This window comes from Denticeps clupeoides, chromosome 7 (genome assembly GCF_900700375.1).
Source record: "Denticeps clupeoides chromosome 7, fDenClu1.1, whole genome shotgun sequence".
NCBI classification, from domain to species: Eukaryota; Metazoa; Chordata; class Actinopteri; order Clupeiformes; family Denticipitidae; genus Denticeps; species Denticeps clupeoides.
The window spans coordinates 786213-920220 of NC_041713.1; the positions used below are offsets into that span (position 1 = coordinate 786213).

General features: G+C 52.2%; 14 protein-coding genes and 2 pseudogenes across 21 annotated transcripts in view; 12 read left to right on the forward strand and 4 right to left on the reverse strand.

Moving 5' to 3' along the window:
- Positions 1–4673: 4673 nt before the first annotated feature.
- LOC114793737 (tumor necrosis factor receptor superfamily member 16-like) lies at positions 4674–17362 on the reverse strand. The gene is made up of 6 exons (XM_028985869.1): positions 17201–17362; positions 15780–15945; positions 13125–13487; positions 9553–9772; positions 9098–9273; positions 4674–4909 (listed from the first exon to the last, which is right to left on the reverse strand). Exons 1-6 carry the CDS (start codon positions 17243–17245, stop codon positions 4674–4676), a joined length of 1206 nt encoding a protein of 401 aa, XP_028841702.1. The 5' UTR covers positions 17246–17362.
- A 6131-nt stretch (positions 17363–23493) lies between these two features.
- LOC114793697 (migration and invasion enhancer 1-like) lies at positions 23494–25665 on the forward strand. Its single transcript, XM_028985796.1, has 4 exons — positions 23494–23579; positions 23695–23792; positions 24775–24851; positions 24935–25665. Exons 1-4 carry the CDS (start codon positions 23551–23553, stop codon positions 25016–25018), a joined length of 288 nt encoding a protein of 95 aa, XP_028841629.1. The 5' UTR covers positions 23494–23550; the 3' UTR covers positions 25019–25665.
- A 2648-nt stretch (positions 25666–28313) lies between these two features.
- On the forward strand, positions 28314–29713 carry LOC114793698 (migration and invasion enhancer 1-like; annotated as a pseudogene).
- Positions 29714–31202: 1489 nt separating this feature from the next.
- Positions 31203–37124, forward strand: LOC114793657 (band 3 anion exchange protein-like). Its single transcript, XM_028985753.1, has 21 exons — positions 31203–31329; positions 32077–32166; positions 32260–32315; positions 33028–33110; positions 33189–33235; positions 33313–33478; positions 33565–33700; positions 33796–33859; positions 33936–33978; positions 34052–34236; positions 34338–34545; positions 34621–34821; positions 34905–35053; positions 35140–35334; positions 35427–35672; positions 35748–35837; positions 35919–36085; positions 36159–36400; positions 36505–36674; positions 36800–36973; positions 37047–37124. The coding sequence occupies exons 2-21, from the start codon at positions 32140–32142 to the stop codon at positions 37122–37124; spliced, it is 2727 nt and encodes a 908-aa protein (XP_028841586.1). The 5' UTR covers positions 31203–31329; positions 32077–32139.
- A 1014-nt stretch (positions 37125–38138) lies between these two features.
- On the forward strand, positions 38139–46669 carry LOC114793664 (nucleolar transcription factor 1-like). The gene is made up of 21 exons (XM_028985759.1): positions 38139–38563; positions 40353–40408; positions 40669–40841; positions 40929–41012; positions 41090–41245; positions 41319–41383; positions 41463–41589; positions 41672–41782; positions 41866–41999; positions 42081–42222; positions 42299–42340; positions 42417–42524; positions 42606–42761; positions 42853–42999; positions 43072–43182; positions 44191–44279; positions 44360–44549; positions 44636–44683; positions 44764–44829; positions 44991–45107; positions 45185–46669. The coding sequence occupies exons 2-21, from the start codon at positions 40369–40371 to the stop codon at positions 45299–45301; spliced, it is 2223 nt and encodes a 740-aa protein (XP_028841592.1). The 5' UTR covers positions 38139–38563; positions 40353–40368; the 3' UTR covers positions 45302–46669.
- A 29-nt stretch (positions 46670–46698) lies between these two features.
- On the forward strand, positions 46699–51760 carry LOC114793674 (ataxin-7-like protein 3). The gene is made up of 12 exons (XM_028985771.1): positions 46699–46782; positions 48827–48910; positions 48977–49109; positions 49188–49359; positions 49434–49531; positions 49611–49633; positions 49705–49750; positions 49834–49871; positions 50020–50088; positions 50221–50264; positions 50492–50628; positions 50779–51760. The coding sequence occupies exons 1-12, from the start codon at positions 46714–46716 to the stop codon at positions 51024–51026; spliced, it is 1161 nt and encodes a 386-aa protein (XP_028841604.1). The 5' UTR covers positions 46699–46713; the 3' UTR covers positions 51027–51760.
- LOC114793651 (cilia- and flagella-associated protein 70-like) lies at positions 50747–63270 on the reverse strand. Of its 3 annotated transcripts, XM_028985741.1 has the most exons (26): positions 62697–62809; positions 59011–60917; positions 58142–58325; positions 57961–58056; positions 57811–57878; positions 57392–57571; positions 57133–57318; positions 56958–57052; positions 56793–56892; positions 56568–56702; positions 56348–56491; positions 55905–55961; positions 55750–55841; positions 55585–55645; positions 55245–55439; positions 55034–55165; positions 54806–54934; positions 54167–54300; positions 53985–54100; positions 53581–53822; positions 53345–53497; positions 52440–52601; positions 52281–52370; positions 52094–52195; positions 51979–52026; positions 50747–51904 (listed from the first exon to the last, which is right to left on the reverse strand). In XM_028985741.1, exons 2-26 carry the CDS (start codon positions 59053–59055, stop codon positions 51797–51799), a joined length of 3054 nt encoding a protein of 1017 aa, XP_028841574.1. In that variant the 5' UTR covers positions 59056–60917; positions 62697–62809; the 3' UTR covers positions 50747–51796. The 3 variants fall into 3 exon arrangements, with proteins under 3 accessions (XP_028841574.1, XP_028841572.1, XP_028841573.1); XM_028985739.1 differs by lacking the exon at positions 59011–60917 and having other exon boundaries at positions 62697–63270; XM_028985740.1 differs by lacking the exons at positions 59011–60917; positions 62697–62809 and adding an exon at positions 61341–61673.
- Positions 59136–61187, forward strand: LOC114793678 (nascent polypeptide-associated complex subunit alpha, muscle-specific form-like). Its single transcript, XM_028985775.1, has 6 exons — positions 59136–59267; positions 59336–59391; positions 59451–60219; positions 60296–60368; positions 60444–60718; positions 61117–61187. The coding sequence occupies exons 1-5, from the start codon at positions 59155–59157 to the stop codon at positions 60582–60584; spliced, it is 1152 nt and encodes a 383-aa protein (XP_028841608.1). The 5' UTR covers positions 59136–59154; the 3' UTR covers positions 60585–60718; positions 61117–61187.
- A 3845-nt stretch (positions 63271–67115) lies between the features above and the next one.
- LOC114793691 (polyubiquitin-like) lies at positions 67116–67848 on the reverse strand. Its single transcript, XM_028985787.1, has 2 exons — positions 67780–67848; positions 67116–67714 (listed from the first exon to the last, which is right to left on the reverse strand). The coding sequence occupies exon 2, from the start codon at positions 67705–67707 to the stop codon at positions 67234–67236; it is 474 nt and encodes a 157-aa protein (XP_028841620.1). The 5' UTR covers positions 67708–67714; positions 67780–67848; the 3' UTR covers positions 67116–67233.
- A 3930-nt stretch (positions 67849–71778) lies between these two features.
- LOC114793669 (mucolipin-1-like) lies at positions 71779–76001 on the forward strand. Of its 2 annotated transcripts, none has more exons than XM_028985765.1 (13): positions 71779–72040; positions 72126–72346; positions 72434–72601; positions 72674–72824; positions 72918–72975; positions 73064–73160; positions 73474–73573; positions 73652–73758; positions 73832–73981; positions 74532–74633; positions 74717–74839; positions 74917–75123; positions 75202–76001. In XM_028985765.1, the coding sequence occupies exons 1-13, from the start codon at positions 72004–72006 to the stop codon at positions 75334–75336; spliced, it is 1656 nt and encodes a 551-aa protein (XP_028841598.1). In that variant the 5' UTR covers positions 71779–72003; the 3' UTR covers positions 75337–76001. The 2 variants fall into 2 exon arrangements, with proteins under 2 accessions (XP_028841598.1, XP_028841597.1); XM_028985764.1 differs by having other exon boundaries at positions 71782–72040; positions 75199–76001.
- Positions 76002–76886: 885 nt separating this feature from the next.
- Positions 76887–87694, forward strand: LOC114793650 (protein piccolo-like). 4 transcript variants are annotated; one of them, XM_028985737.1, is made up of 6 exons: positions 76965–77033; positions 80275–80307; positions 80433–81004; positions 81116–81218; positions 83510–83715; positions 83794–87694. In XM_028985737.1, exons 3-6 carry the CDS (start codon positions 80506–80508, stop codon positions 86787–86789), a joined length of 3804 nt encoding a protein of 1267 aa, XP_028841570.1. In that variant the 5' UTR covers positions 76965–77033; positions 80275–80307; positions 80433–80505; the 3' UTR covers positions 86790–87694. The 4 variants fall into 4 exon arrangements, with proteins under 4 accessions (XP_028841568.1, XP_028841570.1, XP_028841567.1 ...); XM_028985735.1 differs by lacking the exon at positions 80275–80307 and having other exon boundaries at positions 76887–77033; XM_028985734.1 differs by lacking the exon at positions 76965–77033 and having other exon boundaries at positions 78505–80307.
- Positions 87695–96577: 8883 nt separating this feature from the next.
- On the forward strand, positions 96578–107644 carry LOC114793656 (serine/threonine-protein kinase N1-like; annotated as a pseudogene).
- Positions 107645–108983: 1339 nt separating this feature from the next.
- Positions 108984–120240, forward strand: LOC114793661 (transforming growth factor beta receptor type 3-like). Its single transcript, XM_028985757.1, has 17 exons — positions 108984–109226; positions 109871–110028; positions 110762–110931; positions 111002–111139; positions 112197–112371; positions 112448–112622; positions 114202–114346; positions 114434–114626; positions 114701–114840; positions 114910–115065; positions 115434–115526; positions 115602–115802; positions 116263–116637; positions 116704–116782; positions 118837–118896; positions 118983–119084; positions 119996–120240. Exons 2-17 carry the CDS (start codon positions 109917–109919, stop codon positions 120103–120105), a joined length of 2424 nt encoding a protein of 807 aa, XP_028841590.1. The 5' UTR covers positions 108984–109226; positions 109871–109916; the 3' UTR covers positions 120106–120240.
- Positions 120241–120455: 215 nt separating this feature from the next.
- Positions 120456–122671, reverse strand: LOC114793738 (zinc finger protein Gfi-1b-like). Its single transcript, XM_028985871.1, has 7 exons — positions 122578–122671; positions 122388–122444; positions 121460–121705; positions 121210–121367; positions 120992–121132; positions 120748–120913; positions 120456–120673 (listed from the first exon to the last, which is right to left on the reverse strand). The coding sequence occupies exons 3-7, from the start codon at positions 121677–121679 to the stop codon at positions 120456–120458; spliced, it is 903 nt and encodes a 300-aa protein (XP_028841704.1). The 5' UTR covers positions 121680–121705; positions 122388–122444; positions 122578–122671.
- Positions 122672–127017: 4346 nt separating this feature from the next.
- LOC114793658 (volume-regulated anion channel subunit LRRC8D-like) lies at positions 127018–131815 on the forward strand. The gene is given in 6 exon segments (XM_028985754.1): positions 127018–127134; positions 127242–127615; positions 127618–127997; positions 128983–129233; positions 129824–130201; positions 130278–131815. Coding segments are annotated over 5 exon segments (2481 nt in total). The 5' UTR covers positions 127018–127134; positions 127242–127251; the 3' UTR covers positions 131386–131815.
- Positions 131816–132076: 261 nt separating this feature from the next.
- The window catches only part of LOC114793671 (ATP-dependent RNA helicase DDX39A-like), a 2621-nt gene continuing 689 nt past the window's right edge, over positions 132077–134008 (forward strand). The window contains exons 1-8 of one of the 2 annotated variants that reach the window (XM_028985768.1): positions 132077–132134; positions 132478–132725; positions 132800–132927; positions 133003–133279; positions 133365–133483; positions 133582–133713; positions 133812–133921; position 134008. The exon at position 134008 is cut by the window's right edge and continues 144 nt beyond it. In XM_028985768.1, coding sequence (XP_028841601.1) covers positions 132521–132725; positions 132800–132927; positions 133003–133279; positions 133365–133483; positions 133582–133713; positions 133812–133921; position 134008 — 972 coding nt within the window. In that variant the 5' untranslated portion in view covers positions 132077–132134; positions 132478–132520. Of the gene's footprint in view, positions 132135–132477; positions 132726–132799; positions 133280–133364; positions 133484–133581; positions 133714–133811; positions 133922–134007 lie in introns of both variants that reach the window. The other variant, XM_028985767.1, reaches the window with a different exon arrangement.

Genomic DNA, 134008 nt, shown 5'->3' on the forward strand with positions numbered 1-134008 from the left:
TATTTGTCATGTATGACACACACCTCGGTGGCACCCCCGTCTCATTCCCCGATAGGCCACCATATAAAAGCTGATTTAATCTCAGTCCCGTAGCTCTCATCCAACTGACCAATCAGCACGCAGCGAGCCCATATCCTCCTCCTGACTGTCTGACCGACAGGTGACCTTAACAGCGAGAGGTCAGAGCGGGACGCCAGCCGTCGGGATCATCTGATCAGTCTATTAAACGGGACGTTGGAGGTCCACGCCGGATCCACGCCGCGAGTCCATCCAACGCTGGCCAGTCTGAGAAGTATTTGTTGACTCATGCGGCAGCGAGCCGCCACCCGCAGCCCTGCTGCCCACGCCAGCACGTAGCGCTAACAGCTTCTGCAGCAGGTCTTCCCCCGTCTGTTCACTACTGTGAAAAAGCCGTTCTGCTATAAGAGAGTGTGTGTGTGTGTGTGTGTGTTGTGTGATTCATTATTGGCTAATTGGTTGAATTATGCAGCTCAGAACGTGTTATCCTGTCTTATCGCCACACATCAACATTCCTGTCCACACGCTGCTGTGACATCAAGCGTAAAATACACACAGTGTGACGCTCATCACACACACACACACACACACACACACACACACACACACACCATGCGGTCAGACTGTTAGTGTGTGTGACTACTTTGTATTCAGATCATGGTGTCAACAATTAACACTGCAGAACAGAACAACCAAAGACACACACACACTCACAAACACACACACACACTCAAACACACATACATACATACATGGAGGAACATGCCTGTTTCATAACAAATTGAAAACTAACACTGGACAGTCCCATTTCTGTGTGTGTGTGTGTGTGTGTGTATTGTATTGTATAAGTGTGTGTGTGTGTGTATTGTATTGTATAAGTGTGTGTGTGTGTGTGTGTGTGTGTTATTGTATTGTATAAGTGTGTGTGTATGTATTGTAAGTGTGTGTGTGTATTGTATTGTATAAGTGTGTGTGTGTGTATTGTATTGTATAAGTGTGTGTGTGTGTGTGTGTGTGTGTGTGTATAATGTATTGTATAAGTGTGTGTGTGTGTGTGTGTGTGTATTGTTTGTGTATAAGTGTGTGTGTGTGTGTATTGTATTGTATAAGTGTGTGTGTGTGTGTGTGTGTGTGTGTATTGTATAAGTGTGTGTGTGTGTGTGTGTGTGTGTGTGTATTGTATTGTATAAGTGTGTGTGTGTGTGTGTGTGTGTGTGTGTGTGTGTGTGTATATTGTATTGTATAAGTGTGTGTGTGTGTGTGTGTGTGTATATTGTATTGTATAAGTGTGTGTGTGTGTGTGTGTGTGTGTATTGTATTGTATAAGTGTGTGTGTGTGTGTGTGTGTGTATAATGTATTGTATAAGTGTGTGTGTGTGTGTGTGTGTGTGTATTGTATTGTATAAGTGTGTGTGTGTGTATATTGTATTGTATAAGTGTGTGTGTGTGTGTGTGTGTGTGTGTGATGTGTGGTGTCGTGTGTGGCTTGTGGTGGTATTGTATTGTATACGTGTCTGGTGCAGCGCTGAGACCAGATGAACAGATGGTCAGACGATGTCACTTGTGGTCGGGGTTTTAAAAGCTGTTATATGAGAAGAATGCAATAAGTGGAGAACAGTTCTGTCAGTATTACTCAGCTCATTTGAGTGTGTGTGGGGCTGCGTGAGGGTTGTGTGTGTGTGGCTGTGTGTGTGAATTCATGCCAGACTGCATGGAAACTGTTGCATGTTGGTGCTTGTATGTGCTGCGTAGGTGTGAAGTTTTCTAATCTGCATGCTGCACGTTCATCTATAGAGGATGCATGTCTGTGTGTGTGTGTGTGTGTGTGTGTGTGTGTGTGTGTGTAACAGGTGTCACTGGAATTAACTGGAAGCACAGCTGGTGTGTATCTTCTCTCTCGCTTCTCATGTCTCAGCAGGTGGTGAGGTGGTGCGCTGGTGGTCTGTGTGAGGCGGGGTGTTAAAAACCGATTCCTCCTGCTGTCACATGACCAGAATTTCCCACTTCGGAGAGCTGGGACCCCCCACCAGTACTGCTCTCCCCACACGCCTACAGGCTCCTCCCCCTTTACACCTGGTCTATTAGAATTCTTCTTCTGAGTGTCACACAATAAGTGACACGGTGAAACGTGTCCTCTATATTTAACCATCACCCTTGGTGTGTGAGTGTGAGTGTGTGTGTGGGTGTGTGTGTATGTGGGGTGGTTTGCTTGCCCTCTAATCTGTATTATGATTAATCTGAGTTCAAATCTGAAGTTGACCACACCCCCGGCAAGCCCCACCCCCCAAAACACACACACAGGTCATGCCTGATCACAAACTCTATTAGTAATACAGAACCTTAAGAAATGTGATCATTTCATGTAACCCTTTGTTGTGGAATATTCTGCGTGAGAACAATGTTCCTGGAATAAAAGCCGCTGAAATTCTGAGAACTGGGGTGGAAGCAGCCCGACTGTTCCTGAGAAATAAGACGCCGCCGGTGTCGTTTGGCGAGAAGTGAAAGATGGTCCATTTACATTCGTTCTTCTGTCGGTGCCGAGGGTCCAAACCCCAACCCCGCGGATTCCGCTGAGGCCTTAAAGGAACTAGACGCGTGGGCAGCTACCGAGTGTGTGCGAGTGTGATATAACTGAGCGTCACGGTGATCCAGTTTGAGATCCAGAGTCGCATTCGTATCTGTATCTGGTTTTGGGGCAACTGATTCATAAGCCGCGTTAATCAGGCGGTGGGGGTTTGGTTCATGTCCAGTCTGCCTTTTCCCAGGATTTTTAAAAGGAAAGTCAGGCAGAAGACAGACAATATTTATGGAGAGTGATATTATAAGTGCTATAATGTTCCCACAACAAAGGGATCAGCTTCACACAGGGTTTCCTGAATTTCGTCTTACGGCATTATGGCATAATTGTACAGACAAAAAAAAAAAAAAAAAAAACCCAAATGAGATCCCCAGCGCAGCTCGGCGCACATACCAGCGCAGATGAAAAGCGTTCTGCTCGGGCTCTCGCTCGGAATGCTTCGCAAAATGCGCAACATGTGGGCGGGAAAGGCCGAGCGTGCCTGTTCCAGACAGAGTCCCGTTTCACTTTCTACGGGATTACAGGTGATGGCGTACAGCCTGAACCTTCAGTTAAAAACAGTAATAAAAAGGCACTTTCTCTACATATTTCATCTAACAAGATAAAAGTGGAGAAGAAGAAGAAGAAGAAGAATGTGAATTGGTACACCGCATGTTGGTGGCGATATATTTTATTATGGTGGGTTTATTTTGTGTACATTGTCATGTTGGTCCTGGGTTAGGGTGGGAAAATGAAGATTTCGTCTCGTTTCCGGCATCATTGGATGGATGATGATGATGATGATGGAGCACGACCTCCTCACACACACACACACACACAGTTCACCACATATCCGCTATACACAGGTTAACATGTGGCTGCATCTGCTGGTGCAGATGGTGGCGAGATGTTGCTGCAGCACGCAGGCCAGCGTCTCTACGCTGAGAACATTATGGCGAGGACGTTGCGTGTGGTGCTGGAGAGCCCAACCCCAGGAGAGGCTCTCCCGGTAAGTGAAGATGGAAGTCAGCAGTAATTACTACCTGTCTGACAGGAACATCTCACTAATGCCTCTCATGTTCCTCCGAGCAGCAGACACATTAGCGCTGTGTGGAAGGAACCCATCACTGGTGCAGCAGCCTTCCTGGTTCTCCCGAGCGTCACCTTCTGATGACATTCCTGCCCGTTTACGGTAAGGCCAGGGGCGATGATTCAGCACTTTCCCGCCATGTTACCGATGCCTCTTTGTACTGGACGCAGCCACAGAACTTCTGATCGAGCCGCGTAACCTAAACCACACTGAAGAGCCTAATGGACCACAGGCACCGGTGTCCTTCACAATTTCAAACATGATTCATCTCGCCACAAACTGCTGCTTTTTGAAGTGTGTGGTAAATGAAGAACATGGCGTGATCTGAGGAGAAGAACCCTGGACCTGCTGTCTTCATCTCACAGGTGAAGAATCCAGAACTTGGCTATACACTTATCAAGCAACCAGAACCCAATATAACAAATTTTAAACTCCTACAACCAGTTGCAAATACTACAAACCATCATTAGTCTACCAGAACGCTAATGTAATATTCCATTCTCCATGTGTGACGTTAGAACTATGATTAAAGCAGGTCGTGGGCTCCTACCGATCTGCACCAAACACTGATTCTGAACTTATTACATCGAAACAGAAGAAATCATCTGGAACTTTCTGAGCTGAAATGAGCGCTAACACGCAATGCAGCCATACAGAAGAGCGGCCTTCTGAGAGTGAGAATGGGAACGTGGAGAAGATGCTGAACCACAGCCGATCAGCTCTCCCGTCTGCACCGCCAGATGACCCAGAGTGTAAAGGATGGTCCTTGATGGAGTCTGTGGGTCTGTAGAGGCTCTTAACGCTGGAGCTACTCAGCTTATCCCAGATCTCAGAGCTCTTGGTGGGGTGGGTAAGGGTGAAGGAGACGTTCCTCAAGATGGTTTGGCAGCGTCTGCCTGGGTTCCTCTTGCTATACTGGAAGCCCGCTGGGGTAATAGTGTTAGTAGTTTTATGTGATTATGTATACAGAGTAACAGGGCGTGTCGGGTCCCTGTGGTGACGTTCTGGTCACTGGCAGGTTGGACCGGCCCATGTCCACGTCCCTCCCTGAAGGTCCACACTGGGATTGTAGTTCCTGCTGGGACCACGTCCAGCACATCCCAGGTCCCTGGTTCCCATAGCAACCCCACAACCTGCCCGCCCACATCTGTTGCTCAGCTGCCTCCTCATCCTCGTCCTCTTCCTCCTCCTCAGGCCTGCGGAGGGGGGGGATTCGGGCTGGACCCCCCCATCCACCCTCACCACTGCAGAGAGAGAAAGAAGGAAGAACGTTTTCACGATTATGGGCCACACCAGACCTTGTTCTGCTGAATCTGGAGCAGATGGAACGCGGCAGATGTTCTCCAGCCCAGCACTCGGGAACTATTCACCTAGTCAATGGCCTGATGATTACTTGATCAGTAAAGTGGGGTGGCTGGCCGCCGCGGTGCGGAGGACAGGAATAATGAAGCCTGGATTTCACACCAGCTGAGCCTCAAACGCCAGCGCATCCCCGCGGTCTCCACGCCCCTCCCACCCGAGCTGACTGCAGCCATTATGAGATTGAGAAAGAGAGACAAACACCCCGCTCAACCCACCAACCCTCAATCTGTTGTCAATTGTAGGGCGCCATGGAAACGCTGCTGGAATGCAGAAGGGCTTTTTTAAAAGAGCTTTTGAGTTTCCGTTTTGTGTCCTGATCAGTGCGTCACTGTGGCATCGAGCTTCTTGCGGGGACATTCGGAGACTACAGGTCTCACTCGCTCTCCTTTTTATTTTTCTATCAGTGGTGACCTCAACATGATGCTTGTTCAGCACTGCTGAATTTTATCAACCATAGATCAATACGAACACAGACACACACATTATTATTCAATACGATATTCAATAGCATAACGGTAATAAAAATGTACATTTACGCCCTTTATCAGACATTTATCTTCCTCGGGGACACAATATGTTCTTCTGGTTCAGAGTACCACGTTTAGTACCACGTTTAGTACCACCCCACCTAGTACTGTGGTTTAAACCCCACTGCCTGCACACGGAATGATGTAGGTCACTTACAGATGCACATTGTGATGGAACCGGATTTATGGGGCTTTTAACGTTATAGAATGAATTCGGTCAAAATTCGTCCATCTTGTCTAAAAACAAGTTTTTTCTAATAAACAGTTCGACTTCATACAAACGCGTCTGAATGGCGGCTTGTGTTCCGCCGCCCCGCCGGCCTGTTCTTTGTGTTCCTAGCTGCGTCTCATGCGGACTTGACCTCCGACCCGCGGACGCTGACAGGCAGGCCTTTCAGCTCATGGCCAGCGGAGGGGAGTGAGTCCACCAGCATGGCCGGATGTGTGGGACGCAGAGTGGCCGCGTTTGACGCGAGGTTGAAGTTCACATAACGAGAGATTTGCTCATCGCGCCCAGAACAGCGGCCGGGCCACAAGTCCGCGAGCGCCGAGATGCTTCGCGGATTAAAAAGTGTCCTGATAAATGTGTCTTTTGTGCACCAGGAGATATCATGTGATGATGTGTTCTGATGTGCTTCTACAGGATCTTGCGGAAGGCGGCCTTATCCCTCATGGAAATCTCGGTGGCCATTTCCAGCCAGCGGGTTCCTTCTCCACACTTCCAAGCACGTGGGGATCCCAGTGGAATACTTCTCCATGTGTATCCCATTTAGGATCCACAGCACCGTTTTCCATGTTCAAATCCAGATCATTTCAAGGACGTATCATTAGACCCCACATCAAGTTATCCATTCAATAAGCGCACCTACTAATGGACATTCTCCCCATTTGCTGATCTATAGGGCTCCGCCCCCAGCATTGGACTAATCGCTTGAGACATGGAGCCATGAGACGACTGTCTTTGTTGAGTTAAAAGGGGGGGTAACTGTGTGGAACGTCTCACTCCAGGTCCCCCGCCCCCATCGTGGATGCCAGGGGACGTTTAGTGAGATTGCAATCAATGCTTATTAGACTGGGGATCAGGGTGCAGGAGACGATGTCTCTGAAAAGAAGCTGCTTCTCCTTCGTCTGCATCTGTCCACGTTCCATCAGTCCGGTACTAAGCACGAGATGAACGCTTATTATTTCCACACAGAGGACTCACAGGATGAAGTCAAAAAGAATCGGCTCCGCCCAGAATGTTGGTCATTGGTCACCAGTAGCTGGCCGCCCCTGGACGTTCTGTCATTTCCAGCGAATCACGGCTCCGGTTTGGTTCCCTCCTTTTTACTGTACAGACGTTAACGAGCCCCTCGTTAGTGCAGCAGGGAAGTCGCTGCTAATTAGCACCCATTAATGGCTACTCCTGCAGCCCCCGGGGAGCCCGGCTGATTGGGTCGGGTCTGGCATCCGTCACACGGCACCCGCTAATGAGCCAATTGCAGCAGGCCTGTGGCCTTTAAGGGGCGGAGACATGCAGGTGCAGCCAATCGCGCGTTCTGCGGCGAAACCCTGGGATTGTGGTTCACTGCTGCGCCACAAAAAAGAATCCTGCTGAATGACAGATATGTAGATTATAAAACGTGGACGACATTTGAACACGTGGTTTAGTGGAAGTGAAGTGATTGTCACAGTGAAACACTGCAGCACAGCACACGGTGACACGGTGAAACGTGTCCTCTGTATTTAACCGTCACCCTTGGTGGCAGTGGGCACCATGACAAGCGCCCGGGGAGCAGCGTGTGGGGACGGGACCTTCATCAAGGGGACCTCGGTGGCAACTTGGCAGAGCGGGATTCGAACCAGCAACCTTCTGATTACGGGGCCACTTCCTTAACCGCCAGGCCCCCGCTGGCCCGTATCAACAGCATATACGTATGAATTTCATGGTGGGCGGGGCTGGGTCCTCCAAGGATCTGCTTGTTTTTTTTTACTCTCACATGCAATGTGTTAGTACCAAACAGCGGAGCAGGAGCCAGAAGTGGATCTTGAACCTCTGGTACTTGGCTCAGAACCGAAGGTTCCCCTGCTTTGTTGTGTTGTGTTTTTGGGACGTTTTCAGATGTGGTACCAGAATGTTCTCTCAGCAGGAACAGTCTGCACAGCGGGTCTGTCCCAGAACACATGGAGACGGAGAACCGTTCTGCAGGTCTCATCAGTCTCACCAGGTTTCTCTGCTGTTCTACTCTCTGCACCAGGCTCCCTTCCTGTCCGCCCTTCTGTTTCAGAGGGAGTCCGTGTGGGAGAACGTTCTACCGTGTTCAGCGTGAGAGCAGAGTGTGTGTCCCCTCTTCTCGTTCCTGGGCCTCCTCTCTAAAGGTCACTGCACTCCTCATCCACTTCATCATCACAATTCACCCCTCGTTTCCCATCATGCACCTCTCCCTCCTGCTGAGAGCTTCGCCGTCTCTCTCTCTCTGTTCAGCTGTTTACTGAGGAGCACATTTTCATCCTTTTTATTACTCCACAGCGAAAAAACTCCCCCATCTAATGGTGTCCAATCGGAATCCTGCATTCCGACCCGATCTGTTCCTTACATTTTGGATCTGTTCTTTACATTTTGGATCTGTTCTTATAAATCTTATTTACCGTATGACAGGAAAAGAAAGTCAAGTTACAGAAGGGAATTAAAAAAACACACCTTGTATGATCCTGTTCAAACTATTATTATTACTGTTGTTGTTATCAGTAAAATCTAGACTATATTTAGTCTATATTTATTTTATAATGGTAGTGTGAGACGTATTATGGTGTATTGTATGGATTTACAGATTATGATGATGATGATGATATGATGGTATAGACTGAGATTATGGTGGTGTGAGACGTATTATGGTGTATTGTATGGATTTACAGATTATGATGATGATGATGATATGATGGTATAGACTGAGATTATGGTGGTGTGAGACGTATTATGGTGTATTGTATGGATTTAAAGATTATGATGATGATATGATGGTATAGACTGAGATTATGGTGGTGTGAGACGTATTATGGTGTATTGTATGGATTTACAGATTATGATGATGATGATATGATGGTATAGACTGAGATTATGGTGGTGTGAGATGTATTATGGTGTATTGTATGGATTTACAGATTATGATGATGATATGATGGTATAGACTGAGATTACGGTGGTGTGAGACGTATTATGGTGTATTGTATGGATTTACAGATTATGATGATGATGATATGATGGTATAGACTGAGATTATGGTGGTGTGAGACGTATTATGGTGTATTGTATGGATTTACAGATTATGATGATGATGATGATATGATGGTATAGACTGAGATTATGGTGGTGTGAGACGTATTATGGTGTATTGTATGGATTTACAGATTATGATGATGATGATATGATGGTATAGACTGAGATTATGGTGGTGTGAGACGTATTATGGTGTATTGTATGGATTTACAGATTATGATGATGATATGATGGTATAGACTGGAGATGTCGTGAGGTGGACTCTGGTTAGTCGGACGCTCTCTTACCGATCTGCTCAGGTACGCGGGACTGCGCCTGTGCCGCAAGCTGCTCCGGGAGACTCTGACTGTCCACGGAGATCCCGCTGTCGCTGTGGAGCTTCTCTCCCTCTGGCGAAGGCGTCTGATTGGCTGTTGCTGCGCGGTTGTTGGCCGCCTGTTTGTTTTGTTTGCAGCTGTTCCACCTGATGCAGAAAACAGTGTTTCAGTTGCACGTTAATAAATGTCCAGCGCTGAGCTTTGTCTCGTCTTTGACAGAGTTTAGGTGATAACGAGGTGACCAGTGTGAAGTGTGTATGGTCTTTCAGATGTGTGTGTGTGTGTGTGTGTGTGTGTGTGTGTAAGTGGGTCAATAGCTTTCCCTCTAGCAAGACATCTGAATATTTCACCACGTCTCCACACATTTTCCTGAACCTCCATCTGCTCCTCGTCCCCCTCGTCCCCCTCGTCCCGGTCCGCCTCACCTCTTGAACACGATATAGGCCAGCAGTCCCACCACCACGGCCGCCAGTATGGAGCAGTAGATGGGGATGAGGTTCTCGTTGAAGCCGAGCCCGATGAAGCGGGGGGAGCTCGGGTAGGCCGTGGTCAGCTCCTCCCCAGGGGTGGGGCTCCAGGAGCCATCCAACAGAGTGAAGGTCGGCGCTGATGGGCTGTGGGGTTCCGTGGGAGGCCGGTTAGGATCTTTTCCAGCAGCGGGGGAGAGGGCGAGAACAAGAAGTTACTAGAGCAACAAAAAAATCGCTTTAACTTGACTGTAGATGTAAGTGACTGTGATATTGGGGCAATTCTGCATAATTTATCTGTGAAGCCTGATTGCTGGAAATTGCTGGATTTCATTCGTAAACTTTTATGAAGCATGATGAGCGTGAAATCAGATCTTCAACAGAAATTTCTCCTCTCATTTGAAGAGCAGCTGGCAGCAGGATAAATCCGGATTGTTAGTTCAGACGCCGCTGGGCTCCGCCCATGATAATTGTTTGATTGCTTCCACACCCTCATTACCCCAATTATGGATGTGAAGTCAGTCTAGACGTTCTGTGCACCGCAGCTTTAGCACACAGCACTGGAATGCTGTCCCTTCCATCAGCAAATATGAAATATTTAACCCCTAACAGACATCTTCTCATCCGCCGTTAGTCCAGCATCCTCCACGGACCTTCTGAGAATTTCTGGAATTTCTGGAAGTGGCCAGGCTTTTGTGTGATGATGTCAGGCACACAGTCTGTGATGACCACGTGCATGGCCAGAAGAAACAGAAGAATTAAAAACCCACACCTCAACCAGCAAGTCCTGTTCAGATCAGAACCATATTCCACCAGAGAAACCATGAAAACCTCCAACCACAAAAGAGACCTTTTAAATGAGAAGAATCTGGTGGAGGGCCACGTTTATGGTCATACACGTTATGATGTTCACTCCTGTCTCTTTATCTCCTGAACCCCACCCAGCTCGAGCTCCATCACCGGGCAGCGTCCTCTCCACCGATCTGTTTTCCCGCTTCCCTCCCCACCGCGTTCATGTCCAGTTGGGTTTAATTCTCCTCAGATCAGCGTTTGGAGACGTGAACCTGCTGAGCTCTGGTGAAAGAGCCACGTTGTCAGCTGTGTCCAGGTCCGACGGGTAACGGCGAGAACAGTGGGCGGGGCCAGCGGTCGCATTACATCATCGTCCAGTAGAGTTGACCTCTTGATGAGGAGAAGCTGCCAGATCTCTCTGCTTCGGCGAGGGGACGGCCTTGAAGATGATGTAACGGAGGGTCTCCGGATTTACGGTCTTTATCAGCCACCCTCTCACACCGCACACACCGTACACCCCGTACACCCCGTACACCCCGTACACACCGCACACACCGCACACGTGAGTGTGATACTCATCAGCTTGGCTCGTCACTACTGTGTGAGCAGAAATGAGGTTTGTAACGCGTCCAGCTCACATTTACACACACACACACACACACGGCGGCGGCGGGGTTGAAAGCGGGCTCCTACAGACCACGCCCTTTTGGCAGGTTGGATGTTCGTCCTTCAAGTTGCAGACGATCCAGTCCCACAGACACGGTCCTGCAGGAGTGTATGTGTGTGTGTGTGTGTGTGTGTTGTAGTGCAGTGAGAATTGGTTTTGCTGTGTGAGACAGCGGTGGCAGTAGTGGAGTGTGTGTGTGTGTGTGTGTGTGTGTGTGTGTGTGTGTGGAGGTCATGCTATGTAACCCGAGTGTGAGTGTAACTTCAGCTCTCTTATCGACCCTCAGCAGAGACCAGCACAGCACATCTGCTGCATACCTCTAATCGTGTGTGTGTGTGTGTGTGTGTGTGTGTGTGTGTGTGATCATCTCTCCCTGTTCCATTTGCTCAGATCAGTTTCTGTCCTCCCTTTCTTCTCATTTTCTGTCTCATTTCTTTGGCTGCTTTTTTAGGCCCATGATGCTCCTGTCCTCCACATCACACCCTGCAGTCTGTTTCTGGTCGACTAGAAATCAAACCAGAGTGAAAGTGAAGTGATGGTCATTGTGATACACAGCAGCACAGCAAACGGTGATGCAGTGAAACGTGTCCTCTGTATTTAACCATCACCCTTGGTGAGCAGTGGGCAACATGACAGGTGCCACGGAGAGCAGTGCGTGGGGACGGGACCTTCATCAAGGGGACCTCAGTGGCACCTCTGCAGCTCGGGTTTTCAAACCTGTCTGTCTGTCTGTGCCCATTTATGTTCGAGTAAAAGCTGTTTGTGTGTGTGTGTGTGTGTGTGTGTGTGTGTGTGTGCGTTGCATTGACAGGAAGTTGCGCTAAAGGTCAATTTGGCTGCCTGGCCCTCAGGAAACGTGAGTGGGGGCGGGACAGAAGAAGTGGGCGGCGGTAGCGGTGAGGTTCTGGTCATGTGATGTCGTCGGCCCCGCAGTGACACTGTTCGTCTTTGTGCCGCACCGCCAGCCACGCACATTCTGCATTAGTCACAGACGCCGCCACCCACCTCCACCCTGTCAAACACGCTCCGCCCCTTCATCAAACTAACCCCACCCACCTCCACCCTGTCAAACACGCCCCTCCTCCTTCATCAAACTAACCCCACCCACCTCCACCCTGTCAAACACGCCCCTCCTCCTGCAGCCAACCAACCCCACCCGCCTCCACCCTGTCAAACACGCCCCTCCTCCTTCATTAAACCGACCCCACCCACCTCCACCCAGTCAAACACACCCCTCCTCCTTCATCAAACTAACCCCACCCACCTCCACCCTGTCAAACACGCCCCTCCTCCTTCATCAAACTAACCCACCACTCCACCCTCAACCACCCTCTCCTGCATCAATAACCCCACCCACCTCCACCCTGTCAAACACGCCCCTCCTCCTTCATCAAACTAACCCCACCCACCTCCACCCTGTCAAACACACCCCTCCTCCTGCAGCCAACCAACCCCACCCGCCTCCACCCTGTCAAACACGCCCCTCCTCCTTCATTAAACCGACCCCACCCACCTCCACCCAGTCAAACATGACACTGACTGGGTCCAATACAAGACAAACTAGGATTGGACAATAAATGAAGAACATCAGAGCAGCAGAATGTTCTACCATCCAATATTCAGACTCTACTGAGTTGAATTTATTACCACTGCTCCACACAATAGTGCATTATGGGTAATCTTCTAACCTTGTGGCATTGCTGTGACAGGGACTTATGGGGGATTATGTTGTCTCGTGCCACTGCCTTTGCTGCCCTTTCACCTCTTCATCTAGCCAGGCTCTGCAGCGTGACCTCTGACCTCACAGTTAGTACAGACACATGTGGATGTGACCCCTTTTGACCTCTGAACTCGCTGAGTTGAGGTAAACTCTGGGATTAGAGTTGTAGCGAGAAGCTCTTTGACATTGATGTTAGGTGGTTCTGTGTTCTATGAGTTCTATTCTCCAGGCATCCAGATGATGCAGAAGGTGTTGCTGGGTTCCCTGGTGTGTGTGTGTGTGTGTGTGTGTGTGTGTGTGTGTGTGTGTGTGTGTGTGTGTGTGTGTGTGTGAGAGACGGCCAGCACTCACCGTGGCAGATCGCGTCGCTGGTGGGGGTGCAGCTCCGCAGCAGGATCTCGGTCTCCTCCTCACAGATGTTGCAGGGCAGGCAGGGGTCCAGCGAGCTCTCCTGGTCGGAGAAGGTCTGGTCCAGGCAGGGCTCGCACACGCTGTCCTGGTCGTACTGGCAGGCCGACAGCACGCCCTGGCCGGGGGGACACACGGTGCACGGCTCGCACGCCTGCGTCACCCAGTTCAGGAAGTAGCCGTAGTCGCAGACGCACAGGGCGTCGTTGGTGTCGGTGCAGGGCGTGTGCATGCGCATGAGACCGGTGCACTGAGTGCAGGGCTGGCACGTCTCCGTGTGGCTGGACGCCTCCGAGAACGTCTCACCTGCAGGACACAAGAGGAGCTGGCGTTAGCGTGGGGGCGTGTCCCATGTGTGCGTGCGGCCGGAGAGGGGTGACCCCTGACCTCTGACCAGACGAGGTCACCTCTTGTTGCGCTGTGATGGGAAATGTTAGCGGCTGAGTCAGGGTTTGTTTCCGTGGTGATAAATATATTTCCGGGGTGTTTATGGGATTATTTGTGCGTGTGTTTGTCAGTATCATGTATATATCTGTGTGTGTGTGTGTGTGTGTGTGTACACCAGATGGCAGCCATTCTTTCTAGTGTGAAAGTCCCTCCAGCTATATCCCAACACACACACACACACACACACACACACACACAGATGCACTGATTGCACCACTTATAAAAGGTGACGTGGTTCTGTACGGGCAGAATGTGGTAGAACCGGACAGAACAAACGGTGCCGACCTCATAACCAACAACACAACAACGAGAACCAGCAGAGGAACCGAGACACGGGACACACATAAACACGGGGACGAGACGACTGGGGCGAATCAAGCTGACAAGGACCTTTTTCTGCGGGGTTTTAGAGGTCAAGGGTCACTGGAGGTGCAGGGGGGGGGGTCCAATGATTTCTATTAGGGCGGGGCCATGTGGCCTAAAAATAGTTTCCAAAATGACTTTCTTTACTACATCATTAAGACATCATTTGAAAGGCTGTAATTTCTATTCTGGCCTCTTCCAGGACGCAGAACTGAGTTCCACCCATGGATGCATCAAACACTATCTTCTGGTTCTAAGACCTGTTAGGACTTTTTTCATGTGCGTATACGACATATTCATTTTTAAAACATACCCCCACCATGTAAAAATTACAGCATTGATGCTTTAATTTAGTAAATTATCATTAGCAACGGTTCATCTCGTGCAAAATTCCCACATAAAATTCCCACCTGCTGGAGCTTCCAGCCTTCCTCACCATCACCGCATGAATAATGCATGTGTGGTTTTTCTGCTTCTTCAGGATCAGCATCTTCTTTTTAATTCCGTCTACATCCCGGAGCTCCAGCGCTAACTTCATCTTCACTGAGGAGTACGGCGGTCATGACGAGCGAGACGCTGCATCTGCTGACCTCAGATCAGCACAGGAGGATATTTCTGGAGAAGCTGCAGCGACCCCGAACAGTGAGAGGGAACTGGATAGGATAAATATTTCAGGACCTGCTGACATCCATGAGTGTCTAGACCAAGTGGGACAGGTGTGTGTGTGTGTGTGTGTGTGTGTGTGGATCGTCCAGGAAAGTAATCGATTTGTCCAGGGACTAGACGGGGGTCACTGGAGGAAAAGGGGTCCCCACACGACCTGCCATGTATTCACAGACAAACAGGAAGTCCGAGGAAGTGAGTTATTTTCAGGGTGTAAAATATTCATGCGTCCGTCTTCAGCTCCGCTTCACACTCTATACGTACATCAGGCACTTCGTACCGAAAATAAAGATCTAAACTCGGCTCTACCCCACCCTGCGGAGTCCTGCTTCTACACGAAGAATGTTCTAGAGAAGAAAACAGTTCTTCAGAAGAGAACTTGTGCCAGGCTCGAGATCGAAATCGGCCGGAGAACCATAACTCCTAATTATTAGTGAAGAACACGTCAATGATCTGCTGTGGTTCCCGTGTGAGGTCTCCAGACCCTCCCGACTGGTTAACTGGTCACCTTCCCCCATAAATATCCTGCTACTCGCTCTAATTTCCCACTTCCTCCCACTTTTCCACCCTGCCTCCCCTGATTTGCATATGCCCTGTGTGGGAACACAGATGCCGCACACGGTTACGCAACCACACTGTGGGGACATTTTGCTGTTTGGGGACAGCACGTGTTCTCCGGCTGAAACTGAGGGTTTTAATTATAAGGGCCTGTGTCCCTGAAACACGCAAATTTTCGCTTCGAACCCTGCTAACTTCACCAAAACGTACCTGTAATAAACGTAAACCGTGTACATCTGTGTGTGTGTGTGTGTGTTCTGCAACAAAACAAACAGCAGTCAGCTGATGCGCCTGGAATCCACCGTTGCGAAGAGCTGCGGGGCAAATGGGCGTGTCCACCGCATGCTCAGTACCTTCAGACATTACAACTCCAGCACTTTCACCATGAATGCGTCTGAAAGGAACACGCTGGGCGTGAAGATCCTCCTGATATCTGATGGATGCATCTGATGGTGTGACATGTTTCAGTGTGAACATCAGCTTTATCCCTGATGTGAGGTTCTAGTTAGAACTCACTCGTGGGACATTTCTCTGCACCTTTGTGTGTGTGTTCTCCTGAATACTCACTGTCCATGCACTGTCCACAGATGGTCTGCTTGGCGCCGCAGGGCACGACGACGCCCTCGCCGGGTGGGCACTCTTCGCAGCAGTCGCCACTGGCGGTGAACTGTCCAGACTCACACGGTTCTTCTGGCCCCGCCCAGTCCAGCTTCGATCCCCCCGCCAACACCACCTGGGAGTGGAGGAGAGGAGCACCTACAGTCAGACCCCGCCCTGCTCCGCCCTCACCTGCCACCACCTCTCCTAGTAATTCATCACGGTGGAAAACGGCCTTCAGGGGCTTCAGGTTGAGGAAGTTCAGCGCATGTTCATGGGTGCCGTGAGTGTGCTGAGAACCGTGTAGAACCTGCGGTACCGAACCTAGTCCCCATAAGAGGGTGCGGTTCAGGACAAGAGGGTCCGTAACATGAGACCCTCACCACACAACAGCTGCTAATGCTGAGCTGTCAGTGGGACCATTACTGAGTCCGAGTCAGAACAACTTACAGAAGACAAAAACGTGAACACACACACACACACACACACACACACACTCATCTGAGCCCTGAAACAGGAAGCCCCTCTTCACCATAACATCCCTAAAACCCACCCGTTCCCCCCAGAAGAACCACGTGGCTTTATGAGCACTTGAGGAGCAGTTAACACCCATGCATGGACACACACACACACACACACACGTGTAAACACTCTGACCTAATGTCTCTGCGTTGGAGGAACGTGTTTATGGTTTCTGGAGGACTTATTAGCAGCTCCACACACACATGATCTCTTTGTTGGAAAATGGCTGCAGGATGGAGGGTGGTCTTCAGGAGAGCCTCTCGCTCGTCCTTGTTCAGCTGCGCACCAGAACCAGGAGAAGAGTCCGGGCTCGGCGATCAACGTGCTCTCTGTCCCGCTTCTCGTCCCGGACTCTGTGACACCCTCTCGCCGCTCTCGTTCAGGAACAGATGCGTTCTGTTCTTCAGCTCCATTCCTCCCCCTCTGCCCTCCACTTCCATCCTTTCACTCGCACTTCCTCCTCGTCTCCCGCGCTCTCTCGCTCCTCCATCACTTCTTCTTTTTGTGTGTGTGGAGGGGAGTATTGGCCACACACTCCATCCCTTGTCTCCTGTCTAGTGTCTTGTGCCATTCACTGCACTTTCAATTAAAATTGGCTCCACGGTGCATCCACACACACACATACTTCTCCAGAACTTCACAACTGGACTTTAACATCTCAACTTCCCACACACACACACAGTAAAGACACGTTCAGGATCCCATCCATCCCATGCAGGAGGAACTGGCCTGAAACCCCGACCTTCCTGTAATTACTAATTTTTAACGTTATGACATTTATGAGAAAGTTGGTGGAATAATCGGTTCCTTGGAACTTTTCCCGGCGCCACCTGCTCTCCTCGCCGGCACGAAGATGAAGAGGAACTCACCATCACCAGCACCAGCACCAGCGCCACGGAGTCCATGGTGCGCATCCTCCAGCCCGGTCAGGAGCTCCGGCGCGGCAGCCTGACCCGAGCTGGACCCGCAATGCACTGCGGTGGAGAGAGTCGTGCACGCCGCCTGCCCGCCTGCCCTCTGCGCGGAGTGTGTGTGTGTGTGTGTGAGTGTGTGTGTGTGTGCGGAACAGACGAGTTGGGCTGGTTACGCAGCCTCTCTCGCTCTCTCTCTCGCTCTCTCTCGCTCTCTCCACCACTCTTTTCGGTGGGAAATGAATAATTAATTTCAGTATTCAGTATTTCATTCTCATTTCTTTAGTTTCATATCTGCATATGTTCTCGCAGGTCGGTTCAGCAGCTTCATTCATTTCCTGCAGGACCATGAACCGCCAGGGGGCGCTACTGGTGCGGGGTCTCTCTCTCTCTCTCTCTCTCTCTCTCTCTGATGATGATGTCCACGTGTCATCGCATCTTTTCTGGAGGAGGGCTGAGGATTATCATGTTCAGATGCCTCTTTATTGATATCCCATGATACCCCTCCCCCCTCGTACACACACACACACACACACACACACACAGGACTGCAGACGTGTGTGAATGCAGGTTCTACATTCCCTGATGAGGACTAAACCTGGAGGTTGGTTGGTCTACCAGATGTCTGCAGCACATCTCCACCCCCCCACACCCATTGTCCCTTTTCAGCAGGAATTTAATGTCATTCTGGTCCCCAAGGTCACACGCCAGGTCCAGAACTTCTTGGTCTACACCTTGGCTCACTTTGTCCACGGATGCTCCATCGTCACTGTGGGATTCGAACCCGCAGCCTTGCGAGTGTGCCGTGTGTGTTCTGATATACGACGCCCGACTGCAGGGTCCAGCCAAGCCCTGGGAGAGCGAGGAGACCGGAGCGCTTTGCTTTGTTTTATGCACGCAGTGTTTCTGACAATATGGACATCATGAGGGTTCAAAGAGATGGAAACGGAGGAACCAGACCCCCTCAGCGTGTCTCATGCAAACCAGGTTCCTGCCCCAGAACCTCGGCTGGTTCATGAGAAGCAGAACCTGCCAGTGGTTTGATCCAACGTGCACATTTCCCGTCTTCCATAATAAGGACAATGATAGTGGCAGCTGCATTCATATTCGTTTCATTTATTTTTATTTTCATGTCCACAATGACTTCCTGTTAAAGTGAAGTGATTGTCACTTGTGATACACAGCAGCACAGCACACGGTGCACACAGTGAAATTTGTCCTCCGCATTACATCCTCTGCATGTAATAGAATGGTGAGCTGGTCGTGGCCTGGCGGTTAACCAGGTTCATGGTCTCTGAGCAGGACACTGAACCCCGAGTGTCCCCAGGGGGACTAGATTTGAGATGTTGGGTTTACTATTATTACTATTATAATGTGTTCTGTTCTACCTGGTTTATTAACTGTAAATGTGTCCTATGGGATTTTAACTATGCTTCAGATTGAAATTAGAAGGTTGCCAGTTCGAATCCTGACCCACCGAGGTGCCACTGAGGTCCCCACACACACTGCTCCACAGGTACCTGTCAGGGTGCCCACTGAGGTCCCCTTGATGAAGGTCCTGTCCCCACACACTGCTCCCCAGGCACCTGTCAGGGTGCCCACTGAGGTCCCCTTGATGAAGGTAGCGTCCCACACACTGCTCATCGGGTGCTTCATGGTGCCCACTGAGGTCCCCTTGATGAAGGTCCTGTCCCCACACACTGCTCCCCAGGCACCTGTCAGGCTGCCCACTGAGGTCCCCTTGATGAAGGTCCTGTCCCCACACACTGCTCATCGGGTGCTTCATGGTGCCCACTGAGGTCCCCTTGATGAAGGTCCTGTCCCCACACACTGCTCCCCAGGCACCTGTCAGGCTGCCCACTGAAAGTGAAGTGATTGTAACTGCAGTACAGCACACGGTGACACTCTGCATTTAACCATCAACCTGAGTGAGCAGTGATAGTCAGTAGCTGCTGACACCTACAACCCTGACAGGAACTTGGTGGGACCACCTGATAAAGTGACGTGATTGTCACATGTGATACACAGCAGCACATCACACGGAGCACACAGTGAAATGTGTCCTCTGCATTTAACCCATCACCCTTGGTGACAGTGGGCAGCCATGACAGGCGCCCGTGGAGCAGCATGTGGGGACGGGACCTTCATCAGGGGCAACCTTCTGATTACGGGGCCGCTTCCTTAACCGCTAGGCCACCACTGCCCTGGATCTCCATCTCTGCTGCTGGTTGTTTGGTGAAGTCACCTTCTGCTGACATTTCCCACACAGCAAACAACGTTTTTTTAATGTTGCTGCTACGTCGCCAGACGGAGGCAGAAGCTCGGCCAATCATGTCCGACTTACGACCTCTAACAAGCTCGTGAAGAAACCAGTCCTGGCGATGTAAAAACCCGGTTACGGACGTTATTGGAGGCGTGAGCAGCGGCGCGGTATCTGGAGCATGTCTCCGCGGTTTTACTGGAGCTGTAGAACGCTGTTAACCGCACACATGCAGATGTGGGGCCAGATGGAAGGACGGAGAGGACCAGGTGATCCAGACCACTTACACCTCTGGAACGGATTTTAGATTTTACTTTCTGATTATTCAGACCAAATATTATGTCCCAGATTTAAACAGATACACGCTCTCAACAAAAAAGCTGCACATCTGCACATGATTCGGTCCGTCTTGTCCTGGACGATGAACATCCATAACCATCTACAGCACACTCGGGACGTCGGGACGTCGGGACGTTGCCTTTTCTGTTTGATGCTGTCAGCTGCTTATTGGGATTCATGAGGCTGAGAGCAGAGAAAGAATTCAGCTCAATAAAACGCACAATAAAAATAATACAGCACACTCAGGATCAGAGTGCATGTGTGAGTGTGTGTGTGTGTGTGTGTGTGTGTGTGTGCATGTTTGAGTATGTGTGTGTCTGTGTGTGTATGTGTGTATGCGTCTGTGTGTCTGTGTGTGTGTGTGTGTGTGTGTGTGCATGTTTGAGTGTGTGTGTGTGTGCGTATGTGTGTGTGTGAGTGTGTGAGTATGTGTGTATGTGTGTGTGTGTGTGTGTGTGTGTGTATGTGTGTGTGCGTGAGTGTGTGTGTGTGCGTGTGTGTGTGTGTGTCTGTGTGTGCATGTGTGAGTGTGTGTGTGTCTGTGTATGTATGTGTGTGTATGCGTCTGTGTGTCTGTGTGTGTGTGTGCATGTTTGAGTATGTGTGTGTGCGTATGTGTGTGTGTGAGTATGTGTGTATGTGTGTGTGAGTGTGTATGTGTGTGTGTGTGTGTGTGTGTGTGTGTGTGTGTGTGTCTGTATGTATTGAATATTTATCAGCGATAACCGGATCTTCTCGATTTCATTGCTTCTTCCGTCCTCGTCAGAATTTGATCTGATGCATCACTTTCCCGTTTTCTCTTCTCCAGAACCTGAGACCTTCTGCACTTCCTCAGACGTCCAAGTCTGCAGGATCAGGCTGCTTGAAATGCTGGAGAAGAATAAAGTTTGGTGGTTGCTGCTCGCCTTTGGGACCCTGATCAAAGCTTTAACCTTTCAGGGTCAAGTTCCGTCAACTTGTCCACCGGTCCGGCATCAAATGATCTGGAAATCCTCAGCAAATAACTAGGAGGTCTGTGTGTGTGTGTGTGTGTGTGTGTGTGTGTCCATATTAGAGAACTACTGCAAGTTTCCATTCCCTGAGTGTCCAATCACAAAAGTCCAACATCCGCCGCCTGCATCTCATCAGACGTCAAATGGGGCTATTTTACCACACACACACACACACACACACACATACACACACAATGTAATGGGTTGGTAGGAGCCTAGTGGGTAACACACTCGCCTATAAACCAGAAGACCCAGGTTCAAACCCCACTTACTACCATCGTGTCCCTCAGCAGGACACTTGAGTGTCTCCAGGAGGGGACTGTCCCTGTAACTACTGACTGTAAGTCGCTCTGGATACAGGTTCAAACCACCAAGGTGCCACTGAGGTCCCGTCCCCACACACTGCTCCCCACTGCTGTCATGGTGCCCACTGCTCACCAAGGGTGATGGTTAAATACAGAGGACACGTGTCACTGTGTCACCGTGTGCTGTGCTGCAGTGTCTCACAATGACAATCACTTCACGTTCACTTAAAACCGGCTGATCTGCCGCGTCGATTTGGAAAATAAAGCAGTTAATAATTGAAGTAATTTCTCTAAAATGATATTTCTGCTGCCGTCCTGCTGAATCACATGTGGGGGACATCTACTCACTGGATGATGCTGTAGAAGGTCCAGCTGGGGTTAAACCATGTGACCACAATAATGCAGTCACTTCATCTTCCATCCTTCCACTGTTTCATGTTACTAATGACCAGAAGCTCGTCAAGTCAGATGGAGCCTCGTTTGGTGCTTTGGCACGATGCACATTTGTCTTCTGAAGATGAAAAGTCCATTAAGCCCCAAACCATCTCCCACTGCAGTGAGTAAAAGTGTCTGAAAGCGTCCCTGTGAAGCGAAGTCGATCACAACGAGGCTGATGCATCATGGGCCGTTTCACAAAAACGCGAGTCGTCACCAGTCCGTCATCCATCAGAGCTCCACGTCCCAGATTCTCCACACCAGTCCTCACTCTGCACCTCCATCTCTCAAGCTACCAGCAAACCATCCATCAAGACTCTAGGTGGTGGAGTCAACTTCCACGAGATGTTCCAACATCTGAGCAACATTAAAACCTCCCTGCTTAGAAAATACTGTAAAGGCATCTTGCAAATATATTTTATTTGTAAAAAGTGATGGAGATTTAGAAGAACTGATGTAAGTTGCTCTGGATAGAAGAGTCGGCCAAACGCTCAAATGTCACACCAGCAGAAGTAGAAGGTTCATCAAATGAAATACGACCAGTAAAGTCAGCGCTCTGAAGCAGGACAGTGTCTGTCACAGCAGAGCCGGCCAGCCATGTTCTCCTGGCACCACGGATCTTCACAGCAGACCAGGCCAGACTTGTTCTCCTGCCACCATGGATCTTCACAGCAGACCAGGCCAGACTTGTTCTCCTGCCACCATGGATCTTCACAGCAGACCAGGCCAGATGTGTTCTCCTTCCACCACAAATCTTCACAGCAGACCAGGCCAGACGTCTTCTCCTGCCACCACGGATCTTCACAGCAGACCAGGCCAGACGTCTTCTCCTGCCACCACGGATCTTCACAGCAGACCAGGCCAGACGTGTTCTCCTTCCACCATGGATCTTCACAGCAGACCAGGCCAGACGTGTTCTCCTGCCACCATGGATCTTCACAGCAGACCAGGCCAGATGTGTTCTCCTTCCACCACAAATCTTCACAGCAGACCAGGCCAGACGTGTTCTCCTGTCACCAAGGATCTTCACAGCAGACCAGGCCAGACGTGTTCTCCTGCCACCACGGATCTTCACAGCAGACCAGGCCAGACGTGTTCTCCTGTCACCAAGGATCTTCACAGCAGACCAGGCCAGACGTCTTCTCCTTCCACCACGGATCTTCACAGCAGACCAGGCCAGACGTGTTCTCCTTCCACCACGGATCTTCACAGCAGACCAGGCCAGACGTGTTCTCCTTCCACCACGGATCTTCACAGCAGACCAGGCCAGACGTGTTCTCCTGGCACCACGGATCTTCACAGCAGACCAGGCCAGACGTGTTCTCCTTCCACCACGGATCTTCACAGCAGACCTCCTCTTTTCAGATTCAGATTCGTTTCTAAATGGTAAGGATGAGTCCCATAGCGCCGGGCATTTCTGGCATTTACCAGATGTCCTTATTCAGTAGTGATGGGGACAGTCCCCCCCGGAGACACTCAGGGTTAAGTGTCTTGCTCAGGGACACTATGGCAGTAAGTGGGGTTTGGTGTTGAGTGTGGGCAGATGACACTGAATAAAGACACCGTTCCAAGTAAACAAAATCTTTCAGTGGAGGATTAATGTCTTTGACTTTATTTTAAACATGAAATGTCTTTGACTTTATTTAAACCATGAAAAAGGTTTTATCACAATGTTTTGTAAATAAAAATTTGCGGGGTGACGTTCCAGTTCATTTGAATGTGTTTTCAAGGCGAAATACAGACTCAAACTTAAACTTATTACAGTAACATGTTTGTACATTCTATAACAAGGTTTGTGGTGAATAGTGAGATTTCCTGCCGGTTACTGACACCTAGTGCACAAAGAGTGAAGCGCAGCTGCGGTAGCGGCCTCCGTCCTGCAGGGGGCGCCGGCGGCAGCACGGAGCTCTGCGCGGAGGTCGCCGCCGCAGAAGAAGAACCAGAAGAACCAGGAAGTGGAGCGACTGCGGAACAGCGATGGGAGTCCAAGTCAGAGTCGAATACTGGTGATAATTCTGCGCTTTTTAAAGTGTCGTCAGTGTGACGTCAGTGGCGCGTTTGATGCTGTAGGACTTGGTTTGTAGACTTGGACCGACTATAATCCTCTTTTTGTCCCCACAGCGGCGGATGAGGCTACGAGCCCCGCTATCAGGAGCTGCGGCGGACGGTGACCGACGAGTTCCCTGAGGCGGAGGTCACGGGCTTCGTGGGGAGGCAGGGTGGGTGTCTCACCTGGTCGCGGGGGGGGGGTCTCACCTGGTCCCGTGACGAAGAGGGGGGGAGGAGTCTCACTTGGCCGAGGAGGGGGGAGGAGTCTCACCTGGCCTCGTGTGGATGGGGGGGTCGGAGTGCTGCCTGTAAACCTATGCATGTCTCACGATTCGATTCAATTACGACTATCAGTGTCTCGATATCGATGCATCACGATTCGATGTTTGGTTGCGATGTTGGGATTTTGACAACATACTTTTTTTTTTTTTGCATCTTCGCTCTTTTTCAGTTTTGCTGCTGGCTTCTCAGTCGCTCCGCCCCGTTTTACGTTTATGCCGCCTGATTATTCGGTTGGACTTCTGGCACGTTCTCTCGTGTGGGCAGGGCTTCGCCTCATTAGCCAGAAGGTATTTGAGTGACAGCTCCATTCCCCAGAACTCTACCACCGTGAGATACATGGCCTTCAAGAACACGCAGAGCATCATCAGTTATTAAGCATCACATATTGATCTCATCATAATTAGCATATATAATCAGTACTTACAATTAGTTAATCGTGCAGGTTATCGTCACTGCCGTGTACGCATCTCGCAGTGATATTTCTCTTTTCAGAAATATGACTTATCAACATACAAAGCGTTCATACGTGACAAGTACGCTGAAAATATGAGGCTACGGACGCCTAAAGAGCCGCGTGTAAAACGATGATTTCGCGCTGCAGGTCTCTGACTTTTTCCTCCATTCCTGCTTCGTGCGGAAATACGGCACAGCGGTCAAAGGTTAGAGTTCAACGATTGATCGAATCGATCGATAATCGTCGTAATCGAATCATTTACAGTATTTACCAGGCGCCCTCATCCAGAGACAGGGACAGTCCCCCCTGGGGACACTCTGTTCAGTGTCAGGGACACGGTGGTGGTAAGTGGGGTTCGAACCCCCCCGGGTACCTGCTACAGGGGGTATAATGGACGCTTCTGCTTTATCGTACAGGGAGCTTTGAGATTGAGATCAATGGTCAGCTGGTCTTTTCCAAGCTGGAAACCAGCGGCTTCCCTTACGAAGACGACGTAAGTAAATTATTATTGTTGCTGTTCCTCGGCTGACGTGGCGGTTTACGCTTTAATGTTAATGTTTTCTTCTCCAACGACAGGTCATGGATGCCATCCAGAAGGCCCACGAGGGAAAGGCGGTGGACAAAATCACCAAGAGCCGGCCGCCCTGCGTCATCCTGTAACCCCTTCGCCCTTCGACCTCTGAATTGCGCCCTTTAAGGCGTGGTCCCATACCAGAGCATGTCCAAACGACATCGGCTTATTTCAACAAGCATGTCATGTACTGGGGTGGGACCGCGCTGTTGTGGTTCCTCTTGTAGTCTCTGATCTGCTGCCTCTGCTCGGGGCTTTCTGGGCTTTAATGATTACTGTGACTGAAAGGTCAAAGGTTACAGTATGAAGAGAGCAGCCCAGACGTCCCTTCCCTGAGGCAGAGAGAGAGGGTAGAAGGGGTCTCTTGGCTCGATGATGGGGTCCCAGTCACCTGCTAACTGTACTGTCACACTGTATGTCATAATTTCATACTCGTTCAAATCAGGGGTGGTGAATGTATCATGAAACCGGAAATCTCATCCTTTACTTATTTTTATTCATAAACACACCATTTATTATCGAGGTGTGGCTGTAAAAGGGAGCTCTGCAGACGCTTTACTGTCCCCGTAGATGCTTGTCAGACTGTAATCTGTTGTAATTGGTAAGTTACAATGTCAGTGCTGCGAGTGAAGCCACCGCAGGGATCACGTTGCGCGTTTAATTCCAGTCCTGCTCAGGGATGAACTCTTCATGGGGTGACTTGTCAACTTATAATAAAAAAAGTTGGTGAAAATCAGCAAGCTGCGTTTCATTCTGCTGTAATTCATATATTTATATACGGGGCAGTGGTTCCCAAAGTTAAAGTTTAAAGTGAAGTGATTGTCACATGTGATACACAGCAGCACAGCACACAGTGCACACAGTGAAATTTGTCCTCTGCATTTAACCCATCACCCTGAGTGAGCAGTGGGCAGCCATGACCAGCGCCCGGGGAGCAGTGTGTGGGGACGGTGCTTTGCTCAGTGGCACCTCAGTGGCACCTTAGCGGATCGGGATTCGAACCGGCAACCTTCTGATTACGGGGCCGCTTCCTTAACCGCTAGGCCACCACTGCCCCCAAAGTGGGGGTCGCGAGATGGTTTCCAAGAAATCTATTCTTTTTTGAACTATTAGAATAACATTTCAGGGTGGTAGTAGCCTAGTGGGTAACACACTCGCCTATGAAACAAAAGACCCAGGTTCAAATCCCACTTACTACCATCGTGTCCCTGAGCAAGACACTTAACCCTAAGTTGCTCCAGGGGGACTGTCCCTGTCACTACTGATTGTAAGTCGCTCTGGATAAGGGCGCCTGATAAATGCTGTAAATGTAAATTTCATATTAACGTTTTATCCATAACTAACAAAAGCTAAAAACTAGGAAATAGTTACATTTTCAAAATTTGACAGTTTAAGGTCATTTCAGTAGCGTCGGTTGCAGCAACATGATAAACATTCCAGCGCGTAACGTGTAGGTCATTTCCAGCGCTCTGTGCTCACGATATTATTTTTGTGAAACGAGACATTGACGGATGACAGACAGGCCAGCGGAGGAAAGCCCGTCGTCCTGGGGTACAGACGGAGACCTTGAAGACGGTGTTTCATTCCAAGACTCTGGATGAGTTCAGGATTTCAGTCCAGAAGGAAAACCCACAACTTGCTGTTCTGATGCCGGTTTGCACTACCTACTGTTTTGGCACTCGAGTACATTAAAAATAAATCCCAAATGAACCCAGGAATGGACTTGCTGTGATCCCACCATCTCATTCAGTGACAGGTTTTCTTGTAAATAACATTTTTTTTAAAAAGTGGTGTTCTTTTGTGTTGACATGCTCATGTTTGATATTTTAAACACTTCCGAAGACAGTGGGGGTCACGAATCACTGGCACAGTTATTTTGTGTGTCATGAGTCACTAGTACCTTTATTTTTGGGGTCACAAGTCACTAGTATGATCATTTTGATGGTAATAAGTTGCGGTTATTTTGGGGGTCACGAGTCACTGTTACAAAGATTTTGAGGGTCACAAATCACTAGTACGGTTGTTTTGGGGGTCGCCAGTCACTAGTACGGTTATTTTGGGGGTCATGAGTCACTGGCAGTTATTTTGGGGGTCACGTGTCACTAGTACGGTTATTTTGGGAGTCACAAGTCATGGCACGGTTATTTTGGGGGTCACAAGTCACTAGTACGTTTTTTTGGGGGGTCACAAGTCACTAGTATGATCATTTTGAGAGCCACAAGTCACTGGCACAGTTATTTTGGGGGTCACGAGTCACTAGTATGGTTATTTTGGGGGTCACGAATCACTGGTACACGTACTTTTCGAGGGGTTACGAGTCACTAGTACGGTTATTTTGGGGGTCACAAATCACTAGTATGGTTGTTTTGGGGGTCCTGAGTCACGAGTCACTGAATTGGTTAAATTTTGGGGTTGAGTAACTAGTATAATCCTTTTGAGGGTCACGAGTCACTGGCACGGTGATTTTGGGGGTCACGAGTCACTGGCACGGTTAAATTTTGGAGTCATGAGTCACTGGCACAGTGATTTTGGGGGTCACGAGTCAGTAGTATGATCCAATTTAGGGTCACGAGTCACTAGTATGATCATTTTGTGGGTAACGAGTCACTGGCACAGTTGTTTTGGGGGTCACGAATCACTGGCACGGTTATTTTGTATGTCATGAGTCACTAGTACGGTTATTTTGGGGGTCACGAATCACTGGTACAAATATTTTGGGGGTCATGAGTCACTAGTATGATCATTTTGAGGGTCACAAGTGACTGGCACGGTTATTTTTTGGGGTCACAAGTCACTGGTATGTTTATTTTGGGGGTCACAAGTCACCAGCACGATTATTTTGAAGGTCACGAGTCACTGGCACGATTATTTTGAAGGTCACGATTCACCGGCACGATTATTTTGAAGGTCACGAGTCACCGGCATGGTTATTTTGAAGGTCACGAGTCCCCGGCACGGTTGTATTGGGGGGTCACGAGTCACCGGCATGGTTATTTTGAGAATCAGAAGGTAGTGGGTTCAAATCCTGACCCAGCAAGGTGCCACTGAGGTCCCCGTGATGAAGGTACCGTCCCCACACACTGTTTCCCGGACGCCTGTCATGGTGTCCACGGCTCACCAAGGGTGATGGTTAAATCCAGAGGACACGTTTCACCGTGTCACTGTGCTGCAGAGTTCCACTGATAGCATTTTTTTGGTAGAAAAAGCCTGTTTCTGGTCCATTTGACTGTGATAAATTCGTCTCCCGCCTACTTGGAGGGAGGAATCATATTCAGTTGAGGATGACTCTGCAAAATATTTCTTGGCGACACTATGGCAGGTATCTTCGCCGTGAATCGGCATTTCGTGCCGGAGTCTGGCGTTCTGGTCCCGCAGGTCGGATAAAGGACGTGGCGTCTTGCCGCACCGCCGACCTGTTTCTCAGGTGATGCCGCCGTGAGGATGAGGAGGAGCAGCTTCAGTAGCGACCGAGAGACGCGATGGCGGTGCAGGTAGCAGTCGAATTCTGGTAGGTGCCTTTCATTTTAAATAAAAAGGCGGAATTTAACCCGGCAGGAGTTTTCTATTGAAGTAAGATCCAAGAGACTGGTACAAACTAAAGTAATTAATTACTTTATGGAAGTAATTAATTTTATTGATTTATTGATTAATTGTTTTTACCTTTAGATTGTGTGCATTTGGAAGGCAAAACTGCAATTAATATAGTATAAAATCAGAATGTATACGATACATAAATTAATGTAAATTAATGTTGTAACTGGGCGGACCCGGAAGTGACGCTTTGTTTCTCCGCCCGGCGCGCAGCGGCACATGAGGCTACGAGAAGCGCTTCCAGGAGCTGAAGCGCGGCGTCGCGGCCCGCTTTCCTGGGGCGACGATCATGGGCTTCGAGGGGAGGAGAGGTGCGTCCCATCTTCTCCATCTTCTCGGTCCTCAGCAACGTGATCCGGGCGGCGGCTGGTCACGTGACGCCCAGGATCCCTTTCAGCCAATCAGAGAGCTGGACGGGAACCTGACAATCCAGAAACACGACATTTACATGAAATGTGACAACCTAATATTTTTCTATTCGTCAGTTTTCATGAGTCCCTCAGCAATTAGGTGTCTTGCTGTCCCTCAGCATTCAGGAGTCTCGCTGTCCCTCAGCATAGTCTCTCTGTCCCTCAGCACTCAGGTGTCTTGGTTTTTCCCCATACAGGAAGTTTTGAGATCGAGATCAACAAACAGCTGGTTTTCTCCAAGCTGGAGTGCAAAGGATTTCCTTTTGAGGAAGACGTAAGTTCGCCCCAGAGCATTATGGGTTGTGAGTGTTGGGAGTAGAGGGTCACGTACACTTACCTGTTTTTCAGGTCATTGAGGCAGTCCAGAAGGCTCACGATGGGAAACCACTGGAGAAGATCACCAAGAGCCACAAGACCTGTGTCATCCACTAACCTCTTGACCTCTGACCTCTGAGGTTTTCCTAGAAAGCATGGAGAAAGCACCGTAGTCACGTATAATATAACCCCCGCCCAGCCTTTTTCTTGCTTATAATCCCCCTTGTTCTGCTCCTGCCGGGCTGGTTTTGGATTTAAATGATTGCTTTAGCTCAAAGTCGGTGGTTATGGCATGAAGAGGTCAGTCCAGGCAGCCATGCACGGGGCCAGAGGAAGGGAGGATTCTGGGTAACACGCGGTTTGGGTGCAACACATACCTGCGGTTGACATTGTGAAGAAACAAAGCCGATGATCAATTTCATCATGTTCATCTGAATGATAATAAAACATGACTTTCGTTAATGAAAACGCTTCGCGCACGCTGACTGTTCACGGTGACGATAACACGTCCGTAATGGCCGGACGCTGCACCTGCTGCCATATATTCGCCCTGTACGTCCCGCGATTCATTATTACTGCGCATAAACAGCAGCGACGGCCACCGCGGTTCAGGTTCACCGCCTGTGCACTTTGAGCGGGGATATAATGCAGCGGCGGCCGCCAATCACGGCGTTTCGACGGAGCGTCTCCGGCAGGTGAGGTAGGTGAGCATCGTATTCCAGGTGAGCTCGGTGAACACATGTCCCGTCCAGATAGAGACGTGGGGCAGCGTGCAGGATTCATGACGGTCTCGCATGCAGTGGACTGCGTGCACTTCACTTGGTGACCTGACTGAAGATCTCGGTGTCTTCTGCCCTGCCGAGCCGCATCAGATCACCTTCATCCCTACACACTGTATCTGAATCAGTTCATCATGGTATCAAATAAAAATTCAGAATGGATTCATAACTGCTGCGCAGACGCTGTTGAGGTTCTCCGTGTTCCTGACTAGGTGGGTCCTGCATGGAGCTCTGGCCGCCGGTGATAAGTGCTGCCATTCAGATAGAGCCTATCACCCCGAGCTCAGAGCTGCAGCGGGGAACCTCGCCCCCTCACGCCGGGGCATTAAAAACTTGTTTCTCGGGTACTGCAGCCGCCCACACAAACTTGTAATAAATGTTATTTTGGTGGCAATTAATCAGAACAAAAATTGGAATGAAAAAACAGGCCTGGGGTCAGCATGTATGGATTAAGTGGATAAAGAACAAAAAATTTTAGCCATGAAACTGACCCAAGACGTTATGTTCTAAATGACTTTGAATTTGTACCCAAAAACTTTATAGACCAAACCCAGACAATTCAAACCCTGCTTAAAAAAACCAGACCACGCGTGGTTCAACTGTGTGAAACGTTCTCGAGTTCCAGAATCGTTTTTAATCGTTCCGCGTGGCCGTGCAGGCGAGAAGATGCTGCAGAACGTCCACCATCATGTCACTTCAGGGCCGGAGGTTTGACCGTTGGTCTCGTTGTACAGACGGCGTGAGGGAGCGTCCAGCTCGGAAGGTTAATGAATTGTCATTTTAACAAGTTCTTCACACGCCGATACAAGAAAGACGTCACCAGTACTGGGAATGATGGGGCGCCTGAAGTCACGTTGTGTTCTGGGGGGGCAGGAAAAAATGTAACTCAAAAGTACGTGGAAAGGAGGTCATCTGTGCATGTAGAGTTCAGGGGGACAGGAGGGGTTCAGCGATGATGAGAGGGAATCCCCTTAATGACGGAAGGACTCCAGATGCACTGGATGGATAAAAAAGGCCGCGCCGCTACAGGACTGCTGGGTGGCACCTGACCGCCACGCCCGTCCCCCGTCTCCAGCGGGCTGGGCTGGGGTATCCCTGCGCCAAGGTGGGCAGGGGCGATAGGGGCTGTTTGTCGGCCCTTATCTGCCCGGCGAACCCGGGCCGTGACTCAGCTACGTGTTCGGCGTGGGTGTTCCCTCGGCGCTGCTGCCTTGGGGTTCTTCTAACGGCTCGTCCGGTCACTCGTGCGCTGGGTCCTCCGCCAGACGCTCGCCGCCCGATCCGCTTCTTCACCTGTCGGCTCAGGTAAGGGTGCTTCTTGGTGTGTGTGGATGGGAGGAGGGGTGTGGGTCGAGCGGTTTATTAAGACTGGAGAGCGGTGCCGGTGCAGTAATGAGCGTCAACCATTCACTCGGCTTCCAGTTGGATGGTGGAGCTCCGGGCGTCACTGGTTAACTGACTGGCGGCAGATCATTTCTTACAGCAGGCACGTCTCCAGAAGTTCAGTTCCTCGCGGGATCACCTTCGCTTGTGGTAATTGACGGGATGCGCGTTTCATGGTTTAAAAATTCATTTAACTAGTTATTTGTAGGTGTGTGACCCTAAATATCTGTGAGATTAATATCGCCTTAAGATTACTTTTTTTTATTCATCTGATGCATGGTTTCTACCTAACATTTATGTGAACATCTGAAAGTGGGAGTCAGCATTTTCCACTGGTTCTGGTTCCTTCTCTAAAAAGGAGGTTGAACGCTGGTAAACGTTTAATCGGCTTCTCAGTAGATGGGGGCTCTCAGAAACAAGGGCGTTGCGAGGAGATAAGGCCCCAAACATCTCATGTGCACACAGCGGCGTCAGATCTTCTCTCTGTCTGCCTGGTTCTGAACCAACGGCTCCTGAGACTGATCACCTCAAAGTAAAAAATGAAACGAATAAAACCAAATATGATCATCACACATGGTGGTTCTCCAGAGCCAGGTTTCCCTTTTCACACTGTAATGTAAGGAACTAATGTGTGTGTGTGTGTGTGTGTGTGTGTGTGTGTGTGTACAGGTAATGAGGTAACATTCCACGATTCCAGGACAGGTAGAGAATAGAGAACAGAAACATTCACCGATGGAAGGAGGGCTGACATTTGAAGAGGTGAGAAAAAATATCTCCAACAAAAATGTGACTGAGCATTAAAGCATTTTTTTCAGCTTTTCCCATCATTTTATTATTATTATTTCTCTGCAGGAAAATGAGATGTCCTATGGGGACCACGACTCTCCCTTTCCTTCTCCAATAAACATGTATGTCCTTCATGTATGCCCAGTTTGAACTCCCTTTACATTTTTCCCTGTTTGGCTGTGTATACACATGGACACGTTCGTTCGTTATTCCGGGTTAGTGTTTAAATTTAGATGACAGTTACGACTTATTTCTGTTTCTTGGCAACTTGAGAAACGCCCCTGACCATCCTGATAAGAGGCCTGTAGATTTGGTGGAACCATGACGCCCCCTGGTGGCCACAATTTACAGCATTTACCAGATGTTTACTTATCAGTAGTTACAGGGACAGTCCCCCCCTGGAGACACTCAGGGTTAAGTGTCTTGCTCAGGGACACAATGGTAGTAAGTGGGGGTTAAACCTGGGACTTTGTGGTCTTCTGGTTCAGAGGTGAGTTTGGTGACCTTGTCATTCCCATACAAAAATAATTTGGGTGCTAGTAGCCTAGCGGGTAACACACTCGCCTATGAACCAGAAGACCCAGGTTCAAACCCCACTACCATTGTGTCCCTGAGCAGGACACTTAGCCCTGAGTGTCTCTGGGGGGGGCTGTCCCTGTAACTACTGACTGTAAGTTGCTCTGGATAAGGGCGTCTGGTAAATGCCGTAAATGTAAAAAGAAATAAAAAATCTGCATTAAATCAATGCATTATGGGAGATTTGGGAGATTTGTTTATGTGAGATTTGGGAGACCCTGTGAGTGTTTTATGTCTACCTGTCTGTCCCACCTGCAGGACTCCCCCAGGCTACCAGGGCCAATATGAAGACAGGAGGCAGGAGGAGGATGAGGGCCCCATTTTCACAACAGATCCAGAGGGTGCCAGTAATTCTACAGCTACTACCACACAGAGGCGCACCAGAGTATAAACTGTTCCCTTCTTCTACTCTGTTTCAGCTGCTCTGAATTACAACACCAACGCCACAACCAGAGGAGACTCACAGGTACCAGGACACCTTCATCAACATGGTGTCACAAGCGGAGAAGGACCCACAATTCCTCACTGCGTGCTGTGTTGCAGGCCTACGTCGAGCTGAACGAGCTTCAGGCCGGGGTGTGGCAGGAAACAGGACGGTGGGTGGGCTACGAGGAGAGCTACAACCCCGCCTCCGGCAAATGGGGCTCCTCCCACATCTCCTACCTGACCTTCAAGAGTCTGATTCAGCTCCGCAAGGTCATGGTCAATGGTGAGACCCTGTCTGAACACCAACATGAACCCGTGGTTCGAGGGACGAACCTCGTAATAAAATGTGTTGCTATGGCGACCAAACAGGCGCTGTGATTCTGGATGCCAACGAGAGCAGTCTTGGCGCCGTGGCTCAGAAGGTCGTGGACGAGCTCCTGGCCAAGAGGGAGATCCGTCCCAGCGACTCCGACCTTCTTCTCAAGGCGCTGTGTCAGAAGCGCAGGTACAGCAGCATCTCACCGATGCTCACTAATGAAAGCGTCTCTCTCCTCACGATGAACTGATGGTCCACTCTCCACACCTTCTGTGTTGCTGCAGTCAGACAGAACCCGGACAGACTGGAGGCGGAATTGAGCTGGAGACATTTTCTGTGACCAAGCAGGTACCGGTTTTCACCTCAAGTTCTTCCTTCCAAACTGCGAGTAGGTGAAGTGACGCTCACATTTTGCCTTTTCCAGCGAGACGCTGCCGATAGTCTGGAGGCCTCTGTTGTCCTGGCAGGTATGTTCTGATTGGATGTTCGGAGGTCAGCGCTACTGCCGATAGCTTGTAAAGTCGGGTCTGTGTGCTCTAGGCGCTCTGGAGTTCCTGCAGAAGCCGGTGGTGGCTTTTGTCAGGCTGAAGGAGGCGGCAGTGATGGAGTCGGTTCTGGAGGCTTCTGTGCCCGTGCGCTTTGTCTACGTGCTGGTGGGACCAACACAGAGTGGACTGGACTTCCACGAGAGCGGGCGTGCCATGGGCGCACTAATGGCCGACTGGGTGAGGGTCTATCTATCTACGCAGCTAGAACTCAGGCGTGGCGAAGGTTTTGAGACTTTTCTAGAAGGAGTGCATGAGGACGAAGCCCATCTGTCCAACAGGTGTTCAGCTTGGAGGCATACCTGGCCCAGAGTGACATGGAAATCACCAACGCCATCGCCGACTTCATGGACTGCAGCATTGTGATTCCACCCACGGAGATCCAGGATGAAGCCATGCTTCAGCCGGTCATCGACTTCCAGAAGAGGATGCTTCGTGAGAGACACCGCCCCACTGACATCAGAATTCTCTTTGGACAAAGAGCTAAAGGTCTGTGTAAATGATACCTTCTCCCCACCCTACCCATGTCCACGTGTTGAACTTCTCACTTTTTACTTCATTCAGCTGCCATGCCTGAGGTGCCACGTGAAGACCCCTTGGCCCGCACGGGCTACCCATTCGGTGGTCTCGTAAAGGACATCAAGCGCCGCTATCCCTACTTCATCAGCGACTTTGTGGATGGCCTCAACCCCCAGGTTCTGTCTGCCGTCATCTTCATCTACTTCGCCGCCCTGTCCCCTGCTATCACCTTCGGAGGGCTGCTGGGTAAGCAGCAGAACGGAGAACTGATGGGGCATCCAACGTTCTCTTGAGTTCTGATCCTCTGATGTTTGATATTCTACCCCCAGCGGATAAGACTGAGCACATGATGGGCGTGTCTGAGCTGATGATTGCCACCTGTGTTCAGGGCGTCATCTTCACCTTATTTGCTGCTCAACCGATTCTAGTCATTGGCTTTACTGGACCGCTAATGGTGTTTGAGGAGGCCTTCTTCCAGGTGAGACTTCTTCACTTAACAATCATTCGGTCACCCATCCATTTATTAACATCCTCACATGTTTGACCCTCTCATCCACACACCAGTTCTGCAAAGCCCAGAATGTTGAGTACATTGTGGGCCGTATCTGGGTGGGAATCTGGCTGGTGGTCATTGTGGTGGTCATCATGGCTGTGGAGGGCAGCTTCCTGGTCAGATTCATCTCCCGCTTCACTCAGGAGATCTTCTCCATCCTCATCTCCCTGATCTTCATCTACGAGACGTTCGCCAAGCTACTCAGCGTACATACCAGCCTACGACCATGCAAACAATCATGCAGGAGTTTTCATGCAGTCTTGTCATCTGTATTGTGGGACCTTTTCCTCCATTGTAGATTTTCAAGGCCCACCCCCTGATTCTCAACTACGAGCATCTTAACCACACCCTGGACGACCCATTCCACCCAGTGGTAGAAGTTATGAACGTCACCCATCATGACGGCAACGTGTCTGTCCACCACCAAGTTCGCGAGCGCCCCTATCCCAACACCGCCCTGCTCTCCATGTGCCTGATGTTTGGCTGCTTCTTCATAGCCTTCTTCCTGCGGCAGTTCAAGAACAGCGTGTTCCTTCCCGGACCGGTAAACAGGCCGTTCTGCGAGCACTGGCCTGAGATAAGTATGACACGCCCACTGACTGTCCATTGTGTTGTCCAGCTGCGACGTATGATTGGCGATTTCGGCGTGCCCATTGCCATCTTCTTCATGATCGCTGTGGATATCACAATCGAAGACGCCTACACCCAAGTAAGTGCCACATGAAGAACGTAGCATGAGAAGCACGTGGGGCCATGTATGTGTGATTAACGTTCCGTCCCTCCAAAACAGAAACTGGTGGTGCCCAAAGGTCTGACCGTTTCCAACACCTCCGCTCGAGGATGGCTGATCAATCCCCTGGGCGAGAAGAAGGCTTTTCCCCTCTGGATGATGTTTGGCTGTCTTGTTCCAGCCATCCTTGTCTTCATCCTAATCTTCCTCGAGTCCCAGATTACAACGTGAGTCTTTTTGCAACATGACAATTTAATACGCTTCAGAAATGTGACCTGACGTTATTACTTCACCATCAAGACTTATCGTGAGCAAGCCAGAGCGCAAGATGATCAAAGGCTCTGGATTCCACCTGGACCTTCTGCTGATTGTGGCATTGGGAGGAATATGCTCGGTGTTCGGGATCCCATGGCTCAGCGCTGCGACGGTGAGATCGGTAACCCACGGCAACGCCCTCACCGTGATGAGCAAGGGCCCGAAGCCCGTCATAGAGAAGGTTGTGGAGCAGAGGATCAGTGGCATTCTGGTGGCTGCCTTGGTTGGTGAGTGATTCCCCTCAGTGGACTGGAGCTTCTCAGTAGGTAAAAAAAAAACATGAAATGATCCCCGAATTGTCCTTAGATCAGTTTTTCTCCGGTCTCCTCAGGACTATCCATTCTCATGGAACCCATCCTGAAGATGATTCCCATGACAGCCCTGTTCGGAATTTTCCTCTACATGGGTATCACATCGCTGAGCGGTATCCAGCTTTGGGACCGCATTCTGCTCCTGATCGTGCCCAAGAAGTACCACCCGAGCGACCCATATGCCACCAGGGTAACTCTCCAGAGCTGGTCCTTCACGTCACACGTTATGAAACGTGTCGCTTTTTATACCAGGGCGTATGTGGGTTGCTTTATTCTGATGACCGTGAGATGCTTTCCTCATGTCCACGTACCCAGGTGCCGACCCTGCGGATGCACCTGTTCACCTTGATCCAGGTCGTGTGCCTGGCGGTGCTTTGGATGGTCAAGTCGAGTAAAGCGTCCCTGGCCCTGCCCTTCATCCTCATCCTCACCATCCCCCTGCGCATGTTCATGACGGGCCGCCTGTTCACCGTGATGGAAATGAAATGTGTAAGTGTCCGTTCGTCACTCCGGGCCCGGCGAATTCCGGCTGCTGTCTCACCGCCATCTCCCGTTCCCACAGCTGGATTCAGACGACGCCAAGGTGACGTTCGAGGAGGAGCCGGGACAGGACGTGTACACCGAATCCCCGCTGCCCTGAAGGCCCTGAACACCCTGGAGTCATCTTTCATATTTGGCTTTGTAAGCCGCAGTAGCCTTTTACCGAAACTCTCAGTATTTTCCATCGTGAGGACCGCCTTAAACACTGTCATCACGAAGTTCACTGTTTAGAATTTACTAATAATAACTTTATCATTTTTGTATACTTTAGAAGTGAGTTCCGTGTTTTAATTTGAAATGGGAATGAATGTTTTAGCTTTGCTCATAATTTACCTTCAGTCGTGTGATCATGAAATCGAATGTTCGAAAGAACATCATACATATTTTAGACCTTATGGAGCCAGTTTTAGTTGGTGTGTGAATGAAACTACTGCTGGTTGTATATATTTCAGCTCATCGGGGGGAAATGGACGCCTGCTCTGTATTTTTATACCTGTGTGCCTGATCAGAATAACTGTTGCTTTTCAATAAAGAGATTTGCCCCTCAGTCTGATCAATATTTCAATATTAATATGAAACATGCCGTGTGTAGAGAGAAGAGACAGAAAATAACAGGATATGGAGGAAAGTGATTTGTTTTAATAAAGTAAGAAACTTTTCTGATTTTATTCTAACCCCCACAATGAAAGAGTTTTAGTTGCTGTGTGAATGAAACTACTGCTGGTTGTATATATTTCAGCTCCTCGGGGGAAATGGACGCCTGCTCTGTATTTTTATACCTGATCCCGGATCAGAGTAAATGTTGCTTTTTAATAAAGAGATTTGCCCCTCAGTCTGATCAATATTTCTATATTAATATGAAACTGGCTGTTGTTAATATGAACGTGTGTGTGTGGAGAGAAGAGACAGAAAAAATCCGGGTATGTTGGAAGGTGATTTGACACTTTTCTGATTTTATTCTAAGCCCCATAATGAAAGCGAGTTGACGGTGAAGAGTCAACACGTGTCCCCGCCGCCTGGATCAGGGCGCCGGGCGGCCGCCCGCCTTGATTGGATGATGGGAGCGACGCCCACAAACAGACAAGGTGGAGTGGAGAGAAATTACATGGCGAGAAAAAATGTGGCTGTCAAACGGACTTAGTTGTAAAAGGAAGAAGTGAAGCCGCGGAAGGAGCGTCCGGGCCCCGCATCGCGGGCGGTGCCGGCGGCCGGGGCCGGAGATACGGGCGCCGCCGCCGCCGCTCCGTCCCCGCCGGAGAGAGTAAAAACGCGGACGAGCGACTCCGGGAGGAGCGGCGGCCGGAGCGGCAGGGCTGAGTGGGATGGAGGCGGGGGAAGTTCCCGTCTCTGCGGGGACTGGAACTCCAGCGCCATGGACCGACGGCGCAGTGCTGGCGGACGTTCAATCCTCCCCCCGCTCCACAAGCGGCTCCGCGCACGGAGCGACAGGTCGAGCCCCGCCGCCTCCCGCCGCGAAAAGACCCGGGGCGACGCGCCGACGCGGATCGCAGCCCCGCCGCCCTCGCGTTCGCTGCTCGGGTGAGTTTCGGGTGGAATCGGGACGGTGGGGGTCGTGCGTTCCGGAGGTCGCCATACCCGAATTTCTAGTCCCGCGGCTCGGGCGAAGGGAGGAACGTGGTGCCGCCTTCTCCGAAAAACGAACCGCGGCGACCGCGGTGAAAACGTCGCGGAATAACGCGGGTTAGAGAGTCGCGGGGGACGCCCGGTGCTTCTTTGTACCCGCCCGGTCGACATTTACATTTCCGCGGAAGGCGACTCTCCATGAGGCAGCAGCCGGGGGAGCAGCAGCCGCCCGCCCGCAGTTAACCGACAGGGAGCAGGTCGGGTAAATCTCCCCGCCACACGCCGCGGACAGACGGACGGACGCAGCGCAGCCGCCCAGGTGGGTCTCCCGCGTCCGGCGAGCCGAGCCGAGCCGCCGAAAGGCGCCTTTTCCCGTCTCGCTCGGCCGCCGCCGCCGCCGGGCTCCGCGGTTCCAGCATGGCGGCTCCACGGCCGTCGTCACGCCAGCGTGCTGCCCGCCGTCTCGGACGGAGCGTTTCCTCCCCGTCTCTGACGCGAATCCGTGCGGGAAAGCGCCGAGCGACGCGGCGCCGCGCGTCATTTTCCGCGGCGAGCTCGTCCGGCGGGTCGGTCGCTGCGCTGCGCGACGGTTTACGGTTTTTTTTTACGCGGGGCGACGGGGCGACTTCCAGGGCTTTGAAGCGGCCACACAATACGCCGCCGTACGGACCCGACCGAGGCGACGCGCCGGCGCCTTTTCACGGTGAGATCGGGCGAGGCGTCCCGGGCCGCCGCTCCGGGCGCCTTTTCGTCGTGTTTTATATGAAAAGTGTCGTTTTCGTCGTGTTTTTATATATTTTTTTTAAAAGTCGTTTTTTCGGAGGCGGCGGTCCAGCCGGTTCCAGCCGCCCGCCTGTAAGGTCACCGCGCAGGTCGCGTCGCCGCGTTCGGCCTCCGCGGCTTTAATCTGTTCGAAACGCCGTATTTGGTGTACCGCCGCAGCGCCTTTTTTCCGTTTCCCCGCGGCCGCGGGTGTTTTTCCGAGCCGCGACGCGAGTGGTGAACGGCCGCCGTCCACGACGCTCCGGCAGGCTCGACCCGGGCCGCTCCTTTGTTCTTATTTCATGTATAATTGAAATCCGTGCCATTTTCTGTGCAAATTTGGTGGTAATTCGCGCCGTTTCTCCGGACGGGTTCCCCGGTCGTGGAGCTGCTGGAAGCGGTTCTTTGTTGAACGAGGAGTAAAATTTGACGTTTTTTGCTTCGTGTACGGGCGGCGTGTCGAATTTAGCGTGTAAACTCGTGTTTTTGGAGCCTGTGCTCGGTCGTCCTCTCGGACGGAGAAAAAAAAAAAAACCACCACCGACGGCTCCACAAAGCCAGGCGGGGGTCGAGCTGCAGACGCGCCGCCATGACACCTTCCAGCCCGCCTCGCAGCCGCGAAATGGCGCTGGGCGCCGGACGACGTAACCCCGGCGGCGGACCGTCGTCCCCGGTCGGTCGGCTGTCCGTCCGCTTCCTCTCCCCGTCCGCCCGCACCGAGCCGCGTCCCACCGGGAGAAGGACCGAGTCCCGCCGCGACGCCTCGCTGCCCCTGCCGGGTTCGGGAGACTCGGCTCCGGCGGAGGGCGGCGTGTCGAGCGCCACCATTTCACGGCGCCGTTTAACACACACGCACAGGCGTTTATTCACGATGACGGTGCATCCATCTACCGGGGCGTTCAAAAAATCCATATGCTGCACAATTAAAAAGACAAAAACACTTAAACATTTCACAATAACGCTGTTTTACCTTTTAAATTAGATAAAGAAGAAAGCAGATGATGAATGGAGACATGGATGCTTCTACTAAAGACAAAGGTGAGATCGTTATTTCGTCATCTGATTAGTCATTCATTTGTATAATTTAACACATTCTCGTCATTAAAGTGCTGATTGTCTTAAAAAAAAATAAAATAAAAATGCTAAACTAAATAAATATTCACCATGAAATAATAAATTCAAACTTGGAAAGGACTGGAGAGTAAAACCGGGATTGAGATGTAATATTCATGTTGGTGCAGGAACATGGTGCTTTTTAAATGTTTTAGTTTGGGTTTTTTTTTTTTTTTTTTTCCCAGAATGGGCCCAGGATGACCTGCTCAAACTTCTGGATGCCATGAAGGTGAACCTCCCCCCGAAGGACGTAGCCAAGTACAAGACGTCCGAGTCGCACCTGGACTGGGGGAAGGTGGCCTTCAGCGCCTTCTCAGGAGAGATGTGCAAGCAGAAGTGGCAGGAAGTGTCACGAGAGGTCCGTCTCCCTGCACTTCTAGAAATTTCCATTTTGCCCGTCATTTTGCGTTCCTTAAACCAGCTGTTGTTCTTCCGTCCAACGCAGATCCGCAAGTTCCGCACGTTAACAGAACTGATCGTAGACGCCCAGGACTACATCAAGAACCCGTACAAGGGGAAGAAACTGAAGGTAGGTTTTTCGAGGACGAAGATGCGGTCTGTAGAATATTCGGTACACGTTTGACCTTTGGCCTCGCCGCTCCACAGAAGCACCCAGACTTTCCCAAAAAGCCCCTGACGCCGTACTTCCGCTTTTTTATGGAGAAACGAGCGAAGTACGCCAAGCTTCACCCGGAAATGAGCAACCTGGACCTAACGAAAATCCTTTCCAAGAAGTACAAGGAGCTGCCGGAGAGGAAGAAGGTGGGCAGGATTTTTGCCGCTTGTGTTTTGTCTGAAACGTTCTTTGCTAACTGGACATTTGTTGTGTCTTCAGGCCAAATACGTGCAGGACTTCGTCAGGGACAAGGAAGTGTTTATGCAGAGCATGATGAAGTTCAAGTAGGAAGACGCTGTTTTTATCCCGGAGATATTATACCGCGTACCTGCCGTGTTATAATTTTCTCGTGTCTGAATGTAGAGAGCAGCATCCAGACCTGCTGGAGAACATGTCCAAGAAGGGCTCCAATGTCCCCGAGAAGCCCAAGACGCCGCAGCAGCTGTGGTACAACCACGAGAAGAAAGCCTTCCTGAAGACCCACCCGGACGTAAGTCTCTGCCCCCACCTGGCCATTCGTCGAGGGGGTCGGTGGTGGGCGGAGACTGACTGACCGACTGATCTGTGTCCAGGCAACAACCAAAGACATCAAGGATAATTTGGGGAAGCAGTGGACGCAGCTGCTGGACAAGAAGAGGCTGAAGTGGATCGGCAAGTCGCTGGAGCAGCAGAAACTGTACGAGGTAATGTCCTGTGTCTCTTGTGGGACATCGTCCAGCTGCTACGTCGCGTGCCGTCTCCTCTGATTTGTCCTCTGTTGCCGTAGGGGACGATGCGGGAGTTCATCCAGCAGCACCCGGAGCTCAACATGACCGAGGGCGACATCGTGAAGTCCACGCTGACCAAGGCTGAGCGGCAGCTGAAGGACAAGTTTGACGGCCGGCCTGACAAGCCTCCTCCGTGAGTTTGACTGTGGTCTCCTGGTGGACGCCGCGGCGCTCGGCTCCTGTGTTCACGCCGTTCCTCCCTCTGCGCGTGCAGGAACGGCTACTCCATGTTCTGCGCGGAGCTCATGCCCAGCATGAAGGACGTCCCGAGTACGGAACGCATGGTCATGTGCAGCCAGAGGTGGAAGCAGCTCCGGCAGGTTGAGAAGGACGCCTACCAGAAACGCTGCGAGCAAGTGGGTAGATGCTGACGTGGGGACGTTTCTTCAGGTTCTCTTCAGAATTTATATCTCTTCTTTCTTCGGTTTTCAGAAAAAGAAAGAATACGAGGTGGAGATGAACCGGTTTTTACTCGTAAGTGTTTGATGGTCCTCATCACATCACGCTCTACTTGCTTATCCTTCGTTAACAAGCGCGTCTCGCTCTGCAGAGTCTGTCCGAAGAAGAACAGCAGAGGGTTCTGGGAGAAGAGAAGATGCAGGGCTTCAAAAGGGGAGCCGGTAGCCCCGCCTCCAAAAAGAGGAGCACCAAAGCCAAGGTCAGTGCGGCAGGAGATGTTCTGTGTCTGTGAAGATGTCTTTTCTTCTCTGTTCCTCATCCCGGACCCGTCTGTAACCAGACAAACCCCGAAAAGCCCAAGCGGCCCATCTCCGCCATGTTCATCTTCGCCGAGGAGAAGCGGCCCAAGCTGCAGCAGGAGCGGCCCGACCTGTCCGACAGCGAGCTGACCAGGATGCTGGCGCGCATGTGGTACGAGCTCTCCGACAAGAAGAAGGTATGAGGGACGCTGCCTTGGCTTCAGGAGAGGAGATGAAGGCTTTTTTATAACAACAAAAAAAAAAATGTTGAATTCTTCTGCCCTGTAGGAGAAATACAAAAACCTGGAGGCGGTTCTGAAGGCCGAGTCTGAGAAACGCGAACAGGAAGAGAAGAACCGGCTGCCTGAACCGCCTAAAACCGCGCAGGACATCTGGCAGCAGACGGTCATTGGTGACTACCTGGCGAAGTACAAGGTGTGGCCCAGTTCCATATGAATACTCAGTCGGAGAGGCGAAACCTCCTAAATGTCCTAAACCCCTCTTTAGAATGACAGGCCAAAGGCCCAGAAGGCCATGGAGGTCACCTGGAACACCATGGAGAAAAAGGAGAAGATCATGTGGATTAAGAAGGCCGCCGAGGACCAGAAGCGATACGAGGTGTGTGCAGGTTCCACGTAGGGCTGCAAACAGGAGAGATTGTGATTATATTGGAATATAAAATATCTGCGAGAGCACAGAGAGCAGAAGTCCCAGTCACACACACACACATATATATAATAGAAATAAAATCATATAAAAATACTGCAGAGCCATTAGAGAAAATAAGAGCACCGCGTGTCGGTGCCGGATCTGGACCACGCCCCGATCGGTTCCGCAGTTTGGAATCCTGGAGGGACTGCATGATAAATGCTGCGCTGGTTCATATTTTTTTTTTAAATATTGTCGGACTGTTTGATTTAAACTCGACCGCTGAATACAGAATGTTATATAACCGCTCGCGTCACACCCGGTACGTCTGGGTGTGAATTTGTAGTACGCGTGTTGCGGAACGAGCAGAACGGCCTGTGGCGCTCGACGTATTCAATTCTGCACTCGCCGGTGGACGTGTTGGGATGTTCCGGAATGGCGGGGACTGAGAAGTGTGTTCCTACCGGTCACAGCATGCTGTGAACTTGTGTGTACGTGGGCTGACACGACCAAACTGTGTAGTTTTCTCACCGTTTACCGACTGACTAAACTGAGAGCGGCTGCTCTCATTCTCACCTCATCGGTGTTCCGGCCTGTCGGGGAGTGCCGGGTCGAGCTTGCTCGGAATTTCCGGGCTATACTCCTATCCTTTCCGTACGATTCGCCGCTTGTAAGTTTGTTTTGGTGAGTGGTTCGTTTTTTGCTGGTTCGGGTTCGGCGACCGCCGATACAACGTATATAAAACCGTAGTGCTAACTCGGGGTATTTATTATCGCAGGGGGTTTATTACATTTCGCAGGGTTCTATCCGAACCCTATATTCCGATTTTGTTCGCCATTCGAAGCCACACCCACCCGTACGACAGCGCTGCGCTCTTAAAGCAGGTCACCCCAGCTCAGCTGGGAACGGATACGGAGTCGGGCGCCGAGCGGTTCCTATATAGTTCAATTGACACCTCCACCCTCTCTCCACCCTCAGCGAGAACTGAGTGACATGCGGACCCCGCCCGTCCCAGCCGCCTCGGGGAAGAAGATGAAGTTCGACGGGGAGCCCAAGAAGCCGCCATCGTACGTGTTTTAATGTTTCTGTGATTCAGGGGGGCGGATCTTCCTCTGTCAAACCCTGACCTTTGACCCCCTATGAGCAGAAACGGCTACCAGAAGTTCTCCCAGGAGATGCTGTCCAACGGGGAACTGAACCACCTGCCAATGAAGGAGCGGATGGCCGAGATCGGCGGCCGCTGGCAGCGCCAGCCGCTGAAGGAGAAGGAGCGCTACAAGAAGATCGCCGAGGAGAAGCAGAAGCAGTACAAAGTGCAGATGGAGCAGTGGCTGTCGGTGAGGAAGTCCTCTGAAAAGTGACGGATCTTTTTCCCATAAAGGTGGAGCTCGGATGGTAATGACTCTCGCTTCCTTGTTCTCAGAGCTTGTCCTCGCAGGAGAGAAACGCCTACAAAGAATACATATCGCAGGTAATCCAGCCCGCCCAATCAGAGCGTCCCTTTCTATTCGCGTTCGGGTGAAAATGAAACGTATTTCTCCCGCCTCGCAGAAGAGAAAGAGCACGGCGAAGCCTGGAGGCCCCAACGCCAAGGTGAAGGCGAAGGCGTCGAAAATGGTGAGTTACGTTAATGTACCCGCATATCTTCATCATTTTAGTTATTTTGGTGAGTTCGACCTTTTTTTCCCCAGAGAACATACAAGGTCATGAAAATTTGCCTTAGAGTAACTGTGAAGGAAATAGTTTTCAAAAAAATGTGCTCCGGCCCTTTTCACCAGGATTCTGAGGATGAGGAGGAAGAAGAGGAGGAGGATGATGATGATGACGACGACGACGATGACGAAAAGGAGTCTGAAGACTCTTCTAGTGAAGATGATAGCGATGATGATGATGATGTGAGCTTCATTAACAAGTTATTGTAAACATTTTTGGGTGTTGTTTTGATTAACTTTGATTAATTTGATTTTTATAGAATGATGAGGATGACGATGACGACGACGACGATGATGATGAAGAGACAGAGGACAAAGAGAACAAGTCAGAAAGCAGCAGCAGCTCCCACGACTCGTCCAGCTCTGACTCGGACTGATTCGGAGTGACTGAGAGCAGCACCAAGCTGAGCCATGAGAAGAGGGCGTGTCCTGCGCCCGTCCTGTTCTCCTCCAGCCACCGGGGGGCGCTCTCCCCACCGCCGCGTCCAGCTTTATTTTAATCTCCTTTTAACCCCTCGCCAGGTTCTTATATCACACAAACCAAACCGCTCAAGCTGAGGATGGAGGACGCCTGCCACACCCACCCAACCCCACCTGGCCCCGCCCACCGCTTCTTTTTGAGCCAAAGAACCTGTCTGTCCACTTGGTCAATTTCGGAGTTGCAGGGGACCAAATAATTGCACTCTTTACGTTTTTATTTCTCATGATGGTCCTGCTCTCTGGTTCTCTCTCCTGTTCGTTTTCTGATGTGTTTTGGTTCTTGTTGATGTGGTATCTTCAGGAAAATTGAAGCCATTTTTGAATGTTGTGGAACAGACCACCAGTCATGGCTCGTCTCATTTCTTTCAGTTGCCTGGACTTGGCTGTTGGGGTTCAAAAAAATACATTTGGGGGATTTTAGTTTTCTCCTTTTTTCTCTCTAGATGTTCTGTAGATGGCTGAGGTGTTTCAGTTGGGTTCCTTCAGTGTGCAGTTAGTTTGTTCCACTGGCCTCTGAAGTGATGAAATCCCACAACGAATCCGGGCTCCGTATCTTCCATCCAACCACAGTTTTATCCTCTCTTCTTATTTCCATGCTGCATAGATGAGTATTTATCTGTTTATTACCTCCTCAGTTCCACCTCCCCTTTTATTGCTGTGCACTTATGAAACAACATCATAGGAGCCCCACCCGTTAAACGTCCCCACATCCACCCTTTACAGAGCAGGGAATTCTGCACACCAGCTTTGTGAATGTAGACAAGCAACATTGTTTTTCAAATTCTCCATTGGCTGCCAGCGGGGTGTGGCTGGGGGGAGGAGCCCCAAATGTGACCGAGGCCGCCGCCCACCTCGCGCCCGAAGCCGAGCTGGCGGTGTTCATTACTTGATTCTAACGAGGGGGTCCGGGGTCAAAGCTGTTGTAAGGTATCTGTAAATACGGCTTTTTTTGTATCGAGTGAAATTTTAGTTTAATTTGTACATTTTATTTAGCTACGCCTTCCACAGGTACTAGCTGTGGCCAGTGAGTTGAGTGTTCTGTCTGTTGCTCCGGAGGGGGACGTGTTCTTCATTTTATCCCTTTTTAGTTCTGATGCCCCCTCCCCATGTTTGTTGATTTGTAGAAACGGGAAAAAAAAAGTGAACAAACCAGGCTTTACAGATTTGTACTGCAGACAATTTAAAAATTTGGATGTTTTGTATAGCAAGAGGTGTTCTATTGTCCCGGAAATTTACCATGTGGGCAAATAAACTGTCTTTAACAAGGAAAAGGCCTCCAGCGTCCTTTCATTCCGGTGCAGCGTTTATCATGAAACGGTCTGTTCTGCTCAGTTCAAACGGAGAACTGCATGGAGGAACAAAGCGAGAGAGAGAGAAGGTGAGGAGGTGATTCCTGGAGGGATGGGTGGATGGTAGTGGTCAACTCAGGAGTATTCGTATTCATAATTAGTTCAATTGAAGCAGAGTTGCTTTAACCCCAAATTAAACGTGAACCAGGATACATAAAGCCCTGAGTGGAGGAGCACCGATTACGTCACCATGGAGACGATGGGAAAGAAGGTGCGGTTTGCACAAATATATACCTGAAAATCAATGCATGAGTGTCAATTTAACTTGTTAATAAAAATAGTATATGTGTGTGATATGGATGTGGAATTACACTTTGATGAAACTATGACCTCGGAACACCATAATAAGTACAGTACATCCATTTGCAACAAAACAACATGTCCGTGATGTCACAGGAGCAACATAAGAGCTGAGGTTGTTATTCAAATCAATTATAGATTGTCTAGGTAAACAGTAGCATTCAAACAGCAAATAATCAGGAAATGATAAAGTGTTCAAACAAGACCAGGCGGCGCTCTGCTTGGTTAGTAGTGGTCGGTTTGAACGCCAGGTGGCGCTCTGCTTGGTTAGTAGTGGTCGGTTTGAACGCCAGGTGGCGCTCTGCTTGGTTAGTAGTGGTCGGTTTGAACGCCAGGTGGCGCTCTGCTTGGTTAGTAGTGGTCGGTTTGAACGCCAGGGGGCGCTCTGCTTGGTTAGTAGTGGTTGGTTTGAACGCCAGGGGGCGCTCTGCTTGGTTAGTAGTGGTCGGTATGAACGCCAGGTGGCGCTCTGCTTGGTTAGTAGTGGTCGGTTTGAACGCCAGGTGGCGCTCTGCTTGGTTTGTAGTGGTCGGTTTGAACGCCAGGTGGCGCTCTGCTTGGTTAGTAGTGGTCGGTTTGAACGCCAGGTGGCGCTCTGCTTGGTTAGTAGTGGTCGGTTTGAACGCCAGGTGGCGCTCTGCTTGGTTAGTAGTGGTCGGTTTGAACGCCAGGTGGCGCTCTGCTTGGTTAGTAGTGGTCGGTTTGAACGCCAGGTGGCGCTCTGCTTGGTTAGTAGTGGTCGGTTTGAACGCCAGGTGGCGCTCTGCTTGGTTAGTAGTGGTCGGTTTGAACGCCAGGTGGCGCTCTGCTTGGTTAGTAGTGGTCGGTTTTGAACGCCAGGTGGCGCTCTGCTTGGTTAGTAGTGGTCGGTTTGAACGCCAGGTGGCGCTCTGCTTGGTTAGTAGTGGTCGGTTTGAACGCCAGGTGGCGCTCTGCTTGGTTAGTAGTGGTCGGTTTGAACGCCAGGTGGCGCTCTGCTTGGTTAGTAGTGGTCGGTTTGAACGCCAGGTGGCGCTCTGCTTGGTTAGTAGTGGTCGGTTTGAACGCCAGGTGGCGCTCTGCTTGGTTAGTAGTGGTCGGTTTGAACGCCAGGTGGCGCTCTGCTTGGTTAGTAGTGGTCGGTTTGAACGCCAGGTGGCGCTCTGCTTGGTTTGTAGTGGTTGGTTTGAACGCCAGGTGGTGCTCTGCTTGGTTAGTAGTGGTCGGTTTGAACGCCAGGTGGCGCTCTGCTTGGTTAGTAGTGGTCGGTTTGAACGCCAGGTGGCGCTCTGCTTGGTTAGTAGTGGTCGGTTTGAACGCCAGGTGGTGCTCTGCTTGGTTAGTAGTGGTCGGTTTGAACGCCAGGTGGCGCTCCTGCCTAGTGAAGGCGCTTTCGACCGGTTTCCGCAGCTCTTGTCAACAAGCGTCATTTTAATGAGTTTCGTGTCGTGTTTCGGAGGTAGACCCCTGCACCTTTTTTAAACTGTGATGACGGTGAATTATTGTCTACATGGAGCTCGAACGCAGGACGGAGGGACGGACGCGGCGCGCGTGGGGGATCAATAGAAGACGAACTGTCACAAAGTATCCGCCGTCGTTCCCCGTGACGTCATCGCGCCGCCGCTAGCGGGCTAGCCGGGTTAGCACCGCGCTGTCAGCGCGTCCTGGGCGCGTTTCTGATGGCTTCCTCTCAGCTGAAGATGCGACGCTGATCGTCTCTCGTCGTACGTCCCCCTGTTTTTTACTCTCGTCTCTCCTCTTCACGTCCTGTCCCCCGGTCCCCCGGCCGTGCAGACGCGACGTCGGCTCCGCTGCGCAGCTTTTCAGATGAAAATGGAGGGCATGTCTCTGTCGGGCCTGGACAGCACCAAGCTGGAGGTGTGTGGATGTGGATGTGAATGTGAATTTGTAGGGGGGCTTCCTGACGCCATGTCTACGTTTCAGACTCTAGCTCAGGACATCTACTCGGACCTGGTGGAGGACGCCTGCCTGGGCCTGTGTTTCGAGGTGCACAGGGCGGTGAAACAAGGTTATTTCTTCCTGGACGAGACGGACCAGGAGAGCATGAAGGATTTTGGTGGGCGTGGTGGGCGTGGCGAGTGGGCGGGGTGTACAATTTGGTGCAGTGCTGATATCCTGTCCTATTTCCCACCAGAAATTGTGGACCAGCCGGGAGTAGATATATTTGGGCAGGTGTTCAACCAGTGGAAGAACAAGGAGTGCGTGTGTCCGAACTGCAGCCGGAGCATCGCGGCCTCGCGCTTCGCGCCACATCTGGAGAAGTGCCTGGGCATGGGCAGGAACAGCAGCCGCATCGCCAACCGCCGGTGAGGTCATCTCGAACGCCCCACGTTCCGCCTGGAGTTATACTCGGAACATTTAACCCCGTCTACCCCACCAGGATAGCCAGCAGTAACAACATGAACAAGTCGGAAAGTGACCAGGAGGACAACGATGACCTCAATGACAACGACTGGTCCTACGGGTCGGAAAAGAAAGGTGGGCTTTGTGGGGTTTTCCCTTCTTCCACTGCAGTCCTACATGATGCCATCACCTCCTCTGTCTGTCTCCCTCACAGCTAAGAAGAGGAAGTCGGAGAAGGTATCCTGCTGGGTTCATGGGCTTCGTTATTTCCATTTTATCAGGTTTATTAATTATCACTTCCACTGTAGAATCCTAATTCACCCCGGAGGTCCAAGTCATTAAAACATAAAAACGGTGAGATGTGACCTTATACATGAGACCCAGTTAAGAGCCCGTGTGTGTGGAGAACGTTCATGAGAAGTGTTTACCGTTTGCAGGGGAACTCGGTACTGGCATGAACCCCGACCTCTACAAGGTGCGCCACTTCCTCCTCTTCCCCACTGCATTTCATTACTTATTCTGAAGGTCCATCTTCTCGAAACACGGAGATTTCTGCTTTAATGATTTCAGTCTGTGTGTGTGTGTGTGTGTGTGTGTGTGTGTGTGTGTGTTTCCCGCTGCAGTATAACTACAGCACAGGCATCAACTACGAAACTCTCGGCCCGGAGGAGCTGAGGTCTTTACTGACCACGGTGAGTCCCCCCGACATCCAGAGCTCCTGTCCAGCTCAGTCAATTTCTTCTGATTAGTTAAGCGGAATTCTCCAATTTTCTCCTAAATGTGTGTGTGTGTGTGTGTGTGTGTGTGGTCTCCTTTTCCCTCAGCAATGCGGGGTTGTGTCAGAACACACAAAGAAGATGTGCACCAGGTAAGAAGAATATTTTGGAGTTACGGCTCCTTTAGATCTTCTGGCCTCAGACCAGAGGACGCCAGACGCCGCTGCGGTGTGAGCGTGAGAGACGCATGGTTTACCGTCGGTTGTAGGGCTGATCGGGGCTCTCTGTTCCGCGGGGTTCTTGTTAGTAGCGGATGCGAGGTGAAAGGTCACGGTGAGAGGGGTTGGTCGGAGATGTCAGCACGGCGTTTGTCTGGCAGGTCGACGTTGCCGGATCCAGACTCGGTGGTGGAGAGTGACGGTTACGACGCTGCTGACGGACAGGTGCTCATGAGTCGCTTTGTGTGGGACGGTTCATCAGATATCTCCCCTTCTGACTCCGCCTCCTCGAAAGCCAGTAAGCCGCTTCCTACACGCAATGTTCCAATAACCGGGTTTCTATGGTTTCTATGCTTTTTGTAAATATATTTTACTCCTGCTTATAACTTTTGCATCAATTGCACCAACCACACGTGTTTCTTAATAAACGTTTATTGTTCTCCTTAAGGCACGAATAACTCTGACTCCAAGAGACCAAAGAAGAAGAAGAAGCCTGGCTCTGTGTCCGTGGGCGGCGCGGTGGCAGAGCGGGGACCGGAGAGGGGGAGCGGCGCGGTGAACGCCGGGGTGGGGAGCAGCAGCAGCAGCAGCAGCAGCTCCAGCTCCTCCCAGGCGGCCCTCACCATCCCCAACCGGAAGAAAAAGCCCAAGTTCTCAGCACCTTCGGCCCTCAGCAGCTACGACGAGCTGAACTGAAGACGTTTCGCAGGGTCTCACCGTGTAAATACGTTGATGTTGGGGACAGTGGGGTGCCATCTCTACATGCTTTTGCCTCATGTTGCACACGTGTGTGTGTGAGGGAGCTACACTCGGACGTGTGGATCGTGCCGTTTGTGCGGCACGTATAAGTGTGTGTGGACGTTATGTGATGTGCGTGCGTGCGTGCGTGAGAACATTCCATCGTGGATCCTGTCTCTCTCCTGTCCTTATTGGACGCCTCCCCAGTGTCTCGCTGCATCTGCCCGTCACCACCAGTGTGGTTTCCTGTATGCCGGTATTCTGGTATGTTGTCATTGAGCCTCAACTGGTTTGATTTCATGTTTTATGGTTTTATGTAATGCTTATCGTAATATTCATAATAATGCAAGTACTTGAAATGGCTGAAGTCCATGTTTGGTTAACTCAGACTTAACTAAAAAAAACGTCTGATCATTTTAAAGAATGCTTATTTCTCTAAATAATATATTGTAATATTGCAGGCATGTTTAAAATGCCTGGTGTGTTATGTGATGTGTGAGAAAAAGGAATCAGGAGAAGATGCTACAAGCCTTTTTTCATACGCATTTGTGTGTTTGGGTCTGTGTATCAGGGTTGGTTGGTTTATTAATGTTCATAACATATGGCCCACTGAAACAGACAATTTTGTATTTAATATTATCTGCAAAGTTTTAAATGTAAAAGTCAGCCTTGATAAATATTTGGACTTAAAATCTCTGTGTATCTCACGTCACTGAGAAATATTCAGGTTATGGCCCATAAGGAGCAGGAAATGTTTGAAAACTGGGGTCTCCGAAGCCAGCCTGAGCCTGCAGCCCCTTGATCTCCTGCAGAAGCTCCTGGTTGTGTAAGTTGAGCTGCGATGGTGGGAGAAGATCTCGGGTTAGATTCGGGAGACGCTGTTGCTCGTGATGAAGCGGCATCACTGTACCTTGACCGTGTATTTATAGCACTGCTCCGCCTCCAGCTTCCTCCCCGTCTGGAAAATACAAGCGTGTAATGATCTGCCTGGACGGGTCAGTATAAGGACACCCTGTCGTACCCACCCGCAGGCAGACTAGTGCCAGGTACGCCCACACCAGCGGGTGGTTGTTGTTGAGAAGGTTGGCCTCGGTGAGGGCATCTTCAGCCTCTGCCAGGTCCCCCATCTGACACTCACACACATGATTCCTGTGTTATTATAATAAATGGCGGCCTGCACCACCTGAGCGAGCGATGGGGCGTGGTCTTTACCCGGTAACAGGCCACGCCCAGGCCCAGCCAGGTGAGGCAGGATGGCGACGCCCTGCAGGCCCGCAGGTACGTCAGCCTGGCCTTCTGAAACTGCAGAGAGGATGAAGGAACAGGTCAGAGGTCGCCCCCCCCCCCCCCCCCCCCCTCCACGCCTCGTACCTCCGCTCCCTGCAGGTAGATGGTGCCCAGGCGCAGGTAGACCAGGTGCGTGTCACACGCCCGCCTCGCCAGCAGCAGCGTCCTCTCGTAGCACTTCTGCGCCTCCCTGGCTGCACCAGTCAGGTAGTGCAGGTGACCGTGCGTGGCCCAAACATCTGGGTCCTACGCGGCACAGGAGGAGGAGGAGGAGGAGCTTAGTCTTGCTCTATATATGAAGCTTTTATTGTATGTATTTGTGAGTGTTTCCTCTGACCTTTCACACAGTTACACGGTAAAAAAGGTGCTGTAGCCCATCAGGGCCTAGAAAGACTGGTATTTGGGGGTAAAAGGATGGAAAGGCGTTCAAGGTAACCCACACCTAATTAAAAAGGAATGATCAGCTCAAGATCATTTATGAGTTTTCATAACAAGAGAACAGTTTATGATGAGGGCTTTAAGAGTATTGGTGTGCAACCCAATGAGGGATGGAGTATTGGGTAATGCCCTCGTAGGACGTACCTATGCTGATTAATATTGTATTCGAGGGCCAAGTTTGGTCGGTGAGCTGAATTCCGCATTAAAGGAGCGGTCTTTATAGAGTTCCTTAAGTCAATCGACGAAAAGCAATGGAGGAAGCACTACCAGGAAATGAGAGGAGGGGGAAGTGAAAGGGAAGTGATTTTCATGGTGATCCACTGCAGCACAGCACACGGTGACACAGTGAAATGTGTCCTCTGTATTTAACCGTCACCCTTGGTGAGCAGTGGGCACCATGACAGGCACCCGGGGAGCAGCGTGTGGGGACGGGACCTCTGTGGCACCTCGGTGGGTTGGGATTCGAACCCACAACCTTCTGATTACGGGGCCACTTCCTTACCCGCCAGGCCCCCACTGGAACGAGTGCGTGTTTGATGGCGGAGCCGCACCTCGACAGTCTTCCTCAGCGCCTCCTGCAGGCCGGACTCGGCGTCGGCGTACTCTCCTCTGAGCATGTGCAGGCGGGCCAGGGCCAGGTGGTAGGAGGCGCTCAGCCCCCCCTGGGGACACAGCAGCTCCTGGGACAAGGCCCTCTGGGCCATCTGAGAAAGCAGCGTGTGGAGAAGCGTCTACACCCGGCGCTGTGAAAGTGGACCTTGCGTGTGGATGTGGGCTTGGTGCTGACCTGCAGCGCATGATGCTCCAGCAGGAACTCTGCAGCCGCCATGTATATAGTGGTGGACGGGGGGGTCTCGGCCCTCTCATCAGGGCCTCCACTGCCTCGGTTGTCCCCCTTCCGTGCCTCTTGCAGAATCTCTGTCTGTAGTTCTGGGGTTTTTTTCTGAGGACCTCCAGCGTGCAGCTTGCTAGCTTCCAGAAACGCCATCTCAGCCTGAACGCTGTTGCCCTGGCCCTGATGGAACAGTCCTGTGAAGCAGCGATGAAAATGGTGATGAGTGTTGTCTTAGATAAGATCTTTAATTCATCATTTTATTCCTTCAGATGGATTTTTATTGCAACGTTGGTCAGCAGAAACAGTGGTGAATATTCCAACACAGCTTTCAGTGGGAGAAGCAAGATGTTCCTCACCAAATAAAGTCCAGGACAGCCCACTGCTGGGCTCCACACAAGTTGCTCCTTCCAAAAAGGCTTCTGCTTCCTCGGTGTGGCCGTTCATCTCTGCCAGGATGCCGCACATCAGCAGACTGTAAACCGAAAGTGAGATGAAACGGAGAAATACTTTTTACCGGACGAGCATCACGTGGACTCACCTCGGCAGGTGGGTCTGCTGAACGGACACGGCCTGGCGAAAACACTCGTCTGCCTTCTGGAGGTCAGAGGTCAACATGCAGAATGAGCCAAAGTCAAACCAATGGGCCGCGTTGCTGCGGTCCTGAGCCAGCTGCTGCAGAAACACACACAAACACACATTGTGAGACACTGCGGCACAGCACACGGTGACACAGGGAAACGTGTCCTCTGTATTTAACCATCACCCATGGTGACAGGTGCTCAGGGAGCAGCAGTAGGGTGGTAGTGGCATAGTGGGTAATGCACTCGCCTATGAACCAGAAGACCCAGGTTCAAATCCCACTTACTACCATCGTGTCCCTGACCAAGACACTTAACCCTGAGTGTCCCCAGGGGGGGACTGTCCCTGTCACTACTAACTGTAAGTCGCTCTGCATAAGTGCGTCTGATAAATGCTGTAAATGTAAATACTACACAATAGATTTAGTACAGTACAGTGTGTGGGGACGGTACCTTCATCAAGGGGACCTTGGCGGTTGGGGATTCGGACCCACAACCTTTCGATTACGGGTCCACTTCCTTACCTGCTAGGCCGCCACTGCCCACCACACCTACTTTGCAGCTCAGTTCAGTGTGTGAGTGTGTGTGTGTGTATATACCTCTAAGTAGTAGTGTTTGGCGAGGGCATAATCCTGGTTCATCTCAGCTTCTCGGGCAAACTGTCGGATCTGAACACAGCTGAGTTGTGGTGGGGGGTGTTGCAGCACCTCAGCATCCACAGACAGAGGCTGGACATGGTGGGGACAGCCACTGACATTTAACATCCTGGCTTTAATATACTTAGCAGTGTACGCACGGTTTCTATACGTTACGTATGAAATGCCCACCTTGTTGAGGGCTACGTGCATCTCGTCCACCAGGAAGATGTAAAGCTGACTGAGGAAGGCGCGAAGCTGCTCTGGTTCCCTGAAGGCTTCGCTTCTCAGCATCTTTTCCCGCACCACACGCACCACCGAGTACTGTTCCACACAGTCACATGGGACGGGGACAGAACTCACCATCGTCAGAGACCCCACCGTTCTCCCCAACACTACTCACCTTCAGTTGCTCTTTAAAGGAAAAGTATTTGCCCGAGTAGTTGAGCTCTCCCAGAAGCTGAGCTCTGCGCTGCTCCTGAGAGCTGATATCCAGGGCTGGGGCGGGGCCGGGGGGCGGGGCCCCGAACTGCTGTTGGTACTGCTGCAGAACATGCTCTGCAATGCTGGATATCTGAGAGTGGAAGTCCTGCACAGCCTGGAGAGAAACGCGCCTATAAGAACTGTGTGAGTGTGAGGAGCGTCATGCTACAGCATGTCCACCGGGGGCAGTAGAGAGTAGAATGTCGAATGAAGCAGGTTCGAAAGTGGAGGGTGAGGTTGCTGTGTGTGTGATGATTTACTCTCTCTGCTCCACACAGTCTGGGAGGTAGGGCTGGTCTTGGATGAATCAGCTCTGCCACTCTGAAACCATAAATGAGAAAAACTGTTCTCCAGATATGGGGCCATCCTGCTCACTGTGGTACTATGAAAAAGATTTTATTGTGTGTGTGTGTGCAGCACTTCACCTTTTATTCACTTCCTCTGGGGCTTTCTTCGGGACCAGTGGTTTCTCCAGTGCAATTTCAAGTACAATGTAGGTTCTAGAATCTGCAAACATCTAGAGAAGAAGGTCTGAGTAGAATCATGCACACACACACACACACACACACACGCAACTGACCTGGCCTTCTTCATTGACCACCAGTGCTTCCTCAGTCAAGCTGTCAGCAGGTTTACTCTGTGAACACCAACACTCGCCAGGTTATAATATTCATATTCCACGTTTTGACGGATGTTCACACCTCCCCTCATATCAGACGCTCACACTGGACTGGAGCTGGTATGTTGGTCAATATTTGTGTGTTTTACATCCAGCGAGTTTACGTACAGTGTTAGTGGGTAAGGAAGCGGACCTGAGGTCCCCTTGATGAAGGTTCCGTCCCCACACACTGCTCCCCGGGCGCCTGTCACCAAGGGTGACGGTTAAATACAGAGGACACGTTTCACCGTGTCACTGTGTGCTGTGATTCAGTGTTTCACCATCACTTCACTTTCACTTGGTATCATCACAAATTCTCCACACAGCCACCGAAGTAGCGCTGGATCTTGAGGTTTTTATCCTACCTGTTTAGAAGGTTCCTTGGTCTCCTTGACAGCTTTGGACAAAGGAGCTTTGAAGGACCCAATGGAAGATGAGGTGCGAGGTCCTTTGAACTGCGTGGCCGGTGCCTGAAAAGCTTCATGCAAAATGCTGTGGTTCCGGTTGGTCTTAACAACAGGAGGAACAGGAGTGTTACAGATGGTCCCACGTCAACATCTGAGGTTTCTGAAGTTCTGGACTCACCTTCAGCTGGAGGTCTGATTCATAGAAAGGGTGGAGCCTGTAGGCGCCATGGATGCGTGTGGCACCTGGGTACAGCAAGGGGGTGAGGTCAACGTATGCCACACCATGGAAGGAAATCTGAGGCTCTTCATCTCCCTGTAAATTACATACACACACACACACACACCCAACACGTATTCAGCACCAAATCCAAGAATTGTGGGCATGCCATTGTTCTCCTCCCACCTTCTCTTTCCTGCCCTTCCCTCCTTTAGGAAGGTCGCTCTGCAGTGACCTCATCACCTCCACTGGCCACAGGCGGCTCTTTAAGATCCTGCGCTTCAGACTGAGGAAACACCAGCAGTCATTCCCTCAAACACACACACACACACACACAGAATGATATCTCACCAGGATACACCTCCAGCATCCAGGAGGCAGCGCCGTTCCGTATCCCAGCTCACCCTCTTCTTGTTGGTTTCTACATCGAGACGGAACTCCTTATCCTGTGACCCAGATGGAGACCATGAGTGGAACAGAACACCAGGGAACCCCTGAGAGAACGTAGCTCCTCCCATCACCTCACCTCCTGGGTGCTCAGATCTCCATCCTCTTCATCCACGGCCTCCTCCTGGATCCATGACTCTGGGATGTTCTGAGCCGAACTCAGGCAGAACTCAGGACCTGCAGGCCATTTTTTGGGTCGAGGAAGAGGTTCCCTCTGACCCCCCATTCTGAGCGTTCCATCAGAGAACATCAGGATCTGCTCCCGCTGGGGTGCCACCAACACTCAGATTAAAACCAGCACATATATTCAACACCGTAGCTCCATCCCGCCTCCATACCTCCGCGGTGACGGGGACCTGCAGCGCCGCCACGTAGCTGCAGGGGCTTCCTGAGGCCGCCACCCACACGTCTGGGACCGAATACGCCGTCTCCAACGTGACCTTCAGCAGGTTGGACTGAGACACCTGGTCATCTGGGAGCAGCGGTTCCGGTACAGACACGGAGACATCAAGCATGGTCTACACACACACACACACACACAGCTCTTAATCGTCCCCACACGCTGGTCCCCGGGTGCCTGTCATGGTGCCCACTGTCACCAAGGGTGATGGTTAAATACAGAGGACACGTTTCACCGCGTCACCGTGTGCTGCGCTGCAGTGTTTCGCAATGACGATCACGTCACTTCACTGAGCTCTGGTTGTGAAATGTACCCGGCATCAGATAGAAGTGATGCGGTGAGGACGTGGTGGGTTACCGTGTCCTCGTTGGTGGGCAGCGCCGGTGTCGGGAACAGCGGCACAGAGACGGAGAAACTGCACCGACCTGCGGCCGGCAACACAGGGAAACGGTCACGCCTGTCACCGAGACACTCGTGGCGGCAAAAACCCTCTGGTGCTGCTCTCACCGCGCAGAAGGGGCAGCAGGTCCACCGCGGCTTGCCCCAGGACGAGGGTCTTCTCCTCCTTTTTCTTCTCCTTGGCCAGGACCTCGAGGACGCTCACTGAAAACAGAAGTTACGAGTCGTGGGACGTTCGGAAGCCCGGTGTTGCCGGCGGGGACGTGTGCTGTAGGCAGCAGGTTCTCACAGATGACGGGTTTGTGCGCCACGTCGTCCAGGGTGTTGAGCAGGTCGGAGCACTCGAAGCTGCAGGCCAGGTTGAAGTCCACAGCTCCATCTGCAGCCACCTGGAGCTTCTGGGAGTCTCCCAGCACGGCGTGGTTGAACTCGGCCCGCACGAGGCTGAGGAAAGACCCGGCCTTGCAGCCTCTCTGCTGACACAAACAACACCACTTTTATTCCTAAAACTGGAGCCACGCAAGTTTTAAAACTGAGTCTGAACATCACGTTGCTGCGATCTCCAGATCCTGCAGGTTCACTCTCTGCAACATTTGCAAGATTCGGCCTTTTCTTTCACAACAGGCTACGCAGCTCCTCGTCCAGGTGATGGTCATCTCTAAACTGGACTATTGTAACTCTCTCCTGGCTGGAGCCTCTCCAGTCACCATAAAACCCCTCCAGATGGTCCAAAATATGGCAGCTCGCCTCATCTTCAACCAGCCGAAACACCCCCACGTCCCGCCTCTTCTCACCTCTCTCCACCGGCTCCCGGTAGCTGCTCGCATCGAGTTTAAATCCTTGATGCTGCCTACAGGGCGGTAAATGGAAGTTCTCCCTCTTACACCAACACACTACTAGCCAGATACACTCCTGCACGCCCTCTCAGATCTGCACACAAAACCAGACTGAAAATCCCCTCTTCACGGACGTTCAGAAGCCCAGTGACAAGTTCGGCCTTCTCAGGGCTCTTAGTTTTTAACTCAAAATCAACCGAAGGGAAATTGCTGGTTCCTCTTGTAAGTCGCTTTGGATAAAAGCGTCTGCCATGTAAAGTAAAGTAAAGTAAAGTAAAAAGTAAAAAGGTGTGAAATGTGGAATAAAGCGAAACGTTCTCACCAAATTGCGGCCCCGCAGGACCATTATTTGTACAGGAAGCGACATTTTTATGAATTTACTTCGTCAGCGGCCCCTCGGCTGCGTCGGTCCGTTGCCGCGGCAACCAGCTCCCCGTTCTCGCGAGATTTGGCAGCGCGTCCCAACATGGCGCCCGGCGCGGCCGTGGACGCGGTGCTGGAGCTGCGGGGCCGGTGCGGGGAGGACGAGGCCCGGATCGCCGCCAGCGTCCGGCGCTGCAGGCAGCTGCTGCGCGGCAGGTGAGCGGCTCCCGGTCCCGCAGGTTCCCGCCCGGACCTTCCAGCTCACGCTGGGCTCTTTTTTCCAGGGAGACGCGCCTGGTGGAAGCAGCGAGCGCCTCGGAGGAACCGGGCCCGGCGGAGGGTAAGTGGCTTCTTTGTTTCAGTGTGTTTTGTGAGTATTTGTTAAATGTTCAGGTCCAGATCTTCCTCCTGAGGAGCTCCAAGATCTCCATCTGCTGGACCGACTGCTGGAGAAGGCCATGCGGGTTCGCAGCGGTGTCACCAGGCTGGGCGTGGCCGGTCCTCCATCCAGGGAGCGGACCCGGGCGGCGACCCTGCAGCCACCTGCAGCTCCGTGTCCTCCATCCAGCCTCATCGGTGGACCTTCATCAGTGGTCAGGAAGTCGTCGTCTTCAGCTGGAGCTGCCACCAGGCTGGGCGTGGCCGGTCCTCCATCCAGGGAGCAGGTGGCGAAGATGAACCGAACCCGGGCGATGACTCTGCAGCCACCTGCAGCTCCGTCTCATCCATCCAGCCTCAGCAATGGACCTTCATCAGTGAGGAGGACATTGTCATCGTCAGCTGGAGCTGCCACCAGGCCGGGCGTGGCCGGTCCTACATCCAGGGAGCGGGTGGCGAAGATGAACCAAACCCGGGCGGTGACCCTGCAGCCACCTGCAGCTCCGTGTCCTCCATCCAGCCTCAGCAGTGGACCTTCATCAGTGAGGAAGTCGTCGTCTTCAGCTGGAGCTGCCACCAGGCCGGGCGTGGCCAGTCCTCCATCCAGGGAGCGGGTGGCGAAGACGAGCCAGAGCCAGGCGACGACATTGCAGCCGCCTGCAGCTCCGTCTTGTCCATTCAGCCTCAGCGATGGACCTTCATCAGTGAGGAGGACATCGTCGTCTTCAGTTCCTCTCTGCAGTGCTCCGCCTTCGCCAGCCTGGGCCGCACCGATCGCCCGGCAGGACAGGCCAGTACCCGGCGCGGCGGTGACGCCCCTGATGCTCCCGTGACCGCGTTATTAATGTCTTGTGAATATTTTGTAGGTTGTGGGACGAGGTCGTGTCCCGGCAGCACCAGTCGGTTCCAGAGCGGAGACGCTTCGTTAAGAAGCTGCAGGCGTGTGGACCTTTAATTACCACCATATTGTGATATATCTCCCGTTATTAACATTTCTCCTCCTCGACCCCGCAGGTCCTGCTTCCAGCTCCTCCCCTGGTCCCCGCGGACGCCCGGTGCGAGGCGGTCCGGCTGGCCCGGCTGGGCGGAGCTCTGAGGCGCTGCTACCACGCGGAGCTGAGCATGATGGGAGTGCGGCCGGGTTTGTGGTTTTAGTCCCTGAAGTCCCTGGTGTTGGGAACCTGCGTCCAGCTGCTGATTGTGTGTTTCAGGCGAATCGGACGCGATGCTGGAGCGGCTGGAGAAGATGATGGTGGACGTTTGTGCAGAAGCGGCGCAGCTCAGAACCGGTACGTCTGTTAGTCACGTTTCCAGCAGACGTCCTTAATAAAAGTGTGTGCCGTATCGGAAGAAATCCTCCATCTCTGGTGGAGGTTAAAGGTCGGCAGGTTGATGGATTTGCAGGATGAAATTACGGCTTGTTCCACCCACACGCCACTCCTCCACCAGCAGGCTCCGCCCATCACACGCCAGGCGCTCGTTTATACACTGATAACAACAACATTTACATTTATTTCTTATATAGCGCAAAATCACATACAGTACTGATGTCCACACAAACCTGTCGGTCAGTCTGTGTGTTGTTGTGTGTGTCTGTGTGTGACGTGTCTGTGTTTTGTGTGCGTGTGACGCGTCTGTGTGTGATGTTGTTGTTGTGTGACGTGTGTTGTGTGCGTGCTTCACACAGAGCTGAACGCCGTGGACGAGTCTGTGTCTAGAGGGATGTGTCCCGTCAGGAGGGCGGGCTGGGGCGGTCAGGTGAAGCCCCGCCTCCTTCCTGCTTTGATCTACCGCAGCCAATCGGAGCTCCAGGAGGTGGAGCTGCTGCGCATGAGGGTGGAGCTCCTGGAGCAGGAGCTGCACCTGCAGCAGGTGAGACTAAAGCAGGAAGTATTTTCTACGTTTACTCGCCGGAACTGCTGCATCAATGTATGATGGGTGTGTTCCCTCAGGTCCTCTCTGAAGCCCTAAGCCCCGCCCAGTCGCCTCCGTCCTCTCTGAGCGCCGCCCGTCTGCGGGGCCTTTACTCCCTGCTTGCTGAAGGCGGGTCCCGCTTTCCTTCTCTGGTGCTGGACTCCAGGCCGCATATCCCATAATCCCCGGCGTCATGTGATCCACCGCCTCGCTGTGCTGAATAAAGGATTAAACGACTGCTTGTGTTTTGTGGCGTCAGAGCTGCCTTGTGCAGTGCGTCTCGGTGCATTGTGGGTGTTTGGCAGCGTGCCGGGGTGGGCGGATGTGGAACTTTTCACCTTCAGGTGCGAGTCGCTGAGTAAGAGCCTGAGGAGGCGGATCCTGTGATAACGGCCGCGAGGGGAGGCGGAGCTATCTTCGCGCCGGAGGGCCGTGCCCACACAGCCAGTGAGTCACGCTGCTCTGTGTGGAGGAGTGTGTGAACTCGGCGCCACCTGTTGGACAGTCTGGACCCGCCCACACACACCGGTTCTCCCGTCAGGGTGCAGAACGGAGAGGCCTGAACTGCTGTATTTAGACCCTGAAAATGGTTCTAGATGTTGCCATGGAGCTTCATCATGATATTCTCAAATCCATGTGTAAACTGGAACTCTCGTTTCGGTTATACGCCAGTGACCTTTAACCCCCGAAATCGAATCAGATCCCTTGAGGCGTTCCTGACCGTGACCTTAACCACAAAAGGTCCGTTACGATTAGGAAGAACAATGGTCATGAACGGGTTTTATGGATCCACAGAGGAACAATATTTTCTGGGAGAATGAAGGTGCCACACGTGCTTATCTGTCACTAATCTTCAGTCAGGGATGAGTCACACGTCCCCTCCACCCTGTCCCCGTCCTGCAGCTCGGGGGCGGGGCTCCTGCTCCACCGCGCTACTCCCACGCAGCTAAACGCCTTTTATACGGCATCACAGGCGGCAGAATTATGAATATAAATGTATTTTCTGATGCGTGCGCGCACAGGGTAACCTTCGACCTTTTTAGTGACTGCAGAGTAAGAATAATAAAAAGAACCAACAGAAGCTGAAACCCTGTAAAGACCGTGGCGCACCGTCCCTTTGTTGTTTAACGGGAGACTGTGTGTGTGTGTGTGCGTGAGTGGGCGGGTAGTGGCGTGTAATCCGATGCGTTTGTGTGTGTGTGTGTGTGTGTGTGTGTGGTTGCGCATGCTCGGCTCTGATAAGTAGCATCTCATTGTTCTGTCTCCGTGTGTGTGTGTGTGTGTGTGATAGATCCCCCATTAAAACCTCCTCCGCCCCACTGTGAGCCATGGTCCCACCCCCAGGACACTCACCCAATCGCAGGATGAAGACGGCCCTTGACTCCGCCCCCACCCTGGGCCGGATATAAGAAGGTTTTGAGCGCGATGCAGCGGCAGAGACAGGAAGTGCAGCACCGGGACAGGGACAGGGAGAGGGGGAGAATGGCTCCCGCGACCTGCTGAAGAAGCCGCCGCCGGCTGGTGCCAGCTGGCCACGCCTCTGTCTCCTGAGAGGATGGGGTGCGAGACCCCCAGCGCGCAGAGCCAGGCCTCGGCCACGCCCAATGGAAGCAGCAGACGCGCGGACGTGCTGTCGTCCCTGGACCGCCTCTCGCAGGCCACCGGCGGGATGGAGAAGTCGTGGTATCGCTGCATCTTCCCGTTCGGCGTCATCTCGCTGGTGATCGGCGTGGCGGGGACGGCCGTGACCTGCGCCTACAACGACCTGCCTCAGACCAAGGTGGTGTCCGTCGTGCTGCTCGTCGTGGGCCTGCTTCTGGTTGTCATGGCGATGGCCTGCTGGACCACCCACAAGAAGAAACGGCGGAAAAAGAAAGAGGGCGGGTCGTTCAGCTCTGACCAGTGTCCCTTATGAGACGCGTAGTGAAGGTGGAACGTGTAAAATACGGAGAGACGGTGGGGGCTTGTCCCCGGACACCGTCCCGCGGCTCGCGACTCTACGCAGGGGATCTGTCGGCTCTGGAAGAACACGGGACGATGAGAGACGTCCTTCTTTCAGGTACCTGCGTTCCATTCTCGATCCCACTTCAGTGCCTTTGATCAAGCTGCAGGCCTGTCAGGGTTCCTGGGGACCCCGGTGTCCCCCCGAGCGCTCCGGCTTTCTCAGGATCACACGAGTCCCCGTCTGGTCTCACTGAGGCCGCAAGATGGAGAGTGAAGTCGCCGTTCTAGGTCAACGCTGATGTCAACACATGCCTGGTCTGGAGAGAACATGTCGGGGACGCGACCCAGGGGAAGGACGTTGACACAGTCAAGACACTCATCTACGTGCCTTCTACCTGTACCATGATGGGAAATATTAAATCCATAACTCTGTAGGTCTCCGCCTGTTTTTCTGTCGGTTTGCTCTGATGCCGCCTTTCCGTTCGTGGACGGAACACGTCAAGCCCCAACGTCCCACGTGCTGTCCAGCGGCGTCCTCTTCATTTACATGCTGCTGGTAATGAGCTTTAATATACTTCTGTATTTCAAGTGAAGTGGTGGTTATAGTGAACCTCTGCAGCACAGCACACGGTGACACGGTGAAACGTGTGCTCTGTATTCAACCCTTGGTGAGCAGTGTGTGGGGACGGGACCCCCGCTGCCCCCAAATGCACGAGCCCCTCAAGACAACATCTCCATCTCCGCCTTTTAGATGGAGGAACAGGCGGTGTCACAAATCAAAAAGAAATGTGCAGTCAGGGACTGTAACTATATTTTTATTGGTTTTTAACAGGGATATAACAGGGTAAACATGTAATGTTTCAATATACTGCACATTTTATAACCCCCTTATAAACCCTATAGCACCCACCCCACCCCACCCGACCCCTCCCTGACGCCAAGCCAGCTTTACATGCATAAAAAAGGCAAAAAAAACAAAAAAAGGACAAACTATTAAATTAGAAAGGAATCAAACTATAAATGTATGTATAGGAAAATCTTCTCCAGGGACAAAAAGGACATAATATTTCTGAGCCACTGGGAGTGAGTGGGCGACGTGGAGTCCTTCCACTTGAATAAAAGAGAGCGCCTGGCCAGGAGGGTCGCAAAAGATGACAAACGCTGTTTAGCTGGAGGTAGACGCTCATCTTCCTCCTCAGTGATACCGAAAAGAGCGATCAGAGGGTCTGGTTCAAGGTTTTAAAAAAAAAATTCGGGCATGTCCGGTACACATGAATAAGAGACGCCGCTCCGCTTTTACATTTATCCCAGCAGGGATCAAGGTTATTATAGTTAACGAAAACGAACGATAAAATTAAAACTAGAATTGAAAAGCATTTTCGTTAACTGAAATAAAGAGTTAAAAAAAAAAGAGAAAACTAACTGAAACTGTTTTGTGTGTATACAAAACGAACTTAACGAACTAATATTATAGCAAAAACGTCCTTCGTTTTCGTCTTTGTAATAAGCCTTTTGGGTTGAATTAAAATCTATTTACTTCACGCTGCCAGTTTTAAGCCAGGTTTTTGACCATTATGGTAACACGTGGTCTGTGACGTCACGTGTCCATAGTCTGTCCGTGACGCCGCCGGCTAGCGTGATGGCTGCAGCGACAGTCGGAAGAAAGCGGCAGAAAGTCCTATTTGGGATTTCTTTGATTATGACAGTGGCAAAAATAAAAGTAAGTGCCTTGTTGTAGAAGCAGGTGATACAATATGTGGAATACTTCTCAAGGGGAAAAACCCCACGAATCTGAAAGTCCATTTGAAAAGCTCACACAAAAAGGCGAACCAAGAGTACCTGAACAAGCCAGCCTCTCGCCCGCCCTCCGCCGAAAGAGAAGCGGTAGCTAGGCCAGGTAACATGGGAAAGGAACGTGGTACTACAGCATCCATAATGGACCAAGTAGCTGCTGGCTAGTAAATATGCAGGAACACCACAAATGAGAAGAAGCGTTGGTAAATATGTTTATTAAGACTGGAATGTCTACACGACTGTGTGACTCGATTACCTTCAAAAAGTTCACCGCTTCACTCGAACCAAAATTCAAAACACGCTGCAAGAGTCAATAACCTTATCGGAGATAAGATGGATAAGGCTATTCTGGTGATTTTGATTCATGCACCTGACAAATATCCTAATTTACAAAAAAAAAAAAAACTAACACTGTAACTAATAAAAACTAAACTAAAACTAAGCAATATCAAAACTAATAAAAACTAGTAAATCTGCCTCTAAAAACTAATTAAAACTAACTGAATTTGAAAAAAAAAAATCTAAGCGAAATAAAAAGTAAAAATCCAAAACTATTCTAACTGTGGCAGGGACCAACGTCTGGGTAGAAACGGGAGAGTTTAAGTTTGGAGAAATGAGCCCTGTGTACAACCTTAAACTGTAATAAAGAGTGGCGGCCACATGAGGAGGTTGAGTTGACAAGCTGAAGAATTGAATTCCATGTATCATCTGACAGTGATAAGTTTAAATCTTTCTCCCAAGCAGTTTTCATTTTACACAAAGGGGTGTAACTCGAACCCATCAATCCGCCGTAAATAGTGGATATTAGGCCTTTACGCAGCGGGAACAAACAGGAGATTATGTAGGATGTTTACAGCAGGCGCCTCAGGGAAATTTGGTATTAAAGAGCCAATGAAGTGTCTTACTTCATCTGAAAAAGTGAGAATTGGGAAGGTTAAACCTTTCAGAAAGCTGTTCAGACCATGCAAACCTATGGTCAACAAACAGATCCTTGCAAATCTTCATGCCCTTATTGTACCATTCCAGCAAATACATTTAAATACAATAAAGCCGCCAGATCAGCCCTGTCCACAGGCCGCGGTTGAAGCTTCTGTATTCAAATCATCAGGCCTCTCATCACCATCTGCTGGACAAAACCTGCAACTATCTTGAACATTCTGTACTTTTACATTTACAGTATTTACCAGGGAGACTTGTAGTCAGTAGTAACAGGGACAGTCCCCATCTGGAGACACTCAGGGACACAATGGTTGTAAGTGGGGTTTGAACCAGGGACTTGCTGTAAATATGAACTCTGTACAGAGGGTACACGAGCCCACTCCAAATCATTCAGAAATAAAGATGACAAATCAAATTAAGGTGGTGAACATGATCCCCATTTTAATTTGACCCATGTGACCCACACAGCCCATCATGTAAATGACTCGGACCAACATGGACCCTGCTGGCTTTGATGTTTAACGTGGTAAATCTTGTTTATCAGTTTTTACCCTTGAGACCTGAACTGATAATAATTATAATTACATTTACTTTTAGGGTTGAGATTAGAAAAAAAAATGCAAGAATTGATATTTTTTGGTTTTTATGTTTATGGCATATGTTTAAAATGTGTTATATGTTTGTAAGTAGTTTTTAGGATCTTGTATCATTGGTATAAAGTCTCCAGCGGTTTCTTGCTGACTCTCCATTTATCTACAAGAAGAAGTAATGATAGAATCAGTGAGAGTTGGTTCAGCCCCTCACAGGAACATGTTCCTTACATTCTACAAGCAGAACAGAGCCACCTGTCTACCACCCAGATGGGCGTGTTACCTTTTACAGACTTTACACTGTAAGTGTTATGTACAGAGTTCATTTAAATCTACGCAGTTTTACTGTGCTATTATGTAACATTTAAATATGTAGCTGTAATCTAATCAATTATTAATCTGTAACAGTAATCTAATCGATTATTAATCTGTAACGGTAATGTATATGATGCATGCATGGATGCATGGATATGATGCATATATGGATGCAATAAATACAGGCATCGACCGAAAAAGTTGGTTTAATAGAAACAGCAGACTAGCGATAACAAGACACAGATATTAATAATGCAGATAATGTAATACACATCTTATATTCCCACAGTACATGGAATATTGTACGTTCAGCCCCCTCTGAGGCGCAGTTCCAGGAAGATGGTGCTCTCTGGACCAACGTTGTACTGGGACAGCGTCCCTCCGTCCTCCATCTGCCTCCCATTATAAATCAGTCGCTGCTGACTCAGAGGGACCCGCTCCTTGTTGAAGACCTTCTGCTTGAAGGAGCTCACCGTCTCCTCCCGGGTCACGTCGTAGGTGTGAACCTGGCCTTTATCATTCTTCAGGAACACCTGGAAGGGCTGAGCTTGTGTGATCAGCACCATGACCTGGGATCCGTGCTGGAGGCCGTGAGAGACCAGGGTTCTGCTGTCCTGGTCCAGGACGATCCTCTGGCCGTTCTCAGCTGACAGCTTCAGGTCGTTGTGGAGCGGCAGGTTGCAGCGCTGACGGATCTTCTGCTTCAGTTCCCCCACCGTGGTCTCCAGGCCCACCACCAGGGAGAACTTCTCACCAGAAAAGGAAACGATCTGGACCTCCATCTCAGCCCTGAAATAAACCGTTTCGTGTTAAAAAGTCGTTTTTAGAGCGCTTGGACTTTATTTCCCCGGTACCTGTGATGAACGTCGCTTCTCTCGCCGGAAGATGCGGAGCTCCGGACGCAGAGCCGCTTTTATTCAGCCGAGATTCAGATTCGTTTCTCCGGACGCAGAGCCGCTTTTATTCATACCGCCGAGATTCAGATTCGATTCTCCGGGCGCAGAGCCGCTTTTATTCAGCCGAGATTCAGATTCGATTCTCCGGACGCAGAGCCGCTTTTATTCAGCCGAGATTCAGATTCGATTCTCCGGGCGCAGAGCCGCTTTTATTCAGCCGAGATTCAGATTCGATTCTCCGGACGCAGAGCCGCTTTTATTCAGCCGAGATTCAGATTCGATTCTCCGGAATCAGAGCCGCTTTTATTCAGCCGAGATTCAGATTCGATTCTCCGGAATCAGAGCCGCTTTTATTCATACCGCCGAGATTCAGATTCGATTCTCCGGACGCAGAGCTGCTTTTATTCAGCCGAGATTCAGATTCGATTCTCCGGACGCAGCGTCCAGCTTTCGTTTTCTTTTCTCCCCGTCACCGCCATCATTTTTCTTCACTCCGTCACAAAGTCCATTCAAATTCCAGTTTCCCAGTAAACGAAACTCTCCCGACCAAGGGAACATTAAAAGCAGAATTCCTCGTCTGAGAAATGAAAGGTTTCGCTTTAATGTGAGTTGGATGCTGGTTACATTTACAGCATTTATCAGACGCCCTTATCCAGAGCGACTTACAATAAGTATTTACAGGGACAGTCTCCCTGGAGCAACTTAAGGTTAAGTGTCTTGCTCAGGGACACGATGGTAGTAAGTAGGATTCGAACTCGGGTCTTCTGGTTCATAGGCGAGTGTGTTACCCACTAGGCTACTGGATGAAAAGTGAAAGTGAAGATATTTTTGTACCGCAGGTTCTTATCATCCCGCCTGTAATTATGCGTTCATTAAATAATGATGGACTGTAAAGTCACAATCTCCAAATACAAAGACCGGTGTTGCGGGAAATTCAGGCCCCCCCGCGACGCGCTGATTTCAAATCATGACGTCACACTTTATTTACACGTTTTCTCTGCCTTTTTAATGTCTTTATTCATTTACATTTAAGTTATTTGGCAGACACCCGTATCCAGAGTGACTTACAACGCGCTTCCATGTCACCATGGATGAAGAGATAAATTCCGGTTCACCAGGACCCCCAACTATGAATACAATCTTTTTATTCACTCTGTTCTAGTTTCTATACAGAAGTCAGACAAGAAGAAAAGTTACAATTTAATCTAAATATTCTTTAAAAAGGACGGTCTTGAGCTGTCGTTTGAAGCGTCATTGGAGCGCCTTTCATTTTTACAGATACTATTCGAAACGATTGAAGTGTCCGGAGTAGATATGCGCTCGTCTACTTGTAAAAAATATGTCTGTGAAGATTCTCAGTCATCCAGGTGAATTTGTCTGAAAGTTGAGTCGCGGCAAGCGGACTTCCTTTCTTTAACGTAGAGACGTTTCATTCTGCATCCACACAACTTTGTGACTGAGGGAAGTTGGCTTGTGCCCACAAATTTATCCTCCAGGTTGAATAGGCTGGTTACAGCTCGGATCTGAACATCGGGGAAACCAAACAGGTGCTACACAGCAGGATGGTCCAGCGCAGAAGGAGCAACGCCTCAGGGCCAGAATCAGCTGTGTACCTTCACCTCAAGGACAAAGGACACTCATTTTTGGACGAGAATGTGCAAATATTGGACAGAGAAGATAGGTGGTTTGAGAGAGGAGTGAGGGAAGCTTTGCATGTGCAAATCAACAAACCCTCACTCAACAGAGGTGGAGGCCTCAGACACAACCCGTCTCCAACCTACTTAGCTGCCCTTTCATCCACCCCAGGAAAATCCACCTGGTCGGCCACATTTCACCACCCGCTTAATGGGGGTAAGAGGAGCTGCCAGGGCGGGCTGTCACATCTACCCCCGCCTTTGTTCCACGTAACCAGCGTATTCAAGGCAGGACTGAGGTGGAACCAACCTCAGAATGAAACGTCTCATTACGTTTCCTCCTGATGACCTTGCAGTTTTGTAAAGCGCCTCTGCTTGGAAGTGGATGCAATATTATACTGAGTGGACATGAATAATAATTAGGTCCCACTGACTACCATTGTGTCCCTGTCCCTGCCGGATACGGCCGTCTGGTAAATTCTGTCCCTGTCCCTGCCGGATACGGGCGTCTGGTAAATGCTGTCCCTGCCGGATACGGGTGTCTGGTAAATGCTGTCCCTGCCGGATACGGGCGTCTGATAAATGCTGTCCCTGTCCCTGTCGTATACGGTCGTCTGGTAAATGCTGTCCCTGTCGTATACGGGCGTCTGATAAATGCTGTCCCTGTCCCTGCCGGATACGGGCATCTGATAAATGCTGTCCCTGTCCCTGCCGGATACGGCCGTCTGGTAAATGCTGTCCCTGTCGTATACGGGTGTCTGGTAAATGCTGTCCCTGTCGTATATGGACGTCTGGTAAATGCTGTCCCTGTCCCTGCCAGATACGGGCGTCTGGTAAATGCTGTCCCTGTCGTATATGGATGTCTGGTAAATGCTGTCCCTGCCGGATACGGCCGTCTGGTAAATGCTGTCCCTGTCGTATACGGGCGTCTGGTAAATGCTGTCCCTGTCCCTGCCGGATACGGGTGTCTGGTAAATGCTGTCCCTGTCGTATATGGACGTCTGGTAAATGCTGTCCCTGTCCCTGCCAGATACGGGCGTCTGGTAAATGCTGTCCCTGTCCCTGCCGGATACAGGTGTCTGGTAAATGCTGTCCCTGTCGTATATGGGCGTCTGGTAAATGCTGTCCCTGTCCCTGCCGGATACAGGTGTCTGGTAAATGCTGTCCCTGTCGTATACGGGCGTCTGGTAAATGCTGTCCCTGTCCCTGCCGGATACAGGTGTCTGGTAAATGCTGTCCCTGCCAGATACGGGCGTCTGGTAAATGCTGTCCCTGCCGGATACAGGTGTCTGGTAAATGCTGTCCCTGTTGTATACGGGCGTCTGGTAAATGCTGTCCCTGTCCCTGCCAGATACGGGCGTCTGGTAAATGCTGTCCCTGTCGTATACGGGCGTCTGGTAAATGCTGTCCCTGTCCCTGCCGGATACGGGTGTCTGGTAAATGCTGTCCCTGTCCCTGCCGGATACGGGCGTCTGGTAAATGCTGTCCCTGTCCCTGCCGGATACAGGTGTCTGGTAAATGCTGTCCCTGCCAGATACGGGCGTCTGGTAAATGCTGTCCCTGCCGGATACGGGCGTCTGATAAATGCTGTCCCTGCCGGATACGGGCGTCTGGTAAATGCTGTCCCTGTCCCTGCCGGATACGGTCGTCTGATAAATGCTGTCCCTGTCCCTGTCGTATACGGTCGTCTGGTAAATGCTGTCCCTGTCGTATACGGGTGTCTGGTAAATGCTGTCCCTGCCAGATACGGGCGTCTGGTAAATGCTGTCCCTGACGGATACAGGTGTCTGGTAAATGCTGTCCCTGTTGTATACGGGCGTCTGGTAAATGCTGTCCCTGTCCCTGCCAGATACGGGCGTCTGGTAAATGCTGTCCCTGTCGTATACGGGCGTCTGGTAAATGCTGTCCCTGTCCCTGCCGGATACGGGTGTCTGGTAAATGCTGTCCCTGTCCCTGCCGGATACGGGCGTCTGGTAAATGCTGTCCCTGCCGGATACAGGTGTCTAGTAAATGCTGTCCCTGTCGTATACGGGCGTCTGGTAAATGCTGTCCCTGTCCCTGCCGGATACGGGCGTCTGATAAATGCTGTCCCTGTCCCTGCCAGATACGGGCGTCTGGTAAATGCTGTCCCTGTCGTATACGGGCGTCTGGTAAATGCTGTCCCTGTCCCTGCCGGATACGGGTGTCTGGTAAATGCTGTCCCTGTCCCTGCCGGATACGGGCGTCTGGTAAATGCTGTCCCTGCCGGATACAGGTGTCTAGTAAATGCTGTCCCTGTCGTATACGGGCGTCTGGTAAATGCTGTCCCTGTCCCTGCCAGATACGGGCGTCTGGTAAATGCTGTAAATGTGGGTGCAGTTCCAGCCTGGCGGCCGCCAGGTGGCGACATGCTGCGTTCCCTCTCTGCGGCGCCTGCGCGGCCCTGCAGGTGAAGAAGAGCCGCCGCCAGTGTTTACATCCAAACAGCGCCGGGTGGAGAAGCTCCGCCGTCCCTCGCCGGGCCGCTTCGTTACGCGGCGATGCGTGTGACGCGGCGGCTCTGAACGACATGGCGGCACCGGGCGGCGGCCAGGACCGCGGCGCAGGTGACGTCAGGCCGACGCGATGACGTGTGCGGCCGCGGTGCGGCTCCGTGGTGTGTGTAACGTGCGTGTCCGTGTGTTTTCGCAGAGACGGACCGACTCCTGACTTGTGTCGCCGGGTATGGCTCCGGCGACCACGGTGACCTGCAGGGGTCGTTGCTACAGCAACAGCTGCAGCGCGAGGAGGAGGAGCTGCGCCGGAAGCTGAAGTATTTCTTCATGAGTCCGTGCGACAAGTACCACGCCAAGGGCCGCAAGCCGTTCAAGCTGGGCCTGCAGCTGCTGAAGATCCTCATCGTCACCGTGCAGGTAGGACCTGCGGTTCGGCCGCCCGCCGCCTGACCTTTCACCCCATGCGGCCTGACCTTTCACCCCATGCGGCCCTGCGTTCCGCAGCTGGTGCTGTTCGGCCTGAGCAATCAGATGGTGGTGATGTTCAAGGACGAGAACGCGGAGACCTTCCGGCACCTGTTCCTCCGAGGCTACCAGGACGACCCCGACACCCCGCTGGCCCTTCACACCCGGGGCGACGTCTACGGCCAGATCTCGTACGCCGTCGAGCAGGTGTGTACCGCCCCCGGCCGGCCCGCGTCCGCGCCGCGCCTCCACTGATCCGTGCCGATCTCCACGTCGCAGTATCTGGCGCTGGCCGAGATCGCCGTGGGCCGCTACGCGTACGTGCCGGGCGTGGACGGCAACGCCCTGTCCCTCTGCCAGCACTACTACAAGAAGGGCAGCATCGATCCGGTGAACGACACGTTCGACATCGACCCGCGCGTCAGCACCGGTGGAAGCGGCTTTCGTTGCTCTCCTTCTACATTTTCCGTACTTGTTTATCTGTAGAACCGTATTGACGGGTTTCATGTTGTCCTGCTCGTAGACTGCGTGGGGGTAAACCCGGCGCCTTACCATGGGAATTTCACCCTGAAGTTTCACAAGTGAGTCTTGCTCAACTACGGACCGTTAATGATTCCTCACTAATCAGCGCTCTGGAACTGATCAATATTCCTGTTCTTTACTGTTCAGATTGATCAATGTCACCATAGACTTCCAGCTGAAGGCCATCAACCTCCAGACCATCATCAACAACGAGATTCCAGACTGTTACACCTTCAGCATCAAGGTGAGCCTTCAGCCTGACTATTGGTCAGAATTTGTTAGAGTGAAGTGATTGTCACATGTGATACAGCACAGCACACGGTGCACACAGTGAAATTTGTCCTCTGCATTTAACCCATCACCCTGAGTGAGCAGTGGGCGGCCATGACAGGCGCCCGGGGAGCAGTGTGTGGGGACGGTGCTTTGCTCAGTGGCACCTTGGCGGATCGGGATTCGAACCGGCAACCTTCTGATTACGGGGCCGCTTCCTTAACTGCTAGGCCACCACTGCCCCCACGATCGTGGTGATCTTTATCAGGCCTTGTTTGTGCCCACAGATCCTGCTGGACAACCACGCCCACAGCGGCAGGGTGAAGGTCAGCCTCCACAACCAGGCCTCCATCAAAGAGTGTAAAGACCCCAACGTGTCCGGCCATGGTAGGTTCCCCACACCTCCACGAACACACCCGCGCGGCGTTACGTCCCCACGTAACGTCCCCTCGTCTCCCCCCTCAGCGGAGAGCTACGCCCGCGAGGCGTTCGACGTGGCCGTGGCGGTGGTGTGCGTCCTGTCCCTCGCGCTGTGCGGACGCTCCGTCCTCCGAGGGGTCGTGCTGCAACACGTAAGGTGGACGAGCGCGGGCTGAAGTCGGGCCCGGGGCCTTCGCATGAGACCTGGTCTGTTTCTCCGCTCAGGAATATGTGCAGTTCTTCAAACAGCGCCTGGGGCGTGGCGTGTGCTGGGGGGACAGGATGGAGTTCATCAACGGCTGGTACCTCCTGCTCATAGTCAGCGACGTGCTCACCATCATCGGCAGCTTCATCAAGATCGGCATCGAGTCCAAGGTTGTGTGAACGCGCTCTGAATATGTCTTCATTTCACTTCTACTTTAGTCTTTGTGTCACATTTTAGTTTGAATTAGTTGTGTCCAGACTCATTTTAGTCAGAAATATCCCTTTTTTTTTGTCATGTAATTCTATTTAACCCAGTCAGTATAGTACAAGTACCGAGTAGAACAGACAAAAACCCACTTTATACTCAGAACAATTATATTACTCTAGAATACTAATTTACATTTACAGCATTTACCAGACGTCCTTATCCAGAGCGTCTTACAGTCAGTAGTTACAGGGACAGTCCCCCCCTGGGGCAACAATGGAGGTGGTAGTAGCCTAGTGGGTAACACACCCGCCTATGAACCAGAAGACCCAGGTTCAAACCCCACTTACTACCATCGTGTCCCTGAGCAGGACACTTAACCCTGAGTGTCTCCAGGGGGGGACTGTCCCTGTAACTACTGACTGTAAGGCGCTCTGGATAAGGACGCCTGGTAAATGCCGTAAATGTAATGACGTTTTGTGCCAGACTTCATGTGTCTGTGTCTCCTGCGTACAGGACAACTCGTCCTACGACTTGTGTGCGATTCTGCTGGGCAGCTCCACCCTGCTGGTCTGGGTGGGGGTCATCCGGTACCTCAGCTTCTTCCAGAAGTACAACGTGAGCGTCCAAACTCGGAGTCGTTTCGTCCCTTCCCTCCTTTTTTACTTTATCCAGCTGACCTCCGTCTTCCTGTCCCCCAGATCCTGATCGTGACGCTGCGCGCCGCCTTCCCCAACGTCATCCGCTTCTGCTGCTGCGCGGCGGCCATCTACATGGGCTACTGCTTCTGCGGCTGGATCGTCCTCGGCCCGTACCACGTCAAGGTAGGTTCAGATGCGTCTTCCGCCCGTCCCGTCTGTGCGGCTGCGGAGACGAAGCCCGTGCTGTTCCTCCCCGGCAGTTCCGGTCCCTGTCCACCGTGTCGGAGTGTCTCTTCTCGCTGATCAACGGGGACGACATGTTCGTCACCTTCTCCGAGATGGAGCACAGCAGCACCCTGGTGTGGGTCTTCAGCCAGCTGTACCTCTACACCTTCATCTCGCTCTTCATTTACATGGTGCTGTCGCTCTTCATCGCGCTGATCACCGGCGCCTACGACACCATCATGGTAGGACGGGCGGGGCGGGGCGGGGCCGGGCCGGGTTGCATTCCATGTCCCTCATTCGTGTTTCTGTACATGCAGCAGCAAACCCAGGAGACCCAGGTGCACATCACAGACCTGCACACCTTCATAGCCCAGTGCACGGACACGCCCTCCTCCGGAAAGTTCCGCGGCCTGGAGGCCACCAGCTGCTCTCTCTTCTGCTGCTTCGACCAGTGAGGAGTCCTGGACCAGTACCTTCTAATGAGGGGAACGCACAATAATCTCCAGAATAAGAAGAATGAAATGATGACTATGATGATGATGATGATGATGATGATGATTGTTTCCTTTGGACGTCCAGTTGGATGGATGCAGACTCATCTGAGCTGCTCCCACCCTGCTGGTCTCCACCATCAGCTGGTGTCTGGACGCGGGACCTTCTTTCCTCTGTCTGTTAAATTAGTCTTAGACGTGTCTTGAAGGGAAAATCCGGCAAAATCTGCTGGCTGAAGGGAATTAGCACTGAACAAAGTTGTGGTGCATTTTTAACTCAAGTTTACTTGTATTTATTGGGGACTTTTTTTTTTTTTTTAATCTTTTAAATTCAGACTGCACTAGAACTTTTCAAACAAAATGAATACCGAGCTCCAGAAATGTCGTTTTATTTCATAATTAGATGCACAATAAAAGGGACGTGCTTGATTTACCGTATTTATTCACTGTACAGTAGGAACAGGGTCGTGGGTCTGGCTAATTTATTGAAATCGGCCTCGTGGTCTCGTGTATTTCGGGGTTTTTTTGTAACGAACTTCCTGTGTACTTGTGCTTCTTCGTCCTGCATGCTCGTGGTTCTGGATTTGCTGTGTAATGTACGGAGCAGTAAAACGACGTCTCGCCACCGACTGTCTTGTCTCTGGTCGTGTTTACCTTTTGTTGTCTGGTCTGAAGGAGCCGGTGCGCCGCCTCGCCGTCTCCAGCAGAGGGAGCACGGAGCCCTGCTGCTCCGCCCTGTCTGGACCAGACGGAGGGGACCGGTTCCCTGCTGCAGCGGCGTGTGAAAGGGATTGTGTGCTGACACGGTGAAGTGCGGCCATCACCGGACACGTCCAGTCGCTTTCAGCACCGTCATGGTGCTTCCACCGGGCCAGCCACGCCCTGCCATCATAACACCGGGCCAGTGGTGGCACTTTTCTTTTCTCCACCAGGACGGTGCTGGAAGCGACTGGATGTGTCCTGGTGCTTCCACCGGGCCGGACACGCCCTGCCATCATAACACCGGCCCGGTGGAAGCACCAGGACGGTGCTGGAAGCGACTGGACGTGTCTGGTGAACCCCCATCAGTGCCACCCTTCCCTCAGAACCCCAACGTCTCCGCGGGCGGCGGGCCTGCGTCTGTTCGTGGGTTCTTGTACGCGTCCGTTTCCTCTCTGCTGGCGCGGTTGGGCCGGTGCCAGGGCTTTTGTGCGCCGTTGGCCCAGCTGCACCGGCGGCTGGAAGGAAAAACACGACGTGATGGAGGAGAGGGGAACCGAGCGGTGGCTCCGCCGGCCCGCCCCTTCCTGCCGCCCCACTGGAACCAGCTTCCTCCCTTTGTCTGACCTGTTTACCGCACAGAGATGGCCCTCGCCCGCCAGGCCTTCGTCCCCGTCCCCGTCCCCCGCTCCTCATCATCAGCACAGCCGCCCTGCCTCGTCACCCCACGTCCCAGTGATGGAGCAGGGGGGCGGTTATGATAAAGAGGGCGGGTTGGGGGGGGGCTCGCTCTGGACCATGACATCATCCGTCATTTGCATAAACCCGAGGCGCGCCGCCGATTGGCGGATCCGCGGCTTTTCATCCCTTTCAATTCCGGCGTGCGCGCGTTTTCTCCACCTCCTCCTGAAAAGGCGCGTCCCTCCCGTCTTCTTTCTTCCCGACGCCGAGAGGAGAAGCCGGTAAGACCCCGCGCTCCGCCCGCCGCGGTAAACGGCGCCTTTTAACCCGCGCCGGTGTCGCGCCGCTCCGCGCCGCCTCGTCACATCTCCCTACCGCGCCGCCGGGACCCATCCTCCCCGCGTCCCGCGCCTCGTGGTCCGGAGCCCATTGTTCCGGCGCGTCCCGTAAAAACGCCGCCGATTAGAGGCTTGAGGAGGACGGCGCGACCTCCACACCTGCGGGGGGGACAGGGCGTCCTCCAGCCGAATCTCCGGCCGGCCGTTGTTATCATGGCGCGCCGTCAGGACATGTTCCTGCGTGTTCTCCCGGCTCGTTCGTGGCCCAGTTCGGGTGCTTGGGCGCGGTTGGGCCTCCTGTGTGTCGCTGTGCGGTGGCACCGGGCCCGGGGACTCTGGGCATGACTCAGCTCCGGGGTGGCACCGGTGGGATTAGACGGACCCGGCCGTGCCCGGCCAGCAGGCTGCGTCTGATGACGTCTGTCCCTGGGACAACTGGCACGTTGATCGCGCCTGCGCCCACATTTTGGGTTAATGGTGGTTCTGGGTCGTCTGTAAGACCAGGATGTTTGGTTGCTGCTGCCCAGGGCTCCTCTTCCCTGACCGGAGGAATATAATCCTCTTAATGGCAGAAGCTGGTGTTGGTTTCGCCGCTGCCCAGCCCAGATGTCACCTTTTGTCTCCAGGGCAGGACCTGACGTCCCCAGGCGAACCCCACCAGCTGTTTCCGTCCGGGGCTTATCTAATTTACACAGGTGCATGCTGGGTAATGGACGTGGGGTCCTCAGGTTACAACTCGACCCCCCTCGACTCCCGACGCACCTTCGGCTCGTCCCTGGGGAGGGTAGAGGGCAGCGGCGTGGCCGTATGAGCGCTCAGTACCGCTTCGCCTGATTCTGTGGTTGACCGGGGCCGGAGAACGGTTCTCTCGCGGCGACGCCCGGCCTCGTCTAGAACCTGATTAAAGCCGGCCGCTGCGCAGTAGACGGTCCCCTGTTGGCCTGGCACAGAGCGCCATTCTTTCGCGTTTTCGTCCCGACAAAGAGGCCATGGTGCTGAGATGCCTCCGTTCCCTGACGTCCTTGTTGAGGAACGCGCCGCGTCCTCCTCTCCTGGCTCCGCCCCCCTCCTCCGCCATCAGGATTCTGCTTTCTCGGCACAGCGGTTTGTTTGTGCGCGGCCGGGTATCTTTGACCTTTCGGGTGCTTGGGGCATGTGGCAGTCGTGCCGCTTGTTGGCGCGATGGAGGCCGCAGCGGAGCCCGCCGCTCCCCAGCATCCACACCGTCTCCCCGGCGTCCAACCCCCACCCCGGCCAACCCTCCCCCAGTGCACGCTGGCTGATCTCGGTCTGCCGCGCCGCATAATGGGCTCAGTCAGAGCCGCCGGGGGTCTTTGTGTGGCTGCTTTGTGCCTTTCGTGCTGCCAGTGAAGAGGCCAAGCGCTGAAGGGCGCCGCCTCCGTCCCCGCGCCGTCCCCAACCGCGCTGGGGGTGGGGATCTCATGTGGGGGTTCCGTTAGGACGCCTCTACTTCCTCGCGTTCTCGCTGTTTAGACCAGGCTTTTATTACCGGTAGTCTTCCCACAGACGCAGATGCCGAGAAATGTACCCCACCCAAGGTCCTCCTTGTTTCCGGGCCCTCGCGGCTGGGGGGTCACCTGTTGGTAAACTTGCGTCACCTACGTTCGTACCGCCATGGGACGCGTCGCTCTGAGCAAGTTTGCCGACCCGTTGCCCTCCCGGGCTCGATGCCTTGAACAACCGGCACGTAGCTGGCATTCCTGCCACGCCCTGTCGCGCCCGAGTCCCCCCACGGCCCTCAGTCGTTTGTTCCACATCCATCAGCCCGAGACGACGGGGCCGCCGAGGCTCATGGGAAGGGTGTTGTAGCGGGGGCCATGTTGCGTTTACTCGGTAAGCCCCGGTTGGGGATTGGTTTACTATAACGGGATGAAGTCCGGGATTATCCCGATGGTGCGTGTACTCTGGCACCTTCACCGGAGCTGCTCAGCTCGCCCTCTGTAACTACGGTCAGTATTTCCCGCTTCTTTTTCACAAGTCGCTCTAAAATAACCACCGGGAGTCTGTGGAACGTCTGCGGGGTCGGCGGAGTTCAGCAGACGCGGTCGTGCACCTGCATGCTGCGTCCGCCCCGTTGGCGGAGACGGTTGACTGGGAGCCGCTAGCTGGGTTCTGTAGGGACCGGGACGGTTTGGCCCCGCCGGCGCCTGCGTGGCGAACGTTTACAGGACAGAGTGGGGTTTGTGTGAAGATGGAGGACGTAAGAAGACACCCCATCACTGCTGCTCTGTCGTCCCTCCCCCGTTCCCTCGACCGCTGGACTCGCTCAGCTGCTCCGGCCATCTGCGCGAAGCCCAACAGAGGACCAGGGAGGACGAGGGACGGGAGGAAACGGGAACAGTCGTGCGTTTTGTGGAGCTGGGGCAGCTGAGGGGGTGTTTTCCCATGCTCCTCTGGGCCGGGCCACTTCCTGTGGGGGACTGGGTGCCGTCTCTCTTCTGGATGCGGCGGTTTTTGAGGAGGGAAAATATGTTTGTGTTTCGTCTGGATTCCGTCTCGGGTTTTATCGATCGATTGCCATATCACGTTTACAGTTACGGCATTTACCAGACACCCGTATCCAGAGCGACTTACAATACGTAGTTACGGGGACAGTCCCCCCTGGAGACACTCGGGGTTAAGTGTCCTGCTCAGGGACACGATGGTAGTAAGTGGGGTTTGAACCTGGGTCTTCTGGTTCGTGGGCGAGTGTGGTACCTGCTAGGCTATGACCACCCTGTAGTTACAGGGACAGTCCCCCCCTGGAGACACTCAGGGTTAAGTGTCCTGCTCAGGGACACGATGGTAGTAAGTGGGGTTTGAACCTGGGTCTTCTGGTTCGTGGGCGAGTGTGGTACCCGCTAGGCTATGACCAACCTGTAGTTACGGGGACGGTCCCCCCTGGACACACTCAGGGACACGATGGTAGTAAGTGGGGTTTGAACCTGGGTCTTCTGGTTCGTGGGTCGAGTGTGGTACCTGCTAGGCTATGACCACCCTGTAGTTACAGGGACAGTCCCCCCCTGGAGACACTCAGGGTTAAGTGTCCTGCTCAGGGACAAGATGGAAGTAAGTGGGGTTTGAACCTGGGTCGCTGTATCGATCGCTCACTGTTTTGTCATCTCTGTTTATCCTGATTCGTGGGATTTTGTTCCTGGTTCTGCTCCTTTTCATTTTCTTCTAGTTCCTGCCGAGCGGTTTTCATGGCGCCGGCGTGGTGAGCGTAATCCTTTATCTGATTCCTCCCCGGAGTTTATCTGCTTATGAAACGGCGCGGGATTCTTGTCCCGTCCTGCCGGCATTATTGTTTGACCTGGACGGTTCTCCTTGTCTCGTGTGCAGATCAGTGGCTGCCAGGCTGCGGTCGACTCCGCCGAACGTTCTTGCCGAGACGAGCTTCCAGGACTGAGGAGGGATGAAACCGGACGGAGTTGCCACGGCGGCGCTCGATGCGGATCCGGCGCTCGAGGTTGCGCCAGCGGGGGACACTGTGGACCAGCCGTCCTCGGCCTCCCAAACGGCAGAGGCGGGACACGCAGAACCAAAACCTGCCGCGGCACCAGCCGCCAAGACCGGAGACTCCGCCGGCAAGACGAAGGCCCCCGCCAAGTCCAAGCCTGCCGGGACCACGGCAGCGAAGACGCCTGGCCCCGCCTCGCGCCCCGCCCCCGGCCTCAACCGCGCAGTGAACGGGGTGCCGAAGCCGCAGACGAATGGGGTGACCAAGAAGGCCGCCGGCAGCACGCCTGACAGGAAGAACACGCCCACCGGCGCGCCCGCTAAGAAGGCCGGGACCGCCTCCCGGACCCCCACCAAGCCCGCAGAACGCGGAACTCCTGCCGCCAACAACGGAGCGAAGGCCGGCGCGGCGCCGCCGCTCAGGAAGGCACCGCCCGCCAAGCCGAAACCTGCAGGTGGAGCGTTTTTATTACGCCGCGTTTATTAACGCTCGGTGTGTTCTGCCGTGTTACGTTATTTATGTTTTTTTTTTTATATAATTAACCTATATATTATTTTCCCATAAGCCCCAGCGTCTAAGCCTCCCTCTGCAGCTGCTACCAGGCCCGGTGCTGCCGCCGCCGCCAGTTCACCCAAAGCTGATAAGCCGGCCGTGTCCAAGTCCAGCAGGTAGGTCAGTTCTGGACATGGAGCTCTAAACGCCCTGTCCTCAGGGGGGGTCCACGGTAGCCGCGGCGTCCACGGGGGGGTCCCATCCCGGTGGGGGGGTCAGCACGACGGTGTTTTGCGTGTCTGGTCGGAAGACGAACGGCGTCTCCACCAGGACTCGTCTCCTTAAGTAGGACAACAGCTGAGCTTTTTACGCGGCAGAGTTTTGCCCGGAGATTCTGCGGCGCGTAAGCGGGCCGTGTTTTTGGGGTTGTTCTCAGCACCTGAGTCACACGACGCCGCGCTGCAGCCGATAACGCGCTGGACCATGGAGCGCTTTGTGACGAGGCTGAAGGAGCTCTTTGTTCCCCGCGAGATGACTGCGGATGTCCTGAGGTGTTCGGGTGCGGTAAGAGGCTCTGACGGTGTGGCTGGATTACGAGACGTAATCTCCTGACCCCGTAGCCCACCGCCGCGTCCAGGCTCTGGACGCATCAGAAGTTGCCACCTCCTCTTATAACCGGTGCGTGAGACCACTGCGGCGGTGGGCGTGGCCGGCCATGAGTCAGTTTCCTGCTCCATGCACTCCCAGATTTCCGTAACGCAGCTGAGTGTGTGTGTGTGTGTGTGTGTGTGTGTGTGTGTGTGTGTGTGTTGATGCTGCTGAGTAGAAAATCATTTTTTTTATTGGCTATTAATTGTCGTGATTTGATTGGCAGGGCAGGGTGTGGTCAGGCCTGTTGCAGCAGCAGGCTGTACATCTTCTCCGCTGTGGGCGTGGCCATGTTTTATGGGCGGCACTGCGGTGAAATGGCTGATTGCCGGGACCCTGTGGACCGCCACCGCTCCGTCGTGTCGAGTCATGGCGCGTCAGGTCACGTGCCGGTGGTGGAAATAAACGGAGCCCGGCGCGGCGAGTTAATTCCTCTAATCCCACCGGCGGTGGTCCCTTCAAAAACACAACTTCAATTATTCACCGCTCATTAACTTTTACAGGCGTCGCCGCCGCTGGCATTCAGATCTGAATATTAAATCTGTTTTAATCACAGCAGAAACGGCAGAATAAAACCGGCCTGTTTGCTCGCAGCTTTTGTCACATTTTGCTTCTATTTGCGTCAGATCGGGATGAAAGACCCCCATTCAGCTCCGTTTAAATATCGTTCGAGTTCAGACGTTGCTGAGCTCGTGGGGGCGGGGCTTCTGCATGTCGTTGCGTTGATCTGATAAAGATCTCGTTGTCTACAGCTGACCCGTCTTCTCTTTCGTCGTCCGCCATTGTCCATGCTGAGAGGCTTCAGGGCTGCAGTCTTGTTGGTGGAACAACAACAACAACAACATAACTGTCAATCATCCACGATGTTGCTGCAGAAATCACATCAAAATATCTAATGTCCTGATTTCATGACCGGGAGATCCTGACTGGAAAAGGACATGATCTAATGGAGCAGAACCTGATTTAAAATGCTGATGCTAGAGCAGCACTGCAAGGCCGTAAAACATTTAACCCTCGAACCCGGTGACGATGTAGCCAAATCAGACCAAATCTCGAAAAAATACATGATGTTGCTGCAGAAATCACATCAACATATCCAATGTCATGATTTCATGACCGTGAGATCCTGACTGGACGAGCAAATATCATTTTTATAAGGGAACACTAGAAAACACAAAGCATCATGACGATCTCTCAGGTTGAAATGGGCATGAGGAAGCGGCCCCGTAATCAGGAGGTTGCCGGTTCGAATCCCGGCCAGCCAAGGTGCCACCGAGCAAAGCACCGTCCCCACACACTGCTCCCCGGGCGCCTGTCATGGCCGCCCACTGCTCACTCAGGGTGATGGGTTAAATGCAGAGGACACATTTCACTGTGTGCACCGTGTGCTGTGCCGCTTCCCATTTGAATGGTTTTTCAATCATCTTCCAAAATGACTGCCGCTCTGATCTCTCAGGCTTCCCCGCCTGTCGTCTTGGATTATCCATCTTCCTCCCATGCAGGAGATGAAGAGCAGTGCGGTCACAGGATTTTTCCTTTTACCGTCTGCAGCCTCCTGCTGTTCATTATTCATCCAATTTACCTTTAATTGCTTCTTCTTATTGTTTAATTGTCTAAAATATAATAGATTATTGATTCCACCGTGACCACATGAAGTTGCACCGTCCTGTATTAAAAATGGCTTAAATGGTCCCGGTGGTGATGCGAGAAGATGTTTTATTCAGAGCCGTACGGTGGAGCCCCGGCTGCGTGTTCTATCACCGGCAGCGTGTCAGGACCACGCCGCGTTGACCTCCTTCTTCCAAACCTTCTTTTGTAGGCCGGCAAGTTCGCGGCCCGCCAGTGCCACAGCCAGGCCGGCCACGCTCTCCACAACCAAGACTCCAGCGTCCACCGCAAAGCCAGCCGCCAGCACGACTAAGGCACCGGCGGCTAAACCAGCCACGCCTAGAAGCGTCTCCGCGGTTCCCTCTACTGGCCGCGCCCCGCCACAACCCTCTAAAGCGGCTACCCCGGTTAAGAAAGGTATGAAGGGTCACGGCTGGGGATCAGATTGGGTTTGTTGATGCCGGTTTATTAATACGTTTGCGCTTCTGTTTGTAGATGTCGGCAAGCCAAGTACGCCCGTGACCAAAAAACCTACGGCGTCCCCCGCGGCCCGTCCCTCTCCGGTCAAGACCAGCAAACCCGACACCCCCAAATCCACCCCCACTGCAAAGGCAGACCCCAGTATCAAAAAAACCGCGCCCGGCGCCAAGGGGGCGGACGCCAAACTCGGCAAGGCCAAGACCGTCCCATCAAAAGACCCCGGTGCAGGTCCGAAGAGCAACAAGGCGAGCAGTCCCAAGAAAGCCGTGGGGAGCAGCACGCCGATGCCGGTGAAGCGGGGTCCCAAGCCGACGCAGCCGAAGGAGGGGGAGGTACACGACGCTGCTGCCGCCGCCGCTGCTGCCGCCACGGTTGTTGCTGCAGCTGCAGTGGAGACAATGGTGGCCTCAGAGCCACAGCTTGTAGAAGCTCTGGGTGCAGAGGAGGAGACGATGGCAGTTCAGGAAGAAGGACACGCGACCTCCACGCATGGGGCCAGCGTGGTCCACGAACAGGACACTTCCGCGCTCCTCCTGGACGCCATGGAAACGGCGGCTCCCACACTGCACACTTCAGAACCTCAAATGGAGGCCACTGCACCCCAGCTGGTGGCAGAGCTCAACCTGGCCCACCTCGACCTACCTGTGAGCTCAGAGTCTCCTTTGGGGACTACGGTGATGTCACCTCCATCCTCCCCAACTGGGCCCACATGCACGTCCATGGACCCTCAGTTGGACCTGGCTGATCCGTGGGGCCAAAGCCATTCAACATCACTCGCCGAGGGGGCTCTTCCCCAGGACAAACACCAGGAGGACACGGTCCCATCGTCTACTGGCGGGGAACCGGGTGAAGTACAAGATGCTGAGCCCAGCTTGCTTGGTAGAACATCTGTAGATCCCCACACAGCAGCTGAAAAAGAGGAAGAGGTAGAGAAGGCAGACCAGGAAATCAATGAAGATGACGAGGGAGACGAAGAGGACGCTCAGGAGCAGAGGCATGAACCTCCACTTATGGAGGACCTCCTGACCGACTCTTCATCTTTCACCATCTCCGGTTGGCATAGGCAACATGCAGAAGAAAAGGTCACCAGCCAGCAAATGGTGATGGTACCAGAGGATCACAGCCCGTTAGAAAGTTCCCAGAATGACAGAGACGACTTCGACGTTGAACAATTGCCCAAAGGTTCTCCATGCACTAAAACATTTTCAAATGAGGACGATGACGACGAAGATGAGGACATAGTGGTGGACTTTAATATTGACTCAGCAGAGAACGTGGCTGATTTTAATGTGGCCTCAAAACAGGCTGATCTACACAATGTCCTGAAAGAAGAAGAACAGGAGACAATTCCAGCAGCCTTTGATGTGGTTGTTTGTAAAGAACCTGTCCATTACCAGGTCCACCAGGAGGAGGAAGAGGAGGACCGAGTAGATACAATGAGCTTGGAACACCACAAAGTTTATCATGAAGAGGAAGAGGAGGGCGGAGTGAGTGACAAGAACGTGGGCTTTCAGTTAGTCAGTGAGACCAGAGACGAGAGACAGGAGAGCGAGGAGGACCAATTGGCTGATATGAATCTGGGCTTAAAGCAGGTTGATGAATTCTGTCAGGAGGGAGACCAGGTGGCCCACGTCAGCGTGAGCTTCGAGCATGTTGACGTCCATAAAGCCTGTCGGGAAGACTATGAGGAGGAGGACTACGTAGAGAATGAAATGGGCACCGTACCGTACCATGAAGTCTATCAGGAGGAGCAGGAGGACACCGTAGCCGGTGTGAAGTTGGGCTCAGAGTACGCTGCTCAACACGTGGTGCGTCCGGAGGAGGAGGAGGAAGACCGAGTGGTGGACATGGATGTGTGCTCAGAGCGTGTAGAGCACCACAAAGTCTACCAGGAGGAGGAGGAGGAGGAGGACGAAGACGTGGAGATGGCGAGTGAGGGGGTGACAGAAAGCGGGCTGGAGAGCTGCGGAAACGTTGACGAGGACGACTTTACAGAGGACGTCCGTTTGGACAACATGAACCGCACGACTCCGCAGCCCTCCATCCCTCCCACCATGGCGTGGGGCCAATCGAATCCATTCTGCGACACCTGGGCTCCGCCTCCCACCTCCCACTTCCCCTCAGACTTCCCGAGCACAGATCCCCAATCATCTCCTGCTCCGGAGCTGGAACCCCGCCCTGCAACTCCACCAGAGGTCCCCGCCGAACCCGCTCCGGTCGCCGCGGGCGACAGCGAGAGCAGCACTCCGGAGGAACCGCGGGACTACGACAGCAGCTCCGGCGTGGAGTCTCCTTCCGACAAGCGGCAGACGCCCGTGCCGACCGCCCAGCCCGACCTGGAGCAGGACCTGGGAATCCACCTGGAGAGGGGGGACGGCGAGGACGAGGAAGCCGAGACGCTCCCCGCAGACGACGTCCTCGGAGGGCCACCGACTGCTCCCACCTCAGCCCCTTCTTCTCCTTCTACATCTGGGGACGAGGCCAGTGACACCGAGGGCGAGATGCAGATCAATGACCCGGACACCCCTGTGGACGGCCTCGCGGCTTTAACCGAGGACGAGGCGGCGGAGATGCACGCCGGGGACGTGGAGGAGGACGGCGGCGGCACACCGCAGTCGGCCAACTCTGTGGCCTCCTACGGCTTCGACTGCACCACGTCCAACTCCAACGCCCACTCCACCGCGGAGAGCTGCGGAAAGAGTCCCGGCATCTTCTCCCTGGAGAACGAAGACCAGCTGACCGAGGAAGCCAAGGACCCGTCCCTCATCAAGGAGTTGACCGCGCCCGCGGCCACCGCCCTGGACCTTCTGGCCCTCGGACAGCCGCAGGAGGAGAAGTCCGGGCTGGTGGAGCATCAGTACATGCTGTGCGGGAAGTCGGGGGCCGACCCTCCCCCCGGAGGAGGAAGACGAGGAGATGGAGGAAGAGCAGGCCGCCGGCCGCCCGTCCTCGCCGCGCTCGGAAGGAGGACCCGACGTCCAGCCTCCGTACTACTCCACCATATGCGATAAAACTGATAACTTTGTGGCAGGTAACGTATAAGCCCCGCCTCTGGAATGCACCTTGTCCCCGCCCCCGCCACGCCCTTCTCTCCCCGTTGGTTTTTATCTCGTGGAGGTAGAGTGAGTAGGAATGATGGAGGGCACGCGATAGAAGACGTGTCCTCCTTTATAATGCGGTTATATATGGCCTAAACGTCTGAATGTACAGTAGCTATGATCTCGTTTTTCTATTAGACTTTTTATCCACGCACACCGTTCTTCTGCATCTGCAAGTGACTGAGATGGACTACCAACCTTCCTGTTTTGTATTTATCCCACTGTTTTTACCAGAAAAATGGGCGTTTCTTTCCTTGTACCTGTTTTTGCTTTTGATTTTGTTTCGTTTCGTAGTCCTCCAACCTCCTGTCTGTTCACATGCCATTTCTCCTGCGCCAGAAGTAGCTTTTATTCTCCACGCTTTTCTATGTGCTAGTTCCTGTTTTTAGGAGGGAATAAAGGTTCCATGCAAACAGTTTCTTTTTACCGAAGGAAAGATTGTGAAGGATTTAGGGGAGACATTTTTATTGTGGCCTATTAAACCGAATATAACACCCACATGGAGCCTGATCATAATGACGATTGAGGTCGTGTACGTGTTTTGAGGTATTTTTGGTTCAGAATGGTTCCGTGTGTTTTCTTAATTTATATCTCGACGACTGAAAGAAAACCATTTAAAATTGTTCAAATGTCTCTCTTTGAATTTGTAAATGCTGCTGTGAGATTTTTAGTGGTCCATGTTTCAGCAAAAAAAAATGCATGTTCAACTAACACAAAACCTGTAATACTTTCAATGGGTTCTAATATAGGTAATGCTAATAAATTAATGGTTCACACTAACACGATTTTCAAAGTTCCATTAAACGTCATTGCAAGGCTACGTGTTCCCGTTTCTTATTTCTTTCCCTCCTTTTTTGAAATAAATGGTGTTCGGTTTTGATGGAATTTTGAGGAAATGGCGCCCCGTCCTACTGTCCTGCAGCATGCTCTGTGTGTCCTGAGAATTACAGCGAGGACGTCCCCACCTCCGTCTCTTCCCATGGTGTTCATCCTACCAGTAGAATTCCTGGGTTTCCATGATCCATCCCTGTCGTGCCACGCTGGAAAACCGCGGCCTTGCCACAGGAAGATGAGTTCTTCTGTTGCATGCGCTAGTTTCACCGTCGCCGTGGGGACCAGGGCGGATGTGTGGAACTCTGCAAGGTCCAATCATCAACCTGAATTAGATCCTGTTCTTCTCGCTGCAGGACGTCTGTCTGTCTTTTGATTTTGTTTGTCCCCCTTTGACCTCCATGGGTTCTGTGACCTTGCATCCCTCCCTGCTGGTCCATCTCTGTTGCATTTCTTCTTGGTGTCCCAAGTTATCTTGACTGTCTCACAGGTGCTGGACGGCAGGACCGGCCACCAACTGACCTTCAGGAGGTCAACCACAACTCGTACCTGGTCCCTGGGAGGAGTGGCCAGCGGCAGCCGGTCCCTGCCGGCCACGCCCAGCTAGCAGGCGCGCAGCAGCTGCAGCTCCGTCGGCTGGAGCAGCACCAGCTGCAGCTGCGGCAGCTCCTGCAGCGGCAGGAGCAGGAGAGGCGGAGGCGTCTGGAGGAGGAGCTGCAGCGGCGGCTGGAGCGGCAGCGGCGGGAGCTCCTCCAGCTGCAGGAGCACCGGCGCCAGCCGGCGGTGCCACCGTCACCGGCCGCCGGCCTCTGCACCATCTACGAGGCCATGGAGACCGGCGAAGAGGAGGCTGATGACGAAGGCCACGGGACGTCCCCGCGCGTCTTTCATACCGAGCTGCCGCTGCGCATGGCCGACGGCAACCGGCGACGCCCCCCGCAAGACCTGGACTGGAGCCGGAAGCTGGACATGGTCCACCAGCTCATCAGCCAGACCTTGCTGCTGTCCGGGGACGCCTGTCCCCCCCTGCTGCTGCTGCCCGGCCAGGGCGGGGGGACGCTCAGCCCCCTGGAGACCAGCCTCTGGCCCGACCTGCTGCCGCCCCTCGGCTCCCCCTCGGCCACCGTCACCTCTGTCAGCAGCTACTCCCCGGAGGGCCCGGGCAGCTGTCCCCGGGGAGACTGGACCGTGGTGGAGCTGGAGACGCAGCACTGACCCCACGGTAACAGGTCAAAGTTCAACATTCAGCAACGTTCATGTCCTCAACCACGTCCAGATAACTAAATAGTTCACGCTCAACCAGGTAAGATCTCGGATTTCTCGCCATCACCGCGCTTCCTGCACAGAACAGCGGATGACTGATGGGGTCGGGGGTGAAGCGTCCCCCGTCCCTCTGATGGACACGCTGTGCTTGCTGTAAACATTCTGTCCTGGTCTCCGCCTGTTTGTCACCGGGGAGCAGCTGGAGGTCGGTGCGGTGACCCCGCATTCCAGGGCCGTTACCTCATTTCCTGGCTTCTGTCTGTCTGAATGGGTTTCCGAGGAGACCGGTGATGTCATGGTGGTCCGAGTGGAGGAGACATTAATGCTGCATGAGAAGTAACCGAGCTGGCGGGAGGGTCCGGTCTTATGAACTCTGATGATTAGCATTTTATTAAACATTATTCATGAGTTTAAATGTAACAAATACTTACATTTTTCCTCCTGAACGATTTGCTTTTCAGAAGCAAAAATAAAAAAGCCACTGCTGCCACCTGCTGGTGGAGCTTTGCTACAGACCCCAGAACCAACAGTCTATTTTATTACTAATATTAATAAAAATGATAAGAATTAACATGTTATACCTTCAAACCATGTAACGTTGTAAAAATATACAGTAGAGGCCAAAAGTTTGTACACCTTCTCATTCAACGTGTGTTCTTTATTTTCATGACTATTTACGTTGGTAGATTCTCACTGAAGGCATCAAAACTATGAATGAACACATGTGGAGTTCTGTACTGTACAAAAAGTGGAGACCTGACCTCCACAGTCACCGGACCTGAACCCAATCCAGATGGTTTGGGGTGAGCTGGACCAACAAGAGCTAAACACCTCTGGGAACTCCTTCAAGACTGTTGGAGAAGCATTTCAGGTGACGACCTCTTGAAGCTCATCGAGAGAATGCCAAGAGTGTTCAAAGCAGTAACCAGAGCAAAGAAACTAGAATATAAAAAGTGTTTTCACTTATTTCACCTTTTTTTGTTAAGTACAGAACTCCACACGTGTTCATTCATAGTTTTGATGCCTTCAGTGAGAATCTACCAACGTAAATGGTCATGAAGATAAAGAAAACACGTTGGCTGAGAAGGCCTGTACTGTACGTACACAAAAATCCTCACATGTTGATGCCTTATGGCACTGTTAAGGCTTGTTTATTCTGTTTATTTGTCTTATTACTTTGGCTTTTTTTTTTCTATTCGATTCTTCTTCTACCGATTCTTCTTCTACTGTGTGCAATACGCGCCTCCTGGTCACAAATTTAATGTCCAACAACCCTCTTAATGTCACCCTGCTCGAACCAGTGACCACTTCTCAACCCTCACAATCATAAACACATATAACTTGCAACCTTTTTTCTGCTTTTCCACCCAAAATGTTGTTTGTTCACAAACTAGTTAATATTAAAGTCTGTATGACCAGCATGTTCTGATATTTTATCTTCTTGATGTTCATCATCGTGGTGTTTTATGTTCATTCCAGCTGCTGATAAAAAGCGCACTTTACGTAGATTATTACTGTTTTACGGGTGCAGTTATATGTGTTACTGCGGTTTTGCGAATAAATATTAATTTATGTGCCCAGTGGACTTTTCATCCAAAGTGAATTTATTTAGTGAAAAAATCTTCAACTTTGATTTATAAGTCTGTGCCTCACAGTGGGATAACGTGGATTATTATTTTTAATTTTAATTTAAATGGGGACACCTTGCAGTGGTCTGTGAGCATGTTTGTGTAGTTACTGTGTGTAATGCTGGTTTCACGCTGTTCTTGGCTCTTTATGGGAAATAAATGTCTGTTTTGCAGCGTGACAGTAGGTCGTTTTCTTTGCAGCGTGACCCGCTGAACCCCATCTGACCCGCAGGCCGCCGGCGCCGCTAGGGGGCGCCCTGCGCCGGCTAACGCCACGTCAATAGCCGTCATCTGGCCGATAATTCGGCACAGTTCGCCGCCGCTCGTCCTTTTACGTTCTAAACCCGTTTTATCAAGACTTGTCTGATAAAATACTGATTTATATTTTATAGAAATGTTCTCGTTGCACGGATCACGTGACGCATTCAAAGTTTAATTTGTTTATTTATGTATTTTATAAAAGCTGGATTTCAGAACTCGATCATTTTACTGTGGGTTTGAGATAAAAACCCTAGTTAATTTTAGTGCTAAATTGAAACGTGTTTTGCACGCAGCCGTTAATCCGATTGGCGGGACAGAAAACGCGCCGCGGTCACGTGGTGCTGCGCGTCCCCGCGACGCCGCGCCGCGCGCTCCCGCCGCCGTCCTGTCGTCTGCGCCGGTGGCGGCGGGAACATGAGGGGGACGCGGGAGGACGCGGAATAGCGACCATGGCCAATAACGACACCCTGCAGGTAGGAGCGGTTCCTGCTGCATCTCCGTTCTCTCACATACACACACACACATACATACACACACACACTCACATACTATCACACACATACATACACACACACACTCACATACTATCACACACACACACACACACATGCTCTCACAAACACACACACATACACACACACTCACATACACAAACGCACACACACACAGTCTCACACATACACACACACACTCACACACCACACATACACTCACATACACACACACACTCACATACTATCACACACACACACACACACATGCTCTCACAAACACACACACACACACACACATACACTCACATACACACTTGTAGGAGTCGTGGTTGGCAGTAGCAGCAGGACGTGGGGACCGGTGTCCGGTGTCGGGAACATGAGAAGGACCTGCTGAAGGATCTACTGGACTGAGAACTTCATTACTTCTTTATCATCTCGTGCTTCTGCGGTTCTTGTCTGAAAGAACGCTCACATCCAGAACCTTTTGATGTGGAGGACGGGTCTGATGATGCTCTCGTGGGTGCTGAAGATGGTCAGATGGTGCGCGTTGGATCAGATCTTACAGGAGATGTGTAGATGGATAGATAGGTGGGTGTCAGGGTGTTTCCTCCACATCTTAATCTGTGAGATGATCCGGGATCGTTGGAGGTCCCAGCTCACAGCGTGCAGGACCATCTCTGCAGGTCCGAGCGCTCGTGGTTTTCATGCCGTAGTCTGATAAAGGATGTGATGATCCAGTCCTGCTGGAGGTCCACCCTGGGTCTTCACTACATCTGCTCACGACTATCGGTCTGGGGTGCCAGATTATGGGATTAGCTTGCCCCCCCCCTCTTCAGACCCCGGACCCCCAGGGCCAGAGCCGGACCGGGTGGAGCTGCCTGCGCCCCGTACGGGATTTCTTTACGCAATTCAACATTCCTCCACGTTTTATAAGCTGCTTATGAAATGCGTTCCTGACACGTTCTCCATCACGCCGCCGTTCTGTCGGGAAGAGCCAACTGGTTGCCCGGGGCGATGGGCATCTCTCTCACTCCAGAATCAGTCTGCCGGTGAAGGGAGAGATGATGCAATTAGGACCGCCTTAACGATGGAGGACCCCGAAAGGAGCGTTATATAACCCGGTGTGGCCGGGCGCGGTGCTCCTTTCGCCGCTTATTACGCCGCTGGCGGCAGAAGCGATGCAGGATAATCGCCGGCTTTCATCCCGCCGGCTGTAATCATTTTTAATCTGCTTTTTATTCTGCTTTCGTAACCCCGCCCCAAACCGACACAATTTCAAGCGTCTCCTCCGGGACCAGTCAAGTTTTCGGGGGACGTGACGGGCGTGGCCCCGGGTCAGGCAGGGCCCAGCTGATCCAGGGTCAGAGATCAGTAGATGGTTTTGAGGCGGGACACAAGGACGCTTGTTTAGCTGCTGGCGTCCCACAGATGCCTGCACTCGGATTTTTGACCTCATTTCGCCGGGCGGAGACACACAGCCAGTCTTTTAAGAGGATGAAGAGCAGCACAATGACACCGTTCACCAAGACGGAGCGGAAACCAGCTGCGCCGCACTTTTTTGTGTGATGCTTTACACATTTGGCGCAGAAATACTAACTAACATACAAACTGAAATATCTACTGACTTAAACTGAGTGTAAGTTAAAGTAAAGCACATTTACATCCACAGTAAACTGCAATTAAAAAGAACAAAGCATAAAATATACAATAAAATAGGGTCAAAGCACAGATCTCATTTACGTCAGTACGGTACATAACACACACACACACGTATGGTATATATCACACACACGTCAATACGGTACATAACATACGTCAGTACGGTATATTAGTACGGTGTAAATAACACACGTCAATACGGTACATAACACACGTCAGTACGGTATATTAGTACGGTGTATATAACACACACGTCAATATGGTACATAACACACGTCAGTACGGTATATTAGTACGGTGTAAATAACACACGTCAATACGGTACATAACACACGTCAGTACGGTATATAACACACGTATGGTATATAACACACACGTCAATACAGTACATAACACACATCAGTACGGTATATTAGTACGGTGTATATAACACACACGTCAATACGGTACATAACACACGCTCAGTACGGTATATATCACACGTCAATACGGTATATAACACACGTATGGTATATAACACACGTCAGTACGGTATATTAGTACGGTGTATATAACACACACGTCAATACGGTACATAACACACGCTCAGTACGGTATATATCACACGTCAATACGGTATATAACACACGTATGGTATATAACACACGTCAGTACGGTATATTAGTACGGTGTATATAACACACACACGTCAATACGGTGTATAACACACACATCCAATAAGGTTTGGTTAACAGCACAACTTCTCTGACTGGTCTGAGATCAGTACAGTTTCTAGTGTATTACATACCTGTAGTTGTTCCAAACTAACTAGACACACAAAACACTAAGATGATGAAATTTCAACCACAGACCTTCCTCTTTTTTACTGAAATACCAAGAGAAAGTAAAAAATGTTTTAGTCAAGCAGTGAAAATGCACATGAAGGATGTTCACATCCAGACAGGCGCTATATTCCATGGTTAAAGGGTGATCCCTGACCCCTGACCCCTGGCCCGCCGTCTCCTGGGTCTCCTTCACCCTTCTCTTCTTTACTCTGGTTTGTGCTGCTAGTTATGCTAGTTATGGGTTCGCTGGTAACTGTGTGTGCATTTTGATGTAGAATTAGTGAATTTTTAATTATTGTATATTTAAAATTAGGGATGAACCAATCGATTGACAATCAGATCAGAATCTGCCAATGTTCAGCCTGATCACATAGAATAGTGATCGACTGGTCAGCCTGAAGTATTTTGGATATCAACCAGATATCAACGGTTTGCATGAAGTGATGTTTTTTAAGGTTCTGACTATTAAAATATCCGGTATTTATGGTTTCTCCCCCTGTAGTATCAAAAATAGTATCGAGTTCCATCCTTCGTATCGGTGTCAAGTTTGAAATTTCAATATCGTGACAAGCATTTAACCTGGAAAAAGGACCTTATTCACAAAGGGTCCGGAAGTTCGAGTCTTTGGGTAGGAAAACGAAATGAATTTAAATTGGCTAAGGAACCCACACAAAGGAGGATAAGACAACTGAAGACATTTCAACGTACCGTATTTCTGTGAAATGATCATTTTATAGTTTAAAAGGAAGAGGAAGCGAGTGAGTGATGCAGCTTGAAGGTTCTCTTCTTCAGCTGTAATATGTTAGTTACAGTATTACAGTAACGCAGTAACCGTATTCAACCTCTTACGCATTTACTCAACAGCTCCATGTGACGAAGTACGATTGAACTTTTCTCGCACGGCGTTTCATAACCATTCATCCTCACGGGAAGGACAACTTGTCATTTCCGGTGAATTTCACTCAGCTTCTGTTCTTGCATCTATTATTATGTAAAATAGTTCTTTTATGCATTTATTTATTTATTATTATTTGTAGCGTTCAACAATATTTGTCCCGGGGCCAGCGGTGTCCTAGCGGTTAAGGAAGCGGCCCCGTAATCAGAAGGTTGCCGGTTCGAATCCCGATCCGCCAAGGTGCCACTGAGGTCGCCTTGATGAAGGTCCCGTCCCCGGGCGCCTGTCATGGTACAGAGGACACGTATCACAATGACAATAACTTCACTTTCACTCAGTGTGTGGGGATGGTACCTTCATCAAGGGGACCTCAGTGGGATTTGAACTTACAGCCTTCTGATAACGGGTCCGTGTGTCACCGTGTGCTGTTCTGCAGTGTTGGATCATGGGAATTCTGCCTGGCCTTCTTCTCGTGGTGCTCAGGCCATTTCAGCAGGTCACTGGTGCTGATATGAAATATTAAACGTTCGTTTAGCAACAGCAGCTCGGCTGCAGTCTCACCATCAGTCATTACTGGTAATGAATTTTCTGCTTGGGAGAACTTCATTTACTGATTGAGAGAAAGAGAGAGAGAGAGAGAGAGAGCAAGCAGAAGAAGAGTCTTCCCTTAAAGGGACCTCGCAGCGAGGTGGAACGTGAACACGCGTCTGCCTCCCGCTGGTTATTTATAGAGTTCCTCCATTAAAACTTCATCAGGAGCGGTGGCTTCCGTTCCGCTCGAGGTGACACTGCTGCTGTTTCCATACCTCAGCTGTGTGTGTCTTTATGAAACTATATGAACCTTCATCTCCTTCAGCTACAGACTCCACCCCTTTCCAAGGGCTGGGCTGGTAGTTCGTCCCTCCTCCTCCTGGTTATTCCTATAAATCCTGATTTAACAGTTTGACCCTCCCCACACACTCCTACTTAAATCATGGTCACCGTGGGACCATTTTTTGGGAATATGTCAGCATCTTTACGATGAAAGATCATTAAATGTGGCAGTTCTGGTGCCCACCACGCCTGTGTAAAGGGTTCTAATAACGAAACGGACGTTGTTCTGGTTTGGGTGTTCCAGAGTTCACAGGTGAGGAATCACAATCCAATTTTGTAGGAGAACTTAAGCTCTGATAAAAGCTCCTCATTGCAGATGAACATAAAGAGAAGCAATGACCTTACACACAGAGAGAGAGAAAGAGACTGCTGATGCACACACACACACACACACCAGTACAGACGTCTGGAGTGGACGTGGGCCGCTGTCCCCAGACGTCCGGAGTGGACGTGGGCCGCTGTCCCCAGACGTCCGGAGTGGACGTGGGCCGCTGTCCCCAGACGTCCAGAGTGGACGTGGGCCGTTGTCCCCACACGTCCGGAGTGGACGTGGGCCGCTGTCCCCAGACGTTCGGAGTGGATGTGGGCCGCTGTCCCCAGACGTCCGGAGTGGACGTGGGCCGTTGTCCCCAGACGTCCGGAGTGGACGTGGGCCGCTGTCCCCACACGTCCGGAGTGGACGTGGGCCGCTGTCCCCAGACGTTCGGAGTGGACGTGGGCCGCTGTCCCCAGACGTCCGGAGTGGACGTGGGCCGTTGTCCCCACACGTCCGGAGTGGACGTGGGCCGTTGTCCCCACACGTCCGGAGTGGACGTGGGCCGCTGTCCCCAGACGTCCGGAGTGGACGTGGGCCGCTTGACGCTGGATTTCTGTTGCGTTTCTGTACGTAACTGCACGTATCTGTGATGCGTGTGTGTGCCTGCTTGTACCCAGGAAGTAGTTTATCGAGTGTCTGCTGGTTTTACTTCCTCTCTCAGGCTGCAGTCCTGGGCGTCGCTGCCTGCTGTCCGGCCCTGTACATGCGCTGGGGCGCTCGGGTTCGAGGGAACCGTGAGAAGACTATCATCATTTACTGTTTTTTTATTTCGTGATGCGTGTACATGTCGTATTGATGACTACTTCGCCCCGCTGGGTGCCGGTTTCCTGCTGGTTAACTGGCCGCCAGGCGCCTGTTTGAAGCAGGAAGTGGCGCGGCCGCTCTCCGCCTCTCTCTCGGCGAACGGGCGGAAGCCGCAGGGTGAGGGTGGGGTCGAGCCTCCATCGTGCACAGCTCGCTGCTGGCGTGCAGAGGCGGCATGGAGACGGAGGCTCCGAGCGAAGGCCCCGCTCCGCAGGAGGCGGACAGCGGCACCGGCGAGGCGGGGGACACCGACTCCCTGGTAGGGAACTGTGGTCAGAATCCTGCTCTTCTCTCTCTCTCTCTGTCCCAGGTTGGCCACTAACACGAGTTTAGATGTTGAGATGTTGATGGATTCCTGTCCAGGGTGATGTCGTTATATGTGGTGCATGTAACCCGTATTTACGGCACTGAGGAGCGACAAGAGCGCCTGTAATAGAGGAAATTGTGTAAGCGCGTCGGCCATGTTCCACCACGCTCCCCCGGATCAGTGTTGAAGTCGCCGCGCTTCCTGTCTGCACTCACTTTCAGCCATCTTGGAGGAAAACTTGACACGACTCGCTGAAACCGCACCCCACAGATGATGCTCGTAACCTGTCCGCTCCGCAGAGCTTCTCTGACCCAGGACAGGAGTTGTTGCCATGTCCGTGTCTGTGTTGTGTGAGGCTTGTCCCGCTACGCCGCTACGGTTTGTGTGGTCATGTGACTGCATGGCTACGTCTGAACGGTGAAATGTTTTAGATCCACTGGTGGCGTCTGTCTTCCAAAGATAAAGCATATAAATGGTTTTAAAAACTCGAGTTTCTTATTCACAAAGTTACTCAAGTAAACGTAACTCGTCACAACCCAACCCTTGAAATTCTGTCACTCGTCCCTCTAACTTATAATACCAAACCTTCGGTGATGACTTTTGGTGGCAGGATGCATTTATATTTACATTTACATTTACATTGACTTACAATCAGTAGTTAGAGGGACAGTCCCTCCCTGGAGCAACTTAGGGTTAAGTGTCTTACTCAGGGACACAATGGTAGTAAGTGGGGTTTGAACCTGGGTCTTCTGGTTCACAGGCGAGTGTGTTACCCACTAGGCTACTACCACCCTACTACTACTGCAGGTCATGGGGACAGTCCAGCTCCAACATCCAAACAGTCAGGTTCCATGTGAGGACGGGCGGCTTCTCCAGGATGTTTAAAGGCGCTGAGTGCTGATTGGACGAATCCAGCCACACCGCTGTCATTAAACACGTCAGTTTATAATCGACCTCCTGTAACATCTTCTGTTTCTAAGACAGTGGCGTAATGGCGTTACTCCCCAACACCGCCGGTCACTGTGGTCTGTATCGTGTGTGCAAGCAGGGTCTTCAGCTCCAGGCCGTGGACCTTGTTCACTGCACATTCGCATGATCTTTATAAAGCTGCATGAAGGCACGCCCGTTGGTCACATTTTCCCACCTCATCTGTATAAAAGCGAGTGACATTTAAATTTACATGTACAGCATTTACCAGACGCCCTTATCCAGAGTGACTTACAATCAGTAATTACAGGGACAGTCCCCCCCTGGAGACACTCAGGGTTAAGTGTCTTGCTCAGGGACACGATGGTAGTAAGTGGGGCAGTGGTGGCCTAGAGGTTAAGGAAGCGAATCCCGATCCGCCAAGGTGCCACTGAGGTGCCACTGAGCAAAGCACCGTCCCCACACACTGCTCCCCAGGCGCCTGTCATGGTGCCCACTGCTCACTCAGGGTGATGGGTTAAATGCAGAGGACAAATTTCACTGTGTGCACCGTGTGCTGTGCTGTTGTGTATCACATGTGACAATCACTTCACTTTCACTAAGTGGGGTTTGAACCTGGGTCTTCTGGTTCATAGGCAAGTGTGTTACCCACTAGGGTACTACCACCCTCTATACCACCTAGTTATCCACTAGGCTACTACCCCCCTCTATACCACCTAGTTACCCGCTAGGCTACTACCCCCCTCTATACCACCTAGTTACCCGCTAGGCTACTACCCCCCTCTATACCACCTAGTTACCCGCTAGGCTACTACCCCCCTCTATACCACCTAGTTACCCGCTAGGCTACTACCCCCCTCTATACCACCTAGTTACCCGCTAGGCTACTACCCCCCCTCTATACCGCCTAGTTACCCGCTAGGCTACTACCCCCCTCTATACCGCCTAGTTACCCGCTAGGCTACTACCCCCCTCTATACCGCCTAGTTACCCGCTAGGCTACTACCGCCCTCCTTGGGCCCTGGTTGGTGGAGATATTGTAACTGATTGTTGCTGCTCTCTCGGTACAGAATGACCCGGGCGGCAGGTCTGTTCTGGAGCTGCTGGGTCTGGACCTGACCTCCGACCTTTCCGACTCCAGCGTGCAGCAGCGCCTGGACGAGCAGCGCGAACGAATCCGCCGCGAGATCCGCAAAGAGCTGAAGATCAAGGAGGGGGCGGAGAACCTGCGGCGCGCCACTACCGACAAGCGCAACGCGCACCAGGTGGACAGCCAGCTGCGTTCGTCCAGCCGCCGCCTCGACCAGCTCCACGGGGCGCTGCAGGAGCTGGACGCCCACATCGTGGTCAAGGGGCCGGACGACGCCAGAGGTCGCGCGTGTGTTCGGACGTACGGCTCCTGAGCAGGTTAGATGTTTGTCTCACGATGCTTTCTTCCTTCAGATGATGTCCAGTCCCCCAAAACCGCCACCCGCTCCTCGGCCAATCAGGACCGGATTGCGGCGCTGGAGCGGCAGCTGAACATCGAGCTGAAGGTGAAGCAGGGGGCGGAGAACATGATTCCCATTTACGCCAACGGGCCCACCAAGGTGCGTCTCCTCACTCTGCTGCTTCCTGTCATGGGACCGCCACCCTCCTGTCCCCACTGTCGTGTATACGGTTTCATCAATAATCCCGTTACGACTCGACGTGTTTGAGCAAGTGATGATTACGTAACAGCGGCGAGAACCTGAATATTTTCACTCGTCGAGAAGGCGGAGTTTAAACACGCGCAGGGCGCGGCGGTGACTTTTCTTCTGCTTTCCTCCTGCATGCAGGACAAGAAGCTGCTGCAGACGGCGCAGCAGATGCTGCAGGACAGCAAGACCAAGATCGACATCATCCGCATGCAGATCCGCAAGGCCATGCAGGCCACGGAGCAGACGGAGGAAACGCAGGGTCCGTCTGTCCGCCACACCCGCCTGCGAACTGCGTGGGGGCGGGGCTCCTGACTGGGCGGGGCTGCTTCTGCATCTTGGCCTCCATCCGGCCGTTTTGCCCTCGTGTCAGTTGCAGCGATCAGTGGAACTTATTCTGTAGAACAACAGATCGATACCCATTTCAGAGCCGACCTCTAACTTCTGGTGCTAGACACACACAGACACACACACACACACACACACACATACACATACACACACATACACACACATACACACACATACACATACACACACACACACATACACACACATACACACACATACACATACACACCGCCCAGCGCTCTCAGAGCTCGGCTTATGGCCTTAATGACACTCTGGTTCTTTACTCAGAGAGAGAGAGACGGCAGCGTAAGAAGAGAGTGCAGGAAGGGCCACATAAAGCTTTAATGGAGCCTAATGGTCCGAGTTGAAGTCGTCCTCCTCGGTGCCTCGTGTCCCCAGGCTTGGAAAGGGGGGATTAGAAGTCAGATAAGACAGGATGGTAGTGGCCTGGTGGGTAACACACTCACCTACGAACCAGAGGACTCAGGTTCAAACCCCACTTACTACCATCGTGTCCCTGAGCAAGACACTTAACCCTGAGGGACTGTCCCTGTAACTACTGACTGTAAGTCTCTGGATAAGGACATCTGGTAAATGCTGTAAATGTAATAACATTTCGAAGAAGAAGCTTCATGGGGGATCTGACGGGAGCAGTGGTGGCCTAACGAGGTGGACTCGTAATCGGAAGGTTGCGGATTCGAATCCGGTACCGTCCTCGTGGTGCCCACTGCTCACTAAGGTGATGGTTAAATACAGAGGACACATGTCACCGCATGGCGAAAATATCAATAATATAAGAAAGTGAAGTCACAGCAGCACAGCACATGGTGCACACAGTGAAATTTGTCCTCTGTCTTTGCTCAGTGGCACCTCAGTGGCACCTTCACTTTGACCGGTTGTCTTCGATCCTGTAACACGTTAGTACATGGGTATTAGTTTATGTATGTGTGCTCCGGTCGGCTGTTCTCAGGTAAGCCGGACCTGTGTGGGGTGGAGCTGCGGATCGAGGAGTTGTGGCATCACTACCGCGTGGAGCACGCCATGGCAGAAGGAGCCAAAAACATCCTGCGTCTGCTGGGGACGGGAAAAGCCCAGGACAAGAAGGCCATGAGCGAGGTCAGCGCGCCTGTACACGTCTCCTCATCTGCATCTTCTCAGAGAGCTGATGTTCTCACGATGTTCATGTCGTCACCCCCCCCACCAGGCCCAGTCTCGTCTGAGCGAGGCGTCCCAGCGCTTGGACCTCCTGCGCGAGTCCCTGGACCAGCGGCTGGTGGAGCTGCCGCAGGACCATCCCAAAGCCTGCCTGATCAAAGAGGAGCTGGCCCTGACCTCGTCCTCGGCCTACAACTCCACCCACGGCGCGCCATACGTCCACAACCAGTACAGCACCCTGAGCCGGCCGTCTCCGCTCACCGGTGCGTGGCGCCCGTCGGCGTGGCGGCCGTGACGTCGGAGTACGTGATCCCGCTCTCTCTCTCTCTCTCTCTCTCTCGCCCCGCTCAGGTACTCTGCAGGTGCGTCTGCTGGGGTGCGTGGGGCTGCTGGAGGCGGTACCCGGGCGGAGCCGCGGCAACCCCGGCGCCCCTGCCCAGCTTCAACGCGGGGGACGGCCGGCCGTTCAAGCTCAGCCTGTACGGCCGCACCGGCAGCAGCCTCAGCATCAAGATGGCGGGGAGGAGCGAGGAGCTGAGCTGTGAGTCCCGCTCTGCGCCGGCTTCCTCGCTCGCGTGTGTATCTGTGTGTGAAGCGCGTGTGTGTGTGTGTGTGTGTGTGTGTGTACAGCGGAGGTGAGCGTGGTGCTGAAGCTGGAGAACACAGTCGTGGGCCAGACGTGCTGGAAGGCGGTGGGAGAGCAGGCCTGGGACCAGACCTTCACCGTGGAGCTGGAGAGGGTACGATTCCATCGTAATGCCGCTGCCTGGGAGTGCCGGTAGGGACTGATCTGAGTACAGTGACTCTGGTGTAGCTAACGCGAAGTCCCCTCAGTCCAGGGAGATGGAGATGGCGGTGTACTGGAGAGACTTCCGCTCGCTCTGCGCCCTCAAGTACCTGAAGCTGGAGGAGTTCCTGGACAACCAGCGGCACCGAGTCCAGCTGGAGCTGGAGCCCCAGGGGACGCTGCTGGCGGAGGTAATCATTTACCAGACGTCCTTATCCAGAGCGACTAACAATCGGTAGTTACAGGGACAGTCCCCCCTGGAGACACTCAGGGTTAAGTGTCCTGCTCAGGGACACGATGGTAGTAAGTGGGGTTTGACCCCGGGTCTTCTGGTTCGTAGGCGAGTGTGTTACCCACTAGGCTACTACCCCCATTGTGTGTGTGTGTCACCAAACTGGGGACAGTTCACATACGTAAATGGTCCTGTCACTGAATGCTTATGTGTGTTTACCAGGTGACATTCTTTAACCCCGTCATCGAGAGGGGACGCCGGCTGCAGAGGCAGAAGAAAGTCTTCTCGAAGCAGCACGGTGAGAGAGCAGCTCTGCGCGTGTGTGTGTGTGTGTGTGTGTTTATGAGAGTGTGTTTACATGTAGAGGCCTGTGTAATTCTGGATGTTTAACCACACACACACACACACACACACACATGCATGTGGCTTTTTATTTAAAAGCATGCTTGTGTGTGTGTGTTCCCTTAGGGGCTCATCTTGTTTGTCCCTTTGTAACCTCACTGCCTCCTCCTCTGTCCTCTCCCTGTTCTGCTGCGCCACCTGCTGGTGGGCGTGTGGTGCTTCACGTGCAACTGTGTGTGTGTGTGTGTGTGTGTGTGTGTGCATGTTTACAGGTAAAGCGTTCCTGCGAGCACAGCAGATGAACGTGGACATTGCGACGTGGGTCCGTCTGCTGAGAAACGCCATCCCCACAGGAAGCAGCAGCTTCAGCCCCAGCAGCAGCGGGTAACACACACACACACACACACACACACACACGCAAGTTCTTCTGTTTCGTTTCCTCTGTAATGTGTGTGTCATGGTTACAGAGAGATCTCCATCGAGAAACTCAGCCTGGAAAGTGACTCTCCTCCAAGACCTGTGGACCCGGTGAGAAGACAAATTAAATCAGAATTGTGTTGTGCTCTTAAATATTAAAACACACAATATGAATGTTTTCGTAATTCCACAATGTCCATTATGCAGTGGAATTAATGCAGAAACCGGGAATATAATATTACGATGTACAGAGACATCGATCTCTGAGAGAGCCACGGTTCAGACGGTCTGTAAAAGACCCAGAGGGGAAAGTGACAGGGCTGTCCCCGTAAAAACAGACCTAATTAGGCTTAGATAGCGGGTGCTTTAACTGGATCGGGGTGCTGATCCCGGGCGACTCCTCGAGGTGTGTGCTGAAGGGACAGAGTCGTCGGTGGGGGCAGGGTGAGTGGAGAGAAGGGGTGGATGGGTAGGGGGAGGTGGGGAACGGGATGATGGAGCAGATGGTGTGGTCAGCAGGAAGCAGGGATTACAGGATTAATTATAACGATGAGGTTTTTTTAAGGGAACTAATTAACTATAACAAGGCCAGAGAGGTGGCCAACAGCCGGAAGCTGACATAACGACTGCTGGACTGTCTGTTCTTACTCAAGTATTATTCAGATCTGCCTGTTTTGGTCCCTCTGACAGGAACCGTTGCCTGTGATTGAACCGTTTTCCCCTCCGGACCTCGGCCCAGAGCGGCATTCAAGAAGCAGAACCAGCTCCCAGAGTTCCCAGCACAGGTAACCAGCTTGACCCCCTTGCAATATGGTGCTCCCAGCATGGCACTGCCGCCCACACCCACACACAATATGTGCCCATCTACCTTACACAGCACTGAGTGCCATACCTGGCAACTCAGCAGAAACGCTAAACTAACATCCGCTCTCTTGTCGCACCTAATACAGCGCCAACTTCCCAAATGTGCATATATATATATATATAGCTTAATATAGCACCAACTACACTCTCTACACACAATATAACACCAAGTGTTACACACAGGCAGGACTAAACCTGATATTACACAAACCTGGCAACGCAGTTAAAATAACATCCTACATATACAGACTTAATATACACACCTACAAATATCAACTTACTACAATCCAGACTGCCTTAAATCTGAACCTGTCTAAACTTCATCACCTCCATCAATACAGCAGCACAGCCCAAGCCTACACTGTGCACATCCATCTCAGCACTAGCTGTCTAGTTTATTGATTGCAGCCTGCCATTACAAAATACTGTTGCTGCTTTTTAGATAAGTGCTGTCTGAGGGTCTTAGGGTGTGTGTGTGTGTGTGTGTGTGTCTCTGGACAGGAAGAGCAGAGGTCCTGTTGGTCTGCAAGATTTTCGTCTGGTTGCTGTACTGGGCCGGGGCCATTTTGGCAAGGTAACCACACCAAATGTGGCCACTCAGCCTTTCATTATTATACTTATGGGCACTGTAAGTTTTAATTAGATTAAGTTACCCTCTGACATTGCAGGTTTTACTCTCCGAGTACAAAAAGACAGGTGGACTGTACGCCATCAAAGCCCTGAAGAAAGGGGACATCGTGGCTCGAGACGAGGTGGAGAGGTAGGCCCCGCCCCCACCAGCCTACGGCCACAGCAGGCGTCCTGATCGTGATCACGGTCTCTCCTCCGCTCCTCAGCCTCATGTGTGAGAAGCGGATCTTCGAGACGGTGAACGGCTCCCACCACCCCTTCCTGGTCAACCTGTTTGCGTGTTTCCAGACGCCGGAGCACGTATGTTTCGTCATGGAATACTCGGCCGGCGGCGACCTGATGATGCACATCCACTCGGACGTGTTCTCTGAGCCCCGCGCCATGTAAGTCTGGTGTGTGTGGGGACGCCAAAGCAGACTAGACGTCTGCCTGTCCTCCGGGGTGCTGAAATGAGTCTCGTAGTCGATGCTGTCCCCAGGGGCTGGGTTGGGTGGTGGTGAGGGGTTGGGTGGTGCTGGGCGTGGCCTGGTAGCGAGGCGAACGCCACCCGCCTGGCCAGTAGTGATGTGAGTTCTATTCTCCATTCTGTTTGTATTCTGTACGCCGTGTCTCAGTGTGTCTGTGTCTGTGTCCACCTGTCCGTCTGGGCCGCAGGTTCTATGCAGCCTGTGTGGTTTTGGGGCTGCAGTTTCTTCACGACCATAAGATTGTCTACCGGTGAGTACGTTTTTCACGCCCTGGCATGTTGGGATCATGTGCTGGAGTTTTCTTTTTAAAAGGTCTCGTGGCCAGGAAGTAAGATCAGGGCGCCAAGGGGACTTTTATTTTGAAATCGAGTAGCGATCAGAGAGAAGGAGCGCGTTTGGTGGTATAAACCCCAGCCTGTCCAGTGTGCCGTACTACAATAACACTAATTATAAAAAGCAGACAAAATATCCTCACCAGTTGACCAAATTTTCCGAGGGGGTTTTGTGTTCTTGGCCTTTGCAATTTCCACTTTTCTGTGGATGAGTTCTCGTCCCCTCCTGCACCGCAGGGACCTTAAGCTGGACAACCTCCTTTTAGACACGGAGGGATACGTGAAGATCGCCGACTTCGGCCTCTGTAAAGAGGGTGAGTGGCTGTGGTGGAGTGCGTCTCTGGGCGGTGTCCGGCCGTGACGCCGCGCTTTGCTCTGCTGCAGGGATGGGTTTCGGGGACCGAACCAGCACGTTCTGCGGCACCCCGGAGTTTCTGGCCCCGGAGGTCTTGACAGACACTTCGTACACGAGGGCCGTGGACTGGTGGGGGCTCGGCGTCCTGGTGTACGAGATGCTGGTGGGGGAGGTGAGAATAACTGAACACCATCATAAATCATCATCTCCATCGACATCGTTTATGCACCTGAAGGTACATGATGGAAAGTCGAGTTGGATTGTGGGTAATGTGCACGAATTGTGTATATTTGTGTGTGATAGTCTCCGTTCCCCGGCGACGATGAAGAGGAGGTGTTTGACAGCATAGTAAACGATGAAGTGCGCTACCCACGATTCCTCTCCACGGAAGCCATCGGCCTGATGAGACGGGTGAGGACCCGCCTCCTGTAAACCCGGACAGCCAATCGGCAAGCGGCTCGCGTCTGACTGACATTGTGCTTGTTGGCAGCTGCTGAGACGGAACCCGGAGAGACGCCTGGGTTCGGGGGAGAGGGACGCGGAGGACGTGAAGAAGCAGCCTTTCTTCAGGGTGAGACCCTGTCCTCCGTTCTAGGGGTGGAGGGTTCGGGAAAACCAGACACACCCGGAGTGCGTTTATTTACATTCACCCACCGCGAATAAACACGCAGAATATTGCGGTTTAATAAAAGGGACGGAGGGAGGGAGGGGACAACTAACAACAAGCCAGAACCGCACGGTGAGATCTCTAGCAGACCTTTTGGACAGGAGACATGAAGCTCCTCCCACCACAGCAGAGACACACACAGAAATACAAACGCGGGAGGAAGCGTACGGACCGGGGACGTAACACGTCTCGCTCAGACGGTTCGGTCTTCTTATTTCAGTCGTACAGCAGGGGCGGAGGGACATGACGCCATCTTGATGTTTTCCAGACGATGGACTGGGAGTCCCTCCTCCAGAGGAAGCTGCCGCCTCCGTTCGTCCCCGCCGTCTGCAACAGGGAAGACGTCAGCAACTTCGACGCCGAGTTCACCAACGAGGCGCCCACGCTGACCCCGCCGCGGGAACGCCGAACCCTGTCCCGCAAAGACCAGGACTGCTTCAGGGACTTCGACTACGTGTCCGACCTCTGCTAGGACTCCCGGGACGGCGGTGCGCTGGACGCTGGGACTTTACTGTGAAGCGGGCCGGGGCCGATCCTGGTCCCCTCGCCCTCCGTACCATGAAGGTTCTGATGGTGTGAATGGACTCTCAGGACGGAGTCCATGTTCCTCGCCTTCTCTCTCTGTTCCACTGTCTCCTCCTGTAAACTCTGTGATATCGGTAGCCCAGTAGAACACGGAACCCGCGGTCGCGGAACCGTGAGACCTTAATAATAATATGAGGTGTTGGAAGTGGTTTTATTTGTGTAGATTGTACGTCTCCCCGAGTCCGTCCTCCTGTCTTCTGTCTCTCGTTTGTTCTGAAATGCCACTGTGGACGAGTCGCGAGAACGTAGGAGATCTCAGATGCCGAGAACCTGGGCCGCCATTCCCCAAACCTATAATAAAATAACCCCGTTATACTAAATATATCAGATCAGATGGATCGATCGTGGCCTGGTGGACCCGGAATCGGAAGGTTGTGGGTTCAAGCTGCCACTGAGGTCCCCTTGATGAAGGTCCCGTCCCCATGACAGGTGGCCACTGCTCACCAAGGGTGACACGTTTCACCGTGTCACCGTGTGCTGTGCTGCAGTGTCTCACAATGACGATCAGGTCACTTTCGCGATTCTGCACATCCTGACCAGGAGAGGGCGCTGCTGCTCTGCAGGACGGTGGCGAGTATAAAACTTGTCTTTCTTTCTCTGTCCGGGTCACGTTAATCAGGGGACAGAGAGGCCTTGGTGACCCTGGTAATGACACAGAAAAGAAAGGCTATAAAAAAAGACATAAAAAGGAAATAATAAGATTACGGAGGTGTGTGACGGTCAAGGTGTCCCCAAAGCAGGTGTCATGTTCCTATTTTATGTATTTTTTGTCCCTTCTCATTATAATGAAAGACATTCATGGAATAATTTTCTCATTTCTCTGAAAGAGCGAATGTGTCTTCAAATGTTAATGTAGAAAATGTTAAAAATAAGAAATAAGCGCTGCAGTAACGCTGTGCGATATTAATTCAGGACGGATCCCTTTTCTGATCATATTTCACATTTTCTCTGACTGTAATTGGACTACCGACCAAATTCAGTCTCTCGAGAAAGATCAATTGACACAAATATTCCAGTTATTTCCATCATGCCGACAGAATGGGTCACATGAACGCAGGAAGTTATTTATTTGCAAATGAAGCAGAAGTTTAATGGCCATATTTCCTACGCGGGACACGGGTCTCATTTCCCCTCGCTACAGACCATCTGGGTTCCGAGTGGGAGCAGAACCCAGGACAGAAATGCAGTCATGCGTGAGCCTGAAGGTACATGCCAGTTTACACCCAGATTAAGATCTGGACCCACCAAGTCTGATCCTGAAGGAACGTTTCTCATCATTCTCGTCTCCCAACGTGCGTCACCGGGTGGCATTTTTGTCTCGGTCTGGCATGGAACGTCGACCTGAGACCCGCGTCTCCATCATGGGTTCCGCTCTGGCGGTTCCTCTCAGCCACATGGGCAACTTCATCAGACTGATATTCGGGAAGTCTTCTTCACTCCAGATTCCGCGTATCTGGGTTTAACATGAACAGGTGAGGCGTACGGAACGGATGCCACACAGCTAAAGGACGTGGGTCGTGTTGCCATGACGACGCGTTTGTGTCCCATTTGCTGCTCGCCGCAGTTCTGCTCAGTTCCACGTTCGGTGGAATTAAATTTCTTCTGAGCTGGAGTCAGCTTGACCAGAGAAGTGGTCATTCTGACCACAGTAATTCTGAATCGAGCCCCCCTGACAGGCAGGAAGAGAAGGGGACTCTGGCGAACTGCTTTTGTCCCAAGGACCCTGAAACCTGTCCAACTTGGGAGTCCCACCTGAAGGCCCATCTTGGGGTCACTGAGGCACACACCCCCCCCAACGACCACGACAAGGTGGCGATCTAAAAATTAAATATTCCTCACCAGATTAGAATGGACAACATGACATTTAGTTATTGTACCGCCCCGGCGTAGAAGCCAGGTGACCCCGCCCAGAAGAGCAGGATGCTGCGCCGACGCCCCTCTCCACCCATCACACCTTGGCTGGGAACTAAAGGGGGAATTTCAGGGGGTTCTAAAGTCGCCATGTTGTTCCCTTAAACGGAACCATAACAGGCAGTTCCGTATACGGCCTTTTTCTGGGGCCTGAGATGGGGTATATTTTTATATATATATATATATATATATATAAATTCATTTTGAACTTGTCGTTGCGTGTTAAATATAATTTTACATGTGGACGTGCTCTGCTTTTTGTGGTTCTGTGTAAATTATTCCACTGCTGGTTGCCGTGAGTAGAAAGTTCTGCTCATGTGGTTCTCATTCCGCTCTCCTCCTCCTCCTCCTCCCTTCATCCTTCTCCGCCCCTCGCGCGCGTCTCTCCACCGCCTGGCCCCGCCCCTTCCCGGCTCGGGGGGCGGAGCCTCGCTACTTAACCAGATGCGCACGTCGCAGCGCGCGGGGGACGCGCACGTCGCCGCAGAGTCGCGCAGGTGAGTCCCGCACCTGGTTCTACCTGCTTCACCGCGGTTTCACGCAGACTTGATCTCCTCGGATGGTCCAGACCGGACAGAAAGCTGCGACCCGTGGCGGATGTTCTCGATTCTTACTTCTTTATTAATGCGCATTTATATCCGATCCAGAGCAACTTAAAACCTCCACAACTGGTCTTATTAAATATGTCAAGGGAACATTTTATGAACATTTTGCGTTTGAAGCATTCCAGCACCTGGTCTCCACGACAGAGAAGGGTCTAGATGGATGGTCTCCTGTTACCGAGAGAGAGAAGTAGGAGGGTGTGGAGAATCATGCTGGAGAGTTGAGATGATGGATAAATTGAGGAGCATTAGCCCTGATGTAAGATTGTTGGTTTTATTGTGAGTTGTGGTTCTGTTTGCGGTTCTATCTGTGCTGGTCTCCAGCATCGGCCCCTCATTGGCCTGGTGGAGCAGGGGATGAACGAGACTTGGAGACCTTCAGCAGCACAATTATCACAATTATCATGAATTCATGATCTACAAACCTTCTTCCCCTTTCCCTGTTGGACAACTGGTGCCAGTTGTCCTGATGATGACAACAATTCAAGGCTTGTCTGTCTCCCTCTGACGTCCTTGTCATGTGATTGTTGTGTCTTCAGGTTCTAGATGGTGCCGTGATTTCTCGTTGTGTCTCTGTGTCCTTGCATGTCATGGAATAATGTCCACGAGGTGTGGCTCTGTCATGTGAACGTGGACATGACCAACTGGGCGACACGGACTCTCTTCTGCCTCCTACTGTTCGGGACGGAGCATGCAGGTGAGTCGGGTTCGAGGCGGAGTTACCGTATTTTACACCCCACTACCGCTGGAATACAGACGTGGATTCGGTTTCCAATCCACTACCAGCCACGGCGTCCTTGACTAGTGGAGACCGCACTGTGTGCGGATGTCATGTAACTCCAGTGTTATTTCTCACCATATTTCTGCCCGAATTTTCTACTTGTATTTCTGACGTAAATTTTTCAACAAGATTCTACATCAGCGTGAACAGATTTTCAGCAAAGGAGCACATGTCCCTTGTCTCGGGTCTACTGTTTAATTTTATCTGAAGATACGTTCTCACCATGTTCTGTCCCTGTTTTCTGCTCAGGCCAATGCATCGTCATAACATGACTTTACTTTACTTTACTTTACTTTACTTTACTTTACTTTACTTTAATCCAAAGCGACCTACAAGAGGACGACACCAGCAATTCCCATTTGGTTTCTATAGATTGTGAGTTAAAAGCTAAGAGCCCCGATAAGGCCCAACTTGTCAGGAATAGAGCATGCTGGGAATTGTCACGTGCTGGATGAGTTTTTTTTTTGTTCACACACACACACACACACAGACGACAGCAATATCTTTTAAATGTGGCCCAAAATAATGAGATGAGCAGAAGGTAACTGGACGTTTCCTCAGGGTTCCACAGTTGTGTTTTTGTATAAAAGACACGGCAGGAAACTATTTGTAGAATCAAAGATGAATTGTAGTTCCATGACCTTTGCAGAGCTGGGCAAGGGCGCGCAGTGCCCAGTGTCACCAGCAGGGGCGCTGCACCCGGTGCAGGGGTTCCTGGAGCGCTACGAGGCGGGGCCGGGCTGTGCTGCCCGCGAGCGCGGCACCAAAGAGACCCACGTGATCGCTGTGGGGACGGCGTCTCACCACGCCGGCCAGAAGGTGCCGACTCCACCTGTCAGTCTTCTTCTCACACGTTCACCACGTTAACTGATGCAGCATCTCCTCACAGGTCACTGTGGTCCTGAGGCCCTTGTCCCTGATTGGTCCTGCCCATCGACACCTTCTCCTGGTGCTGAACTCCCAGCATGCAGTGCACTGGTGGCTGGAAGGCGAGCTTCTACTGCCTGGCCTGCCTGTGATGGTGCAGGTGGGTATCTTCAGACCTGTTGTAGAACCTCTCTCCTGATGTTTCTTGTAGGACCTCTCTCCTGATGTGTCTTGTAGAACCTCTCTCCTGATGTTTCTTGTAGGACCTCTCGCCTGATGAGTCTTGTAGGACCTCTCGCCTGATGTGTCTTGTAGGACCTCTAGCCTGATGTTTCTTGTAGGACCTCTCTCCTGATGTTTCTTGTAGGACCTCTCTCCTGATGTGTCTTGTAGGACCTCTCCCCTGATGTTTCTTGTTGGACCTCTCCCCTGATGTGTCTTGTAGGACCTCTCGCCTGATGTTTCTTGTAGGACCTCTCTCCTGATGTTTCTTGTAGGACCTCTTGCCTGATGTTTCTTGTAGGACTTCTCGTCTGATGTTTCTTGTAGGACTTCTCGCCTGATGTGTCTTGTAGGACCTCTCGCCTGATGTGTCTTGTAGGACCTCTCGCCTGATGTTTCTTGTAGGACCTCTCGCCTGATGTTTCTTGTAGGACCTCTCTCCTGATGTTTCTTGTAGGACCTCTCTCCTGATGTTTCTTGTAGGACCTCTCTCCTGATGTTGCTTGTAGGACCTCTCGTCTGATGTTTCTTGTAGGACCTCTCGCCTGATGTGTCTTGTAGGACCTCTCGCCTGATGTGTCTTGTAGGACCTCTCGCCTGATGTGTCTTGTAGGACCTCTCTCCTGATGTTTCTTGTAGGACTTCTCGTCTGATGTGTCTTGTAGGACCTCTCGCCTGATGAGTCTTGTAGGACCTCTCGCCTGATGTTTCTTGTAGGACCTCTCTCCTGATGTGTCTTGTAGGACCTCTCGCCTGATGTTTCTTGTAGGACCTCTCGCCTGATGTTTCTTGTAGGACCTCTCGTCTGATGTTTCTTGTAGGACCTCTATCCTGATGTGTCTTGTAGGACCTCTCTCCTGATGTGTCTTGTAGGACCTCTTGCCTGATGTGTCTTGTAGGACCTCTCTCCTGATGTGTCTTGTAGGACCTCTCTCCTGATGTGTCTTGTAGGACCTCTCTCCTGAGGTTTGCTTTATTAATGCTTCCTCCACCAGGTTTCACCCAACTCCACAGTTGGGTCCCAAAATGTGCAGCTGCAGGTGCAGCTGGTGCCCCGGTTGCCATGGAACCCACAGGCATTACTGCGATGGAGCCTGCAGCGGCACGACTCCATCACATCCCTCACCCACACGGCCCGGGCGAATCACGTCTCCATCCGCGTTGGAGAAGGTGAGCAACTTCCTGCACTGTGGCTCCTGCAGATCCGGCGAGCAAGATGAATCTGATCTTCCGTTCTCCACCTAAGACGTGACGATGCCCGAGGAGTGTCACCTGCAGTCCCTGTTCCTGTCCCACAACTACCTGGCGTCGGACGTGCAGCCGCAGGAAGTACGAGGCTGCGCCCCAGCTGGTGCGGGCGGCGCCCGGGGACCTGAAGTGCACGTGATCCGCCTGTGGTCCGCCGGGTCGGGCCTGTGTGGGTGAGATGTGACTGGATTCCAGGCAGATTCCGTTCGGGGGGGGACGGAGGTCCAGATTTCTTCTTGTCTTGTTACCTGAAGATCACAAGTTAATTTTCTCAACGTTTCACACGAGACCAACGTTGGCGGCCTAGTGGGTAACACACTCGCCTATGAACCAGAAGAACCAGGTCCAAACCCCACTTACTACCATCGTGTCCCTGAGCAAGACACTTAACCCTGAGTGTCTCCAGGGGGGACTGTCCCTGTAACTACTGGGTGGTAGTAGCCTAGCAGGTAACACACTCACCTATAAACCAGAAGAACCAGGTCCAAACCCCACTTACTACCATCGTGTCCCTGACACTTAACCCTGAGTGTCTCCAGGGGGGGACTGTCCCTGTAACTACTGGGTGGTAGTAGCCTAGCGGGTAACACACTCACCTATAAACCAGAAGAACCAGGTCCAAACCCCACTTACTACCATCGTGTCCCTGAGCAAGACACTTAACCCTGAGTGTCTCCAGGGGGACTGTCCCTGTAACTACTGGGTGGTAGTAGCCTAGCAGGTAACACACTCACCTATAAACCAGAAGAACCAGGTCCAAACCCCACTTACTACCATCGTGTCCCTGACACTTAACCCTGAGTGTCTCCAGGGGGGGACTGTCCCTGTAACTACTGGGTGGTAGTAGCCTAGCAGGTAACACACTCACCTATAAACCAGAAGAACCAGGTCCAAACCCCACTTACTACCATCGTGTCCCTGACACTTAACCCTGAGTGTCTCCAGGGGGGGACTGTCCCTGTAACTACTGGGTGGTAGTAGCCTAGCGGGTAACACACTCACCTATAAACCAGAAGAACCAGGTCCAAACCCCACTTACTACCATCGTGTCCCTGAGCAAGACACTTAACCCTGAGTGTCTCCAGGGGGGACTGTCCCTGTAACTACTGGGTGGTAGTAGCCTAGCAGGTACCACACTCACCTATAAACCAGAAGAACCAGGTCCAAACCCCACTTACTACCATCGTGTCCCTGACACTTAACCCTGAGTGTCTCCAGGGGGGGACTGTCCCTGTAACTACTGGGTGGTAGTAGCCTAGCAGGTAACACACTCACCTATAAACCAGAAGAACCAGGTCCAAACCCCACTTACTACCATCGTGTCCCTGAGCAAGACACTTAACCCTGAGTGTCTCCAGGGGGTACTGTCCCTGTCACTGCTGTTTGTAAGGTGCTCTGGTAAATGCTGTAAATGGACAGACACCGACAGACACGTGATAAAAGTAATAATGAATGACGGTAACGCGTGACCAGATATTATTTCTTTTATCACGTGTCCGTCGGTGTCTGTCCATTTACATTTACAGCAAACCAACCAAAAGAAACATCTCACGATAACAACAGAACAAAAAACAGCTTGACGTGGCGCCCCAATGTAATAACATACACTTTTGGAGGCGGAGTCTGACAGCAGCTCCGCCCCCCACGCTTCTACCAGCGTACGCTACGAACCGTTTCATTGGCGCTTGGATGGATCATTTTCCCTCTTTATTTGAGCTGATGGACGGACCGTTGTGTTGTGGTGTCGCTCAGCTCCCTGCAGGTGGAGGTGACCGTCTCACTGCTGCCCCCGGTGGCCGACGGCGGCTGGCACCGGGTGGTGCTCGTGCTCAGCAGCGCGGTCCCGGTCAACTGGGCCCTGTCTGTCCCTGGCGTGCGAGGGCGCATCACCGTCTATGTGAGAAACGCGCTCTTCGTCACCGGAACCGGCACGCGGCGTCGCGTCTGCTCCATCTGATTCTTGTTGTGCTTGTTTGTCCCTCAGGCGTCCAACAGCGTGACCCCTCTTCACCCCCAAAAGCCTGATCTCACCATGAGCAGCGTCCTCAGCAGCGAACTCCTCACTGTCCAGGACCCGCTGCGGTGGACCAACGAGAACGGCTTTCCGAAGGTCACGTCGTACACGGAAGCCGACTTGGCCAACCGCTTCGTGGTCAGGCTGGCGGGGGGCCGGACAGGTCAGGACTCGTCTTGTAGATGCTGAATTCCACATGATGTCCATGAAAGACGGTGACCTGCGTCCCTCCCTCAGGCCACCCGGCCGCCGCGCTGCCCCTGTGGCTGCAGAAGCTGCGACTGAGTGGCGGCGGCGACCGGGCCGTGGCGGAGGCGGTCAGCGTCCGGTGTCACGATGGCCGGCTCTCCGTGGCCTTGGACCGGCACGTCCTGCAGGTACCACCCTGATCGCGAGGAGGGGACACAACCGCTGAACTCTGACCTAAACCGACCCCTCACTAACAGACCCTGACCATCACGGTGGCCGCCGCGACCCTGCGCGACCCTCACTGCCGGGCGCAGTCCAACGGCAGCCACTTCCTGCTGGCCTTCCCGGTCATTTCCTGCGGGACGGAGGGGCTGCTGGAGGGCAGCAGCAGGGGCGTGCAGTACCAAAACACGGTGAGAGGGGGCGCCGTCACCTGAACATAATACCGATCGTTCATTAAAATGGTCCAGGAGAGGCAGAACACATAATTATAATAATTGAATGATAAATATAATTGTATGAGAATACGGTAAATGAAGATCTGGACTCCTGGCGCTGAATATTGGACATTAAAGAATAAAGTGAATACGGTTCTGCAGGCTGGACTGGTTACGAGTTCTTTATCGCCGCCGTGCGGTGCTGTGACCCGGGTCAGGGTGCCCGGGACACTGTGGCCCCGCCCCCAGGCCTCGTCCGAGCGAGCGGTCGGAGAACCGAGGGAAAGGTCGGCCATTAACCCATTGTTGAGATCTTCTACTCTGATGATGGCGTCTGGCTTCAGGTGTTGCTCTGGAGTCAGGAACCGACCGGCAGCCTGAAGAACGTCACCACAGAGTCACGGCAGCAGGACCCCCGGTCCCCACTGGCCATACATGTGAGCGTCTCCTCCTCCTGCTTCAGGTCTGTAGAGGAACCCTGACTGGACCTTTTTACTTATCTCTCCATGTAGATCAGATGCGTGGCTCCAGCCCCTGCAGCGCCCGCATCATCAGACGGGGAGGTGGGGGCGCGGCGTGACCGGGGTCCCCCCTGGGCACCCGGATCCCGGGCCACTCCTCTGCTCACCCTGCAGCTCTTCGTGACGGAGCATTACGAGAACAGGCCGTCGGGGCCCTGTGTGATCACAGCAGAGAACCGCGTCTACGTGGAGGTGTGTGTGTATATGTGTGTATGTATGTGTGTATGTGTGTATATGTACAGTATGTCTGTGTGTATATGTGTGTATATGTGTGTATGTGTATGTATGTGTGTATATGTACAGTATAAGTGTGTGTATGTGTGTGTGTGTATGTATGTGTATATATGTGTGTATGTATGTGGTGTGTGTATGTATGTGTGTATGTATGTATCTGTGTGTGTGTGTATGTATGTGTGTATATGTGTGTGTGTGTATGTATCTGTGTGTGTGTATGTATGTGTGTATGTGTGTGTATGTATGTGTGTTGGTGTGTGTATATGTGTGTATGTGTGTGTGTATATGTGTGTGTGTGTGTGTATATGTATGTGTGTGTGTGTGTGTGTGACTTGCTTCTTGTTTTATCTGCTGCTCTGTGTTGTTATTACGTCCCCGTCTGGTTTCTGCTCGGCGTCCGTTACTTGTTTGCTACCAGATCTCCGCCCAGACGAGCTTCACCGGCGGGGTGGAGGTCCTGTGGTGCGTCGTCTCGCCCCTGTCTAACCCCCGAGCCTCCCCTGGTTGGCCGGTCATCGCGAGCGGCTGCTCCATCGACCCCTCGCTCATCCTGACCCCGGCGAAGAAGGCGGGGGGTGACGAGGACGCGCCGGGAGCGGGGCGTGCCGGGGAGGACGAGCCCTCCAGACTGCGCTTCAGCTTCATCCTGAGGCCGGTCTACAACAACTCCATCCAGTTCCTCCACTGCGGCCTTCGCCAGTGCAGCTTCGCGGCCCAGGAGGCCACGGTGCCCAGGGTCTGCCAGCGGGGCGTCCCCATCCCAGGACTCGGAGCGCGGCGCGCCAGGGAGGAGGTACGAATTCAGGAAGTTCCTCCATGCTGGAGGTGAAAGTAGAAAAGCTCTCCCTCTCTTTTACAGTGCGAATGGAGGAATCTGTCTCGGCCCATGCTGGTCACGTCTCCCATGGTGCTGATCGGACGCCTGCCGCCTCCTGCTGGTCAGTTGTGTTACTCTGATGCTCCTGTCCCACGTTAACCGAGCTGTCCCAGCCGAGTCCCCTCTACATTGAGGCTTAGTGTGTGACTTCAGACTTATAAATTCGTGCAAAACCAGTCCCTCCAGGAACTTCAACATGGTTTTACTTCCATGTTACCAAACATGCCGGCATGTGCGACAGGAACGATTTCTACCAAGGCCGTCATTGTGGTCCTTTTCACAGCAACACAACTTTTCTCAGAACTTTTCACTAAAGTTGCCGCAAATTCAGGGATTTTAGATTGCAAAAATCACAAAAGTATATCACAAACCTGGAAGGACTGAAAAATGGACCTGGCAACCCTGGTGACCGGATCATTATTTATCTGTCTAGCTTGCAAACGTACAGGGAGTGCAGAATTATTAGGCAAGTTGTATTTTTGAGGAATGATTTTATTATTGAACAACAACCATGTTCTCAATGAACCCAAAAAACTCATTAATATCAAAGCTGAATGTTTTTGGAAGTAGTTTTTAGTTTGTTTTTATTTTTAGCTATTTTAGGGGGATATCTGTGTGTGCAGGTGACTATTACTGTGCATAATTATTAGGCAACTTAACAAAAAATAAATATATACCCATTTCAATTATTTATTTTTACCAGTGAAACCAATATAACATCTCCACATTCACAAATATACAGTTCTGACATTCAAAAACAAAACAAACAAATCAGCGACCAATATAGCCACCTTTCCTTGCAAGGACACTCAAAAGCCTGCCATCCATGAATTCTGTCAGTGTTTTGATCTGTTCACCATCAACATTGCGTGCAGCAGCAACCACAGCCTCCCAGACACTGTTCAGAGAGGTGTACTGTTTTCCCTCCTTGTAAATCTCACATTTGATGATGGACCACATCATCATGAGATGGTTCTCAATGGGGTTCAGATCAGGTGAACAAGGAGGCCGTGTCATTAGTTTTTCTTCTTTTATACCCTTTCTTGCCAGCCACGCTGTGGAGTACTTGGACGCGTGTGATGGAGCATTGTCCTGCATGAAAATCATGTTTTTCTTGAAGGATGCAGACTTCTTCCTGTACCACTGCTTGAAGAAGGTGTCTTCCAGAAACTGGCAGTAGGACTGGGAGTTGAGCTTGACTCCATCCTCAACCCGAAAAGGCCCCACAAGCTCATCTTTGATGATACCAGCCCAAACCAGTACTCCACCTCCACCTTGCTGGCGTCTGAGTCGGGCTGGAGCTCTCTGCCCTTTACCAATCCAGCCACGGGCCCATCCATCTGGCCCATCAAGACTCACTCTCATTTCATCAGTCCATAAAACCTTAGAAAAATCAGTCTTGAGATATTTCTTGGTCCAGTCTTGACGTTTCAGCTTGTGTGTCTTGTTCAGTGGTGGTCGTCTTTCAGCCTTTCTTACCTTGGCCATGTCTCTGAGTATTGCACATCTTGTGCTTTTGGGCACTCCAGTGATGTTGCAGCTCTGAAATATGGCCCAACTGGTGGCAAGTGGCATCTTGGCAGCTGCACGCTTGACTTTTCTCAGTTCATGGGCAGTTATTTTGTGCCTTGGTTTTTCCACACGCTTCTTGCGACCCTGTTGACTATTTTGAATGAAACACTTGATTGTTTGATGATCACGCTTCAGAAGCTTTGCAATTTTAAGAGTGCTGCATCCCTCTGCAAGATATCTCACTATTTTTGACTTTTCTGAGCCTGTCAAGTCCTTCTTTTGACCCATTTTGCCAAAGGAAAGGAAGTTGCCTAATAATTATGCACACCTGATATAGGGTGTTGATGTCATTAGACCACACCCCTTCTCATTACAGAGATGCACATCACCTAATATGCTTAATTGGTAGTAGGCTTTCGAGCCTATACAGCTTGGAGTAAGACAACATGCATGAAGAGGATGATGTGGACAAAATACTCATTTGCCTAATAATTCTGCACTCCCTGTAAGACAACACCGGATGCATTCAGATGTACTATGAGAAGGATACACGTGCATCTGGATATGTTATTTTTGTGTGTGTGTGTGTGTGTGTGTGTGAAGGAAAAGTGCTTCTAGAGCCAGGTGTGACGATGCCACTGCAGCCCGCCCCTTTCCACAGTGGTGAGTGGCGTTTAACACACACAGCTGCACACGTTCTGAGCCGTGGGCGTCGGTGTTGGACCGTGTCCCCTCTTCGTGTCCCGCAGGCTCCGGGCTGGGCACGGGCGCCGTGCTGGGCATTGTGTTTGCAGCGTTTGTGATGGGCATCTGCCTGATGGGGGCGCTGTGGTGCATCTACACATGCACAGGTAACCAGAATTCACACAGATCACATGCATGCTAGTGTCCAAACACTTTGTAGAATAGGACCGAGAGACAGAGGTGGGTAGAGGAGCCAAACATTTTAATCAAATATTTGGAGTGTTACTCCAGAGTATAAAAGTATGTAGTGATAAAACTACTCAGGTACTGAGGAACTTGGATTGTAACATCTTACTTATTTTTAGAAACAATATAAGCATGCTAATTCTGGTATTTTCCCAATAATAATTTTAACATATTAAAGTATGATTTGTAGTAATTAATAACTAAATCTGAGCGTACAAACTATTTTATATATGCTAATTATAGGTTATATATATATATATATATATATATATATATGTGTGTGTGTGTGTGTGTTATAAATATTAAATATAACAGCTAAACGATAACGCTAATTCTTTTTTTACATTTTCTAACAAAACATTTAAAACGCTAAAAGAGTCGATATGAAAGACTGGAATTCTGTATTCTTACTGTAACCTTTTCCAATTAACCCATTATTTATACTGTAACCTTTAGTTTTACTCTGGACATGGTCCCATCCGACATGAGTTTTATGCCGCCCCGATTTGTTTGGTCATGTGACTGCATGGCTACGTCTGATTGGCGAAACGGTGTCATGTGACTGCATGGCTACGTCTGATTGGCGAAACATAGTGACGTCAAAAATAAAGCATTTTTTTTCATGGTTTTAAAAAGTGACGAGTCGAGTTTCTAATTCACAAATGTACCGAAGTAAACGTATAAAGTATCGTGTTTTAATAAACCTGCGGTGCCGCACAGCGTGATGGGAGAACAGTCCCATGAACGAACGTGAACTGAGGAGTCGACTCCCGGTCGGCTCACGGTCGGCTCCAGCTGTTACCGAAGTTGAGGGTGATTCGCTGTTTGTCAGGTCCTCGCCCCCGTGATGGCGGAGAGGGGGTCCCGCAGGACGGAGTGGACCAGAACACGGGCCCCGGGAGCCAGACCGCGCTTCTGGGCCAGTCCAGCACCTCCGTGTAGTGGCGAGCAGCTGCTGGGCGAAGGGCGGCGGGTAGAATGTAGATCTATGCGGATATAGATCTGTAGTTTCAGCAAAGTAAACGGTGTTTCTTAAAATGTCTATTCTGTTGATGGAAACCTGTGTTAATAGTTTTATGTTTGTGTGTGTTGTGTATTCTGTATATCTGTGAAAATGTGTGTTTTAGCAATGAGAGGTTGTGTCTGTGTGTATAAACGGCAGGTATCAAATGTTGTTTTGTTGGTTGCTTTTCTGATGTTTCATTAAAAATGTAGATCTGTGGTACAGCAACAGTCATTTATTCTATTAAAAAAAATCCTATGAATATATTATAGTTATTGGTATTACATCGTCACACGTTTACAGGATATAATAAAGTAGTGGGGTCAGTGCTGCTGTTGCTGCAGTGGTGCCCCTGGTGGCGCTGCAGGTCCACCTTGCGCTGGAAGCTGCGGGCGCAGCGTGTGCAGCTGAAGGGCCGGTAACCGTCGTGCTTACGGCCGTGGGTGATGAGGTTCGAGCTCTGACTGAAGGCCTTTCCGCACACCGCACACACGTGGGGCTTCTCACCTGCGGCACACACAGGACACTTTAACCAGGACCGAATCCAGCACGACATTTTATGGCGGTTCCGTGTAAACGACCTGTGTGTACGAAGGTGTGCTTCTTCATGTCGGACTTCTGGTGGAACCTCTTGCCGCAGTAGGGACAGGGGTACGGCCGCGTGTCCGAGTGGATCAGCAGGTGGGTGGACAGGGTGGACGACCGCTTGAACACCTTTCCGCACACCTTGCACACAAAGCTGCGCTCCTGAAACAAACTCGCGTTCAGGCGGACGAAGACACCAGTTGCATGATGGGAGCCACCTGCGACCACGCCTAGGCTGACCTTCGGCCTCGCATAGACCCCCGCTTGTCGGAGACTGTACCCCGGGTCCAGGCCCGGGTTGGAGTCGACGCATGGGATGGGGACCCTGTCGACATGTGACCTGCGAAGGTGGGACACCAGGCCCACAGCCGAGGTCAGCACCTGACCGAAGAACCAGACAGGAACCGTTCTAGACGCCGTATCCAAGAAAAAGCAGGAGAATCAGCAGCAGAACGCACCTTCTCGCACAGAGGACATTCGCAGAGAGGACCCTGGATGTTGATGAGCTGTCTGTGGTTGAGCAGGGCGTAGACCAGCCTCTCCAGCTCCATCTTCCTCTCCGCACCCGCCGAGGGCGGGTCCGGCCGAGGCGGACAGCGGGCGTGTCTGGGCGCGTCTGACCAGGGAACAGACAAGATGGAGTCATGTGATCAGCGACGTGGTGGTCGGCTGGCGTCCTGCGGGCTTCTGGTGACGCGGGACCAGTACCTTCTGGCCACCTGCACCAGTGGCCGACAGGTGGGGCTGGATGGGTGGCGGTTGTCATGGGAACCAGCGTGCCACCAGCTGCTGCCATTTCGGCCTCCTGGTAGAGAACCGGGCTGCTGTGGGGCGCGGCCACTTCCTGTAACAAGTGCGAGTGGCGGCGGGCGGAGTGGGCGGCGTGAGACCCCGCCTTTTTACTCTTGACCAGGAAGGAGCGAGGCATCACAGCCGGAGAAAAAGTCACCGAAACTGAAATAAATGAAATAGAAGATGAGCAGCTACGGTTCCAAAAGTAGAAAGAAATGATTCTGACTGATGGACAATTTTTCTGAGTGTTTGGAGATAGAAATGACTGGGAGTCAAATGAAGAACATTTTTGAATAAACATGTTTCGAACTCGCACCTGTCAGTCGGAATATTCCGTTAAAAAGCGCCAGCGTCTGAGGTTTGGACACAAACCAGCAGAAAGCAGCCGACCACCTGCGCTGCGCATCGCCGTGCTTTATCACGACCTGGAATCTGGCGCCCTGTTTCTGCCTCTCGGCGCGGCACAAACGCGCAACTCGCAAATCCTCACAGCTCTACAGGCCAGATTCTGGCCAAAAGGCCGGAAAAGAAGATATTTGGACTGAAACTCACCTTCAGAAAGGAATGATTAACAACATTTCAATTCTAATTACAACACTGGTTATGGAAGTGATCGAACCGGCATCTAAAGTGGCTAAAAATTAAACGCTGAAATTATGTTTTCAATTTAGATAAAGTATTAATTTAGAAGAAATTTAGGACAGAAGGTTTTGAATTTGGACTCTGAAATTATTACAGAAGTACAGAAATACCCCTATCATGCACATACATAGACGTATAAAATATAACAGATGAATCGTAGTTTTTAAAAGGCTCTGCAGTCATTTAGTCGAAATTTTCTCACCTTTAAGGAGCAGCGCTGGACCCTGGCAGAAGCTGCTGGTCTTCTGAGATCTTCTCCCTGAGAACCAGAACGGGCCAGCGAGCGACAGGGAGGTCAGATTTGAGGTTGACGCTTTGGTTAGACGCTGCTGAGGATTCTGGGGGTTTTACGGTCACGTCTCGCTGGCGTGAGAGGTGGCCGAGGTGCTCACCTGTAGGTGTTGACTCCTCTGCAGCAGTGGTGCCACCCGTCACGCAGTGTCACCCTACGGGGGAGAGACGGGACCGCCACAGCAGCGACTTCCTACTGATGGCAGACGGGTTCAGAATATACCAACCTGGACGGCCATTCTGGGTAAATCGGTGTGAAGCCCCGCCCACTTCACCCAGAAGACCCTCCATCTCGGGACCATCAGGAATGTATTACTGGCTCAGAAGACGTCATGATCCAGTAACCAGGGCCAGACGATGATGCACGTGTGTGTGTGTGTGTGTTTTGTACACTGGCTTCATTATCTTGTGTTTGTGGGAAAAGTAAAGTGAAAGTGATTAGTAGTCACATTAGTGACACACCACAGCACATGGTGACAAAGTGAAACGTGTCCTCTGTGTGTTTTACCAGGGACAGTCCCCCCCAGGAGACACTCATGGTTCGGTGTCCTGCTCAGGGACACCATGGTAGTAAGCAGGTTGGAGCCGTACGTACGTTGAGCTGCAGCGTGTTTGGTGAGAGAGAGAGAGAGAGAGAGAGAGACACCTGGCAGTCGGGTCGTGTGGTCGGCGGTGCCAGTGCGGTCGCGTCCGCCTGGCAGCTCCAGGTTTTCGGGGGGCGGGGCGGAGTCGAGGCGGAGCGGTGGGCTTGGTGGGGGTCCGTCTGATCTTCTTTCTAGGAACTGCTGTTTGGGGGGTTTGGGGGAGGGATGGAGGGGGGACGCGTTCACCGCTTCTCTCTGGTGTCACGTTCCTGCCGGGGTGAACAGTTTTTACATTTCAACAAAACACGTAGATGCTGGAACCGCCTCGACTTTACTGAATTTGTGTAGAATTGTGCATCCATCCAGTAAAGTGAAGTGATTGTCACATGTGTCACAGTGAAATTTGTCCTCTGTATTTAACCATCACCCTGTGTGAGCAGTGGGCACCATGACAGGCGCCCGGGGAGCAGTGTGTGGGGACGGTGCTTTACTCAGTGGCACCTTGGCGGCTCGGGAATCGAACCGGCAACTTCTGATTACGGGGCCGATTCCTTAACCGCTAGGCCACCACTGCCTAGTCCAGGCGTGAAGCTGTGAAGGACGGCAGCTTCATACACACGTTAATAACACAACCAATCAAGAAGTTCACTTGGCTCGCTTGGCCTCCTCTTCATCTTGATTTTGGGGCAGTGTTGGCCAGGCGGTTAAGGAAGTGGCCCCGTAATCAGAAGGTTGCCGGTTCGAATCCCGATATCCGAGGTGCCACTGGGGTGCCACTGATTAACTTTTTTTCATGTTGTCATTATGGCATGTTGTGAAAAATGTCGTTAATCCATTTTGGAACAAGGCTGTAATAAGAAAAAATGGAAAACTGATACACTTTCCAGACGCACTGTATAGGTTGCTGGTTCGAATTCCGATCTGAGGCACTGAGGTCCCCTTGATGAAGGTCCCGTCCCCACACACTGCTCCCTGGACGCCTGTCGTGGTGCCCACTGCTCACCAAGGGTGATGGTTAAATACAGAGGACACATTTCACTGTGTAGTAGTAGGGGAGGGAGTAGCCTAGCGGGTAACACACTCGCCTATGAACCAGAAGACCCGGGTTCAAATCCCACTTACTACCACTGTGTCCCTGAGCAGGACACTTAACCCTGAGTGTCTCCAGGGGGGGACTGTCCCTGTAACTACTGATTGTAAGTCGCTCTGGTTAAAGGGCGTCTGATAAATGCTGTAAATGTAAATGTAAATGTAAATGCTGTGCTGCTGTGTATTACAATCACTTCACTTTCACTTTAACAGCCGTAGTTTCTAAAGTGGGCCGGAGAAATGAGAACTGGACGGACATTTCTTCTTAAAATACCGCAATTTGACCGATCAACAACTTTACTGTTTACTGAAGACGCCGGAATTTTAAAAAGGATTTTCTCCAGATGCATGATGGCTGACCTGCTCACTGTAGTTCTCAGAAAACCACTAAAATTGGGTCCTCATCTGAGCTAATTCTCCAGTTCAGCGTTGGAAAATGATGGAAAATGATGTAATTAGGAAGGCAGCAGAATAAATGTCGAATTTACACATTTGAAAACGATTTGCACGGAACTCAGGCCGGGATGGGCACACCCGGCGCTCCTCTCCTCGGGTCAGCCGGTTCCACGTTACGGCGTCTGCGTGTGGTTTGGTGGGCGCCACTTTCTCACGCTTCACTGCGGCTCTGCGCGGATCCCACGGCCGCTTCTTAGAAGATGACGGTGGTGAAATAAAGCCTGATGTCACACACACACACACACACAAACACGATGGGGATTAGAGAACGCAACGTCACCCCAGCAGTTCACCCAGCGTTGTGATGACAGGAACCTCTGTCCTGGTGACCTTTTGGTGACCCCGGGCGAAGAGTCATCTACAGGAACGCGGGTGGCGCGGTTCGCTGTGCCCGGGGCCGTCCTCTTCGTCAGTGTGAGAGCTGAGTGGGCGAGCGAGTGGGCGAGTGAGGGGGCGTGGGAACGCAGGGCTTCTGCTCTGGGGGTCTGATTTACAGGTCGTTCACAATCTGAGCCAATCAGAAGCAGCGTTTCAGTAACATGATTATTTTTATTGGTAATACTTTCTTGGTTTAAATGACGCTTGGTGGTCGTTGGTGAACTCAGCCTGGTTTACGTAGACCCTGTCTCCCCGGGGACTGAACTAGTTATACATGACCACGTTGATAAATCTGCCACCATTTCGCAGCACGAGGATCGATTCTGTCGCCGTGGCGAACGTGTGAAGACTCTCTGTCACACACACCCCACCCTCCACACCCTGCTGTCAATGTGTGAAGCCACAGGCCTGAGAGTGACGGCCAGTATCCTGTCTTAGACGCACACATTTACAGACACTCTCACACTCACACAGGGTGGTAGTAGCCTAGCAGGTAACACACTCGCCTATGAACCAGAAGACCCAGGTTCAAATCCCACTTACTACCATCGTGTCCCTGAGCAAGACACTTAACCCTGAGTGTCTCCAGGGGGGGACTGTCCCTGTAACTACTGGTTGTAAATCGCTCTGGATAAGGGCGTCTGTGACTTCATGCAGTTTGTCACTGTTGGGTCAGTGGTGGCCTAGCGGGTGATCGGAAGCTAACTTGTAATCGGAAGGTTCCTCGAATCCCTTGATCAGGGTCCCGTCCCCACACACTGCTCCCCGGGCGCCTGATGGTTAAATACAGAGGACATGTGTCACCGTGTGCTGCGCTGCAGTGTCTCACAGTGACTCTTACTTTAAATGTTGAGATTTGACATCAGTGAATCTGAAACCATCTGCGGGGGACGAATATCTTTGCACATGTGCAGCGCACATGCTACATGCATAACATAAGTGCAAAGCAGTCTAATAAAGAAGCTCTCTCTCGAAACATAATAAATTATGTAGGAGTTGAAATAGCCTAGTGGGTAACTATGAACCAGAAGACCCAGGTTCGAACCCCACTTACTACCATCGTGTCCCTGAGCAAGACACTTAACCCTGAGTGTCTCCAGGGGGGGACTGTCCCTGTAACTACTGATTGTAAGTCACTTCCCTGAATAAGGGTGCCTAGTAAATGCTGTAAATGTAAATAATTTCCACTATGATGCATTTAAATGCATCACTGAATGTTACATGTAAAACAAAAACACCCTGAAAAGTGAAAGATTGAAAACAGACATTGAGGTGAAACTATAACTCCATAACTTCCTGTACTACATACCAACACTTGCACACTCAGACATGCACATTTTGCACAGATACACAGTTTAGTTTTATTAAAACTTGAATTCCTGGTATGTATTAATCATACAATATAAGTAGGTGGTAGAAGCCTAGTGCGTAACACACTCGCCTATGAACCAGGAGACCCGGGTTCATACCCCACTTACTACCATCGTGTCCCTGAGCAGGACACTTAACCGTGAGTGTCTCCAGGGGGGGACTGTCCCTGTAACTACTGATTGTAAGAAGCTCTGGATAAGGACGTCTGGTAAACGCTGGAAATGTAGATGCAGAATTTCAGGAACCGCACTGCAGTGTTCAGGGTAAAAACGGTATAATAATCTTGTTCAAGTTGAACTGAAATCTTTTCTTTCATCACCCCCTGCTGTATAAACCGCCATACTACAGCCCTGTATGAACAACAAGATGGAACAAAAATTATTTTTATTTAAATTTTATTCAGTTAATAAACTTATTAATTTATAATGTGAACTATGAAGTAAATTGCATTTACAATCACAAATGTCTTCCTTTGTCGGGAAAAAAATGAACTCCGTGTTGCCTCAACCGCTCAAGAATACGTAAATTAAAGAGGTAAAAAAGCAAATTTAACCCGCACACACAAAACACACAGAATCTACTGATTATTCGTTTTATTTCACGCACATTTTCACCAAGACTGGCAACGCAGTAGCCAATCAGAAGACCTGGGGACCCCCTTTGCCATGACAACAGTAGAGGGCCCCCAAGCACGTGTCCCCGGGCCGGGCCCGCCCTGCCAGACAGACAGGAACCGGACTGCGCCGGAGACCAGCAGCCTGATCCGGAGAGAGCGCCGCTGTGAGTTCCTGCATTTACTAAAACACACTTTTAAATCCCAGAATGAAGAATATTATTATTGTTATTATTATGGAGAAAATTGAATTTTAAAACACGTCCACCGTCAGGGTGTAAGCGATGTTCGCCCTGTCCGAGCTGACCGCGCCCAGCGAGCGCCAGAGCAGCTGCAAGCTGCTGAAGCCGTGGTGGGAGGTGTTCATGGACTACCTGGTGGTGCTGATGCTGCTGGTGTCGGTGCTGGCCGGGACCCTGCTCCTGTCGCGGGACCGGGTGCTGTGCCTCCCCCTGCCCTCCGCGCCCTCCAACCGAAGCCTGGCACCCCCGAGCGGCCGGAGGACCAACCTGGACTTCCAGCAGTACGTGTACGTCAGCCAGGTGTGCTACCACGAGGCGCTGCCCTGGTACTCCCGCTTCTTCCCCTACGTGGCGCTGCTGCAGTCCCTGCTGCTGCTGGCCAGCGGCTGCTTCTGGCTCCACTTCCCCTCACCTCGTCCCGCATCGAGCACTTCCTGGCCATCCTGGCCAAGTGCTGCGAGTCGCCCTGGACGTCCCGCGCCCTGTCCCGCGCCGCCCGGCTGGACCACGCCCGGGGCCTCCAGCGCCGCCGCTTCAGCCTGGACTCGGGCACCGACAGCCCCCTGCTGGTCAGGTGCGACAGCACGTCCACCGCCGCCACCTCCAGCCTGTCCTCCCTGTCCTCCTCGGGGCAGGACCCTCCCCCGCAGGCCGGCCGCGCCGCGCCCGAACCCCCCCGCCAGCCGGCGGCCAGTCTGGACGGCAGCGACGGCGAGCAGGCGCGGGGCCTGTTCGAGAGGGTGCGCCGCTTCCGCGCCCACTGCGAGCGCTCCGACGTCGTCTACAAGGTGCCCGTCGTCCCCGTCTTATTCCGGATAATCTGCGCCGCCTCGGGGGGGGATTTAATACCAGAACCCCACGCCGGTACAGAGACGCTTTCAACCGGGAAATCAGGGACGCCTTTACACTTTAGACTTGTCACGTTCCTAAATCTCAGGGTCTAAGCTGAAGTCTCTTTATATAGGTGGAGGTGACCAATAGGCAGATAGTAGGTGGAGCTGGTAGGTTTCAACTCCTCCCACAAAGTCAACCTAAAAGAGACAAAAAACAGCCAGTCACACAGAACGTGGGAGAGTGCGTCCAGGGACGTAACGGGACGCGCGGGAGAGTACGTCCAGGGACGTAACGGGATGTCCAGGGACGTAACGGGACGCGCGGGAGAGTACGTCCAGGGACGTAACGGGACGTCCAGGGACGTAATGGGACGTCCCTGGACGTAATGGGACGTCCCTGGACGTAACGGGACGCGCGGGAGAGTACGTCCAGGGCCGTAACGGGACGTCCAGGGACGTAACGGGACGCATGGAGAGTACGTCCAGGGACGTAGCGGGACGCGCGGGAGAGTACGTCCAGGGACGTAATGGGGACGTCCAGGGACGTAACGGGACGCATGGAGAGTACGTCCAGGGACATAACGGGACGCGCGGTAGAGTACGTCCAGGGACGTAGCGGGACGCGCGGGAGAGTACGTCCAGGGACGTAACGGGACACGCGGGAGAGTACGTCCAGGGACGTAGCGGGACGCGCGGGAGAGTACGTCCAGGGACATAACGTGACACGCGGGAGAGTACGTCCAGGGACGTAATGGGACGTAACGGGACGCGCGGGAGAGTACGTCCAGGGACGTCCAGGGACGTAACGGGACGCGCGGGAGCATATGTCCAGGGACGTAGCGGGACAGTACGTCCAGGGACGTAATGGGACGTAACGGGACGCGTGGGAGCATATGTCCAGGGACGTAACAGACTGTAAGGTCTCCGTGTTGGATTTCAGGTGTACATCGCCCAGACGGTGTTCAAGGTGCTGCAGTTCCTGCTGATCGTGAGCTACACGGGGCCGCTGCTCGGCTCGCTGTCCTTCACCCACACCTGCCGTCCCCGCGCCCGCGCCCTGACCGGGTACAGCACCTTCCAGTGCTCCCACGTCCTGGCCTCTGTGCTGCGCAAGCTGGTCCTGGCCTACCTCGGCCTGGTGGGGCTGTCCGGCCTGCTGGGGCTCTACACCCTCTGCTGGATCTGCCACAAGTATGGCTGACCCTTGACCTTTCCTCTTACGCTGGTTGAGTTCAGATAAGAACCAACATATCTGTGTATGCATCGACATTTACATTTCCAGCATTTACCAGAGCGACTTACAATCAGTAGTGACAGGAACAGTCCCCCCCTGGAGACACTCAGGGATAAGTGTCCTGCTCAGGGACACGATGGTAGTAAGTGGGGTTTGAACCTGGGTCTGCTGGTTTGTAGGCGAGTGTGTTACCCGCTAGGCTACTAGCACCCAGTAGTTACAGGGACAGTCCCCCCCCTGGAGACACTCAGGGATAAGTGTCCTGCTCAGGGACACGATGGTAGTAAGTGGGGTTTGAACCTGGGTCTGCTGGTTTGTAGGCGAGTGTGTTACCCGCTAGGCTAATACCAACTTGCTGTGTGTTTTCTGTATTATTCAGAGCGCCTTATAAACAGTAGTGACAGTAAATGACACTCAGGGACACAACGCTAGTAGGTGGGGTTGGAACCTGGGACTTTGTGGTTGAGTGATTGACAGTAAATTCTAAATAACATTATATCAGTAATAAAACCAGTATTATTATTATTTGTGTCTTTAATGTCCTTAGGTCTTTGAGACAATATTCCTTCCATTGTCTACAAGAGACGGTGTTCATGCTGGACGTGCCGGACCTGCACAATGACCTGGCCTTCCTTCTGCACATGGCGGACCAGTACGACCCCCTGCTGGCGCAGCGGCTCTCCGTCTTCCTGTCTCCGGTGAGCGAGACGCAGCTGCTGGAGGAGGGTGTGGAGCGGCGCTGGGGGGCCGAGCGGCTGCGCTCCATGACTTCCTGCGACGCCCAGGGACGCCGCGTGCTGCAGCTGGTGGCCCTGCCGCGCCTGCCGCCCGCCCTCTTCACCCTCGGCCAGCTGGACGTCCTGAAGCTGGAGCTCATGGCCGACGCCAAGCTGACGGCGCAGGTGTCCAGCATGGCCGCTCTCAGGTAAAGGGACGCCGCTCGTCTCCGGGTCACTGCGCGGGTAGACAGATGACGGCAGGAGGCGTGCTTTTGTGCGCAGGGAGCTGCACCTGTACCACTGTCCTGCCGCGGTGGAACCCGCAGCCCTGGCGGTGCTGCAGGAGCGCCTGGAGGTCCTGCACCTGACCTTCACGCAGGCGGCGGAGGTCCCCGGCTGGGTCTACTCCCTGCACGGCCTGCAGGAGCTGCACCTGACCGGCCGCCTCGGCTGCGAGGGCGGGGTCGGCCGTGGCTGGGCCATGGCCAGCCTCCGCCAGCTGCGCCACCTCCGAGTCCTGGCGCTGCGCGGCGCCCTGCAGCGCATCCCCGCCGAGCTGGCCGAGGTGGCGGGCAGCCTGGTCCGCCTGGAGGTCCACAACGAGGGGGCGCGGCTGCTGGTGCTGACCGGGCTGCGGCGCGTGGCCGGCCTGGCCGAGCTGCGGCTGCAGGGGTGCCGGCTGGAGCGGCTGCCCTCCGCCCTGCTGGCGCTGGCCGGCCTGCGGAGCCTGGACCTGCGGCGCAACCACCTCCGCACCCTGGAGGAGCTCCTGGCGCTGCAGCACCTGCGGCGCCTCCGCAGCCTGCGACTGGCCCAGAACCGCGTGCTGGCCCTGCCCGCCAGCGTGGGCGTCCTGCGCGGCCTGGAGCTCCTGGACCTGTCCCACAACCAGCTGCAGAGCCTCCCGCCCGCCCTCTTCACCCTCCGCCGTCTCCGCCGCCTCTACCTGGACGCCAACCTGCTGGAGACCCTGCCGGCGGAAGTAGGGGCGCTGGCTCTCCTCGCCGAGCTGGACCTGAGTGGGAACAGGCTGGAGCGGCTGCCGCCGGAGCTGTTCAGCAGCTGCGTGGAGCTCCGCTGCCTGAACGTGGCCCACAACTCCCTGTGCTCGCTGCCCCCGGGCGTGAGCGGCCTGAGCCGGCTGACCAGGCTGGACCTGCGGGGGAACAGCCTGGAGGAGCTGCCCCTGGAGGTGGGGTGCTGCGCGGGGCTTCGGGGCGGCGGCCTCCTGGCAGAAGGCTGGCTGCTGCACTCGCTGCCCCAGGCGGTCAGGGACTTCCTGCTGCAGCCTCGCCCTCGCTCCTGTTCGTCCACCGAGGAGTCGGACACCTTTCCTGCCTTTTCCACGTCCCAGTGGTGCTTCCTGTCTGCAGCCGAGTCTCAGATATGACTACTAATATGCTCTCATTTTAACAAACTCTGAATAGCTGGAATAAACTAGTCGTGGAATAACATGCAATAACATGCACCAGAGTTCCAGGACGAGTAAAGCAGGAGAGAAGTTGATGCAGACCCAGAAATTCCCAGCACCCTCTTTATTCTGTATAGATCATAAAGAAACTGCACCTTTGCACTTTTTGGATAACGCAGGACCAACTGAATTTCATACTTAAAGCGCGCTTTTTCAATATTGTACAAACCAAATGTACAGCATAGTAATTTACGTTGTATTTTCATTACACAATATAAGTGACTCAACGGATAATATATATAATTGTAATAAAGGGGGCTATGCTCTAAATGTTGCTGTCTTAACGTCACTAAAAATAACTGTCATCGTGTGTCGTGTATAATTATTTACATTAAATAACAACAAACTATCCGTGTGCATTTCATCCATTTATTCGATAATATTTTAACAAAAGCAACAGAACCAAGCCCAAGCAAAACCTGGGGGCTACGTTGTACCCACCTCCGTCCGAATTCCGTCCAATCAAACACAACAAAGCGCAGATTGATGTAAAACATAACCAATAAGAAAACGGCAAGAAATCAGTTCCTATGACGGACACGTAGGGTAGCCAATAGCGTGGGCGCATGTTGAAGAGGCGGAGCTTCGGCCGAGTAGAATAAACCTGGGGCCTTCCCATGTGGTCTGTAGCAGCCCCGGCAAGTCGCAACTTTACCCGCGGTTCTGAGGTAAGTCTGGCGGCGTCGGGACTTACGTGCTCCGCACGGACGCCTTCGTTTTTTTGCTCTCTAGAGGACGCACCGCTTCGTGCTGCGTTTAGCGGAGAGCGGAAATGAGAAACGTGTAGGTTTGTTCATTAGCACTCGAACGGCAGCGGGTTCGGCGCTAGCGTAAAGCTAACACCTCGAATCTTCCCCCAGCGCGTCGCTTTCATCGCGCGTTTTACCACCAGAAGCAACTCCCGCAGCTCCTGGACTGCTTGTTTTCGGTGTAAATACGGTGTATTTTCGCCGCTTACGTCGGGCCATTGTGTGATCGGAGCGCTTCGGCTCTTTCCGCCCGTGTCCGTAGTAGTGGCTCCTGTGCTCGGCCCGAGTGACCCCGCGACCGCGCCATGGCCGAGAACGACGTGGAGAACGAGCTGCTCGACTACGAGGACGACGACGACGCGCAGGCGCAGTCCGAGCCGGCGGCCCCGGCCGGGAAGGAGGTGAAGGGCTCCTACGTCTCCATCCACAGCTCCGGCTTCCGGGACTTCCTGCTCAAGCCCGAGCTGCTCCGGGCCATCGTGGACTGCGGCTTCGAGCATCCGTCCGAGGGTAAGGTGGCGCCGCCGTGGGCCGCCGCGCCTGCTCCGCAGGCGGCGAGTCCACGACGCTTCCTTCTCTTCCAGTTCAGCACGAGTGCATCCCACAAGCCATCCTGGGCATGGACGTCCTGTGCCAGGCCAAGTCCGGCATGGGCAAGACGGCGGTGTTCGTGTTGGCCACCCTTCAGCAGCTGGAGCCAGTCGACGGCCAGGTCCGTGTTCCACGTTTACCGCGTCCCGCGTGTCCCTGCCTGTATATTAAAGTTTATTTCCCGTCCCCTCCCAAGGTCTCGGTGTTGGTCATGTGCCACACAAGAGAACTGGCCTTCCAGATCAGCAAGGAGTACGAGCGCTTCTCCAAATACATGCCCACCGTCAAGGTGGCCGTGTTTTTCGGCGGCCTGCCCATCAAGAAGGACGAGGACGTTCTGAAGAAGAACTGTCCCCACATCGTGGTGGGCACCCCGGGCCGAATCTTGGCCCTGATCCGCAACAAAACGCTCAACCTGAAGAACGTCAAGCACTTCGTCTTGGACGAGTGTGACAAGATGCTGGAGCAGCTGGGCAAGTGTCCTTCGCCGCTCGGGCTGGTTTCGCGCCGGCTTCTCCTGCCGTCTCTTCATGATGGTTCCCCTCCCGTTTTGTCCAGATATGAGGCGTGACGTTCAGGACATCTTCAGACTCACCCCTCACGAGAAGCAGTGCATGATGTTCAGCGCCACCCTCAGTAAAGAGATTCGCCCGGTCTGCCGCAAGTTCATGCAGGATGTAAGATGTCTGGCCGCCTTCTGCTTCGCTTGTTTCGCGCTGAAGTGCTCTTTAGATGCACGACCGAGCATTCATGAGTCCTCTCTCTCTCTCTCTAGCCCATGGAGGTCTTTGTGGACGACGAGACCAAGCTGACTCTGCACGGCCTGCAGCAGTATTACTGTAAACTGAAGGACAGCGAGAAGAACCGCAAGCTCTTCGACCTGCTGGACGTCCTGGAGTTTAACCAGGTGCGGTATGAGGGTGCTGGCCCGATCACTCACTCAATTTTTTTTTTTCAGTGAAGGACTGACGTTCTGGTCTTGTAATGCCCCCGGTCCTCCTGCAGGTGGTGATCTTCGTCAAGTCGGTGCAGCGCTGCATGGCCCTGTCCCAGCTGCTGGTGGAGCAGAACTTCCCTGCCATCGCCATCCACAGGAACATGACCCAGGAAGAGAGGTCCGCTCTAATTTCATCTCGTTCCTGCCAGTTTTAGGCGGGAAGAGTCAGGTGTTCATGTCCCTCGTGTCCCCACCTACAACTAGG

What these genes read in the sequence shown, in the direction of transcription:
- LOC114793737 (XM_028985869.1), bottom strand. Translation starts at nt 17,245, where the DNA reads ATGCGCACCATGGACTCCGTGGCGCTGGTGCTGGTGCTGGTGATG. An exon ending in CTGTGGACAGTGCATGGACA is followed by an intron (nt 13,488 to 15,779) that starts GTGAGTATTCAG and finishes TGTGTCCTGCAG; the next exon opens with GTGAGACGTTCTCGGAGGCG. An exon ending in GCCTATATCGTGTTCAAGAG is followed by an intron (nt 9,274 to 9,552) that starts GTGAGGCGGACC and finishes TTTCTGCATCAG; the next exon opens with GTGGAACAGCTGCAAACAAA.
- LOC114793657 (XM_028985753.1), top strand. Translation starts at nt 32,140, where the DNA reads ATGGAAGGAGGGCTGACATTTGAAGAG. An exon ending in GCGCTGTGTCAGAAGCGCAG is followed by an intron (nt 33,701 to 33,795) that starts GTACAGCAGCAT and finishes GTGTTGCTGCAG; the next exon opens with TCAGACAGAACCCGGACAGA. An exon ending in CTTTGGACAAAGAGCTAAAG is followed by an intron (nt 34,546 to 34,620) that starts GTCTGTGTAAAT and finishes TACTTCATTCAG; the next exon opens with CTGCCATGCCTGAGGTGCCA.
- LOC114793664 (XM_028985759.1), top strand. Translation starts at nt 40,369, where the DNA reads ATGATGAATGGAGACATGGATGCTTCTACTAAAGACAAAG. An exon ending in AGAGGAGCACCAAAGCCAAG is followed by an intron (nt 42,525 to 42,605) that starts GTCAGTGCGGCA and finishes GTCTGTAACCAG; the next exon opens with ACAAACCCCGAAAAGCCCAA. An exon ending in ATAGCGATGATGATGATGAT is followed by an intron (nt 45,108 to 45,184) that starts GTGAGCTTCATT and finishes TGATTTTTATAG; the next exon opens with AATGATGAGGATGACGATGA.
- LOC114793674 (XM_028985771.1), top strand. Translation starts at nt 46,714, where the DNA reads ATGAAACGGTCTGTTCTGCTCAGTTCAAACGGAGAACTGCATGGAGGA. An exon ending in CAAAGCGAGAGAGAGAGAAG is followed by an intron (nt 46,783 to 48,826) that starts GTGAGGAGGTGA and finishes CCGGCCGTGCAG; the next exon opens with ACGCGACGTCGGCTCCGCTG. An exon ending in AGAAGAGGAAGTCGGAGAAG is followed by an intron (nt 49,634 to 49,704) that starts GTATCCTGCTGG and finishes CTTCCACTGTAG; the next exon opens with AATCCTAATTCACCCCGGAG.
- LOC114793678 (XM_028985775.1), top strand. Translation starts at nt 59,155, where the DNA reads ATGGCGCCCGGCGCGGCCGTGGACGCGGTGCTGGAGCTGCGGGGCCGG. An exon ending in GGAACCGGGCCCGGCGGAGG is followed by an intron (nt 59,392 to 59,450) that starts GTAAGTGGCTTC and finishes GTTCAGGTCCAG; the next exon opens with ATCTTCCTCCTGAGGAGCTC. An exon ending in CCGATCGCCCGGCAGGACAG is followed by an intron (nt 60,220 to 60,295) that starts GCCAGTACCCGG and finishes AATATTTTGTAG; the next exon opens with GTTGTGGGACGAGGTCGTGT.
- LOC114793651 (XM_028985739.1), bottom strand. Translation starts at nt 63,056, where the DNA reads ATGACGCCGAACGGGAAGATGCAGCGATACCACGACTTCTCCATCCCG. An exon ending in GAGATCTGAGCACCCAGGAG is followed by an intron (nt 57,053 to 57,132) that starts GTGAGGTGATGG and finishes TCTGGGTCACAG; the next exon opens with GATAAGGAGTTCCGTCTCGA. An exon ending in GGAAGGGCAGGAAAGAGAAG is followed by an intron (nt 56,703 to 56,792) that starts GTGGGAGGAGAA and finishes TGTAATTTACAG; the next exon opens with GGAGATGAAGAGCCTCAGAT.
- LOC114793691 (XM_028985787.1), bottom strand. Translation starts at nt 67,707, where the DNA reads ATGGAGGTCCAGATCGTTTCCTTTTCTGGTGAGAAGTTCTCCCTGGTG.
- LOC114793669 (XM_028985764.1), top strand. Translation starts at nt 72,004, where the DNA reads ATGGCGGCACCGGGCGGCGGCCAGGACCGCGGCGCAG. An exon ending in GTTACACCTTCAGCATCAAG is followed by an intron (nt 73,161 to 73,473) that starts GTGAGCCTTCAG and finishes TTGTGCCCACAG; the next exon opens with ATCCTGCTGGACAACCACGC. An exon ending in GCTTCTTCCAGAAGTACAAC is followed by an intron (nt 74,634 to 74,716) that starts GTGAGCGTCCAA and finishes CCTGTCCCCCAG; the next exon opens with ATCCTGATCGTGACGCTGCG.
- LOC114793650 (XM_028985735.1), top strand. Translation starts at nt 80,506, where the DNA reads ATGAAACCGGACGGAGTTGCCACGGCGGCGCTCGATGCGGATCCGGCG. An exon ending in GCCGTGTCCAAGTCCAGCAG is followed by an intron (nt 81,219 to 83,509) that starts GTAGGTCAGTTC and finishes CTTCTTTTGTAG; the next exon opens with GCCGGCAAGTTCGCGGCCCG. An exon ending in GGCTACCCCGGTTAAGAAAG is followed by an intron (nt 83,716 to 83,793) that starts GTATGAAGGGTC and finishes TTCTGTTTGTAG; the next exon opens with ATGTCGGCAAGCCAAGTACG.
- LOC114793661 (XM_028985757.1), top strand. Translation starts at nt 109,917, where the DNA reads ATGTCATGGAATAATGTCCACGAGGTGTGGCTCTGTCATGTGAACGTG. An exon ending in CTCCATCCGCGTTGGAGAAG is followed by an intron (nt 112,372 to 112,447) that starts GTGAGCAACTTC and finishes TCTCCACCTAAG; the next exon opens with ACGTGACGATGCCCGAGGAG. An exon ending in GAGGGCGCATCACCGTCTAT is followed by an intron (nt 114,347 to 114,433) that starts GTGAGAAACGCG and finishes TTTGTCCCTCAG; the next exon opens with GCGTCCAACAGCGTGACCCC.
- LOC114793738 (XM_028985871.1), bottom strand. Translation starts at nt 121,679, where the DNA reads ATGCCTCGCTCCTTCCTGGTCAAGAGTAAAAAGGCGGGGTCTCACGCC. An exon ending in CTGGTGCAGGTGGCCAGAAG is followed by an intron (nt 121,368 to 121,459) that starts GTACTGGTCCCG and finishes TTCCCTGGTCAG; the next exon opens with ACGCGCCCAGACACGCCCGC. An exon ending in AATGTCCTCTGTGCGAGAAG is followed by an intron (nt 121,133 to 121,209) that starts GTGCGTTCTGCT and finishes TTCTTCGGTCAG; the next exon opens with GTGCTGACCTCGGCTGTGGG.